The 124453-nt window shown below is 38.9% G+C and overlaps 5 protein-coding genes across 10 annotated transcripts; 2 read left to right on the top strand and 3 right to left on the bottom strand.

The window, feature by feature from the left end:
• The first annotated feature begins 18873 nt into the window (after positions 1–18873).
• prag1 (PEAK1 related, kinase-activating pseudokinase 1) lies at positions 18874–38870 on the top strand. Its single transcript, XM_028463376.1, has 6 exons — positions 18874–19115; positions 23850–24189; positions 24276–25903; positions 32432–32568; positions 35261–36027; positions 37132–38870. Exons 2-6 carry the CDS (start codon positions 23926–23928, stop codon positions 38248–38250), a joined length of 3915 nt encoding a protein of 1304 aa, XP_028319177.1. The 5' UTR covers positions 18874–19115; positions 23850–23925; the 3' UTR covers positions 38251–38870.
• Positions 38871–46402: 7532 nt separating this feature from the next.
• On the bottom strand, positions 46403–51941 carry edf1 (endothelial differentiation-related factor 1). The gene is made up of 5 exons (XM_028462634.1): positions 51684–51941; positions 49013–49064; positions 48729–48889; positions 46733–46826; positions 46403–46656 (listed from the first exon to the last, which is right to left on the bottom strand). Exons 1-5 carry the CDS (start codon positions 51759–51761, stop codon positions 46595–46597), a joined length of 447 nt encoding a protein of 148 aa, XP_028318435.1. The 5' UTR covers positions 51762–51941; the 3' UTR covers positions 46403–46594.
• A 1919-nt stretch (positions 51942–53860) lies between these two features.
• On the bottom strand, positions 53861–79289 carry prrc2b (proline-rich coiled-coil 2B). Of its 5 annotated transcripts, none has more exons than XM_028462252.1 (31): positions 79122–79289; positions 72660–72837; positions 72393–72570; positions 72068–72170; positions 71883–71943; positions 70569–70712; positions 70033–70346; positions 69825–69949; positions 69589–69752; positions 68838–68922; positions 68577–68745; positions 67214–67544; positions 66934–67124; positions 66141–66333; positions 65821–66025; positions 62667–64703; positions 62277–62443; positions 61958–62064; positions 61737–61878; positions 61171–61247; positions 60807–61094; positions 60616–60717; positions 59931–60120; positions 59765–59862; positions 59107–59234; positions 58747–58987; positions 57760–57927; positions 57593–57669; positions 57438–57510; positions 57073–57282; positions 53861–55485 (listed from the first exon to the last, which is right to left on the bottom strand). In XM_028462252.1, exons 2-31 carry the CDS (start codon positions 72772–72774, stop codon positions 55318–55320), a joined length of 6651 nt encoding a protein of 2216 aa, XP_028318053.1. In that variant the 5' UTR covers positions 72775–72837; positions 79122–79289; the 3' UTR covers positions 53861–55317. The 5 variants fall into 5 exon arrangements, with proteins under 5 accessions (XP_028318053.1, XP_028318054.1, XP_028318056.1 ...); XM_028462253.1 differs by having other exon boundaries at positions 62277–62440; positions 67214–67547; XM_028462255.1 differs by having other exon boundaries at positions 57593–57660; positions 67214–67547.
• A 5035-nt stretch (positions 79290–84324) lies between these two features.
• Positions 84325–95779, bottom strand: LOC114472977 (inactive phospholipid phosphatase 7). Its single transcript, XM_028462311.1, has 2 exons — positions 94795–95779; positions 84325–85721 (listed from the first exon to the last, which is right to left on the bottom strand). The coding sequence occupies exons 1-2, from the start codon at positions 95279–95281 to the stop codon at positions 85333–85335; spliced, it is 876 nt and encodes a 291-aa protein (XP_028318112.1). The 5' UTR covers positions 95282–95779; the 3' UTR covers positions 84325–85332.
• A 1772-nt stretch (positions 95780–97551) lies between these two features.
• Positions 97552–107693, top strand: fam78ab (family with sequence similarity 78 member Ab). Of its 2 annotated transcripts, XM_028462313.1 has the most exons (3): positions 97552–97863; positions 98705–99011; positions 106722–107693. In XM_028462313.1, exons 2-3 carry the CDS (start codon positions 98749–98751, stop codon positions 107245–107247), a joined length of 789 nt encoding a protein of 262 aa, XP_028318114.1. In that variant the 5' UTR covers positions 97552–97863; positions 98705–98748; the 3' UTR covers positions 107248–107693. The 2 variants fall into 2 exon arrangements, with proteins under 2 accessions (XP_028318114.1, XP_028318113.1); XM_028462312.1 differs by lacking the exon at positions 97552–97863 and having other exon boundaries at positions 98362–99011.
• Positions 107694–124453: the final 16760 nt, after the last annotated feature.

Genomic DNA, 124453 nt, shown 5'->3' on the forward strand with positions numbered 1-124453 from the left:
CAATCCTTCCTATTCATGTAATGTAAACCCTTTCCTCCAACCTAATGTCCTCTTAACTGCTCTTTAATTGAGTTCAATCAAAACTGTAGAAAAAAATAGCTTGAGAAAAAAAGTCTTGTGGCACTGTAATAAATCTGCATGTTTTCAGGAATTTGAGTAAAAACAGGAGAACACACAGTAAACCTGGACACACTCAGGGAGAACATGCTCATCTCTGCACAAAGGGCCCTGGCAGCACCATGGCATGACCCTGCTATTCAATATTTTATATATATATAAATTAAAAAAAAACTCTTCCTCACCCACCGCGGGCGGTCTCTTTTTTCCTCCAAGCTCGGGTCCTCTACCAGAGGCCTGGGAGCTTGAGGGTTCAGCGCAATATCTTTGCTGTTCCTAGAACTGCACTTTTCTGGACCGAGATGTCTGATGTATTTCCTGGGATCTGCTGGAGCCACTCCTCCAGTTTGGGGGTCACTGCCCCGAGTACCCCAATGACCACGGGCACCACTGATGCCTTCACCCTCCAGGTTTTCTCCAACTCTTCTCTGAGCCCCTGGTATTTCTCTAGTTTCTCGTGTTCCTTTTTCCTGATGTTGAAGTCACTTGATATAGATATAGATATATATATATATATATATATAGACTCCATTTGGAGTTGCATGGAATTTAAAAAGGGTCCCTTGAAATGTCTAATGAATTATATTTTCTTTAAATTACTGATTAAAAATGTAATTACATTTTTATATCATTACTAGGGCCTGAGAACCTAAAAAGTATTTAATCTCCTCATTGGTTAATTAAATTGATATAAAGTACTAATGGTGGTATTTAGCGTAATGCGTTACCATGGCGCACCCAATGTGCTTATATATACTCAATGTGCCGCTGGATCCTTTGATATGTCACCAGCTAGAGACACATTAAAGTGTAATAACGATAAAAATCCAGCCACTCTGTATTTGTAACAGTATAACAAATGTGATCAAACACTATTTCTCGAAGAAAAAAAGGCTTTTTTGATATCAAAATAGTGTCACGATCCAAAAAAAGTTTGGGAACCACTATTGAAAACCCTAAACAGAAATACACAGCCATCAGAAAGTTTGCTGCATGTTCCAGACCTGAGACCTGTATCACTTTACAAATGATTGCGTTGTCCACTGTGTTTGACATAGTACAAAGAGGTGATCAGTGAGTGGAGCAGGGTGGGTGGGGGGAGGATGGGGGGTGAAGTCTGGAGCAAACGTGCGTCTGGGAACCAAGTGTGATTCACACGCTGCTCATCTCCAAACAGCCTGTGTTCCACACAGAGCCTCAGGCTCTTCACTCAGAGGAGGCTTTGTTTGGGGTCCTCAGAGTGTTTGTGAGTGAGAGTTAAAACCAACTCCTGTGAAACACACAGACTTCTCTTTTTTTAAAGGTTCACCCTTCATTTATTTACACTAAAAACAGCCTCTGGTCAAAAAAAGGAACAGGTTGGGCCCTAAAAATGCAGAGAATACACAAAACAAAGCTCCATGATTAAGGTTTGCCTTTTGTTTACTATGTTTTCATCAACTGCACAGTTAGAAAGTGGGAAGCGTTGGGTGTTCCAGTGCACGTGGCACATGGAGGAGTTGAAAAGGGTTGTTATTACCTGGTAGAGAGCTAATTAAAGGAGCAGCACACATTTATGAGCACCTGAAAGTGATCCTAAAGAGCTGATGCCCCTCCTTACAATTCCCTAACAACCTACTGTATTTACTGTAAAGCTGTTTTAGTTGTATAAATCTAATTATAGCACATAGAATATGTTTACAGTCTTTTTCTACATAAGACACCAGACGTTTCACCGTAATACACCAGGAGTTCCCCGTTGTGACGCAGTATTATAAAGTGCTATCTCAAAAACATCCAAAATTCCTCCTGATGAAAGGGTACAAACCCCTCAGGTGTTTCCATCACCAGTTTTTATTTTCTATTTAGATTTTGTGCATTTTCAAGGGTAATGGAAACAGCTAATGTCGATAAACAGAGTGTTGACAGTGTTGATAAAACATACTTCTAAGTTCAACCTTTCTTTTTTCGAGCAATTGATCTTTGATTTATGATGTTTGATCTATGAGACCTATACACTGTGGGGCAAATTCACTAAAGGTTCAGGGGTATTAAAACGTGTGCAAACGTCACTCCACATGCTAATAAAGATACGAACCCCAGGGAATCACGTCAAAATGCACCTTTAATCCATTGAGCATGTTTCCCCTCTCATGAATATGTAAAGTAGGCGGTTCTCATAAGGGGAGCAAAAAACTGGGAGGAGGAAATGCAAATAAATAAATGTAGTGGGCGCAATGCATATCATCAAATCTGGAACGGTTTGCAGTGATTGTTTTAGTCGTCTAAACTCTTTCCTATGTCTCGTCTAACATTAACCTGAATATAGGTATTTTTATTCATTTAATTCTGATATTTTGGAAATTGATCTTCCCCGTTTGGTGTATTTTAAAGAGTTTTGCCAAAAATTATTCTTGATGGATGAGAAAAAAGTCTGTGTGCATGTAAACAAAAATAAATAAATATATACATACATATATATATACATATACATATATATAATGTTAAAAAAAACTGACATGTTTCTGCGTAATGGCACCCGGTCCAGGTTGTTCCCCCACCTTGCGCCCAGTGTGAGCCAGAAATAGGCTCCGTCAGACCTCCGCAACCCTGAAAAACAGGAAAAAGCGGGTCTGAAAATGGATGGATGAATGGATGGATGTTTTTGTGTACCCCCTGAGAGCTGTTCAAGTACCCCAGTTTGGGAGCCACTGCTCTAGTAAATACATTATGGTTGAATAGACTTTAAATATTTATGTATATATTCAAAAACTATACATTATGTACAACTTGTCTCATTTTAATCTGTCAGTAATCAATAGGTCATATTGTGACAGGTAAAAACTTGTGAAACTCTCAGCACCTCAATGACCAAATGACCCTTTGCAACAGGTTTTTCACTCTCACAATTCTAAAGTAACCAAAGCTCCGTGTCCTCACAGAGAGTATCACGGTTCTCCAGCTGCTGATGTTTTTACTGCTAATCGAGGGATTCGATGACTCGCCTTTTTACCCAGAGAGATGAAACGCGTTCTGAACGTGATCTGTGACTCAGTTTGTGAAGCAGGTGTTTCGGGCTTGACATGAAAAACAGATGCAGTCAGCTGCGGATCACGGCCAAAAACCCGTCAAAGGATTTTATCGCTGATTCAGCATCAGGAACAGCATGATCAGCTTTCTTTATCTTTGTCATCAACCGCAACAAAGACTGTAGCAATTCGATACCACGTTGATTGATTGACGCAACTGATGAGTCTTAGTATTTTAGGAAGTTTGACTCATTTTTCATAATAGCACCAAGGTAAACAAAAGTATAGGAGCTGTTTTAAAAAATAAAATAAAAACTATATCATTATTACATATCAGGGTTGGGGTCAATTATAATTGTAATTGGTAATTAATTACAATTATGACATAATTCTAATTATAATTGGACAAATCTGTTTCTGTAGTAACCGTAAATGACTTTAATTAAACACAAACCTGTGGAACCACATTACAGTTACGCATACGTAGTTATTAATAATTATTAGAATATGTTTCATATCCAGTTTTCCCACTACCTGTCAGTTCTCCTGACGATTATTTTACCATTTCAAAAAAATTGAAATTGAGGGGTATACAGACAGAACAAAGTCACAGACGCCCACACCAAAAATATTAAAAGCTGTATTTTTATTGATTAGGAAGCTTAACAAGGAAACCAATAGATGAGAAAAAAATTAGATGATAGATAATACTTTTTGGTGTGTTTTACAGTTGACTCAAGACAAGAGGAAGTTTTATGGTCAGTAATTGGGGAAAATTATTATTGTAATTTTAATTTCAATTGTAATTGGAAAAAAATGCTAGTCACTGCAATCATAATTGAGTTGTAATTGAAGACATAATTATAATAGAAAAATGTAATTGACTCCAACCCTGGTTTATAGCCTCAGTCTAACATTTTGGAAGCAATGAGGAAGTTGTGATTCTGCAGAAAATAATGAGAGTAAATTGGACGTCCAGATAAGATGATTGTGTTTTAATGCGTGTTATGTAAATAAGTGGAAATGAATGAAATTGACAAAGAGAGAAAAGCACTACTGTGGGATTTTTGGTTTGTCTTGATAAACCTGTCTGAGCTGCCAATGAACCCATGAACTCATGTTCTGCTTTGGTATTTGACCCGAGATTCTGCAGACAGCTAATGCATCTGGCAGATGGCTGTGCGTGTGCGCATGAGTGTGTGTTTGCAAGTTTTATCTTGTTTCTAATATAACATTAATCAGAAATACAGTTTGTACGTTAATCAGATTTTTCCTGTTTTCCTACATTACAGGTGTCAAACTCTTTTTAGTTCAGGGGCCAAAAAAGGAGCAGTTTCATTATTCATTATTTGGCCCTAGTTTGCACTTCTAAGTATACATAAAATACAAAATCTGGAAGAAACTGACCATATCCAAGCAGTAAATGTTAGATATCAGTCCCAACAGGATGTTCACTTTAAATTTCCTAGATTTTGTGACAATTTCTATTTAATTAAGGGAAATATTGTGTAATAATTTGAGTTTTTTTCAACTGTTTAACATTAAAAAATGACAGCAATCATGCGATATAAGCACTGGGAAAACTGTGAATCCCCTGCAAATATCGTTGAGTTTCATTTATACAATAATTCATGTTTTCTCTTTCATTTTTACTTTCTCCTGAGGGCCAAATTGAGGCCATGAGTTTAACATTTGTGTCCTACATAAATACTTTAAATGACATTAAATGATTTACTATTTATTTCACTTTTTAAGTATTAACCGTAAAATCAATTTTAAGTCTTAATAGTAACCTCAAAATTTTCATCTTGATTTTTAAAATCATCCTCTGCTAAAACACTCTTTGAATTGTTACAAATGTCATTTTTTTATGTAACTGAAGATGAAATTAGATCTGGCTGTTACATATTAAAGTCCATGAATATTTAATGCTCCTTCTATAAATAGATTTGTTCTTGAAAATGTAATCTATATTTCATGCCGGTTGCTATTGATGAGTGTCAGTGCTTTTAAGAGGAGAATAAAGGCAGGGTGAATACTGACCTACTGATCTTAGGGTCAGTAGGCGTGATTCTCTAAGATGCAGCTTCAGAAACAGTAAAGACAGATGTAAACATCTGCTGACGCCCACAAACCAATGACATGTTCCATGTAGTGGCGGGACTTGATTAAAAAGAGACTTTGTAATTAATTAATCTTGTTTAATTTTAATTTTTCACCTACAAAATTTGACACGAGACGCAAAGTTTTTCAAATTTAAATGGATTTTGGTTTATGACTGAATCAATGAACACAATAAATGGGCTTAAACAACAAAATTGTGTTCATCATTTTCATCACTGAATGCTAACATAATGTGCAATATGAATAAAGGATATTATGATTGCATTGCTCACAAAGCACAGACAAATTAAAGTAAGCTAATGCTGTTTTGTATTTTTTCTAAAACAAATGTGTTTTTGTGTCTTCAAATTGGACAATTTGCACACAACTGGGTTTTTGTTTTCCATCCGGTGTTATTATAAACTGAATTTAACGCCCACGAAGCACAGCAATGACTTCTCTGGGTCTCCTGTTTCTTGTATTGTTGTATTGTATTGTGCATCAGTATTATGGGTATACCGGGAACTCATGAAATTAGAAAGGTTCCCCACTGTTTGAAGTGCAAAAAAAATGATTTTCAGTGTTATTTTTCTGTAATTAATTAATTATTTAAGTCCCAATGTTTAAAATGTGCAACCTGTCATGTGGAGTTGCTCAGGGTTCTGTTCTGGGTCCTTTTTTGTTTTTGTTGGACCTGATGCCTCTCGGTCGGTTGATCCGTGGTTTTGGAAATGTGTCTTATCATTTCTATGCAGATGATATTCAGTTGTACAGCTCCTTCAGTGACTCAGAGTTTCACTTTTTATCTGAGTTCTTGGAATGTGTATTCTGCATCAAAAACTGGTTGTCATCGAAATACCTTCAGATGAAAACTGAAACTCTGATGACTGCTCCTCATAAAAAGATCCCCCTGATTAAAAACTCCCTTGGTGCTCTGGGCTCGTCTGTGAAAAACAGCCTCAGAAACCGCGGGGTTGTGTTTGATCAGTCACTGTTTTTATCACCTGAGAAATATCTCTAAAGTGAGGAATTTGTGGTCAAAATCGGATCTTGAAATGATCATCCACGCGTTCATATCGTCTCACATTGATTATTGTAATTCTGTTTTCACGTGTTTCAACAAGTCCACTCTAAAAAATACATCAGATTGTACAAAATGCTGCTGCCAGACTTTTGACCGGTGCACCCAGAACAGCCCACATTAAATCAAGTCTTCATTGGCTTCCAGTCAAATTTCCCATTGAGTTTAGAATTTTAGTCTTGTGCCCTTACACTTCAGGGCGCAGCATTCGATCTTCAGGTCAGGGTCTCCTAAAGATCCCTAAAACTCATTTTAAAACCCGGGGAGACCTGGTGTTGCAGGCTGCAGCCCCCAGACTCTGGAATGACTTGCACCAGTCCCTCCGTGAGCTTGACTGTGTGGACTCTTTTGAAAAGCATTTGAAGACTTTGCTTTCCAGAAAAGCTTTTGGTTAATGGATTTTTAACTTTTTTTGCGCAGCACTTTGTGATTTTTATCTGTGAAAAGCACTTTATAAATAAAAATGTACCTACCTTTTGCGTCATACCTAATCATATATGTATTCAGAAAAAAAAAGTGGTTTTAGGATCTACTTACACTTTAATGGTTTTATGATTTTAAGTTTTTTTTATACATTTTCATAAATTAATTTGCTTTGTGTTCCCAATTATTCTGTTTGAGTAGCTGACAGATGGTGCAAGGCGTGGGCACTCCCTAGACAAAATTCTTTCTCAAGGATGTAAAGAAACAAGAATAGTATTATATTCTGTGAGTGATCACTTGTGTAGCAGTTTGTTCTGTGTTAAGAAAGCCATTTCCTTTCCAAGGACTTCAAGTGTGTTTATTGTTGTCCTTCTCGAAACCGCTCATGAAACTAACAAAAGATCTGTTCAGACTACATATACCATGACTAACGTTTTCATGAGTAATCCGTGCGAATTAAACAGGTGATTACGTAAGCGATTCCCTCCGGCTTTCCAAACAAATGATGTTGGGTATTGATGAAACGGCTCGATGTTTAGGGAGCCTTTCACAACGTGAGGGTAAACCTGCAGAGGCAGGTAGAAGAATGCAGCTGAGAGGAGACCGTCGTCATCCGACACTGTGGAGGTCTGTCTCATCACAAATTTACACAGTGGATTTTGTTTTGCTTTGTGTGCACGAGTGCAAGAGAGGGAGGGTGTGTGCACGTTATCGTTGCATTCCTAAGTACACTGACTCCTTAACGCTGCAGCCATGGCAACCAACAGGAATCACACACTTTGAAAGGCCTGAGCGTGGCTCACAGCAACATACAGTATAAGAGTACTGATATATCCTACTCAGGAAGAAGTACTGTTGCTTGACTGAAATTATACTGAAGTACGTCATACATAGAATTTATTTTTCTTGGTAGTAAATCTTGCCACGGTTCCCTTGCATACAGTAAACATCACATGTATAAACTTAAAAGGGAAGAGACAAAATCTTTATTTATTTTCCACAAAGGCATCTGTTTAAAATAAAAGGTTTGTCAAAATGTACAATTCTTTTTTAAACGAAATAACACCAACATATTCAATGAAGTATAGCTACATTTATGAACTCTAAAACAGAGAAAATACCTGAAATTCAATGCTGTTTTGACACCGTGCATTACATCAGATTGATCGGCTATGTTGTGATGCATTTGATTGTTGTCTGGTTATTTTTTTTTTTTTGTAGTTTCACAATGTCTGTTGATCATTTTAAAAAAAAAAAAAATAATTTACTCAGTAACGGTTTTAGTAAGTTTTTCTTTCATGTTTAATCTTTTTATTTGTAATATTTCTCGAGCCTCTGTAACACAGGTAATTTCCTTCTGGGATAAACAAAGTATTTCTGATTTTAATTAAGTGTGGAAATGTAATGAATTACTGTACTTCTTTAAAAACGAACTTAAGTACAAGTAAAATGACTGATTTAGAAATCCACACAATAAAGTACAAGTACCCGTAAAAGAAACTCATTTACAGTATGGTGAGTGATCCGTTGCTTTGGCCTCTGGCACTAACATATGGTTACCGTTGAGTCTTCAGGGTTTCAGAGACGACCCGCAGAGAAGAAAGTGAGTCCTGGGGGAAGTTTGTTGCACATTTCCCCCCTCACACACATACAATAAACACAATGAGTGCAAACAGAAGTCGGATCCAGTCTTTCATCTTTTATTTAAAGCTTCCCTTTAACATTTCACTTGAACTTCTGTTTGTCTACAGGAGAGCAGAAGCAGAAAGTCGCGTTGAATTTCGAATAAAATGACATCTCCGGTGACAGAGGAGTATTTGTTCACATGCAGGCCAAACGAAAACAAAGACCTTTTGGTGTGGTGATAGGAGATCTTTAATGGAGCCTCCTGTGGTTTTTGGGAAGCGACGCTCAGGAAAAAAAACGGTAACCTGAGCAGCACGACTCCTGCTTTATCAATTAGACCAAACAAGCTGAACCTCTCCATTTGGAAGAGGGTCACATAGTAGGAGGAGGTTTAATAACACGAGTCTAAATTCAACACTGGCATTTACTACTTAAGAAGAATCCATCCATCCATCCTTTTTCAGACCTTCTTGTTCCTGTTTTTCAGGGGTAACTTAACTTAAGTATGCCTACTTAAACTAAGTTGCCCCTTTAGTACTTTAAAATTTCAGGATGAAACAAAAGTTGAAAAATCATGCACAGTTTTGTTATTGTTCTGTAAGAAAGATAAACAGCTATAAACACTTATTAAAACAACACATCTATGCTCACCTCTACTTTGTATTAAATCCCACTTATCTCCTTTCCTTTGTAAATTTAACTTAAAATTTTTTATTATTTTTTTCCATGATTTTCATTTTCATTTCATGCATTTGTTTCGAGCAGGGGCAAGAAGAAAAGACAAAAAGGAACCAAAAAAGCCCAACAGAGAAAACAATCAGATGTTCAAACCATCCATGTGTGCTTATAATTAATATGTTTGCTCAAAAGGGTGTATGAGGGAGAAAGACTTATTGAATCCCACCCCCAATTCGTAATTATAAAATTTTATCATATTGCTTCCTGGTCTGTTTGTACTTCTAGAAATATACAAATGCTAAAGAGAATATGAAAAACTGACTAATAATCAGTAAAATATACAAGAATAAAATACAAAACACAAACACTGGTAATAAATTCCCAGATAAAGACAAGAGTAGCCATAAATGTAATAGGCTTATTATTACATTTAATAATGTAATAGACCAGACTTTTGTGAAATGACTTAAAACTCTGAATACTTTGACATGATTTTTGCAAAAAAAATTATGACAGGATATTAATAATGGAATATTCAGTGTTCTTTGATTGTTGTTAGAGGTTTTAATATATGTACTTTGACACGAAAGACAAAGCCATCATAGATCACATTGAAAAGCAAATATTTTATAACCTGGTGGATTTCTGCACGCCTTTCTAGTCACAAGGCATATTGCCAGTAAACTGCTAATTCATCAGTGTACACAAAGTGGCACAGCCTCTTCTTGCCAGCTTGATGAACAATAACTGGCGTTTCATTCCCTTCATAATTTATGTGGTCGTTATGAGGGATGAGCAGCTCAGCACAGCCTGACAGGAACCGTTTCATATACCCGTGCACACCACACGTGCTGAGACCATGCAGAATGTTGGCAAAGTTATGACAGCCCTGTGATGCATGAGTGGTACAAACGCTTCCTTTGTGAGAAACGGGACCCTTTCTTTGAGACAGAGTTTAGGTAGATGTCTTTAAATACTAAGATCTGAAATAAAGGGTGGTAAACCAGGTGCTTCCCTAAATCCTTTGGTGACTCAGTTTCCTCATCTGCTGCGAGGAACTCACTAAGATTGCAGCAATGATTAGCGCACGTGCAGAAGTGGTGGTGAAATTAACATTTTGCTCGTTCATTGTGGACAAACACATGAAAAAATGTTTTTTTTTTTTAAACAACTTTATAACCTAATTATATTTCCCCCCCCCCTAATTTAATGTGAGTGCTCCGTCAGGTCCTATAACTTTGCTCTGATTAGTCAATGATAAAAAAGGCAGATTTGGACAGAAACCGTCCTATTGCTCTGCCATCCGTTAATGCAGCAACACAGTGTCAGTCTGCACCATTTGAAGATGGTCTACTGACCATCATCCAGCAGGTCTGAGCAGCGCTGTGTGATGCACACACTCAATTGAACATAACGCCATCATTGCATAAATTACGCATCTGATCAGCTGATTCTGGCGTGACATTAATACCCTAAAACCTTTAGTGAATCGGCCCCTCTGTGTTTGTGTGTTTCCGTTGCATCTTCTAGTGACCCAAATTTATATTTTTTAAAACTATTATAAAGAAAAAAAAATAATTAAATGAAGAAATAGTCATTTAAGTACTACATTTTTTATTGCATTACATTATGCTATGTAGGCTAAAATATACTATTTCTATTTTATAATTTCATTTTGCATTAAATATTAATGTAATATGGCAGAAATAGAGAAGCTTTTTTAATCAAAGATTGTGATGCTGTGATTAGCATGAGCCTCATTTTGCTTCATCAATAATGCATGCACGCAGCACTAAAAAAAAAACAAAAAAATTAAAATAAGAATGTACAACATATTCAAATGTTTTTTTTCTCTCTTAAATAAAGAGTTATGGCATAAATACGTCATCAAACATTATTGGCAAGTAAAATCATCACACTATTGATAGGTATAGATTTTTGACAAATGTTGCAAATTTTGATTTTAAACAAAGACTGCTCATTCTGTTATTAAACAGTATCACATTTTTGAATTGTCCTCATTTCGGATCTATTAAAAATATGTTGGTCATGGGTGTAGCTGACAAAACTGCTCACCAAACAAAAAAATGGGCCTCTGCTCCCTTAAAGGTGCAGGGGGGAATTGCTCTCCACTATCAACCACTAAAATTAGGACCCAAATTATATTTAGGTGGGAGTTACAATATTATAAAAGAGGCATTCTCCATCACAAACAATCAAATAAGTACTTGGCTCAACCATTCACATACGTACAGTAAACCTCAAGCTTTAAATAAGGCCGGCATATGGAGCAGAACCACAACAACTGAACTGAGAGTGAAACCCCTCCTTATATAAACTCCAGTTCAGCTGATTGCCAACGACTCACAGCCGTGCTCAACTCTACAGGTGCAGCAGATCTCACTGATTGGCATGATGAGCTGCGACCTGTCAGTGCACTTTGACCCAACGGTCCCAACCTGTAACACTCTGCCTTTGCTTGGTAACTTAGTTTTCACCATTAAGTTCCTTTATGAAGCATGCAGATCCTAAGACTAAGGGGTGAAAAGTACATTGCATGGGCGACATGGAAGCGGCTAGAATTTTTTGTTTTATATGTATTTCATTATAGATAGAGAATATAACTAGTGATTACACATTACTACATGAACATACATTTAATGAGGCTGCCTGCAACCCTCAGCTGACAATATACAGTGATATAACCTGGGTTTCCATTACCCTTGGAAATGTGCAATAAAAACTGCTAATGGAAACACCTGAATTTTGAACAAAAAACTCTCAAATCTCTGAAATGTGTCGCAAAAGCGCTATGGGAAAACCTTTTCCGCAAATACACGTCACGTCACAGAACGTGACGTACATGGTCACATGACCACTTCTCTCCAAGAAAACATGGTACGGTACGTGTAGACAGTGACATTTCTTAGTATTATACTTCAAATTATTACTGCCTCATTAGATGTGAAACTATGGAGCCCTGAACATGACATGGATGAGATAAATAAAAAGGGGGGTAATTACGTTGGGATCTCGACTTACTAAATTGGGGGACTAAGATATTAACTTGGGGCCCGAGTTAATAAGTCGGAGCTCAAGACAGTTAAGTCAGGGGGTGCACGAGATAGTAACTCACAACCCGTGATAGACTGCGCTAACGCCATCAGCGGTTTAGAGCCTTCAACCTTCAATGGAAACACGTTTAAATGGCATGTATACTTTGTCAAACCTCCGCCTCGTGCAAAATATCCTCTCATGTCAAATACTGGCAGTTATCTGGATCAGGGATCTTGATCATTCACACTTTAAAGGCTTGGACGAAATGTAAATCCCCAATAATAACATTAAAGTAGAACCAAATGTATGGGAGCCTCCATCTTATCAGAAAAATCGTGATGAAATGCGCAATCCAGATTTAATCCGGATGAAACTCGGTGAGGAAATGTAGAGACCAACCTACAAATTTCATATATATTAGTCAAAATACGAACCGTGATTGAGGTTGCTTTCGGCCGCCTGGTGGGTATGTCCTGCCATCTGCGGACTGGTGGGTGGGTCCGGGGCATCTTTGGCTGGGGGCTGCTGTCCCGCGCTGGATGTGTGCCGTTGGGGTGCCTCCGTCCCCGCGGTGGGGGTCGCCGGTTGCTCGCGGGCCGGCGGGGGGCGCTGCCCTGTGGCTTGCGCTGTCCGGGGGGCGGCGGGCCCTGGGCTGCTGGCCTTGTGCCGTCTGGGGCTGTGCGGTCCTGCTGGGCTGTGGCCGGGACCTGGGCTGGGGTGGGGGGCGCGTCCCGGGGGGCTTGGCCCGGGGGCTTGCCCTTGGGGGGTCCTGGTCCCTGGGGGTGCTCCTGGGGCCCGGGGTGCTTGGCCGGCTGGCCGGGCCGGTCCTGGCGGGGGTCTTCTGGGGCGGGTGGCGCGTGCCGCGCCCTTGCATACCTTCTGGTGCGGCCCCTGCTTGGGCAGTCCCCCGTGAGGCAGAGTGTCGGGGTTAAATTAGGGGGCCACATCCCGGCGGGGCGGTCTGGCTTGGCCTCTGGAGGGGGCCCTGGCTTTAAAGATCTGAAGCTCGTGGCGCGGGCGGCATCAGCATCTGGGGCGCCCGGGGGGGCTAGGTTGGGGTGCCTGGGGACCGGCGGGGGGACTCCCAGCGGCCCCCTGGTGCCGTATGCGGCTTGGGGTGTGGTCGTTCGCCCTGGGCGGGCTGCTCCTGGTGCTGCATCCATTCCGGGTCCTCCTGGCCTGGGGTCGGGTCCTTGCTGGCTCTGGGCTCACCGGCGGGGGCCCGCCGGCTGCCCGTTCGGCGTGGCTCTGGTCGTCTGCTGGGCGTGGGCTTTGGCTCCTCCGCTGGGGTCTCGGGCGGGGGGCTCTCTGGGCCCTCCCCTCGGGGGGCTGGGCGCGGGGGAGTGGGTGGTGGTGGGGGGGTGGGGGGCTGGGGGGCCTGGGGGTTGGGGGTTGGAGTCGGTGGTGTGGTGCGCTGGGTCCTTGGCTCCTTGGGGGCTTTTCGGGTGTGTATGGGGGGGGCAATGGCAGCCTCTCGGCTTGGGACCTTGGGGGCGTTCGGGGGGCTGCTTGGCCGTGGGGTGGTCGCCGGGGGCCCCTAGATCTCTCGCTCTTTCTGCTGGCCCGACTGCTTCTTCGGGCCCGGGGGCGGCTTATGGGTTTTGCAGTAGCGGCTCTTGGAATCACATTTGTCATGGACGCACTGGCCTCGGGCTGTGGGATAACACTCATACTGGGCTCAACCATAGACACGTTGTTCCCAAATACCTGTTTTATGTAACTTCCACTCACTTCCTCCTCTGCTCACAGCCACCATCATTATTCCTAAGCCGCACACTGGTCACCAGACTGGCTTGATAACACAACAATAAGCACAATATACACAACCACAATTTCACATCACATCACTTGAAACTTATTGATTATTCCCCACCCATTCGTTTTCCTATCTTGTATCCCTCCTCCCTGTTAACTCCCCCCCCCACCCCCCTCACCCTGGTGTAACACTGCCCTCTCTTTTTTACATCCTCCCTTTAATAAAGTATTTACCCTTCCCTAGGGAGGGCTGGTGATGGTCACAATTATGCAATGAAATAAATTCATTTATTTAATTGCAATAATAAAATATGCATTGCTGTTAAAAGATTGCACTTCTTGTAGTGTTAACCTTCAACAGCATGTGCAAACAAGGAAAAAAAAAAAAAAAAAAAAAAAAAAAAAAAAAAAAATACGAACCGTGATATTAATTTCTGAAATGTCACCTATGATGAGAGGTATGGATTTTTGGATTTTTGAAACTGATCCAGAATCAGTATATTGATCCAAATCCCCTCCAATACCTAAAGGCCCCATGTTAACCTAAATCAACTTTTCTGTGCTTTAAACATCATAAAGTGCTATTAGGGCTTCATACACATGACCAAAGTGTTTTTTTCATTGATTCCCTCAATCATTAGTTAGAGGGTGATTTGCTCCTTTCTTACTGCAGGGTGAGCTCAAACACCTCACTCCAATTTGATGACGCGTTCCCACTTTGATGACGAATTTGACGCGGCACTGAGCTGTAGAAGCCGCGCCTCCAGGAAGCTCTCTGACGTGATTGACATGTAAACAGACACGCCCATGAAGGTTAACATTTCAGCGTCCTTCGCACAGTGCTATGTATGTATTTTCTGCAGTCTATGTGTATAGCGGTGAACGCCCCGCCCCCACGCTCTGTCTCGTGTTTATAAAGCAGCATGAGCTCAGCTACGGAGTGGGTGGAAGGAGGGCGGGCCGTCCTCTGGCCCTACGTCAACGAGCGGGGAGGAGGAAGTCATTGTCCCGTCTATAGACACACCCACTTATGAATATGCATAAGTAGACCGCAAATCAGCCTGTTTGTGTAGAGTTGCTCAGAAAGTGACTTTTCAGAGGCTAAAACTCTGGAAAACCGGCAAGTTTGGGAAAATAAACCTCAAATACTATGTTTTGGGGTTCTTAGAACAAATGGAGATGGGTGAAAAATAGCACGACATGGGACCTTTAATGGAATTGTTTGATGTAATCCTTCTAACTGAGAAACAAACAAAAAATAAATAAACCTTCTTGGTAGAGGTAATAAAAAGTTACAGAGGCACAAAAAGTTAATAAGAAAGTATGAGTAGAAAATTCGTTTTGTTTTAGGGAATGACATTTTACATTTAATTTTAACCACATCTCAGGTCTTATTTCTGCTGTAAAAGACATGGGTGACAGTTGTTTGGTTTCACTTGTCACATTTTGATGTCCCTTTACTGTTTCAGCTTCAGGCTTGTTAACCACATGAAGGATTACCAAATCTTTCTCAGCACAGAAACTGCACACAGGATGAACCACTTCCTGCATTAAGTCAACTCTAAATTACTGTCAGCTATATGCACATTTCACATTTGTATTCAACACCCAAAGTGTTTGGATACACCTATTACTGGAACTATTAAGACTGTTGTGCTGCCAAAAATCGATGAAAAGCAGCGAGTGTAATCCTCCTGAGAGGTCTGCGCCTCTTTTCAAAGCCCAACAGGTGGTCTTGTAAAACCTGTCCCGTATGATTTCTCGGGTCTCGGTGGTGCCACTTATGCTGATTGTCTCCGTTCTGCTGTAAATCCCTCACATGAGTCTGTGAAGGTTCTGAGTCCTTCAAGTCATGATCATAATGGTAAAATGGTTATTTTTAACTTGGTTACATGAGAAGTGAAATGTCGTCAAGATCATTTCAAGCAAGTCACACAAAGCTAGCAGTTTTTTTTTTTTTTTGTTTTTTACAAAAACTGAACATAACAGAAAAAAAACTTTCACAGAGAAGCAAAAGTTGAAGGTTTTCTAAGTTATTGTCATGAAACAAGTCAAAAATCCTACATGAAAATTGCTTGTTATTTTTTGAACCTATCAACTACCTTATCCTTACACCTGTTTTGCAAACTTGGCATACTTAACATTTATCAAATCAACAAACTTCAAATAATAAAACACTTCCACCATTTATTTTTTTTTACAATTATTTTACAGCCAATAGTCAATACCCTATATGGAATTCACTTCCTCCTCCTCTGAACAAACTTTTTGTTCTGTTTTTTTAATGTTTTTTTTTTTTTTTGGTTGGCTATTGATGTTAATGGTTGTTTTTTTTCCTGTTTTGTGCACGGTTTCAAAATTTTTCTCTCTTGACGTTATATTATTTTGTCTTGATTTTATTAGGGCCCTAGCACCAAATGTGGTGCAGAGGCCCCTATTATTATTATTTTCCTTCTTTTGACATTGTACTTGGATTTTTGAGGCCCTTCCCAAGTGCAATGTCATGAAATTTGGCAGGACGGTATAGTTTGGTGAAAAATTTTATCTGTAGTTTGTTGATGCAATTTTGGGATTTGTTAGCGCCACCTAGAGTTTGAGACTTTCCACTGGTTTGAACGAGCTGGATGGCATTCAGTAGGTATATGCAGTGGACCGTGACCAGCAAAAATGTAATTTAGGCCTCTAATCTAAATTCAACAGGAAGGTTAGGGTTGCCAAATTTGGCACTTTTTCTCAAGTTTTGGCCAAACCACTGTCTTTAAAAGCAAACTCCTCCTAGAGTGTTCATAAATGTATTGTCATTTATTTCATTTTTTTTCTCTTTAGTTAAAGTTTAAAAGTTATTTTGGGAGCCCTCTTTTTCGAGCAACTTGAGGGTTTTGTTGGGTTTTCCCTGGAATGCCTCTAAAGTGTATGAATTTCTGTTCATGTCTGCCCACTGTTGATATTATTATGTGTCGTGTTTTAAACTGTGCTATAAAAACATTAAAAAATTTAAAAAAATGTAATGAAATGAAAGAGTGGTGGATGTGTTTAGTTAAATGTCTGACGCCTCCAGCAGTGTGTCTATGCCTGCCTCTCCCTGTGCTCTGCCTCTTTATTCTGTCAGTTAATGGAAACCCAGCGGGGGTCCGGCCCGACTCGGTGGCTGTGGTGGTGTTTTTCTATCATCCTGTCAGCCGAGCTGTGATGAACAGAAGCAGAAGAGTGAAAGAAGTGTGTACGCATCCGTTCTGTGCACTTCAAAGGGCCTCTGATTGTGATAGATCGCTTCCAAAAATGCAGTAGGTGGTTTAAAGCGGGGTGTGTTTGCTTTCCACAGAAGTTTACAGCTAATCGTTCAACATTTGGAAATGCTTCATGTGTTTAAAGTCAACACTGTATTTATGTATTTATATGTATTTATGCTTTTGAAGGAATTTTCACTGAAGAGGAATTGTAGAACTGTCCTGTTAGCTTTTGCGCTGTTAAGTCTACTTATCTTTATTTTCTTGTATCGTCATGTACGTCCAATAAACTTGCATATTCAGGGTGTAAGAAAAAATCGATTCGGCAATAAATTATGATATTTAAACGCACAATTATCGTATCGACCCAAAAAATTTAAAAATCAATTTTTTAAATTATGTTTCTTAGCGAAAAAAAAAAAAAAAAAAACATTTAATTGCGCTTGTTTTTGTCTATAAGAAAGGAATCATGTGGTGACTTTAAAGGGATTCTCCACAGTTTTTACAAGTTTGGCTTAAAACCTTTGAAATGTACTTATTAGAAGATCTGTGCCTAACAAAATGCATCGTCATGCACCATATTCATTTTATTGCCTTTTAAAAATGGGAATACTTTATAGTTTTAGAGCCTGTGTTCCACCATCTTGAAATCATGTAGTCGATGATGTCACAAGGGGCGACAGTTCCTTTAGTAGTAGACAATGAAGCAGAGAGTAAGAGCTCTCCTAAGGGACATTTAATCTTTCCTAAAAATTCTTGCTAAAGATGTGTGTCAGAGGTGTCAAACTCATTTTAGTTTAGGGGCCAATTACAGACCAGCTTGAGGCCAAGTGGGCCACAGATTTTAGGTGGTAAAAAGAGCAAATTCAACATTAATGTGCCCTGGTTTGCACTTCTACGCATAAATGATGTATAAATGATTAAGTATGTGAGTATATCCATCTATGCAAGATCTTCACTTAAGTTTCCCTGATTCTCTGGAATCATTTGAGGAAAATCTACCACATTTTGGAAAACTTTAGAGTTTTTTCAACTAGTCAAGTTTAAAAATGACTGCCGTCGGGATATTAGAACTGGAAAGCTGAGCCCTGCAAATATTGTGGGTTGTGAGTGAATGTTTATATTTGGAGGGGCTGATATTGCTACAAGTGAATTTGTTGGTAATTTACAAAATGTTTCATGTTTTTTCATCATTTTTTTCTACTTTCTTGAGCGGCCCGAATTTGATGCTCTGAAGGGCCAGATTTGGCCCCTGGGCCTTGAGTTTGACTTTTACCATACCTTATGTTGTTTTTCACGAGGATTGTGTCTGTTTGGCTTGAATCTTTGAAGTTGAAGGTTGGGAGGGGCATGTGCAATTTCGCTGTACTTGTGGAATAACAATAAGATGATTCTATTCTATTCTATTCTATTCTATTAAACAAGTTAATTCACTCTTTACAACTATATCTACCTTCTATCAGAGAAACAATGTTCTCAATAATACATTTATGACAGGTAGCAGTAATAACCCAGTGGGTGGGGGCTGTAGCTACCAGGCAGCAGCATGGCTGGCTGCTGGGGAGCTCCACCCACTGTGTGTGTGTGTGTGTGTGTGTGTGTGTGTGTGTGTGTGTGTGTGTGTGTGTGTGTGTGTGTGTGTGTGCGTGCGTGCGTGTGCGTGTGCGTGTGCGTGTGCGTGTGTGTGTGTGCGTGTGTGTGTGTGTGTGTGTGTGTGTGTGTGTGCGTGTGTGTGTGTGCTGCTGCAGAGGACGTGTGCTCTGCTCCAGCTCTCCACCTCTGCACAGTGCAGCAGCAGCAGCAGGAGGAGGGGACACACACACACACACACACACACACACAAACACACACACAGTAGCATGTGTGACTGGAGCCCAAAGCACCACCACTGAGGCTTTGCTGTGTAACCTGTCGTTTGGATTACCTTCATACACACGGATTTCATCTGTTACTCACTCATTATTCTGTATTTTTATTTTTTTTATTTTCATTTTTTTTATTGGACCTCTGTTGTTGTCATTGAGAAGAAAGTCCGAGCAGGTAAGCAGCCAATCAGCAGGCTCTATCTCCTACTGCATGGTTACACATTAATGTACATTATGTATACACCTGCTTTACGGGTGATCAGTGCGTGTTAATATATGGATTGGCTATAATAATACAGTATGTACAGATAGGCTATAATAATACAGTATGTACATTCCCCGTGTGCGCGCGTTAGAAATCAATCCTTCCATATTAGGATCTTACAAAATGAAATATAATCATGTTAACGGGGATCACATGGTTTCTAGTCTACGTCATGCTGTCTATGTAGAAACATGGTCTAGCTGTGAGTTTATGAGTGAAGTTCAAACATCAGGATGTGAATGAATGAATGAATGAATGAATGAATGAATGAATGAATGATATGTGCGGAAACATATGCTACTCGCAAAGAGAACGGAATGTGTTCACCTTGGCAATTACACACGCGCACGCACACACACGCAGATCTGCATATCACAATGACCAGAGGATGTCCATTTATTCTGCTCATTCTGTTCTTCTTTTGAGAATTCTATTTTATTGAACCATTATGTTTTTACTTGGATGTCTTTGTAAATCCAGGACTAAATAGACATAAGAATAAAAACCACCCAGGGACCTAAAATTGGAGTCCCCGTCGCGCTTTTACGCATGTGTCAGTGATCCACGTCCTCTGTGTTAGGATTGAACTCTCCCCGTTTAACCAGTTGCTGAGTGTTGTTTAGAGTGCTGGTATCTGTGGGCTATTTAAACTGCTGCCATTCAGTCTAATATTACATCCTTCATAAGCATTGCTGAATATTCCAACGCCTGTTTTGTTTTTTCAAGGGAATCAATTTTGGCTCCATGGTAACAGAATTAGAATAAAAAATAGTTTTATTGGCCAGGTGGAGTTTAAAACAATACAAGGAATGTGACTGGGTGGATGGTGCGAAAAAACAAAAACAAACCAGAAACATAATAATAATAATAATAATAATAATAATAATAATAATAATAATAATAATAATCTTTAACACAGGAAAGAACAAATAGTTTTTTATGGTAATTGTGTGTGTTTTTCTACCATTCTGTGTGTTTGTTTATGTCTTTTTTGTTGTGATAGTTTTTTACTCCTTTTGTGTATTTTTCCTGTAAAATGTCTGTTTTTTTAATCATATTATGTATTTATGTTGTCATTGTGCGTTGTTTTTGGAGTTATTTTTGTGTATTTCTGTTGTCGTTTTGCTTGTTTGTTAGTATTGTGGGTTTGTGGAGTCATTTTTTTGTGTTTTTCTTGTCTTTTTTCCTGCTTTTGTTGTCATTTTCTGTAATTTTGTATATTTTTGAGTCATTTTGCGTATTTTTGTTGTCGTTTTGTATTAGCTGGAGTAGTTTTGTATAAATGTTTACTTTCGCTGTATTTTTCTTTAATGTTGTAATTCTTTGTATTTTTTGTCATTTTGTACATTTACTTTGGGGGCTGCAAAAAATTAGACCGAGAGCCACATGTGGCCCCCAGGGCGCCAGTTCCTAAAACCTTGTAATTCAAGTTATTTCACCTTAAAATCTGGAATATTTGAGACCCCTAGTGGCTGTCAGTGATAATCTAATAATGTACAGAGGTCACAGGGACATGAGGGGTGAAGTACTGACTGTCAGTTCCACATCAGACCAACATCGAGATACAGCAAACGGCCGTTAAGACAGAGCAATAGAATGTAACAAAGGAATGTCTCGCCTCTCCTGTGAGTGTATCATCATGTGAAGCAATCATGATACAGGACAGTGACCCTCTCAACATCTGAACATCTAAACACACGATTGATTATAAGAAATAGCTCTCAGATGCACTTTAGTCTCACGCTCATCGTCCTTTCCCTTGTGAGACTCTTCAATGTTTTTTCACAGTCGCTTATGCATTCAAGACTCATGGTGAACTTGTGGGATTTTCGTGGGCGGGTTTTTTCTTTTTTTTTTGAAGTGAGAAATGTTGGACCTTGAGCTTGTGAAGGTGTGCGGAATGTAGACACAGGGGTCTATGTCTATTCAAACAAGCAGAGCTGAGCATGTCAACAGGAGATAGAGTATCCAACACCAACAAAAAAAAAAAAAAAAAAAAAACTCTGGGTCACTTCAGACAAACCTATCTGTTGCTGCTGATGATGGTTCCCAGCAGGGAATAGGGACCCCAATGACCCACACTGTCAGTATACTGTCACAGATCACACGTCCATTCACGTGACTCATGCACAACAGCATAAGATGTGAGGCAATAAGGCTCGGTTTCCTCTGTTGTGGCAGGAATGGTTGAACAAACATTAAGCTGGTGAGCGTCTTCCTGCTCTGACTCAGACGGGACAAAGTAAAATGTAAACAAGTATTATCCTCACTAACAGGAAAACCCCCTCATTCCTATAGGATTACCAACTCCCAGCTGTAACATTTACAAGGCAGTCCTTTATATAGCTATAGGTTGGAACTAGCTACCCACCTTCCTTCCTTCCTGTGCAACTTCCTGTGTGATAAATAGACACAAATGTTCAATACAAGTAAGATAATACAAATGGTTTAACTTTTTTTTTTTATTGCTGTAGTCAAACACTGAATGTATGCTTCTGCTATTAGTCTCAGAAACAAGCTAAAACACATGAATTAAACAGATAACTCCACCTGTCTCATGTTTAACGTCATAAAACAGCTTGAATTAAAAAAAACAAAACAAAAAAAACTAACTAGCATAATCAATAATTAAAGCTGCTGGACACAAACATTTTTTATCAGATAAATCAATAGCATAGACCTCATTAAGAACATTTGCTCAAAAAAAAATAAATAAAAAAAATGGATAAAGGTAAAAGGTTAAAATTGCCGCTTGAAAGTTTGTCTTCATCTCCACCGTAAACTAAGGGTGTAAGAAAAAAAATCAACCCAGCCAAGTATCGCGATATTCCACAGTGCGATTATTGAATCGATTCCAAGAAATGTCCAAATAATTTTTTTAATCATGTTTTTAACAAAAAAAAAACATTTAATTGCGCTAACATATGCATAGCACGTAAATGCCCGATCACTAGGTGTCAGTGAGCCACATCAAACCTTGTTAAACTATGTCACTCAATGCATTTTAGCTTGAAAGTTGATTGCACTTTATTTTCATAAAACCCACTGGACAATTTTTTTGAAGAATTTAAGAACTTAACATAATCAGAATCTGTTGTAGAAGAAAAAGTTAAACTTTAAAAAAAAATGTCATTTGACAGTTTGATGAACATACCACTTGTTTTTGATATTGGTATTTGAATTACAGTTAGTAAGAAATAAAATAAATTGTAATTCACACCATTTTGTACTTGTAAAAGTGAAATTTGTAATTATTCATATCGCAATGTATATCGTATTGTCTAGTATCAAGATACATCGTATCTTGACATGCAAATCGTGAATCCTACTGCATCGTCAGATTCATGGCAATGCGCACCCCTACCGTAAACACTCCAGTGTTGCATTGTGGGATGTAGAGTCATGGCGAAAGATGCACAGAAATTATTTTTACTTCATTCCAATTTCACGGACAATACCAGGAACAAACTTGAACAAAAATGGGGTCAAGTGAACCACTTTCGTCCACGTCTGACAGTCTAAGTTATTTAGAAAAAGCCACCATTATTATTATTTCTGAGCCACACACTAACTGCTGAGTACAGCCTCATTAGAGGTGAACAACATGTTTGCTAAATAGAATTGGTGTTGATGGACTCAGTGTCAGTCTGAACAGGAAGGCGGTGGACAGCTCAGTTTGTTTGTGTGAAGAGGAGGACACACACACATGTGGAGTGGGAGTTTTTGGTTGTGTTGGAGTGTACGGGGGAGGGGAGGGTGCAACAAGTGTGAGATTCACCCTGGTGAGACTTGCGCCTTTTAGACATTCCTGACATTCCGACCTCTGGGATGCTTGAGGCTCCTTCGTCTTCTTGTAGCATGTTGGGGGCTGGCTGAATACTCTGGGGGTCTTTTATGTTGGGTGGCTGACACCAACAGTCCCTTTGGTTGAACAGAAACCACATAGCCTCTAATTTCGGAGGGCATGGGAACATGTAGCGCAGCACACCACGGGTCTTCCTAAGTTACATCCCTGAATGACACTTAACCGTGGTCTTTAATGGACTTTGAAAACACTTGTCAGCTTGGATTAGCTCATCCTTTCTGCATTTCTCTTTTTTGTTGTTGATTTAGTTAATGAAATCTCAGGAATCGAAAGAAGAAACTTGGTTATAAAACAAAAGAAGTCCCTGTCCGCCGGTGTTTATTATTATTGACCAATCTTTATTAAATTTGACTCAGTTATGTTGGGTTGGTTCCTCACTTGCCCCACCAATTTTCATCCAGATCTGAATTGCACATTTCATCTCTATTTTTTTTTTTAATTGGGGTGCCCATACATATGGACCTACTGTATTGTAATTAATGGCGCTATAAATGTATTCCAAGCCTTTAAAGTGTGAATTATCATGGTACCATGATCAGGATCAGTGATCCAGATAACCGGTAAAGAGGAGATTTGGCGCTTGGTGGAGTGTTGCATTTTCTGTGGGCTCTGATTTTATAATGTTGTTGTCACATTGATGGAGCTCAAAAAAAGTTCAACTTTGAAGATGGAGGAAAGCTTATAATAATTGATAAACTTGATTCTTTTTTGTGTGCTTTAACAATGTACAATGCTTTCTTCTTCTTTTCCATAACACCTCATGATCAACAACTATCCAGCCATGGGATTTGATCTTGTACCCCCCAGCTCCTTTCACAACTCCTTCTGACCAAACTCGATTACACAAACTCAAAAATGTCAGCGTGCAGCGACTTTGCAGAACACGTGTGGAAACCAGGCTCCTGTAAGAACTGCTTCCACCCGCTCAGCGCGCACAAGACCGTTGGTGTTCTAAATGGCAGCGTGCCAGCTGCTTGTGTGAGGAGCAGTCTGGGTGATGATGAAGAAGCTGGAATAACAACTCCTTCACCTTACAATAAGCCAACCATTGCTGTCAAACCCACAATGATGAGCCTTGACACCAACGAACCAACTGATGTTAACAAGAACATAGAGCAGGTGGAGTTTTTCTATATTCACCAAGTTCTTTGTTTCTGTTTTGTTTGTGTCCGACAACTAACGTGTTGTTTTTTTGTTTATTGCAGGAGAATGCAAAGAGTCCAGTAGACAGGTTGGCACTGAAAAAGATCTTGGACCTTTCACCTCTTTACATTGATAATAGCTGTAACAAGAACCACCAAGATCTTGAGAGGTCTGATGCCAAGATTGACTTCAACCACTGCTTCTCTTTGGACAATGTGTCCCCCAGTATTCGTCCTACAGACTCCTTTATTATCAGTAATATCTTTGTCACCCAGGAGGAAGGCAGGGGGTGTCAGGGTTTGAAGAACAATGCCAATGAAGACTCTTCTAGGCAGCAAAACATTATGGCTGCAATGAAAACAAAGAGCACTTTAAATGGAAGTAGTGTGACCACTAGGGCAAGCTACCAGGAACCTGTGGAGATACCTTTGTCACCCTCCAAGCCTGCAACCATTCATAACAATAGTATAAGCAATGGGAACGCTGGTCATGCAAAGACAGATCTTAGTCCAACATCTCCACAGTCCGTTCCTTCCCTATCAAAGCAGAACAGCCTGTCAGATTCGTCTTCTTCATATCGCAGCAGTACAGATTCCCTTCATGTATTAGAAGGGTCAGGGGGAAAAGGAGATGGTTCAGGTTGTCCCCACAGCTCAAAGTCTGCTCCCAACTCTCCCATTGGACCCTCAAATTCAGAACCAATCTATGCAGAAAGCACCAAGAAAAAGCGAAAGCCATCAGGCAGTGGAGAGCAATCACCCTTCGATTCCCCTGTTAAAAGTGAGCTGTCTGAGTGCTCAGAGAATGAACTTTCAGGAGAGAGTCAACGAGCCACAATCACAGTGATGGCAGCTCGCACAGAGCAAAACAACAGGACTTTTTTCCTGAGCAGCCCAGACTCAGGCGTCAGCACCCAGTGTCGTTTTAGTCCCACAGCCCGTAAAGATCCCACTAGTCCTGCTTTCCGCTGGCCGAGCCCCAGTCCCAGTCCTCCATCTCTGGCCACAGAGGCCTCCCCTAACAAGGCACAGTCAAGCCCACCCATTCCCCCAAAAAGGAGCAGCCGCTCCCCCAAACTGGGAACCTCCAGCCTCTCTCAATCAATGTCATCACCAGGTCCACTTCCTGAGCTTCCCAGACTGGGTACCTCAAGCTTTTCCGCTTCCATCTCTTCACCAGGCTGTCTTCCAGAGCTTCCCATGCTTCTCCTTGTATCTCCTAGAGAGGGCCACTTCAAGGTTCCTACTGAGAACCAAAGCCCGACATCCGAGCGCTGGCACAAGCAGCTTCATCACAGCTCTAGCTGGAACTGTTGCATTGAAGAAGAGCAGGAGGAAGAGGAGGAAAAAGAACGCAAAGAGACAGAGAAAAAGAAGCTTGCCGCTAACTCGGGAACGACCTTTCCAGCGACAAGCCTGGTCAATGGTGCTGCTGACAGAAAAGAGGGCAAAGACTGCAGGGCCCACAGCAGTAACCCCCCTCCCACAGAGCCAGGCACTGCCTCTCTGGCTGCCCACAACAATGGTGCCTGTCAGGGGGAAACCAGCAGAGAACAGGAAGGCAAGCAGAACGGCAACATGCCCGCCAGGCAACCATTGCATGTTGGCTCATCGGAGCTGCTGGCAGCTGGAAAGGGGTCAACCATCAATGACACGAATCCACCGCCTCCCCCACCCAAGAAACTGCACAGGTAAGAACAACAAAGACACTTTTGCTTTCCATAAGGCATTATTCATATGCACATTTCAATTATTGATCATTTTACCTCAGATAACAGAGCAAAGACTTCACGTGTGGCTAAAACATAACATATCCTACAAGGAGGTGCTCAATCATCTTGATCAACTGCAGAAAGCAAACAAGCACAGGTTTTAATCTGTTAAAGTATTGCATATAGATAAAGAATAAAATGTCCTTCACGAGAAGGCAGCAGTGTTAAAGGAAGGATTTTTTCAGATGCTTATAAATGATGAAAATGCACAGTGAAAGGTATGCATTTATTAAACCTGTTCTGCCCACAGTGACACATATATATGTTCTTTTCCTTACTTCATACCTTTGATATGCATCAGCAGTAATGGTACTCTTATCAGTCTTGTCACTATGGCTTCAATATATTACTTTTAGCACGAACCTGATGCTCTTAGTTTAAATGCATTATTGTGTCTTCCTCTCACGATAGATGACATATAAAAATGCAAGTCTCGCTTCTGGTCCCTCGCCTCTGATGGAGTATATCTGTACCTTGCACTCACAGATGCATCTTACTCAAAATATATCTTTAGGAAACCAGTGGCACTCTCTCCTTTCATAGCATCATTATTCAACATTGAATCAGGCTCCATTCTCACGCCTTGTGATCGTTCAAACGGTTCTCATATATTCTTCAATGCACGCCTTGTTCCATTCATGCTGGCAGCGAGACATTTGCAGTTGTAATTAACACACAAAATGGGTCTGTTAAGCAGTGCACTGCTGTGTCTCAGTGTTAACTCCGTTTAGACTGCTGCACAATAACCATTATTGTAAAGGAAATAACTGTGATTTGTATCTATTTGTATTTGTTTTCACTTGTGTGGGTAGAATAATATTTTATGAATTGTTGTAAATGATTGTCAAGTCAGCATTTTATTGTTTTAAGATGTCTATGATGTCGTCCTTTTTTTTTGACAACACAATTTTTTAGTGGCAATAGGTTTCCAAAAGGAAATTATTTACCTTTGCGTCTTACTTTCACACAATAAAAATTCAGCTCAGAGAAAATACCAATTGAAAAAATCATTTATAAATCATCTATCATTTAATATGCTTGATGACCTTTCTATAAATACAAAAATCTTGTAAATTATCCCATTAAAAATTCAGCTTTTTACATTTATAAAAAATATATAAAACATTGTGTTTATTGCTGCATCTGAATTATTTCATGGTCACTAAACAATTCAAAGTCCATTATTGGTTTATCTTAGCGTTGATCATCTAAATATTTCTTGAAAGGACCAATGAATTTGTTAGGTGTCCACGCGGTGCCTGATCATAAAGAAACCTTTGGGATTGATAGATGTAGTTTTTAAACTTGTATTGTTTTTGTAAAATAACATTTCAACTTTCAAGGCTTGCCACAAGTTGTGAACAGTCATAGTGTTACTAGGTTTTAATTAGTTTATAAGACATTACCATGTGCCATATTATTATTTAACTAATAAAGGCCAACTGCTTAGCCTTAAAAAAAAACTATCATCCAGCTTCTGTCCTTTTCTTGTGTTCGAATAATCTTATTATTGTATTGAAATTGACTAAAATATTTAATGTTACATTTAGTTTTAGCAACAACATACCAGCGCTACACCAAGAGACTGGTTTATTTGGTATTACCGCCAAAGATTTCCCTGAAATTGGAATCTGCAACACAGATTTCCTCCACTGTAAATTCATTTAATACCATTCTGCCCTCTTTACTTTGACATTCTGCTGTCAAAACACAGCTCCGAAACAGCATCTACTTCAATAACTTTATCTTGTTTGACTTTTGCATCTCATCCTGGTTGCCATTTGTGGTTAGGCAGCTATATTTCTTATATAACTTGCAGGACATGAGCAGTGACTTTTTCTTTTCCCTCGGGGCGTTCAGCAATTACAGCCTTTTAACACTAGCAACACGACGACTCAGTTTTCATCAGCCTATGAATACATTGTCAGGCTTCCTAAAGTAGAGAAAGACAGGAGCTCTGCTGCAGTTATTAAAAACTCAAATGATCCTTGAAATAATCTTTCGCTTTCTCTCAAGCGACACATTAAGCTGCAAACAAATTGTCTCTGAAACTCAAGTCAGCAAACTAAACTATTCTATTGTCCAAACCACAGTATGAAGCCTATTGATGTCTGTGGTAATTGATACGAGGAACTGTTTCTCCTGTTTTGACACAGCAGACATTCTGCACTGATAAAAATACTTTGTTGAGACACACGTGGGAACTAGCCATGACAGTTCTGGCTTTCTTAACGTTCCAGATTTATCACCTGGTTTAGTTTGTTTCAACAACAAGTGTCTCAGGTCACCGGGCATGCATTGGGATACAGGTTAAGTGGGGTCTAATGTTTTTGTTAAATTAAAATAAAGTCCTACTTTTTCAGTGAACAAGCAACTATCATGAATAAACAAAAGCAGATTGCTGAACTGAATCATTTAAAAGCCACAGATGGTTTGGAAAAAGTTGACCTTAAGAAAATGCCAGACTTGTTCTCTTCTTTTCTTGCATGAATTCAACAACCCCTCCTTTAGCTACAAAGGTGTGTGATCGTGCATGGGACGGTGTCTTGCAACAGTGTGCGTTCCCAAGTCGTATTTAACAAGGAAGGCGTGTCAGCTGGTCAGTGAAGGTTGCAAAGAGGCGGGGCCAAAGTGAACAGATTGTTGCCCCTGGCAGCTCCAAAAGCCCTGCAATCAGCTGCCATCAATAGAAGTAGAATTTATAGAGCAGCCCTCACGTCCACAGAGCTCAACTTGGCTTTGAATTGCCTTTTGCTCTATGAATGACTGTTCCTTAATACCCACCCCCCTCCCTGCATGGAGCTGCGCTGTTCTGTCCTGCAGTCCATCAGATAACATACTGTTGCTATATGACAGTCTTGAAGCAGCTCTGATGTATAGCGGAATGCTAAATTTGAGATATGGGTGCATTAAGTTCATGGATCTTAATGGGAGCTCTTGCTTTTCATGCTGAGACACTTTAAATACACGTATGACTAAGGTGTTGTGTTACTGCACATGGCAAGGCTTTGGAGTTTTACCAACGAAGTCAACAAGGACCTTTGCTCCTCCAGCATGAGGTAGGAAGGACATTCGTTTCTGAGATCTAATAACGATGAAAAGTCTCACGAGGGGAACTAGACCTGTAGATCTGCAAATAGAGAAGACTTTGGAGAAACCATTCTGGCTGCTTCTTTAATTACACCTCTATAATGAGCTGGGACAGCTAAGATGCAGTGGTAGGTTGTAACTTCATCAGGACACATTTGAGCATTACAAGGCCCTGCATGGTGGAGTCTTCCCGACAAAGGTCTGACGTTTTTGCATATTGCTTAAATGATTTATTATTTGATCAATTATTTAATCAGAAAGTTTTAATAGGACATGCATGACAAGTAAAACCAATGTTTGACTATTTGCTTATTGAAAGCTGAAGAGAATGGGCAAGGCTCGGGCCGTATCAAATGATAACAGCACTATGTGTCAAACATCAATGAGTCTTTGGTTTATATGGCTGTCGAACCATGGTTTACCATCGTACAGTCATTAAACTGAACAATGGGTGTTTGTATTCTGTGCAATATTATGCAAAATGAGGAAATTGCAGACCGATGTGGCTCAAACCCATAGAAGCACATTAACTTGTTGCTTTGTGGGATTTTATATGAAAAGACTACACATGAATATGCCTGATTTTCAAAACCACCATTGCTAATTATGGTCCTCTATGGCACAATCTCAAATAAAACATTATATTGCGTTCAGCAAAAAGGGCTGTTTGACAATGAGGGGAATCAATGGATTTTGTGTCCATTTGACATTCAGCAAAATAATCTTTTTCTGACAAATTCTCTATTTTCCCCTAATAAATTCTCAAATTTCTGTATGAGCTTAAACCGACTTCTTGTCCAGGGTTTGAAAATAAATGACATGTTTAGTTGCCTTTGTGTATCAGGTGTAAAATCAAGCTAAAATAATTAAATTATTTACTTTTGGAGATCAAAAAAGACATTTTTCAAAATGAAAAAATATATGATATAATATTACATATAATTGGACATTTATCTTAAATGTTTGCCTTGTAATGTTTTTGTTACATATTTTGTAACAATATTTTGTAAGTACTTAACTCAATAAAGCACCAATGGCCACGTTTACATGGGAGCTTTAATTCATCTTTAAAGCGGAAGAAAAGTTCCTCTTTATACTGACCATGTAAACACTGAATTTGAAATAAATCTGAATTAAGAGGCTGGTTTGTTCCAATTTTTAATCAGAATTAAATAATTCCTCTTTCTTGTAAACACTTAACTTGCTTGATTAACTTGCTTTAAGTTAATTCGGGTCATTTGTGTGTTTGTCCATTGTGCATACTGTATGTGAGCTCTTGCATAAAAAAAATAAATAAAAAAAAGCATATGTTCCTCAAATGTCACATGTGGTTAAAGGTCATAAATTACAAGTAAAGAAAAATGAGGAAGTGAAACATGTGATGTGTGAATCTAATCCTCAACAGCAACAAAACTTTGTTCATTTCTTCACCGCAGCCTGCAGCTCAACACTCACCCTCGTCTGACCTCATTTAACACTTCCTCTGCAAACACTGTATTCTTAGTGTTTCTATTCTAAATGTCAGTTGCTGTTGTTGCCAGGTTGGTTTGAGTTTCTAAAGGTTTTATTTGGGTTCAGTGCGTCATTAATTTTTCTCAGAGGGTATTTAATTATGGATATTATGTTTTGTCATTGAAAGGACACGAATCACATGAATCATTGTGCTTAAATACTGCATGAGGTGGACCAACAGTATGGATTGTTATATCCTCTTTGTTTCTGCATGCCTGTGCTAAGATAAGCCAACCGTCCATGCACATCCTTGCTCCCTGCTCCGTAACGCTGACATTTGTCGGCCAAAGTAAATCTATCCGGTTTTCACTCACTTCTTCGAGCCATTAGTGTCTGTAATGAGATGTAAAAAGGCTGGTACTGAGCTTTATCAGTCACGTTGATTAGAAAGTCCGCTCACGCACAGTTTTCACTGACATTTCAGGAGGTCACGAAGGCGGTGAAGCACATCCCAACTGAGCTTCGCTCTGATTATTTTTACCTCTTTACGTGATTTACTACATGTTTGTAGCTGATAATAAGAGGGTGTAAATGTGAAAACAAAGAAGTGCAGCTTGAGTCATGAGTCATTTAATTTATTCATGTTCAACTGATGAGAGTTGGTCAGTAGCCTCCAGGAGATGTCGCCTTCAGGGTCGATTTTGGACTTTTTATATGTCAATGTCATTTATCTGAGCATGAAGTTATTTACAAGTAAAGAAACAAACTAACACAAACTGTCCTTATTCTTAGTCAACCACTTCCTGATTGTGGGGCAACTTCCTGTGTGGAAAACAAATTCATATATTTTGGCACCTGCAATCAAATTTAACTTTTATTTCCTGATTTAAAAAAATAAATAAATCATGATTTAAATGACTTAATTAATAAACTGTCCATCAGGGATAAGGTGGATAGGCTTTCTAACAAATCCAGTTCATGGTGGCAGCAATAAACCATGTGCAGATTTAACATTAGTCAAAACTGGAGGTTTTGAGCATGTTTTTTTTTTTTTTTTTTTTTTTTTTAGTCCAACTGGTTTAACTTTGGTCGTAAAACATTACTGGTGAAAAGCTGTTTGAAATTCAATGGTGAAACGCTGCCCCTTGTGGCTTGATTAAAACGCGAACCGTCTAGAAATGTGAATTTCTTGTGTAATTTAATTTTGGATGAGGACGCTTTAAAGCACACGTGTCAAACCCAAGGCCTGGGGGCCAAATACGGCCATAGAGCATCCAATATGGCCCGTAGGAGAAAGTAAGGACGACTAAGGAAACAAAAATCATTGTGTGAATTACAATATAATTCAGTTGTAGATATGTCAGCCTCTGCAAAATCACACATTTAATGAAACCCCATCATATTTGTAGGGCTCACAGTTTTCCCACGCTTATATCACACGATGGCAGAACATTTTTAATCACAGTCAATGTGAAGTTCCTGTATTGATACATGTCACTTCATTCTTAGATATTGTTGTCGCTTTACGTATTTGACACATGATTGATATGCAGAAGTGGAAACGAGGGCACATTCATTTAGAAAAATACTTGAGCTAAAACTGGTCGTTTTTTTTGGCCCCTGCACTAAACTGAGTTTGACACCTCTGCTTTAAAGGAAGCTGTGTTTGTTAACACTGGAGGACAAATAAGGAAATAAAACAACTTTTGACTGCAATTTTGTGTCATGTACTGGTATTGTGCTTTAATCACCATGGGGAAGTGAAGGAGTTCCCTACACACACACACACACACACACACACACACACACAGTCTGGACAATCTCAGAAGCAAACACAATTGACAAAAACACAAATATCACCAGACTGCGATGCGTTAATGCAGATTGGTTTGTGTTTAAATTCAGGGTGAGCAGTAAGATGAGCGGGAGCAACATGGAGCTGGACCGCTGCAGCCAATCAGCAGAAGGCGCGTCTTCGTTACGAGGATTAAGCTGTGCTAGTCTACCGACCGCTTCCACTGACGACTTGAATACTGACACCGGTGAGTACGCCTTTAAGTTTCATGCTTAAAGAAAATCTTATCAAAGGGATGTGGACAGTCTACATTTTAGGACAGAGGTCACCAACCTGAAACTGTGAGCTACGTCATAGATAGTCTGAAGGGCTACCAGTGAGAAAAGCACTTCCTACATACTACAGTTTCACAGTTTCACTTTAATTAGAGGGAAGGCTAGCAGTAACTTAAAAAGATTGGAAATGTTGAGGTTTCAACATGAAACACTTTATTTTTTCTAATTTATGCAAATGTTTCATAAAATGTTATAGAAAATCAGCCTTGTGTTTTTAATAATATATCTTATATATATATATATATATATATCATATCATATATAACAAACCACTGACCATACACCATATTTGCAACACTTATAAACAGTGAAAATTACAATTTTAAGATGGTTATTTAATGCTAAAAGCAGTGTTTAACTTTACTAATTCGTTCATATGTATTTATCTTTGTGAGTTTGAATCCTGGAAAGTAAATCAGATTTTAGATGGAGCTCATTGGTGAGTAGAGCTCATGTGGGCCCCTCACATGATCCATGTGGGCTACCTGGTGCCCACGGGCACCGTGTTGGTGACCCCTGTTTTAGGACCTCCTCAGGTCTCAAAGTGAGGTATCAGGTATCAGGAAACCTGTCATTTATCAGACCAAACAGATTCTTGTCTCCAAACCAAACTCCATCAAGTGACACTGCCTCCGGCTTCAAAATAAAAGACTTCAGACTCAACGGCCTCATGCCGTAAAACAATGGTTCCCAATGTTTTTTATCCCGTGTACCCCTCTGCATTTTTGTCAAATCATGTGTACCCCCTCTTCATATCATATGTACCCTCTTTGTGGAACAGCGGGCTCTCCTAAACCCCTAAATGTGTCTCAAAACATTGGAATCCTTAATCTACAAATAAAAGCAATGAGTGGAATTTAGTTACACTACAACTTTTGTGAAATAACTTTAATAGTTAGTAAATACAGTTTCCTTTGTTGTATTTGTTGTATGTTACTCATTATTGTCTCATATTTGTCAGAAATGTGATGAAATGGCCTCTACAGCATAAAATAATCCTGTTTCAATTAAAATATACAAGAAAATATTGTTTTATTGAGCAATTTTACTATAACAATAATAACAATAATAATAACGGCTTGGATTTATATAGCACTTTTTTCGAGGAGACTCAAAAACAAAAACCATTATTCATTCACACCAGTCATACCGGCGGTGGTAAGCTACACTATAGCCACAGCTGCCCTGGGGCAGACTGACAGAAGCGTGGCTGCCATTTCATGCCTATACGGTCCCTCTGACCACCACCAACATTCATTCACAGTTCATACCCATTCATACTAGCCAAAGTGGGTAAAGTGCCTTGCCCAAGGACACAACGACAATGACTGATAGAGCGGGTTACTGGACAACCCACTCTACCACTGAGCCACGGTCGCCCCAAGTCACCCCAATTTTACTCTGAGCTTGTGGTGAATTTGTCCAAATAATTGCCTAAAAAGGAACCTGGAACATTACCCAGTTATTTTCAAATTAATTGTTAAATCTTTCCGAGTACCCCCTGCAATGGGATACACGTACCCCGGTTTGGGAACCACGGCCGTAAAACATAACACAGCATTTTACTTTGAAGGAACCAGAAATATACGTGATGAAGTAAGTTGAAAAGCCGTTCTTTCCTTTTATCTTTTAAAAAAGACAAGATATATCAACACATTGTTTGTTTGATTATTAAATACATAGTTAAATGAAAAGTTTACATCTTAACCTTTAAATAAATTCAACTTACTCTCGCATCAGAAGCTGTACATATTGATAACGTCATGTGTATGTCCGGTTTCTTCAAAATACAACAGCTTTTCCTGATACTTCACTCTGAGACCTGAGGATGTCCTAAAATGTGCACCGTAGATGTGAGGTTTGTGCGTAGATGTTGAATGGTGGCCTCACTATTTCTGCAACTTGAAGGCTTGTTTTGCTGTTTTATTGTGAAGGTGCTGATTAAGAGAAACAGACACATGTGTTTATCTTGAAATGTCACCTTTCAGACATCTTTACATTTTCTTCAAACATGAGACATATAGCTTAAAACTATTGGCATCAGCCCTTTGCTTTAAGAATCCGTGGCGCTCAGACACTCGTAATTGCTGCGGCTTCCTGGGCGATGCTGTTTGAAGAGATAATTATGGACCCAGATAACGAGGGGGAAAGAGGGTTGGCGACATCTAACTGAAAACATTACTACTTTACAGTCTTCCTCTGTCTCTGAAAGCAGACAGTGCCACACATTTATCTCAGTATCGGGGTCGTTCAGTGTAATGTGAAGTTCTGCCGTCAAGTCTCTCTCTTTGACCAATGGAGAAGAGTTGGATGGAAGATGGGTTGAGTGTCACCTTGAAGTCAGGATTTTGGAAGTCGGTTGTTTTGAGAAAAGGAGGTACCGGTATGTATTTGTGTTGCTGTGTTTGTAGAATAGGCATGAACAGACAGAAGGGAGTTGTAAATAAATCAGACCCACAGCTTTTAGAGAAGTCTCTTTGTTCCATTTGGTTCTTGGAAATCACGTTTCTTGAGTTGTATTTTGAAATGTACAGGTCGGAATCTTTGTTTACAGTGAGTAATTGACTTGTTTAATCTATAATCTCATCTTTTCGTCCCTCCTAGGTTTTCGGGAGGCCAAACGTTTGTCTTGTTCTTCACCCTTTTCCAGAAGTCCGGCAGCTTCAGCTCCCGGTTCTCCACACCCGCCCTCCTTCAGTAGCACAAGCCTCCAACCACCTCCACTTCCAGAGAAAAAAATGGTCAACCGCACCGTTTCTGCTCCTGACAGCGCGAATGGAAAACCCTTTACCCGCGCTTACCCACGCCTCCCCTTCACAGGGTCAGAGAGCAACGTGTGTCGATCTACTGAAGTCAGCTCACGCTCCAGTTTACCGCCCAGTCCCTTGGACCCACGGCCCATATTCTCCTCTAACGAGTCTCTGGAGCACTGTCATGCCCCGTTAGCTCGTTCTTCAAGGTCCCGGACTCTGGATGAGCCTCAGAAGACTCACGGGCGCCTCGGCGTACACTGTCGTAGCAGCATCACCTGTTCCTCTTCTCCGCAGCTCAGTGCTCCTTTTTCAACCTTAGAACCCGGTTCAGCACCAAACCTGGGCTCCAGCCTCCAGCTCCAAACGCTCCTGAGTAACATAGACAGTCGAGAGGGAGTGTACTCCAAACTGGGCGGCCTCTACGCTGAGTCCCTGAGGCGATTGGCTCTGAAATGTGAGGACCACTTTACCCGGTCTCAGAAGAATCCACTCAGGTTTGATGAGAGCAACTGGTCTCTATTCCGGCTCACCTCCAACAAGCCCAGCTGCAGCGCAGGAGACGCCGTGTATTACTCTGCTGCCTGCGCCTCAGACCCCAGCAACTCATACGCTGTCAAGGTGATTTATAAATACTAACGCTAGCTTTCAAGGGCAAAAAATGCACAGTTATTAAAATTGTATTGATCTATGAGGTCTATACAATGGTTTTTTTATCTCCAGCAGTTTAAATTAGGAGGTAATATCCTACAGTTTCAGTCACTACTACAGAGTACGTGCTTCAGCAGCTCACAACACCCCCTAGTGGCACAAAGTGGTATTTCTGGACAAGTTAGAGCGAGGTCGTTGTTGAACAGCTATCACTGCATTATGGTTGAACTACTAACGCTACTGTATATCCCCAAACACTCTGACCATCTAATGCATAGATTTATTCATTTACTCACAGAACTGAACGTTTATGATCTTCTTTTTCCTTTGGGCTACTGATATTGTAGCTACACATATTTAATACTTTAACAAGGTAGAAAAAAGGAAAATCTCACAGATTTTTGTCACCAATGTCATCAGGCTTCACAGCAGCGTTGGGTGTGACTTCACTCCCTGGGTGACGACCCTGCTCAGTATCACCTGACCAATATAATCCTCACATTCCAGACAGGCTTTGTTGTCTCGTGAACCTCTCTTATTGTCCTAAAAAATCACATCCAAGAGAACAACACTATAGTTCTATGGGTTACACATATGTAGTTAAATATTATTAGCATAGGTTTCACATCAGGTTTACCTGTCGGTTCTCTTACGGAGCAATATAGCATTTAAAAGAAAATCAATCTAAGGGTATAATGACATAAAAAGACTCAAACACCCAAAACAAAAACATTAAAACCAATATTTTCATGAATAAGAAAGCCTAATAAGGTAACCAAAAAACTAATTAGATAATAGATAATATTTTAGTGTATTTTACAGCTGATTGAAGACATGTGTCAAACTGACCTGTTATCATAAGAGATGCTAACAGAAAGCTAACACAAGAAGAAGGATAGGTTTTATGGGCGTATTTGTTAAAGGCTCAGTAATTGGGATTAAAATGTAGTAAATGAGAAAGTAATTGTAATTTTAAAATGTAATTGACTCCAATTCTGGCTTTGATGTGATCTGCCTCAACCTCTATTTTTCTACTTCTTCACATTTTTCTTTCCATTGTGTGTTCTGCTCCAGATCTGTAAAAGTCCATCCATGGAGGCCAAACAGGGCCACCTGTACGGGTTGTCGGTTCAACAGAGCATCCTGACTCACTTCAACCTCCAGCAGGACTGTGGTCACTTCCTAGCCTGCGTCCCCCAAAGCATGCTGCCTACTGATGAAGTCCTTCAGCCCAAAACCGCTGCATCATCCCAGCGGTCGGCGCCGTCCGACCGGGAGCGAGTGGTGGTGATAACCCCAGAGATCCCTCAGCAGACGGCTGCTGACTTTGTTCGGGAGTGGGAGTTGTTTCATAAAACTCATCCGGAGGTCTACGAGCGACGTGTTTGCTTCCTGCTGCTGCAGCTCTGCAACGGCCTGGAGCACCTGAAGGAGCACGGAGTCACACATCGAGACCTCTGCCTTGAAAACCTGCTGTTGGTTCCACACCAGCGCAGGAACTCCCAGTTCATCCAGCACACCACCACTGACAAAAGCACCAGTGACGGTTCTGACAAACAGCGGCACCTTCCTCGTCTCCTCATCAGTAATTTTGCCAAAGCCAAGCGTCGCTGCTCTGAAGACGCTGCCTCCACCAGCGTAGACCCTCGCATCAAACGAGACCACGCTAGATTAGCACCTGAAATCCTCTCTGCGGCACAGTATCGCAAGTTTGACGAGTTCCAAACAGGAATCCTGATTTATGAGCTCCTTCACCAGCCCAACCCATTTGAAGTGAGTCCAGCGTTAAAGGAGCAGGACTACCGCTGTGAGGACTTGCCTCCCGTCCCGTCTGCTTCTCTGTATTCTGCTGGTCTCCAAAGACTGGCCCAGCTCCTTCTCCAACCCGACCCCATCAAACGCATCCACATCCAGGAGGCCAAGCGGATGCTGCAGAGCCTCCTCTGGGGCCCCAGGAAAGACTTGATGGAGCAGCACGGACAGAGCAGAGGCTTCGGGGATGGGTCTAGACACGAGGGCCTCCTCAACTGGCTGGATGTGAAGAGAGCTCTGCTGATGATGAAGTTCGCCGAGCGTTCACTAGAACCAGAGAGGAACGCAGAGCTAGAGGACTGGTTGTGCTGTCAGTATTTCTCCTCAGCTCACCCGCTCTCACTCTGCCACACCGCTGAACTGCTCTACTCCATAAAGTGACTTGAGGTCCAACGTATGAACAAATGTGTGAATGAGAAGAACCAATAGTATCTCAGTGTGTATGTTGAACATCTGGAGGAACTGTGAACTCGGCACTATTTCCTCATGCATGAAAACCAGTGTTTTGGCGCAGCCGTCCATGCCTATCAACGCATTACAACAGTGGTTCCCAACCTTTTTCGGGTCGTGACCCTATTTTGATATCATAAATTTCTATTGACCCCAAGGACATTTTTTTTCTTCTAGAATTAGTTTTTGATCATGTTTATAGAGCATGCACAAAGTGACGAGATATATTTATTTTGCTTTTTTTTTTTATAATTATTGTGTGATGTTTTAATTTGAAAAACAATAATTTAAAAAAAATTTAAATATAATTTCAAACAGTAAATGTTTTTGGTTGTTGTTGTTTTTTTCAGACGACCCCATCTTAATTCCAAACGACTCCACATGGGGTCATGACCCCAAGGTTGAAAAACACTGCATTACAAGATCTCTGTGAAAACATTAATATTAATAGAAAACAGTAACAAAATGGCACAAAGTTCCTCTCGGAACAAGTCTTTACAGTGATGTGTGAAATCGATCGCAATTAATGGAGGATCATAAACAACAATCCTGAAATAGTATTTAATCTACCTTATTCCTGGAGGTGCTACTGTAGACTTAACTATGGTCACAAGTTCCTCTGCGATGAAATGAATGCAGATTAACAAAAACTATGGTTCTTAGAAAATTACAAAACAAAAAAAAAAAAAACATTCGTTGATGGGGTTACATTAACCAACTCATATCCTGAGCTTTTATTGTGAAAGGTAAAAAAGCAAGAAAGCCTCTCTCTTGTTTGTGTATTTTATTTATTCATACGTATTTGTACCCATAATCAGGAAGTAGCGACCCCAGGAATAAGGTGGATAATATACTGACTGGTTTAACTTTATTACAAGTATTTATTAATATATACGGTTACATTTGACGGCTAATCGTCCATATTGCTGTGTTTGTGGCTAACTTTACGTATTTCTTACCCTAAAAATGAAAAAAAAAAAAGCTTTGATCATGTTTTAATTAAGTCAGAGGCACATACTGCGTTACTATAGACTGAAAACGTCAAACATGTTTTCCTATGTGGACTAAAAGGAATATTTAAGGCAGACTCTAATTAAGTATGTAGCTAAAAAACTTGACTGATTGGTTCATGCTCATTAATCATTTTTGCTTTCTCCCTGCGTTTTAATTATCTGACTTTTGTCGCAGGGCCTGCTGTTTTGCTTTGTTTTGTTTTTTTATATATAGATATATTTGTTACATTGACTGAAGCCAAATGTAAATATGACTGATCATCTGTCCTTTGTGAAACTGGCTTTTCACAGAGAAACAAACATGTACAGGAATTTGTAGATGATATTAGAGAAAATGTGCCCAAGCAGGTCTTAAAAAAAGCCATGAATATGAGCAGCAGTCATAATATTTATGATTTGATGGGATTACTTATGCCATACTAGTCACTGGAACTTTGATGTTTGTATTTTATCAAGTTTTTTTTTTTTGTTTTATTTGGGTGTGATTTTTTTTTTAATCTTTATTTTATTTTTGGCCACAATAATGCTTTAAGTTATACATTTTTAAAATCCATCATTTCTTAGTCAACAACCTTTATTTATACAGGTTTTTCACTGTCTGAACTCACAACGCTTTTTATAAAAATTCAAAAATAAAAACATGTGTGTGCCTCAGATATTTGCATCCATCAATAAACTCTGCAGATATTTTATCTCAGCTGTTTGTGGTGATTTGAACTCTTTCCTAATGTCCAACCATTGAATTTGTATTCAAAGATTGTCATGTGTATAATGACTTGCTTTATTTTGGAATAAGATTACAAACGTTTACATCAGTGGTTCCCAACCTTTTTTGGGTGGTGACGCCATTTTGATATCACAAATTTCTGTCGACCTCAGAGACGTTTTTTTTTTATTATTATCTTTTGATCGTGTTTGTGTTGATGTAAGCTTCACAACAAGTTGCACCAGCTCAGATATTTTTATACTGTATTTTTTAAACTAGATTTATATTTGAGGAAGTGAAAGTATAGAATACAGTTGTTTGAGATTGTATGTGATGTTTTAACTTGAAAAAATATAATAATTTAATATATATAATATATTATATATATATTTATTTTTATTAACTATTTACATTTTCTACTGTATTTTAGAACTAGATTAATACTTAAGGGAGTGAAAGTATATAATACAGTTGTTTGAGATTGTAAGTGGTATTTTATCTTGAAAAAGAATAATAATTTAAATATATATATATATATAATTGAATGTATTTTTACTATCATTTAATTATTTAATTAACTATTTTAAATTTCTACTGTATTTTTTTAAACTAGATTCATATTTGAGGAAGTGAAAATATAGAATACAGTTGTTTGAGATTGTATGTGGTGTTTTAATATATATATATATATAATTATTTAATTAACTATTTACATTTTCTACTGTATTTTTAACTAGATTAATATTTTAAAGAAAGTGAAAGTATTTAATACAGTTGTTTGAGATTGTAAATGGTGTTTTAAGTTGAAAAATAATATTAATTTAAATATATATAATTTATTTGTACTATCATTTAATTATTTAATTAACTATTCAAAATGTCTACTGTATTTCTTTAACTAGATTTATATTTGAGGAAGTGAAACTATAGAATACAGTTGTTTGAGATTGTAAATGGTGTTTTAAGTTGGAAAATAATATTAATTTAAATATATATAATTTATTTGTACTATCATTTAATTATTTAATTAACTATTCAAAATGTCTACTGTATTTCTTTAACTAGATTTATATTTGAGGAAGTGAAACTATAGAATACAGTTGTTTGAGATTGTATGTGATGTTTTAACTTCTTTGAAAAAGAATAATCTTATATATACCATTTATTTTTTTATCATTATTTAATTAACAATTTACATTTTCTACCATATTTTTTAAACTAGATTTATATTTGAGGAAGTGAAAGTACAGAATACAGTTGTGTGATGCCGTTTTAATTTGAAAAATTATAATAATCTAAAAAAATACAAAATTTAATTTTCTTTTTTTTTTTTTTTAATCAATTACTCGACATTTCAGGCGATCTTATTTGAATTCCGGGCGACCCCACATGCGGTCACGACCCCAAGGTTGAAAAACAGAGGTTTACATGTTATGCCATTCTTTCAAAGTAAGAGTGGACTTTATGGATTTACCCTTGATTGGACATCCTGTACTTTTTTATGAGTCTTGGTCTTTGTCGTTGTGTAGAGATACTTTTGCTCTGAAGTCAGTTTTGCAAAGTGTAGAGTTTATTAAATGCTGTTTAGATCAGTCACTAAACAGAAAAAACACAAAACAAATCTACAGTCAACACAACAGGTCGGACATGTAGAGTAGTTTTAAAATGAGTTTAAAGCCTCAGGCCAAAACAGACCACAGACTTGAACCCCCAACCCCTCCCCTGGCAGCTTTCTGCTTCACATCACTTCTTCCAAACCACCAACTGCTCCCCTGCCATAGGTGGAACTATGTTGCTATGGAGTTTTGGCCAATGAAATGGCATTTGCAGTCTGAGTCTTCCTCTCTTTCACACCCATAGACACACGCTCACACACACAGAGCAAAGAAGTTGCCTGTTGAGCAAGAATTCAAATAACCCCCAGTAACAACAGGCAGGCAGGAATCCTCTTTGTTTATCTAGTGAACGTCAAACAGAAGGTGACATTCCTAAAAACACCCACGTCCTGCAAATAGGAGGGAAGTGGGTCAAACACCTTACAATGACCTGCACTAAATATTGCTTTAGTAAGTCAGTTATTCAAAGTTTTTTTTGGTTTTGAAATATTCAACCTTTATCGATAAATATGTGTTCTCAACCAAAAGATAAACACCGGACAGCAACGTCTTAGGAAAGATGTTGAATAGTGGCTGGAATCTATCATTTCCACAACCCAAATATTGTTCAACTATACAAAGATAAAAAGTGAAGGCACTTGTGCAAGTTATGTATGTAATGTAGCTACATACCCCTATATATAAAGTCCACCTCCTCTGGCTTACATAAAAACAACACTGTGAGGCAGTGTCTAAACTCTTTACAAATGTCTACACAAAAGAGAGTTTGTTTCTTTTTTACCAGTTGTAAACTATGTCTACTTCACAAGCCAGTTGAGTCTTATTTACGCATTCAAAACCTTAACGTAGAGTATTTTTTCTTCCAACTGGAAAACGTGGGTTTCAAGTTGGAAAAAAAAAAAAAACAGTTCTAAAGCCATCCCTCCACAATCACAAAAACAAAGTTTGCACACCTGAAATACAGCGAGAACCTGAATTACATGTAATAATTATAATACATCAATTTTACGTAGCGCTTTTTTGGACACGCAAAGTCGCTTTACAGAAATACGGGAATATTCTTTCACTCCACACTTAGTGGTGGTAAGCTACTATTGTAGCCACAGCTGCCCTGGGGCAGACTGACAGAAGCGAGGCTGCCATAGTGCGCTATCGGCCCCGCCGACCACCACCAACACTCACTCACACACTACATTCATACTAGGCAATGTAGGTAAAGGCTGGGATACACTGTGCGATTTTTTCAATTGTTGCACTCAGCTGCAGTTTAGAAGAAAAACCCGGAAGTGGAGAGACGCTCGCAAATCTCAGCAAAAAGAGCTTTAAAAAAGAAAAGACGGCGATGTGATGGACCAGAAGCTGGCTAGACAGACGTGGGCAGTACAGTCCGTCAATTTTACAGCAGTCCTACGGTGTTCGCGTACGCGCAGTGTTGTGAGCGTTTACGGTAAGCCGGTCCGCGGCACTGCTTCAACTGTGAGATACCCTCACGAGGAGCTCACGAAAAGCGACTGGATTTTAAACATGTCTGAAATCCTTACGATCATACGATTGCTGATCAGGAGCTGGTCGTGAGGTGTTAATCGCTTCTCGCGACCCCATGTATACTAAACGACGCACGACACACGATCTCGCAGAGACTCGATTGTATAGTGAAAAATGTGATAATGTAGAGGAACCACATTATGCTTAGGTTTAGTTTGGGTCTTATATCTGTTCTTCAAACTAACTTTGTGAATTGTGAACAAAAATAATCTGACCGACACTTACAGTATCTCACAAGATAGCTCCGCCTCCACCACAAAAGACGAATCAAAAAATGAAAACGACAGGACATCTTCATTCTGGTCACAATTTTAAACTTTCCTAGTCACTGGCCCAGTCTTAATTAACTAGCCAAACAAACAAATGGGGAGTGGTGGCCTTTGGGGAGTGGTGGCCTAGTGGTTAAGGACGCTGGGCTTGTAATCGGAGGGTTGCCGGTTCAAGCCTCACCGGGGCCGTCACTGTGGGATGTTGAGCAAGTCCCTTAACCCCGAACTGCTCCCCAGGCGCCGCAAAATGGCTGCCGACTGCTCCTCAGGGATGGGTTAAGTGCAGAAGACAAATTCCAATAATGTACTAACATTACATGGCCAATTAAAGGCGAAAGCCCGATTTAATCTTAATCTTTAATCTTTAAACAAAAACTTTCCACATTCACACATTTCCAGTAAAGGCAGCAGCTAATCCAGATTAGCCTAGTGGATAAACGGCTAGCATTTCTCCATTTTATCCCAATACAAGATATTTTGAGTAGAGAGTAAATGTAATTGTTGTTCAAACTCACAGAAGCTCAGTTAAACCTGGCTGATTTTAAGCTATAGGATAAGTCAACTGTTCCACTCATAGCTATGAACAAATTAGCTTGGGCTAATGCTAATGCTATTATGGTAGTCATCCACTGATGTGGCACAACTACGGTACTCTTCAAATGAAGAAACCCAACAAAATCTAGGATCTTCTTGAATCATGTACTCTAAAAAGGAGCTGGGCTGGAAGATAAAGTCAATAAACCAGCTCTCTTCAAGGCTTGTAGCCTCTGAGACATTCTCCACAAGCTCTTTGCTGTTGTTTGTCACCTCTCAATAGCACAACAGTCTCCATAAAGCTTTGGATAACCAAAAACAGCCCTACCATCACACATACAGGTCATAATCTGGATCAATGTGAGTGGCAACAAACATTTTCAGAGAATCTAAAAGTAGAAAAAGTGTCCGTCAACTATTTCCCCTCTAGATCTCCGAGGATGATACAACTTCATGGTTTAAGAGCCTAAAAATATAACTCAAATGTGTTGATTATTTGGAGTGAGTAGAAACAGGAAGTCACGTTTAAAAGTGCAACTGATAGCACCTCTCTGTGGGACTTCCTTCCAAAACTACGTCCAGTTTGTTCACAAGCACAGACCAACAAGCAGATTCAATCAGTCATTGGTACAATGCAAGAATCAAATGATTTCAAGAGACACTCCACAGTTTTTACAAGTTTGGCACTAAATATTACAATTGTTCCTATTAGAAGATCTGTGTTGGAAAAAAAAAAAGTCTTACAAGATCAAGTAATCCTGTAATGCCTTATTTACAGTTTAAGAGCCAGGGGGCTGACATCTTCGATGGCCCATAAACCATTGTGGGTTGATGACATCATGCCTCTACGAAGTTCATTCTTTGCTGTTCAAGCAGTTTTTTTTTTTTTTTTTGTGGAACATTTCATCAGCTTTTTGAGTCAAAATACCATCTTGTTTAGTTCTTTTGTTTCCTGAAAAACAGTGAAACATGAATTTATGTTGTTGTTATGCCAAATTATATCTGTTTGGTCAATTTTGATTTTTTTGTTTCGAAGGCACCATGAGGTTTCAAACTGAGCTGCCGAGATCACACAAGGTGAAGCAAATAGTTAAACCACATGCTTTTCAGAAAATCTTTGCTCGAGAACACCTGGACCAGTTCGTCTTCTGGTTCTTTATCTGTAAATTAGAGTTATTGGTCCATGTAAGAGATTTATTTTCAACACAGATCTTGTAATAAGAACAATTTAAACATGTGGGGCTACATCAGTAAAACATTGAAGGGTCCCTTTAATGGAACCAATACAAGAATTTTATTCAGTATTTCTTATTATAGACAGCTAAAGAAATGATACAGCTCAAATATAAACAACTCTTTGTAACAAAAAAAGTTTATGATAAAAACGCACGACTTAAGTTGATACACAAGTATCCTGAGGGTTAACTAAGATGTTAACTGACATCTAACATTACTCCAGTTTTAAAGTCTTTACACTGGCTCCCAGTCAGCCTCAGAATAGACTTTAAAGTTCTGCTGCTGGTGTATAAATCTGTGAATGGGTTTGGTCCAGAATACATCAGTGACATGTTGGTCAGGTATGAACCCAGCAGGTCTCTCAGATCTATGGACACAGGTCAGATAGTGGAGCCCAGAGCTCACAGTAAACATGGTGATGCTGCTTTTAGTTGTTATGCTGCAAAGAAGTGGAACAAACTGCCAGCGGAGCTGAAGTCAGCATCCAATGTGAACATTTTTAAATCAAAGTTAAAGGCACTTTTTTTCTCTACTGCATATGATTGAGAGATTTTTTGTCATGTTGTTGATGTAATGATGATTTTACTGATGATTTTAATTGATTTTACTGATGATTTTAATTGTTCTTATTGATTTTAAACAATTGAATGTTTTATCATGTAAAGCACATTGAGTTGCCTTGAGTATGAAATGCGCTATATAAATAAATTTGCCTTGCCTTGCCTTGCCTTGCCTTGCCTAATGGTGAACTCTAACTACTACACCCATATGAAAACTTGATACTTGAAAATGTGATATAGCGTTTCTAATTTTCTCTAGAAGACAAAATAAGTGCGCTCTACAGCGGTTTGTGGATTTTTTTTTAAATCCATTAATTTGCTACTACAACAAAAAAAAAAAACTCAAGGAAACAAAAAATGCCACTGAGTGCCAAACTTTATTTCAAATGAAAACAAAGTACAGCAGAAAACAATGACATCCACGCACTGTCAGTAAAGTGTAAAAGAACCGAGGCAATCATGCTCAGAACTGAAGTTAATCAATCATTAAACTCTTTATGCCGACTCATCATCCAGCAGTACTGAACTACTACTACCACAGCAGGCAAACGGTGAAAGACATTTCACACAAGCTGTAGTTTGTGATGTTGCAAAAATGCATTTCATTATTTATTTCATTTTTCGTGAACAACAGAGCGTATCATGTGACTTGAGAGAATGCAGCTTTTAATACATTGGAGCACCAGGTCCTCAGGGAGGACGCAGGTGAGATCAGCCCGAGAAGAGGAAGGGAGGGGGGTGGGGTGGGTTCAGGTTACCGGTGGGTCAAGGGAGGGCCGATTTCGAGGCGTTGTGTTCATTTCTTTTTGGGTTTTGCCTCCAGGGGTTGGCCAATGTCTCTCCCACGCAGTTTCAGCCCTGTAGAGTAGATGATGTTTGTTTACCAACAACATGCCAATAATATGATTAAATATTGAAAGGAAATGGTTTTTACCAATGGCTCTTTCAATTTTTCCCATGACCTGATTGTTGGGAATGGCTTTGCCGCTCTCGTAGTCTGCGATGACTTGAGGTTTCTCATTAATTTTCTGTCAAAAGGTACGAGATGCATCATTTAAATGTTTCTAGAAACCACAAAAATCTAAAACCTTGGATACAGTAAAAGCAGAAAACTTCAGAGATGTTTAAAAATAAAACATACTGTATGCCCCATTAGAAATAACTTATTTCATGTATTTAATCACTGAACATTCTTTTATACCTTGTTTTTATTCTCATCATTAATATTAAAGTTAATTTCTTGAGAATTAGATCACACACTTTAAGCTCACACGTCATTTTTGTAAAAATTTGTTGGGAAAGAATATTAAAGAAGCATGGGGACTCCATAGTGACACGACGGCCATTAGTGTAACTGAGGTCATCAGCCAACCCAGGGCAGGAGCGCGCATCAACTCTTCACAGCAGAGCAGCTGATACTGTGACACGGGCTTCGTCCGAATAGTCCCTCCTATTTCCTTTCTTATCCACTTCTCCATAACCCTGTGGATGACGTCACAGGGTTATAGAAAGGTGTTAGGAGAGGAGTTAGGGAACGGCCATCACCTTTGTTTTGACAATCAAACGCACTTCAACTAGGTGACGTAATAATCTAACGGCCGCAAAGGTTAGTGACGTCTGTCTGCCAAAAATTGACTAAAAGCACATTTATAACACTTTCCCCTGATATACAGTAATCTCAAATCACACGGTTTGAATGTAAATCAAGGAAAAAAGAGGCTACGAGGAACAAAAGTGAAACTAAAAGAACGTCACATTGAGAATGTTTTCTCACACTCACCTTCCATTCACTAATATGAATTATGTTGAATAAAACATGATGTGGCTAAAAATGTCTCTGATCCATTTTTCTTGAACCACAGAGTGTCTGTTTTATGCCAGTTATAATATGCCTTACATATAATAAGATATGGGTTTTAGATTATTTAATGTATTTGTTGTTCAAGGCATATTATTGCATTGGTACGGTGATCGTGAGTTTCCGTCAGCGCTCGGGTCTGCGTTTCCCTTTAAATGTTGTCGTCGCAAGGAATTGTGGGTCAGCATTATCTTGTCTCTTTTGGTAAAGGATGCATAAGTGTTTCCTTGGCTAAATGAGGTAAAAAAGGAAGCATTGAGCCTCTTTTCCTGAGCTTAAAGAGAACTTGGACGCTCTTTATCATGACCACCACTTAAACACTTCCAGGGGTGAAGGAACAGTGGATAGTAAAAGAGATAGGAGGGACTATTCGGACGCAGCCAGGGTTGTTTATTCACGTGACCGTTTACTACAAGTGGAGAATGGACACCCTTGGTTACATAGTGTCCTTGTGCGCAGCGTTCTGTCCATTCCTGCAGCAGCAGCATTAGCATTGAGCGCAGCAGGTAGGAGCATGGAGCAGAGGAGGACAGCCTTAAAGCTGTCCACTGTTGATACAATCCTTTTTCTGCACAAGAACATGGATTATCATTAGTTTTCATATGAGGATCATGTAAATACATCCGCTGGGTTTGTGTTTGACATTTGCTTGTTACCCGTGCGCTAATCTGTGCTGCTGACACTAACAGTTGTTTGTTAATGAAAGATTGCTTACCACTAAAACAAATGTATGTATGTGTTTTCTATGTGGAAAAAACGAGGTTTTAACTGTTGGTTTCAGGTCGGGCTAGGGTATAAAAATCTGAATTCCACCGCACTCGTCTTCTTTCATTCGCCAAGCCGCCAAGAACGCGCAGCAGCGCCATTTGACGCCAAATCCTGCCCTAGGCTCTTTTAACATTTCTAATATCGACATTTTGCGAAAACGTGTGAGACAGAAATGTTGGTCTACATCGTACATCTCTAGTTGTAGATATAATGTCTAGTCTATCTTTAATCTCTATTTACTGTATTAATATATAATAATATATGTGTTACTAGTTGATAACACTAGTAACACCCATAAACTCACAGTAGCCAGGTCCTTCTGGGTCAGGTTTTTCTCCTGACGACCTTGCTGGATGACCTTGCCCACTTCAATAGGAACCCTTTCATGATGCAGCTCCTCTGTCTCCCGGTCCAGTTTGGCCGTGTTTTTTGTCACAAGATGCTGCTTGTTCTGTCCAGCAGACCCTGCACGGTGACATGTGGATCAATATGAGGGGAGGGAAAAATCTAGAAAGCTCAAACTCAAAGAGGATTAACAGAAGTATGGTTTAAATGGAAATGAAAACAAAAAACGTAGAGAAAATGTACATTTCTTGCTTGTCTCCAGTTCCTCTCCACGTCTCTGTGCAGCAGTGACAGCCTAGAAAAACACAAAAACAATAAGATATCTTACATTTCTGGCTTTAATTGTCAGTAGATGACTGCTTGATGAGAAGGGTCATATTACATCCTGTTCAGCTCGGATCTGTTTTTCTAAAGACTAAAGTTAATAAGTAACAAGCAGCTTATCACAAAGACATTGACATAGTTAAACTAAGGATCAGTAATCCAGCAATAGGGCAGCAACACTGCAGTTAAATGCTTTCAAAACAAGAAGACAGTCATCAACATCCCCCGCCAGTTTGGTTGTCATAACTCACAACCTTTTCCTAAAAGTCCTAAATCTAAGAACCTGTACTCTTATGTATACATAAAAAAAATATTATCACATTAGAATATAAAATTACTATCTTAAGCGGTTTCTGAGAAAAGCTGTCCCCTTTGAAGATACCTCAAACAAAGTAAAGAAATACAAAACAAGGGCAATAATTGCACACTTCTCATTTTCGAATTCAATCAAGGTATTGATACCCTGAAGCCACACATCGAATTTGGTTATTCTATTTTAAACAGTTTCGGAGAAAAAGCTGTCCCCTTTAACTCGGACAGACAGACGGAGCTCAAACCTATATCCCCCTTCCACACTTTGTGGGGGGGGGATAAGATAATGTCTATTTGAAAAATAAATGGGTTACAATTTGCAGACAAACTAACCAAAAATATGCTTTATTTTAAAATGACACCAACCCATCACATGAATGCACTTAAAATAATTGCTCAAAAGCTAAATAATAAAACATTGATACTAGTTATTTGAAGAAAATGTCTTTGAAATCAATTTTATGAAAATAAATAATATCCCTTTATGTGTGGGCATCGCCATTCAGTGATTGCTTATTTCATCTCGTCACATTATTATGTTTTTCCTACAAAAACAAGGATCTTTGCAGTGCACGGATTTGGACGTAGCACTTACCAGGAACATCATTTATAAAACATTGCATAAAATCAATAATTAAAATGTATGTGTGCTGAAAATCTGAAAATGTGCTGCACCAAAAAAAAAAGGGGTTGCACATGCAAATGAAGTCCAGGAAATGAGAAATTAGAAAAAGTCATTGGATGCCATTAAAAGCCATCTGACCACTGGTTGATGAACAAGAAGGACACATTAAACGGGTAAATCTACACTGACTAAAAAGTTGCCAAACTAGTTGAAGTTACTGTACATGATTGAAGCACTTCCTTCAAAGTCAAAGTTTTTATCTACGGTTCTTTAACAATAAAATTGCTGATCAAAACACAACTATAAATATTTTATGAGAAAAAAAGCATTATCAAAGTTAACTTGTCTATTGAAACAGTATTACAGTGAGAATCGTAGTGAGAAATTCAGCTACATCCATCAATGACATTGCGTTTCACATTTACAATATCTGATCTTCAGCTGACAATACTGGGCTTGAAAGTAGTTATTTAGAATTACAATCACCATTATTTCTTGAAATGTTACTGTAGTAAGCATGGGAGAGTAAAAAAACTTCAAGTCGTGAGAGCAAAAATATTTTCCTGGACCAGAGAAGCTAAAAAAAATTTTAAAAAAAAGAATTTTCAAGCCTCTGATAAGTTTGTTTTGCTTTACTCATATGATATATATATATATATATATATAGCAGATTGGGAGCTACACTTTAACTTTAATTATAATGTAACCTTAAAGTATCACAAGAGAGGTAGTGATGTTGCAGCACAGCATTCCCTCTCATGTGATATTGCTTTTATACAACAGTTCTACATACGCATTTTATTACTCAACAGTAATTAAGCAACATAAGATTATGATTTGTTTAATTAATAATTTCTTCAGCCCCGCCAAAACAAATAGGACCACAACTGGAAAGGAGGACAGGCTGTTGCCAAGCAACACACACTAAACCTTTCCTAACTAAAAGTTGACTCATGGAAATGTTTATGTGTTGCCTGACAACAGCCTCCTCTCCCTTACAGTTGTGAAACTATTTATTTTGGCTGAGCCCAAATAAAACAGTGTAAAAGATTGTTCTGCTGATATTTCAGCATTCGCTCTCATGTGATATTGCTTAAATAAATACCTGTCTTTCTAGTTTGCTGCTGACTAAACTAATACTTTGGTCAGACCGGAAGTTGTGCCCACAATCATTTCCTCTTGAGAATGTAATGGATAGATTTGGAATGTACCACTGAGTTTGTTCCCCTAACACTACTACAGACTTATTGTTTAGCCTGAGGAAATATTATTGGACTTATTACTTCCGGGTCTGGACGTCTTTTAAAAAATGATTTTTAAGCTATTGTATCATTTTAAAAATCCTCAACAAACGACACAGCCTTCACGTCGCTAACAATCCTACTGATGTATATACGTGTTTACAACGTGTAAAGTAAACAAGTAAAGCCTTAAAAAACATATATGGTTCAAATAGAAAGTATATGGTGAAGTCTGTCAGTGTTTGGTGAACGAAAACACACAGACTGTTATTAACCTGAGGCGCATGGACAACGTTAGCTAAACATAAATACCACAAATGTGACACTCTAATACATACTGACGTGTAAATATGTCTGTTGGCTGGTTATATGGTCGTAAAGCTTCATTAAATCTAAAAAAACACGGACTAACCTGCTTGGATTTGGCCTGGGCAGCAGTCGGCCCCTTCTTCCTCAGCACAGTCACGGTGTCCCAGTCGCTTTCTGCCATGATTCCAAAGCTTCACCCGTAAGAACTGACGTGTTTACACAAGAAATGTAGCTGCGTGGGTTTAAGGCAGTCGTTTAAGGGGTTACAGACACTTTAGTCACAGGCTTTTTCTAGAACTATTATCCACACGCTGGAATCAAAGCTTTATTTACAACAGCGTGGAAGACAGTGACGTCACTGAGATGACTCAGCAGCGACTCCTGTTGCCACAGCGCGGTACTGACCCGACAACTGCCTGATTATTATCATCACTACTGCACACAATTACGTCAAACATCAAACACAGTAAAAGTCAAAAATAATCATGTTAAAATCACACTTTTGTTCCCCAGACATATGGTGAAGAAGAAAAAGTAATTTGTAGCCAGGAGTTAGTATTTTGTGGCCAACTTTTTCTGGGTCGTGACCCCATTTTTATATCAGAAATTTCTGTCAAAGCAAAAGACATTTTTTCTCTATGAATAGTTTTTGATCATGTTTGTTATACTGAGTTACAAATGTGAAGGAAAAGAAGCCAGGATTAGTGCACAAAGTGACAAAATGTGCCATCTCAGATATTTTTATACTTTTCATTTATTTACTTACAGTTTATTTTAACTATATTTATATTTGGAAAAAGTATAGAATACAGTTGTTTGAGATTGTGTGTGGTGTAATTGAAATATTTAAAAAAATAAAATTGTAATCAGTATTAGTGTTATTTTTTTTTTTTTCTTCTATCAATTACTAGACATTTCAGGCGACCCCACATGGGTTCACAACCCAAAGGTTGAAAACCCCTGATTAAAATACAAGCTTGTGTTTTGTATCTTTTAAACCACCAGGGGGAGACAGACAGAATCCTTTTTTCAACTGGACTGTAGGAGGAAGAAAACATCCAACTTCTCGTCCCGATTAGATTTTATCGCGATACTTGGTCAATGATTCAATTTATATTACAGATTTTGTGATTCTATAATCATGATTAACGCGATTTTAATCACTTTGCTTTCTTATTTACAAGTTTAATAGCTCTCATGAACAACGTACATCTCAAGACAGTCATTCGAGTTTTTTTTTTTAACTGCACATGAACATGGTGTATATTAATACCAAGCTCATAACTTTCAATAACGATTACAATTTTAATTTTCTTATGCAAAAACAAAATCTGATTATTGGACTTCAACCATCCATAAAGTCAGCAAAATGATTATCCGTTGTTCTATGAATCTGTGATAACTACATTGATTTATCTTGGTAATATCCACCCTTATCCAAGAGGTTTATTATTTTAGCCATAGTATATACTATATAGTCAAATCCTTGTTCTAATCAGATATAAAATGGGTTAAACGTGAACAAAAATTGTGGAAAAGGTTGCAAAAAGGGATTTTAAAAACAACAGCAATTGGTTAAAAGTTGCACATAAGAGTGGCCAAAAACCAACAGAAAAAATGTTTTTTTTTTAAAAAAACAAAAAAAAAAAACAAAGAGTTCAAAGTCTCAATACTGGCTTAAAAGTGGCAGAAATGGGGGGAGGGGGATTGGCGTAATGTAAATTAAAAGTAGAATCAATTATATGAATTTGGCAAATAATGTGCCTGATGAATTGTGAATGTGGTGATATTGGTAAAAATAAGCATAAACAATAGTAAAAAAAAAAAAAAAAAAAGAGGTTAAAAGTGACAATAATGGGTCAACATATGCAACATTGGGAGGGAAAGTGATGGAAAGAATTTAGAAGTGGCAAAAATATTTAAAAAAATGAAAAAAAATGTGTAGAAAAGACATTGAAATTTGATGGAGAAGCATCAGAAATGGGAGTAATATAGAAAAAATGCATTAAAAGGAGCAAAAACATGCAAGAAAAAGTGATGAAAATAGGTTAAAATTCTGAAAGTTTGGTGTAGTTGCAGAAAAAGGGCAAAAATGGGATCAAATTGTTCAGAAAATATTCTTCCATTTCTTGAAGGCATCTGGGACCCCCTCCCAGTGTCTCACAACCCCAAACCAGTAAAGGTTGAGAACCCCAGCACTACAGTCACTCTATAAAATGGAGCTTTGACAAGAATATAATGGTGTGACTTAATTTGAAAGTGAGAATACAGACCCAACAGTACATTTAAGAAATCAAATCTGCTTTATTTCTTTTCTTTCAATAAGGGAGAATGTTGACCAACACCTGAATGGCTAAAGGTCTGGGAAGATAAATATAATGCTGGATCAGCTGTAAAAGCACTGGTCCTCTGCCAAAAAAGAAGAAGAAAAAGAAGAAGAAGAAGAGTTTTGCATTTCAAAAAGGTACAAAAAAAAAAAAAGAAAAAAAAAATAAATCCAGGCGTTAGTTTTAAACAGATACAATGAAATGCATCAAAGATCGTTTTGCAGGAAGGGATAAAGGGGCATAAACACTCCAAGCCTGACAGACCAATCAAATGAGAAAGCAGTCCATCCTGACCTCTTCAACATTAAATCCTTTTATAGTGCCACAATGTCTAAAATGAAATGTGGGTTCAGGTCTCCTTTCCCGACGATGAGGCTCGACTGTACAGTTACACACAGCAGTGAAGCACCGTATCAAGATGGACATTTTTGTAGGTCATGGAACGTTTTTTCCTTAAGCAGTAACATCATGTAACCAGTCATGACACTGTATTATTATGGCATTGTGAGTCGTGTCCATTACAAAACATTAACAGTTTCACATTTTCAAGCTAACGGCTTTAAAAGTCCTTGCCAGTCCACTGAACTCAACACCCAACAAACAGTGAGCAACTCAACATAAAAGCAAATAGAAAGATTTTTCCCACCAATCGGAATAGTTCATGAGTCCAATATCTTCAATGTTACCTTTCCAGAAGAATACACATTACCAACTTCACATGCAAGGATGTCCAAAAGATGATTTTTTTTTGTTTTGTTTTTTGAGGGGATGGGGGGGTTAAAAACAACTTATCAATAAAAGGCTGTCATGACTTAAACCTTTATTTAATGGCAATAGATGAAAGAAAAATGACAAAAATGTGCCACACTGCATTTTAGGTTTGTTATAAATGACAATTTTTTTGTTTTTTTTTTTTTTTTTTTTTTTAAATCAGCAGACATTGCTTTACATGACTCATCTGAAAGGTCTGCTTTCTGTAGAGGGCTACTACAGTTCATGAAGGAGTAAATACAGTTTGGCAAAATGTCATGATAAATGAGCCTTCTCCATTGGCCACTTTCTTCTTCTCCACTTCAGAAAAACACGCACAAAAAAGAAAAGAAAAAAAAAAACTCTCTTTTACCAATTTCCTCTTAAAAATGACTATTAATAAATTAAAGAGGACCTTGAAGAGATCTGCTTAAAAGACTGTTTTGTGTGTAAGCATATATTTATATATATTCATATACCTCTATATGTGGTTGTGACAGAAGTGTCCGGTTTGACAAGTTCAAGTGAGGCAGTCCTGTCTGTGTCTGTCTGTCTGTCTGCCTGCCTCCTTGCCATGGTGCTGTAGGATCTGATGGTTATCATCACAAGGCTTCAACAGGTAGAGGAGGAGCTTCTTTGTGTTTGATGCAGAAACCACTCTTAGGCCTTGCCTTCTTCCACTTTGATCACCTGGGGTTTAATAGCTCCAGTGCGCGCTGGCTTGGTTTGCGGTGCAGACTGAAGCGGCTCCTGGAGTTTGCTGGTTATTCCGCCTGGTGGTGTTTTACAGTCTCCCACTGCCTTTCGCACATCTCGCAATGTTTTATTCTGCAGCAAGAAAAAGACACTGTTATAAAACCCTCCAGCCTCACCTGTTTCATTGTCCATTCATAAGTTTGTATGCTGCGTTCGACAGCACTCGGGACAAGGATAAATCCAACAGAACGAATCGGGAAAGTGCAATAAAACGACTCTAGAGCTTGATCCAAGCAACCCGAGTCTATCAGAATGACGTCTTAGCAAAATGGCGGCACACACCGTGAAATGTAAACAGTCACTTTCTCCACAACTTGTACTTTTGTGTGTTGTCTAATTTGGCATTTTTGTTATTAAAAGTGTAGATTAACTCTGATGGGGCATTTCCATTCCCACTCTGTTTATTTGAATGTTACTCTGTCTAAGTAGTGATGCCTGTCTAGTTTAATGTATTGTTTCTACAGCTAAGGGTTCAATGACGCATGCAGGGTTCCCCCAGCTGGTGCGTTCCAAGTCATACCTACAGTATATGATGTTTCTCTCTTTCTTGCCCTAAAGTAGTTCATATATTTCCCCAGCAGGCATTTTTACACCTCAAAAAATATAAAAACAAACAACAGCTTCCTGTGGCCAGTCATGTTTTCCAAGCTTACTGAATGAAATGCATTTAACCCGGAAATCAATATCGATGATTCAGACTATTTAAGGTTCTGAGTGCAATCGAACGCAGCATTAAAGCTGCTGGACAAGATCTTTTTGTTTTTCCTAAATCCCATAAATCCATAGTCTAATTCTCATAAAGCAATAACTCGAAAATCATTTGCTCAAAGAAAAGATTGAAATTACCACCCGAAAGTGACCATTTGTTGACATCTTTGCGTATTGCATTGTGGGATGTGGAGTCCTGTAAACAGATACATAGAAGTGTTTTTCCTTCCTTCTAACCATGATTTCTTGTGTTTCTTCACCAGACAAAGTGGACAGCAATTTGCTTGACCCCATTTTTGTTCTAGTTTGTTAGGGCTATTCCCCGTGATATCAGAATGAAATAAAAACACTTCTACGCATCCATCTACGGGACTCCACATCCCACAATGCAAAGCACAAAAGTTTTTCAACAAGGTCAATAAACAGTGGAGGTCAAAACAAAAAAGAACCTTTGAACAGAAATTCCCACCTTTTACATCTTTTTTTGAGCAAATGATCTTTGATTGATTGATTTATGAGGCCTACACTATGGATTTATTTGATTACCACATTCTTTTCCAGCAGATTTAAATAGTTTAGGAATCTACATTATTGTATCTTCTGACAACAGTTCAAAATGTATCAGTGAATGTATTATCCTTTTACGTAAAGCACCACAGCATTAGTAAACCCAGTAATGAACAGATAACACATTGCAAAAACACACTTAACTAATTAACAATATATTAGTAATCAAATCTTTAAGATAAAAATATTACATTTGTTAAACAGACAACGAATATTAGCAATAATATGAACAATATGGCTACACAATCCTGAATAAAATCACTATTAAATGTATCTATAATCTTAAACTTGAATCTTTATTTGCACGAAACACAAAGCAGTCAAAGAAATAAAAAAGAAAATGGAGTAAAAATAAATTACCTATATTTACAGTGGGTGGCTCACCTTCATGCCATCCTCTGGCCCTTTGACGGAGGGCTCAGGGGCAGAGGGAGGGGGGTGGTTGGGAGGGTCACGGCTAGGGTTGGAGTAAGGGGGGGAACGAATGACGATGGGCTTGTTGACCTGCATAATAGGTCTCTGGATGGGGTTGGGGAAAGGGCCGGTGGTGGGGGGCCGCATGTGCATCACCATGCTACCCTGAGCAGGCTGGACCTGATGATGAGACAGCTTTATTAGGGAAAGCAAAGACTGAACTGCTTTTAATCACACATTTTGTCTAAGTTTAAAATTGTACAGTAAATCTAACTTTTAAAATGGTCTGAACAGAACAAATATTAGGTCAAGGTGCATCTATAACAAATACACACCTGCTGGGAGAAGTGTGAAGGTAGAGGGCCCACTGCTCCTGAGGGCTTCCCACTAGGGCTGGCAGACCCAGGCCTGAGGAAAAACAGAGTAAGTTTATTACAAATAATTTACCACAGATAATTTAACACTGTGAGCATTAATCTAAAGCTCCCACCTGTAAGATCCAGAGATGCCTGGTGAGTGACTGGGTTTTTCAGCAAACTGAAACCCTTTCATTTCCATCTGGGAACCCTCGAAACACAAACCATTAGTTTAGATAGTGAGACCTTTAAAAACAAGGTGGGATTGGCAGGTTAGTGGGGACTCATGGGGGAGTCTTACCTCTCTGCTGCCCGTCAGCAGTGCAGCCTGGGAGCCTGGTGGCAGCATTCTACGAGGAGTTCCAACAGACAGATTCTGTCCCTGCTGCAGCTGGATGGACTGGGGGAGGATGAGATGCTGCTGACCTGAACTATAGCGAAGCTGGGAACCAGGCAGAGGCATGGTCACCTGGAGACATTCAACATGATGTCATTATTATATTGTATTCTCAGCAAAAAACTATTTACATCGGATGGTCTGAAACATCATGAACTGCTTTATACGCACAGCTAAATTTACATCCCCAGGTCTGTCTAAAAGGAGATAAATGACAAATATAATAGAGGTATGGCGTTTTCACATTGTTGCTCGTTTGTTTTTAATAACTGCAAATGAAAGGGCTGACTGACTTTCAGCTGTATTTTGGAAACAGCCTTTTTGTTGTTTAATTTGCTTTATTTAAGTAAATAGAAGCAGGCTATTTTGTTTATTTTTTATTAACTTTCTGTAGTTTGGTGTGTTACACTTGTTTAGTTCCTGGTTTTATTTATTTATTTATTTTTATTTAAAGTAATTTGCTGAATGAGACACTTCTGTCTATCACCAAGCAAGTTTGTTAATGCACATCTGCTAATTAAAAACTATTGGCATTTGGTATACAATGTTTTCTAGAACAGTTCTCTTATTTCTGAATCCAAGTACCCCCTTTGTCTGACTACAACACTTTGCTCAGAATACTATGTAAAACAAATATAAAGCATCATGATGCAATAAGTGAATGATAACATACTTCAAAGAACCCAACTATGTAAATAAGTGGAATGAAACTGCATTTAGTTCCTCCTGAACAGATCTATTTCTACAGTAATTTCTATTCTATGATGTTTATCAGTAACAGTCCTGATCGGAGTACCTCGACAGAAAACAACAGATTCTATAAAAATCTTTCTCAAAATTCAAGACCTCTGACAAAAATGTACCTACAACATGAACAGTCTACAAACTAACCTGAATAAGAGGAGAGTCCATGAGCTGTGAGGAACCCATACCAGGGCCTTGATTCATTTGGCTGTCGTACACCAGCTGCTGACTGCCGTTCATTGGTTGGTAGTGTGAGCCGGACTGTGTCTTCACCATGTCTGAGGGCTGCATGCCGGGGAAAGGAGAGTACGGCCCCTTAAGTGGAGCTCCACCAGACAGCACCATGGGGCTGGGCTGGGACAGGTTGGGGTGCATATAAACCTGGGACCTGAATGCAACGACAAAGCAGGAGCGTAAGCAAAAATACATACGTACATTTATTTAACATTTTCATGCTGTGTGATATCTGTTAACAGAAAAAAATTGTTTTTCTTGGAAAACAAGTACCTGAAAGGAGGAATGGAGTTGAACATTTCCTGGGACTGGGACACAGGTAAACCACCTCGTAGCCCCAACTGAGCCTGAGCTTGAAGCGATGTGTGCAAAGAAATGGGAATCTGCTGGGCCGCAGCAGCCTGAAATGACACAACACAACATTAACATCTAGAACAGGAGTGTCAAACTCATTTTAGTTCTCTCAAGTGGGCTACAGATGTGCAGGAAAATGCATAGTTTCAACATGATTGTGCCCTAGTTTACACTTCTACATATACATAAAAACTAAATATGTAAGAAACTGACAATATCCAAGCAACAAGTGATAGATATCAGTTCCAACAGGATCCTCACTTTAAATTTAGATTTTGTGACAAATTTAAATTTACAGTAATTAAGGGAAATATTATGTAATAATTTAAAAGATTTTGTAAGAATTGTTCAACATTAAAAATGACTGCAATCATGCAATATAAGCCAGGAAAACTGTGAGCCCCTGCAAATATTGTTGAGTTTCTTTCACACAATGTTTCACATTTTCTCTTTTATTTACCTTACTCCTGCAGGCCCAATTGAACGATCTGAAGGGCTGGATTTGGCCCCGAGTTTGACACAAATGCAATCTAGACGTTTACATTCAAGAGTGTTTGTGCGTAAGTGACCCATATACCTGTGTGTACGTCTGCTGCTGGGTCATAGTGGGAGGCACGAGACGAGGCTGGCTTTGAAAGATGTGACCGTCCAGATACAATGGAGGAATGTGATTCCCTACACGAGAGACAGGATATTTCAGTTCAGCCTTGATCCATTGTTTATTCCACAAAAACTAAATTTACCTTGCATGGACATAGAAGGAGCCACTGAAGCCACAGGCATCGGAGGCATGGACACGCCTCCAAATGAGCTGTAACTGACACCAGTGGAAGAGCCGACACTGCAGGTAGGTTGAGCACCAGCGCCCCCTACAGGAGAACCCTGCTCTGGGAGAGACTGGGAGTTCTCCCAGGCTTTACGCGCTGACTCCATCTGCAGATACACAAAAGAACAGTTATCAGTGTCAACAGCTCACATCATTGCATCCTACTGTAAGGCAGTGGTTCTCAACTGGCCTGGCTTCGGGACCTACATCTCAAACTTATTCAATAAAAACAAGTTGCAGTTTGAACCTGACACATACTGCAAGATATCACAGTTTAACAATATGCAAAATTACAGTAACATTTTTAAAACTCAGTGCTTCAGCTATAGCCATTTTTATTAACAAACTCAAATTATATGAATCAAGGTGCAATCTAAAGTTATAAAATTACTTTTTTCATTTTAACTGCTAACTGCCTTATCAGTAGGTAAATACAGAAAAATATTTGAACCCAGACCTGAGTTTGGATATATTAATGGAACAACTGTGAATGTTTTTTGCTACTTATAAGAGTCTCAAAGTCTTGCGTAAGGGACAGCCTGATGGCTCCCACTTTAGTATTTCCAAATGATTTTGTGACAAATGAACGACTTTCTAAATACCTTGAGTGTGAGGTCAGCACTAGGGAAGGAGATGGGGTTGAGGTTGATGGCAGGCTGCAGGTGATTCGAGCGCAACATGGGGATACTCTGATTGAGAGTCGTCTGTGTGGAGCAAACACAAAACATTTTTAGATTCAAACAAGTCCTTTTAATTGACCAGATGTCACTACAATACAGCTGTGAGTGCTCACATTGGTGGAAAGTGCATCCTGAAGCTTGTTTACAGGGTTGGAGGTGGGCACCTGGGGGGAGCCTGGCGGTAGACTGAAATCAGAGTCTTTGGCACTGACTCCAAACTCAATGGGAGGCACAGGCAGAACAGTGTCAACGTGGAGATCCACGCCATTAACAGGTGTAATGTGGCCCCCCTCAAGCCTGTCAACACCTTCTGAGCCTTTCCTGTGCTTCAAGGAGCGTTCATTTCCGATGGGCCCTGGTTTGTGCTGTTCTTTAGTCTGTTCTGGGCCCGCGTCAGAGTCCTAGAAAAAAAGTGAAAAAATGTATATATTAAAAAAAAACACAAATAGACCTCTTGCTAATTAAAATAAAGTTTACCTCAGAGTTAGGCTCGCTCCCAGTATAAGACACCTGTTTATTCCATGAATCTCCACCAGATGATTGCACAGACAGAGCTTTGAGGGAGGAAATTAAAGTTAGTTTCGATCAGTTTTTCTTCACTGGGTCTGGATTTAGAATGCACCATTCGCCCATGACGGTATGCCATTACCCACATATAGCAAGACATTTTAAATTAAAGTTATAGAATGAAAAAGAAGAAAAATATACATGCCGGTAAAAGGGCAGGACAACAATACAAAGGATTATTATCCCATAGAGGGAGGGAGACAGCAGCTCACTGCATATGAAATCCCACTGAAAATTTAATCTTAAAACGTTTTAAGCATTTTTGGCCCAAACAAAAACACACCCTGTGAAAAATCATTGTTTTAATGAGCATAAACATTTTTTGACAACTGCATTTGTAAAACGTGACAGTGACTCACTAAGAAATGCTCCCTTGTATTTATTTTTTTTTATGAAGTGGAAGTTTGACTTCTTTCTGCTCTTTTATATTCATGCTTTTCTTTTTTCAATGTGGAGGAGAAAGAAATGATCAGTACCTGTACTGTTTGTCTCCCAGATTTCAGTCCCAAGATTATTTGGAGATATCACTTCCTCAGGTTGCTCAATGTTTATGCTTCCCTGCTTTTTGGCAAAGCGAGGCGGCATCTTGGAAGTGATTGCTCTGTTTTTCCCTGCAACCTGACAGACGAGGGGAAAACACATTTAAATGTTGATTTTAGTTATCACAAAACGAGCATTATCTCCACATTTTACTTACAGCAGGTCCCTGTTCCTTCCTCCTCCTCTCGTCCTCCTGTGGTCGTCTTTGCTTTTTTGACAAAGCGTCCTGATATGCATCTGCACTCGGACCCGTGTCTCCTTCAACTGCAAAATAATGACATCAAACCTCTAAATATTCATCTATGAACAAAGAACATGGGTGTAAAATGAAAAAAAAAAATATCAACAAGGAATACTAAAGTATGCAGTAAAAATAATAGATATTATTCAAAAACAAAAAAAAAGATTTTTAATGTATTCTTCACTGCAATTTTTCTAAGATAATTGTTCTTGTTTAATTTACATAGTTTACTTACTTGTGTAGCTGGCGAGCTCGTACTGGGACAAAGGTTCAGAAATGTCAGCCTTTATTTGTCCAGTCTTTAGTTCCTGGTCCAGTTTCTTCCCTGCAGGCTCAGTGGCCTCCCTCTCCTCTGCTGACTGTTCAATCCCATACACTGAGCCCAAATCATCTGGAGTCCTGCTAAACACAAGTAGTGAGAGGGCAATGATTTATTTTGGTCTTGAAAAAAGATGACGACAGTTTCGTCACTTTAGGTTTGAAAATCAAGCAAGAATATAATTATTGTGAAGGATTTTCAGCACAAGCCCAAACTCCAATTGAATCAAGCAACTAAAATGCTCAGTAAAAGTGAAACAAGTGAATTCCAACTGCAGCTGGTTGAACTATGAATCAGTGGCCTTACCTCTTACAAGAACTCCCTCCATTCTGCCAAGTGTCGCATCTGCTGGAGGAAGAAGTGATAGGATCCGACCCACGTACAATTTTGTTGGGCTCGAGTAGTGACGGTTCTCCTTTCCTGTTCTGCCGCTCCACCAGTGGTCTCTGACTGGAGAAACTTCTCTTGGATAGTTCTCTTTTCTCACTGGAGCCCGGTTCGCCAGGCCCTGAGTCTGAGGGAATTTCCACGTGTCCATGTGCAGATACGGTTCCTGCTTTTTTCTCTCTCCAGTCACCAAAGTCGCTGTTCTCCGAGCCCGTCTCCCACTCTTCAGTTTGATGATGCTGACTGGTGCGTCCTGGGTAGTGAGTGTTACTGGGCCAGTTGTCCTCCCCGCTGCTTTTGGGCCGTCCTGGCCAGGGAGTTGACAAGTCTCCGTTGATGTACTCGTCACTTGTCCACTGGTTTGATCCCGGTTCACGTTCTTGTTGTAGGCGACGAAACCTTGGGGGCTTGTCTTGGCGGGGAGGGCGTCGTCTCCTTAGCACCTGTCTGTCAGGGTTGTCATTGTCGAGGTAGAATTCCCCCTCGTGGTCCTCAGTGCCATTTTCCATGAAGGAGCCCGCAAATTTCGGAGTGTACTTAAAAGTATCGCGTTCAACTGGTGCTCTGCGAGAATACGTCGGATCAGCAATAGGATTGTAAGCATTTTCTTGCATGGAACCATTGCTGCTGCCATACTGTGGGCCACGACCACGCCATGTTGAAATGTCCCGGGATCCTCCAAAACTTTTGCTGTAGTTACCTGTGGTGTTCAGTCTCGGAGGAAGCACCCGACCCCCAAAGCCTCTGCTGGGTTTAGTCTTTTCTCTAGGATCTGCGGCTGGCTGATCTTCTGTGTACACTTTGTTTGATCGCCAAGAATCTCTATCAGCCCTACGAATTTCTCCTGCCTCTGCGTAACCTTCTCCGTTTTCAGATCCCTTTTGTCTGCGTCTTTTGGGAAGTTCCTCATACTCAGAGGCTTCACTCAAGGTTTCGCTAACGTTTCGTCTGCGAGGTTTGCCTCTCTGGAAGTCCTCAACCTTGATGATTTCCCTGGGAGGAACTCGACCTCTGCCTCCCCGCTGAGCATTACTACCACTGCAGTTGCTGTTGTTAAAAGCTCCTCTTAAATTATCGCCTCCTCGGCCACCGCGAGTTCCACCTCTAGCATTGAATTCTCTGAAGCCCCGACTGCGCCCTCTGCCAGTGCCCCTGAACGTGCCAAAGGCCTGCTCCTCATCTATGAAGATCCAGTTATTGCGGCGCGGTGTCTGGGATTCTCGGTTATCTTGACTTTCTCTAGAAGGCTGGCTCTTGCCGCCACCCCAAGCAATCTCTTTAACAGACTCGTCTCCGTGTGTGGTCAGAGGTCTTTCTGTTTTTATGGGAGCTTGTGTCTGATGTGGTCTCTCATCAGGCTGCTTTTCAACGACAGGCGAGGCTGGACGCCTGCTTGTGACGGGCTGGTTGTCTTTCTTCAGATCATAAACATTGGTGAGAACTTCTTTCTCCAGGCGGTATGGGACAGGCTTCTCCTCGGGCTCGGGTTTAGGCTTTTCAGTTTCCTTGTCTTCTACTTTGAGAGCTTTAAGAACCGGTTTTTTGATGGGCCCAGTTCTACGGGTCAAAGTGCGCCCACTGGTGTCAGACGGCTGGCTAACATTACTACTGGAACTGGAACTGACTTCAGACCACTGGCTTACATTCAAGACTCCATCTTGTTTCTGGCCTCCCTCCCTTTTCCAGGTGTCTTTGGAGGGAACAGAAGTTTCATCAGGGGATTCTGATCCTTCTTTTGAATGCTTGTCTCTTGAGTCCTGCTTTGAGTATTCACGATCTGAATGACCCTGTGAGAGGCTCTGAGCAGTGGTGAGCAAGCCTTGGTCCTGGTGTTGGTGGTCTCTGTCTGAGCATCGCCTCTGGTATGTATGATGAGGAAGATCATCTTGAGTGCGAGTCAGACACACACTGGATCTCTCTTCATAGGAGTCCTGTTGGGATGAGGCAGCCTCACGACTGTAGAAAAGAAAAATCAAACACGTAAGAAATATTGCTCGAGCCTACTTCGAGGTACTTCTTTATAGAGTTTAGATCGGGCACAAAAAATCCAGCCCGACCCGACCCCGCGGGCATAAAGCCCGACCCATTAACTTAAATTGTAGGCTCGAGCCTGAAGCAAACTCAATGTAACTTATTATTTTACTGAACGTATTGCAGCTGGTCGATTAGTAGCACGGTGACCCAGGCAGCGAGGTGGGACGCGCACACACTCACCGAAGCCCAAAAGGTATTGTAATGATGTGACTCGAGCCGTTATCACAGTTTTACAGGCTTTAATGGAGGTCGTAGTAACACGCCAAAAATAAACAAACACAAAAGGAACCGTCTTACGCTGTCATACACTCACACTACCGTGGGAAAAGAATTGTTCACTAGTCTTTTCCCCGCTTCCGCCTGCCCTTTCTCCAGCCTCCCAGCCAATCAACACTCAGAACACATGTAAACAAAGACACACATTGGCAGAGAAAGCTGCACAAAACCATGATGCTTTCTCGGCCATGGGAAATCTCAGCATCAGTTAACCACTGAATACACACAAGTGGAACATAACCAGAACATAGAACCCAGTCCGTCACAGTATGCAGACCAGACTGGGTGGCCCATACGTTGAGTGCAGACCTGACTGAAGCACGCAATCATATTTGTTCCCTGCGCTCATTCGCAAGTAAATGGTAACTAACTGTAATTCAAGTACCAATATGAAAAGCAAGTGGTATGTTTATCAAACTGTCAAATTACATTTTTCAAAAAAGTTTAGCTTTTGCATCTGCAACAGCTTCAGATTTTTTTTTTAAATTCTTAAATTCCTACAAAACCACATACATCTATAAAAATGTATGTTTTATGAAAATGAAGTGTAATTAACTTCCAAGCTATAATGCATTGAGGAATGAGGTAGTTTATCGAGGTCTGACGTGGTTCACCGATAACTACATGCTATGCATTAGTTAGTGCAATTAAATGTTTTGTTCGTCAAAAAACATGATTAAAAAAATGGATTTGAACATTTTTTAATTGATACAATAATCGCATGTTGATATATCGCTGAATCAATTTTTTCTTACACCCTTACCTGTCATCGGGCTGACCAGCATCAGAAATATCATGCTGCCTCTGGTAAGGCGGAGTAAAGCTGCGCAAAGGGTAGCCTTCTTGGTTCCACATGGGATAAGGATCAGATGATGGTGCCCGTCTCTCCTGTTGCAAATTGGGATGGCATCCATCATCAGATCCTGGGCTGTTCAGCTGGTCTTGATGCATAACAGGTTTTCCCATTCCTGCAATCGACATTGTATGGAACATTGCATGGGATTCAATGACATAAAAGGCAGTTTCTTAATTTGTGAAGATGTGATATGAAACCTTTATCTTTTACAATGCACGGGTATTTACCTGAGGCACCTGAGTAGTAGTCCACAGGAGAACGTCCTTGGGTCACACGAGGATCCATGAAAGGCGGCATCATCATCCAACGTGGATCAAATCCAAGGACGTGTGGTGGGTAGTAACCCCGCTGGGTGTGGCTCGAGCCCGATGGAGGAGTGTGACTGGACTGCTGCCAATGTGGCACTTTAAACATCTGCTCCTGTAGAAAGTGTGAATAATTTCAACCTTGTAAACCTTTTTGTTTTAAAGAAATGTTTCAAACAGTTCTGTCAAAAAGTAATTCAATTAGGGGTGTCAAACTCATTTTAGTTCAGGGGCCAAATACAGACTAGTTTGATCTTAAGTGAGCCACAGATTTTAGGTGAAAAAAAGAGGAAATTCAACAATCAAGTGCCCTTAATTGCACTTCCACGTATAAATGACATTTATGATATATCTTCAATACTTATATATAAGTACAGAAGTCCCTGCATGATCTTTACTTCAATTTCCCTGATTTTGGAAATTTTCAGTTAAAAAACGAGTGCCATCATGTGATAAGAACTGCAAAACTGAGCTCTGCAAACACTGTAGATTTTATTGAAATTTTTGGATTTGGACTGGCTGAGATATCTACAACTGAAATAATTGGTCATTTACAAAATGTTTCACGTTTTTTTTCTCTAGTGTTTATTACTTCTCGAGCAGGCCAAATTTGATGCTTTACAGGGCTGGATTTGGCCCCCGGGCCTTGAGTTTGACACGTGCCTTCCATGATTATGTGGCTAATACATCAATTATTATAAATATGGGTTTTCACCAGCTGCTGGGGGTGCTGTGGTTGCTTCTGAAATCGGGGAGGTATCGGTTTAGCGTAATGGAGTCCACCAAATTCTCCTGTGGGGGAGGAAGACTCTTGGCCATCATCCTCACTGCTTCGGTAGGTGGAAAATGCTGGTTCATCCCGAAAAGTATTTCCAGGGGAGTAATCAGCAGCGCACTCATTTCCATCTGTATATAGTTTTTTTTTCATATTATTTAGTTTCAAAAGTGCAAAAAAATTAGTTTGCAATCGATCTTACAGGATGTTTTTAAACTACCTTTTGTGCTGTAAGGCCAGATGTCCTGATGGCCTTTGCTCTGTTCCTTAGTTGGAGACAGCGGGATCTCTTTAGCATCCCCTTCTTTTAGGCCATCCTCCGTTCGCGATGACTGCCTCTCAATCTTCCCAAACTTCTCGTCAAGCTTTTTGAGTTTTTCTGCACATGCAGCAAGCCGTTCCTCTCTGGCACGCCGCTCTTCTTCCTCTCGCCGTCTGCGAGCTCTCTCAACTGCCTCGGACAGTTCAGGGGACACATATTTGGTCCTGGGTGGTGCCTGATTGTGAGGCTGGCGCTGGTGATCTTCCTGGTCGCTCAATGGGTCGCCTTTCTGCTGGACACAAGCAAAAAAAATGAGGCACCTTAAATCTCAAAAACATAAATTATTGGCTTGACCATTAAATCTCTACAGTGTTTATTTAAATATTTATGCCAGAACAGATTTGCTTTGTTTCATAATGCTTAGATAGCCTAAATACAATTACTTTTATGTAACACTTGCTCCAAGGACATTTTCTGTACTTTTATCTTACTCAAAAAGCTTGGCAAGTACAGTGGTCAGACATCGCTATGGTTACCACAAGGTTATCTTCTAATTTACTGCATGCTAGGTAAAGGCTCACTGCTGTGCATAACTAATAGTGTTATCTTGTTCACTGAAGTGACAGTGAGACTGACAAACATGTTTTTAAAGCAAAAAAAAAAAAGTTATATCAGCCGTTTATTAACTTCCTATAAGTTTTATTTACCAGGTTGTTCTCATTTATCACCAATACATTTATGAGAACCCACCAACTATCTCAAAGATGTCTTACTCCAAACACAAGTACTACTCACAAATAAATCTATGTCCGTATGCTCCTTATCTCTCATTCCATCTTTATTACGACATCTATTTCTTTCTACTTTTCTTTTTCAGCCAGTGTACCATTTAGAAGCATCTCTGAAGCACTGAAGATGTTTTAAATCTAACCTCAGACAAAGGCATTTTCTTAGAACCTTAAAAATTACATTAGACATTAAAATATTCCCACCAACTTTGCCAGCACCAATTGTCAAATGCCAATTTTAGTCAGTCAAATTATGTTCATATTTCAACCAATCATTCCAAAAAGTGGATTAATCATGTACTTTATTTTGGCACACTTATAAGAAAGTATTTAAACATTTAATGATCATCTATTGACCAGTCAAGCAGATTAAAGCTGCACATTAAACGCTAAATTAAAGATTGGTCAGCATTTGTTGCTACACTCATTTTATCACATGCCCAATAACCCTGCACCTTTTTATATCCAATGGCTGCTTTTTGAGTCAGTGTTTCATCCAGCTTCATTTTCTCCATCCCTCCGTGTCTTGTTACCTGGGTCTCTGTGGTGTGATATCTGTTGCTGGTCTTTCTGGAAGCTTCAGAATGGTGCTGTTGGTAGGAATATCCTTCGTCTAAACCCTCTAGAGGGTAGGATGGCTCCCCTGAACTCAGAGAGGACTGGCAGTCCCGCTGGTGGTCTCTCTCCCTCTCCCAATCCATCCTAAATTGCAACAATAAAATAGAAGACAGTCAAAGACAAAACTAAATTAAGGATCATCCAACCATGAGTGGAAGAGAAAATAACATCCTCACCATATCTTCTTATCACCAGGAGGACGATCTTCTTCATCGTCACTAAATTTTAACTTCTCGCTGTAATCCACTTCCTCATGAAGACCTGAAATATTTTCAAAATGAGCATTAGTCGTGATAAGGAGTGGAATTACAAACATTGGTTTTAAGCAACATTACATTTCAATGGAACAAGGTGAACATTTTGTGGCTGTGAATTCTCTGATAGTGTTTGTGCCATGTAAGGGAAAAATGTGAATATTTTAATAATGCAAAGCATCATACCAATCTTAAGGGTAAAATATACTCATTTGCATTACGGAAAATGAAGTGCAATGCACATTTGACTGTAAAGCAGGGGTGCCGGATCCAGTCCTCGAGGGCCAGATTCCTGAGACTTTTAGATGTCCCCCTGCTTCAACACACCTCATTGAAACCAACGTGTTGTCATCAAGCTCTGCAGAAGCATGATAACGAGCCATTCAGTTGATTCAGGTGTGTTGGAGCAGGGACACATCTAAAAGTCTTGAGGACTGAAGTCCGGCAAGTCTAAAGCAACGCACATGGAAAAAGCAATAGAGACTGAGGAGCTGCCTCATGTCCCAAAGGTCAATAATACCTTGGACTATGTAAATGCTTTTATGATCTTTTTTTTAATTTAGTAGGCTAATGATTAAGAAAAGTTATATGACAAAGGAATATTAGGGAAGCAGAACTACTGTAGGAAATTTGGAGAAAAAGCTACATAAAAAATGAGGGACATTAAACTGACCTGCCCATCCATCATCACATTCATTATCAAGCTCATCAAGATCCTTCAGATCATCTGGATTAATGATGGCTGGGCGAACGGGTCGTTCTCCAGGCCTGCGAATGGGCTGAGAGGAAAGTCGAGGCAAAGGACGAACAAAGCGGTTCTCCCTTCTCACATCGCCACTGCAACAAAGACGATATTTTAAAAACAGTGAGACATAACACACCTCCAACCCAAATGAAGTAACAGCTTACTTTACAAGTTCAGGTTTGGCATAGCTCTGCCTAAAAGAGGATTTGCTGTCCAATCGAGCTGCTGGTGCAACTGGGGTATGAACAGGCTCGGTGCCCGGTGCCTCTCGTGTCTCTTTAGAGCACATCTGGAAAAAATTTAAATAATTACAAATGCAACTTAAATAAATATTAAATATTTAAAACAATGAGAAGAAGCCCAATGACTTACAAATGCAGGCAACATGTCATGGTAGACAGCAGTTGAAGTGTGATGCAGCTGGTACTGCAGCGCAGTGGGGACGGTTGTTCTGCGAACAGGCTGAGCGGGTCGCAGGGAAGGCTCCTTGGGGTCAAGGCCTGGTGAATGAGCCGTCATCGCACTGGAAGAGGTCGTGCCGGTGGCGGAGGAGGGGTGAGATGTGGCTGGAGGGGTGCCAGTCTCGCCCAGGGCACTGAGTTTACCCTCAGACTCTGCTGGCAGGCTGAGGGTCAGGGATGAGGGTTGAAGGTTCCTGCCACCACCTTCCCTCCAGCTTGTCACATCTTCAAGAAACAAATGAAAGGTTGCAGGGAAAAGGGAACAGCAATTAAAACGAGCTAGTTTAGAAACTGTGAGAGATGTTATGTTTAATTCTATACTACAGTGCTTCCTAAAAGCCTTTTAGCTCTAACAACTCGCTACCTTATTATCAGTTTACATTCCAAGAAAACTCCTTCTGAGCCTGCAGCTACTTCTTCAACCTGAGAGGGAGGAAGTTAACTCACTCTGGGGGCGGAGGCTTGGTCCGGGCCCATACGACGGATCGAAGCCGTTTTTTTCCTTGCCAGCCTTGTCCTGTTCGCCAGCTGCCTTCAGCGTGGGAAATTCCTCGTGAGAGAAGGGCTGAAGTCGGTTTGAGGCCCTTAAACCTAATGTTGCCATTGAAAGATATGAGCAAAGATACAAATATTGGCTTCTCCAATGATAACACAAGTTTGAACATTTCAATCTTAAATGCTTCTCTTGACAGTGGTCTCCAACCACTGGGATGCAGACTGTACTGGTCCATGAACCATCTAGTGCCAAATTGCAAAGGGAAAAAAAATTTGTTTAAATAACATTATTTTTTATTAGTAGTACCCTATTGAAATGCACCTCATTTTTATTATTATTCTTACAAAAAAGTGATTGCATTTTTGAGGACCTAAACATGTTCAAAAACTCATGAAAATTTGAACATATATTAAGACTGGCCAAAAATGTTATATTGCACATGTGAATGGCAAAATGACTCAATGGGGGGGCTAATACAATTAGTTTCACGTACAGCTACGAAAATCTGTAGAATTCTGACCATTACTGTAGAGGTAGGACGGATGACATCACAGATTCCTTGCTTTTATAGAGAGATATACGTCTTGCATCCAACACTGCACTGTTAAAGTACTTTTAAACATACATGTTTATTTGGTTGTGTTATAAAACAATCTTCACAATAAAGTTGAATCTTTATAGATTGAAATATTCCTCTTAGCAGCCTGTTCACTAGGATGATGTGCTACGCTTATGGAAGTTATTAAGAATTTGTAGAGCTAAGTAGATGCTCATTAATTATAGCAGCTTTCATTTGTATGCCAAAAACATTAGTTATGGTTTAATCCAACTGTCATTCATAGTCAAAGAGCCACCTATCCATAAAAGGAAATAATCATAGGCATTGTATTTGCACAGAACACTGCAGAAAAATTTGTGATGTAATCCTTGAAAATGGTCAGCTACTGTTTGTCTCAACACTTTAAAATTTCTGCCACACACCGACATGTAACACACCTCAACGTGTGCCACCTTCCGACATGCATGTGGTTGCGAGGGCCCGTTCAACACTGCTTGCAGCTTTAATATTCATTTAAGTTTTGGTGATTTTATTTTGAAAAATTTGTCACTTCCAGTTCAGATTTCATAAGACTCTGTGCTGAATCAAGAGCGTGCAGACGTTGCCATGGAGCTCATGAACTCGTTTCACAGAAAGACGGGCAGGTAAGTAGATGGTCCGTGGTTGTGGATCAATGCTTTAACACATCACAAGTGGGATGACTCACCATCTGGCTCGACTGCCTTTCCGTTTAGCTGGGCCCATTGCTTTGGTCCAGTGTTTGTGTTCTAGGAAGATTATGAAAACCAAGGTGAAACACATAAAAATGAAGTTTTTTTTCTTAAAACATAAAATTTGCATTATTGTTACATAATCTAGAATGCCCAAGTTGAAAAACGTAAATAAATATACCTCCTGGCTGACTTTCGGTGAGGGCTTCTGAAGATTGGAGATAGATTTCTGTAAAGCCAGCTGTGGCGGCAACTCCTGCTGCTGTGGTGTTGATGCAATAGAACTACGTACACGAGAGAAAAGCACAAAAGTTACTGATGCTGTCATTGATTTAGGGCAAAACAAACATTCAGTCCCGTGCCATTCACAAAAGTTAAAGTACTGTACTTCACTAGTCAAAGGTTCTGCTTCCCAATGGAAGTCTAGGTACACAGTTATCTCTTAGTCAATCTTAAGATTACTGTAATGATATGGCAGGGCTGTTCATGTCTTTTTCTCAGTGTACCTCTTTTGATCGGGTTGTTCCTGCTTGTTTGCCCATCCTGTACCGTCTTTGGGCACTATAATCACGTTGGGATCGTTTCCTTTGTTTTCAGACTTCAAACTTGGAAGGTGAGCAGGTGGGGGCATGCGCCGGGCTGTGGCCACTTTTCCAAGACTCTGCAAGCCATGTCGGGGAACTACTAAAAGTAAAAAGAAGGGTGATTAAAATTGAAGCCTAAACAGAACTCTGACAGGAATAAGATGGTTAGAGGTGATCAGCTGTACATACCTGTGTTTTTTTGATTTTCTATTGATTTTCCCTTGTACTTGTCAAATAGGCTGAGTGAGGAGTACTTGCTTTTCCCATCCTTGGACTTGGTTATTTGCCCCAAACGATCGGACATTGCGATGTAATGTCATCGAGTATGGAAATTTTTCTTTGCGCCTCTTCCCAGTGCCTTCTTATTCTATGAGAAAAAGAACAATCTTTGTAAATAGATATCCTTCAAAAGGGCTTATCCTGTAACTGGCAATACTTATTTATGAAATTACATTATAATTAACTTAATCCTTTAGTGGTCGCATTTTTCTGTTAATCAATATGAAAACAACTCAAGAACTATACATCAATAATATTACAGGGTTCTCACCAGGAATTTTTCACATCATAGGGGGCGTGACGCACGAGCGGCCAAAATTAGTGAAGTAAAGCTAAAGTAGTTTTTTTAATCTTTGTTACTGCCTTACTTTTTGGGGGTGTGCCATCTAAGGGACCTCACAATTAGATTTTGATTCAGGGTGCTACGATTCGAATAATCAACGATAATTACGTTATTCACGATTATCACAATTTTCATGCATCTTTTTTTCTTTTCCGCACTTTGTGGCTATTTCATACTTTTAAAGATGTGTCGGTATCCATTGATTAAGTAACCAAACAAATGTATCACTATTAGGGATGTAACGATTCACTTAACTCCCGATACAATTCGATTCACATTACTGGGTTCACGATACAATTCTCTCACGATTTATTTTACAAAATGGGACTGTAGAAAAATGATGATTGAAAAATATTCCTTTATTTTTTGGGGGAAACTATGAAAAACTATACTGTATTCCTTTTGTTTTTCATTGTCAAAAGAATCCCTTGATGAACTATTCAAAACAATGCAATTTAACTAAAAATAAATCTTGAATGAAATAAATAAAGGAATAATACAAATGAAGAAGAAGCCTATTAATTTAAATTCTGGTTCTATAGTAAACAATGCAAAACTGCATAATAGTTCTTTTTAAAAGTGCAACTGAAAATGTATTTTGTGCCTTAACAATTAGACTTAAAAAAAAAAAAAAAACAGTCATTTCACTGTATTTGTTTGGACCAGCAGAGGGCGCTGGTAACCCAGTGGTTGGTTGGCATGCAGATATCTTGCAGTGAAGAAGAGATGCTATGCTAGCAGACAGAGCTAATAGAAAAACGTGACTTTTACAGATATTCATGCAATATTACAGATATTTTTGGTGCTAAAAAATAATAAAAAAGGAATCATTTATGAATATGTTTAAAAGTAGAAGGCGGCCAAAAAGAAAGTATTAGCAGACTCCGCCCGCCGCCAACACTTCTGGCCAGCCCTCTGCTGGTTAAAAAAAGTACTGCGATTCAATTTTCAGAGTATCGATGTGAATCGTGATACCTATGAATCAATTTTTAACTGCCTTATGATTAATCGTTACATCCCTAATTACTATTCTCTTTACTAATATCAAAATCACCAAATCCAAGATAAATCATATTACAAAAGAAATAAATATATATTAAAAAAAACTAAAATATTAGCTTGTTCAGCTTATTCAATCTGATCTAAGACAAACGTGTATCATCTAAAAATAAAGTCCCACAAGAAACTAAATATTTTCATGTGCATAATCAAATCAGCTTTAAAAACATAAAACCGACAATATCAGCTCTCATAACACTTTTGGAATTTGGGTTTTTAAATAAAAGGTGGATGGATAAAAGAACACAATGATTATTATTGCCAGGAACTGTAAGTGCTGAGACAAATGTGCAGCTACTCATCATCGTTGCGGTCTTCACTTTCAAATGATTGTGTAATAAAAGGAGCAGTTCAACAAGCTTCCAATCACTGCTCTCTGCTGTGCAGTTACACAGCGGTCTGTGTTTCTAGACGGGTCGGGTGGGTGGTTGACATCACCACCGACCCCTGGCGCCAACTGCCGTGATCCGGTCCCTGTATCAGGGAACTGAGGACAGTCCGTGAGGCAGGGGCTCTGTCCCGGCCGGAGAGCGCTCAGCGAGGAAACCATGTCCATGGCCCCGGTAAGCTGCGAGTTGGGCGCGGGGCTGTGCCTTCGCTGACGGGCCCTTCCAGGCCACGATATCTTTGAGCCTCCATGCACAGCGGAGTCCGGACTGTCCCCACTCCTCGGAGCTTAAATGCATGAACGGTTATTACGGTTAAGTAAGCAAAGGATTGCACACAGGCAGCATCAGGGGCAGCTAAAGGACTGCATGGGTCCTTAGGTAAAGACGGAAGCGTCCGAGCCAATCACCTGTAGTAAACAGACAGTGCGGCTGATGCATGTGTTTCTGAGTTATTCAGATTTTTAAAAAAGAGTTAAAACAACCTGTGCACACCTGGAAGTCCCTTTTGCGTCCATGTGTGCAACAATTAATACGACGGTACTGATTAAAAAAGGAAAAAACAGAAAATCGTTGCTGAAAACTGCTGAAAAATTGCTTCGTAGGGGAGCAAAATTACAACGTCGAGGGCCCCTACGCTCAACAGCACTGGCGAGAACCCTGTATTACACATAAATATTAAGCTTCCAACAGAGTGTGCAACTTTAAGCAACCTGGGGAGTTTGCTGTCTGCTACACTGTCCATATAAGGTTTGTAATGTTCAGGCTATACAATGCTTCTACTAACCTTAGCTAAGCAGCAAAAATCATCCAGTTCACTGCCCATTATACAACAATCAACAGTGACTAAAAATGAGACTGACCAGGAATCCAGCTTATGTTTCTGTATAATTCAGGTACCAAAATAAATTGTAGTTTACAACTGTGTATAGAAAGTACTTTACGAGTACAATTGCATTTGAAATCCCAGAATTCACTTCTTAAACCTGAAATGGCAATACTTTTTTCGATTCAGGGAACATGGAAATATGACAGAATACACGCACAAATGCATATTTGGGGAAAATATGTATTTACATTATATTTTTTCCAATAAATGTGTGGTTGAATGTGGAGCAAAAAAACTTGGAAAAGTTTAATCTCATGCTAAATCCTGCCTGAACTCTGAGACATATTTTGAGACAATATTACACAGGCATTACACAATATCTTAAATTATTATTAAAATGAATGGTGGAATGTCTTGCAAACAAGTGTAAAAATCAGAACGACGTGTTAAATCTCTTATATCCCAACTAACTATTGTAGCATTTTTTTGTGAGCCAATTGAAGGAGCCCATTTGCAGTTTATCAGCATTTCACATCAACATAAATATTATCATAATTATATGACTGCAACTATGAGGATAAAAGTGTTGAATAATTCAAGCCTTGTGACCTTAATTCTAGTTGGTTTGTCTCACAACCACATTTAACCTTATTGACATATTGGTTTCTTATAAACTAGGAGTGTGACGATACAGTATCTCGATGTGGCGATATATAGCAATATTTTTTCGTGCGATCGATTATTGATATGCTCGCGTTAAGTATCGATTTTTATTTCTATTTATTTTTCAAAACCTTTTTTGCTTTTTCACTAAAATGTGCAGGTAGGTCTTCACAGAAATTTTGTCACTGTTTGTTGAAGGAACCAATATATTGTTTACTGGAATATTGCACTATAATGGTGTGACTGGTAAGAAAGACCCTATTTATTTATTTTTTTACAGAAAGCAATATTGGAGATACTTATTCGTTTACATTGATATGTTGACAATATGTTGACCAATATATCGATAATCGAAGTATTGTCATATCGTGAGATAATCGTTATTGTGAGCTTTGCATCGCATACCGTGAGGTACCCAGAGGTTCCCACCACTATTATGAACAAGGTGTTTATGCCATGTTTCTAATCTAGAATCTAGTTTTTTAAATGTTTGACTTTTTCCATTGCTTGGATTCCAAATTCCCTTTACATTACTCTGTATAGTGAAATTTTAAAATACAAATAAGTTTATATTAAACTGTATCCTAAATCAGGTGTTTCGGTTGAACTCTAAAAACTGGCTACGTTTTCCAATGTACTGAAACACATGCATTTGTCTCAAACTAAATGATAATCACTTGGTACAACCTCAATCCATCTAGATGACTTTCTCTCTTAGGATGCAGCTCATCACCATAAATCATTTTCAAACATCAAGTACTTGTTTTTTGCACTGTGAGGAGATTCCTGCATTTCTCTGATGGCTCTGCAAACATTTACAGAGGTCCTGCTTCTTCTCATCTTTTGTCTGCTTTTATTGAGAAATTGTATTCGTTGTTAAAGTACTACACACTTTATTCATTTATCAAGTTGTTGAGATAAATGTCTTACTTTACACTACCGACCACGGAAAACATGCAATTCTGAAACGGAAAAAGTAATCTGAACCGGGGTCTTTTCTGGCCACAATAAGACATGGAAATACCTCCAGTGCATGTTTTTGAAAAATATGTCAAGCATTCACAAACTATTTTTCCCTGGAAAACTATGACTGAATGTCTGGCAATATCGAAATTGGTCATATACAAATATGTCCTATTTTGCTCATTATGGCTTTCAAAATCTCATGCAACATGTTACTGTTTGACTCGTCATGTTATCCTGATACTGAAAATGAATAATGCAGAGCTTTATATAAAGTACGTTTTTAATCTGTTGTGACTGTATTAAAACCTGAAAAGGCAATAATATAGGTTTAGCCGATGGTGATTTAGTTACACTGGTGACAAGTCATGACAGGAGAATTACAGCTCTAATCCGCCGGTTGATGGTAATTTAAGATTTCACAAATAACTTTATGGGACCATATCATGCATTTATGATATTACCCCCACAAACTGGGTGACAGAAAGGTCTTGCGGTCATTTAGCGTATCCCTACGAGATTCCTTAAGTCATCTAAGCATAAAAACATTAATTTATTAATAGTAGTTAACTATATCAAAAAAAAAAAAAACCCTGAGTGTTTGTTATCAAGCTTTTTTTTTTATTATTTTTTTTTTTTACAGTTTTTATTACCTAGTACCGGTAATTATGGTGGACCATTGATTTATAGTTCATGTGTCAATAAAGCTCAGATGAGTCACAATATTAGTAATTTATTTCTTCCAATCGCCCTATTTATCATTGAATAATAGCCAACTCTGGAATTTAGTACTTTATAGTAAAATGGGGAAGATTAAGATAGCATACTTTTCACAGTCCTCGCATTTACATCTCCTCTGCACTGTCAGAGTAAAATTGGAAACATAAATTGCACAGAATTATACACATACAGTAACATCCAATCTGACTTACTGTAAAGTGTAAATTTTAAATCAGTCAAACCTTACATTTTTTAAGAAATGTTTAATTTTTGTTATTAATCTATGTACGTTTAGATTCATCAATGTGACAAAAACACCAAGATGAATTGCTGGTATGTGCAATTGACTGTATGTGTAGTCTTTTCCCCCCCCCCCCTGATTCTGATTAATAAAGCAAATAAAACAAACTAGTAATGACACAACAATGCACAAGTTCAGAGTAAAAGTAAAACCAAATTACAAATGCATCTAAAATAATAGGAGCTGTTAATTTAAGAATTAAGTCTCAATTTAGTTACACAGATTAAAGCTCCACTCCAGTGGCATGATTACTATAATAAAATAACACGAAACATACATTTTCATACATAATTTTGATCACCACAAAGACCAATACATTTAAATTAAAAATTAAAAAAAAGAAGGCGAAAATGCTTAACAGAACGAATACAAAAGTGTTGGTTAAGTTGTAAACTAAACATATCACCTCTTGTTTGCTGTATATGCATTACTTTTTTAATGTTGGCTACGTTAGTGTTAGCAACCATACATCATAATCAGAACACAAATTGTATCTGCAAGAGAAGAAATAAACCTAAATCACGTTTGAAAATGTAGCATTTAAGTTCAAGAATTAGCCGTAGCTTGCTAGCAGTGACATATTAGCTGGTGGCTAAGCTACAGAGGCTATGTAAACATCGTATGACAGCTAAATGACTACTTGGGAGTTCTTGGCTTTGCGAGAGGTTTTAGTGCGCCTCGGAAAAACCAATAAAACAACAATTTGTTCGGTTTATGTTAATATGTGCTTTTACTAAGCATTAACTAACGAACTTCGGCATTAGTAGCTTGTTTGTCAACTAGCCAAACGGCGACACTTCTAGTGTAGTGTTACAAAAACAAGCCTGGCAGGCCGGGAGCTTTGCTGCACGTTTACATAGAACCAAAAAGGGAATAAATAAGCAGTCGTTTTGAGATTTGGTCAGTGAAACACCCAGACCAAGCATATCATTTTCTTCCTGGCAGGGCTTTTTTTTTTTTTTGGACACTTTGGAGGCGGAGGTGGCAATGTAGGACAAGGCGATTAAAAATGGCTGCTGCCCAGAACAAAGCAACAATAAAACTGGGCAGCGGAAAAAGAAGAGGAAAAGCGGCCGATTTCACACAGTCATCCACGTTCATTACTCACCAATTTAACAATTTGGAGTTCCTTTAATCCAATGGCAGGGATATATTTCCACTAGCGAGTGTCAACTCGACGGATGGATAGCGATGCTAGAGCCGAATGTTAACGGTTTGAGCCGATCGCGGTGTTGTTGCTGGGGTCGTACCCGGCCTGCGAATGAACGGGCCACAGTGGGCGGGGTCCGCACGGCATAACGTCATACGTCACACACGGGATTTTACAGCCACTGCCACCCTCTGGTTGGAAACTGTAACTACAGATGGAAAAACCTATTTTGGGATAATACCGAAGTGTTTTTATGCAAACGCCTCTAGGGGGCGCAGTGGTCAAGGCTCTATCTGCTATGAGACAGATTTCCTTTGTAGAAATCTTTCTAATTTCATGTTTCCTTCATGGTGACATGGGAAAATATTGAATTGTTATTTCTGACTGAGGGTATTAAAGATAAATGGCATTAACACCAAATAAAATCACAATGTAACAATTTGTCAACCTAAAATTAAATAGAATTGTGCAATAACTCTGTCACCTTCTTACTTCACCTCTTAAAACCTCTACAGACCATCAACTTTTGTTGCACCTGTGGTTTTTAATCCCTGATAAAATAACTAAACCAACAAAAAAAGACTCGTTTAGAAGAAAATAAAGATTTTATTTGTGTGGGGAAAGATTAAATTAACTGCCAATGTGATGGCTTAATTTGCATGCTTGATACGTTGCAAAAAATTAGCAATTAGTATTTGTTATCATATTCAAGTTAATTTTTGTAGCACTACAAATACATTAACTAAGAACTTTAATCCAGTGGTAGGGGAACAGTTTAACACTGACACACTTAGGACACCCCCCCTCATTTATATTTATATTTTGTTGTGACCCAAACCTGGCAAACTTAAAAAATAAATGAATTAAAGAACAAATAAAAAATAAAATAAAATATAGTCTATCTGTATAAAATACAGGATTTAATGAATAAAAGCAAAGAAAAAAAAAAGAATTCATTACCGTATATTTGTTTTTGTTTTTTTTTTATTTAACTTTTATTTATCAATCTATATCACATTTTTGGACAATATATATATATATATATATATATATATTAACTTTTGTATTTTTAAATCAATTATCAATTTTCCTTTTTGTTATTTTTCATGTTTATTTAGTTATTCACTTATAGACTCCTATTTTTCCTTCTTTTTTCCCCAAATGAAACTTTTCCAACTGTTTCCGGCTCACAGTTCTTCATGGAGGTAAACATGATCCAAAGAGCCTGTTTTCATTCAAACCTCTAATGACACACCTGGGAGGATTGTTACGTCTTATGGAACATTTATCTATTTAGTGTGAAACCCAAACTGGGAATGGAGACACAATAGTGGGGTGTGTGTGTGTGTGTGTGTGTGTGTGTGTGTGTGTGTCTGTGTGTGTGTGTGTGTGTGTGTGTGTGTGTGTGTGTGTGTGTGTGTGTGTGTGTGTGTGTGTGTGTGTGCGTGTGTGTGTGCGTGTGTGCGTGTGCGTGTGTGCGTGTGTGTGTGTGTGTGTGTGTGTGTGTGTGTGTGTGTGTTGTGGGATCTGGTGCATGCAATGGGCAGGAATCCATCAACAATCCATCAGATAGTTAGAAGTGTCTTATATATACATTAGATTAACCTTCTTCTAGACCCTTGGTTCCCAAAGTGGGGTACGGGTACTCCCAGGGGTACGCAGATTGTCATAAGGGGTACGTGAATGAAAATTAAAAACACCGTGACAACATTGTAAATTAGAATATAAATAGAGCAGCAAATGCTAATGCTAGGTTAATGCTAATGCTATTGCAAGGCTAATGCTAGATTAAAGCAAATGCTAAGTGAATGCCAATGTTATGCTAATGATATTGCTAGGGTAATGCTAGGTTAAAGCTAATGCTAAGTCAATGCTAATGCTAATGCTAGGTTATTACTATTCATAGGTTAATGCTATTACTAGGTTCATGGTAATGCTAGGTTGAAGGTAATGCTAGGTCAATGGAAATGCTAGGCTAATGCTAGGTTAAAGCTAATGCTAAGTTAATATTAATGCTAATGCTAGGTTATTGCTATTGCTAGGTTAATGGTAATGCTAGGTTGAAGGTAATGCTAGGCTAATGCTAATGCTAGGTTATTGCTATTGCTAGGTTAATGGTAATGCAAGGTTGAAGGTAATGCAAGGTTGAAGGTAATTCTAGGTCAATGGTAATGCTAGGCTAATGCTAATGCTAGGTTATTGCTATTGCTAGGTTAATGGCAATGCTAGGTTGAAGGTAATGCTAGGTCAATGGTAATGCTAGGCTAATGCTCATGCTAGGTTATTGCTATTGCTAGGTTAATGGCAATGCTAGGTTGAAGGTAATGCTAGGTCAATGGTAATGCTAGGCTAATGCTATTGCTAGGCTAATGTTAATGCTGGCTAATGCTAATCCTGGCTAATGCTAAGCTAAGACAGGATGACAAAAGCCAGCACCTGTATCCTCACTTGCATTTTCTTCAAATATTGTAGTTATTATCATTATTGTATTATTTTTCAACAGGAGGTAAAATCCAGGGATTAATTTCACTGTAGCTCTACATTGTGTATGACATTATGTTTATTAAGTGTACAGGAGTAGGGGACTGTGAAACATTTGGGAACCACTTTTCTAGACTAATGCTCTTTTGCATCTAATAGAAAAACAGCTATTTAGCAATTGAGCAAATCATCACAGATCACTTCTTGATGTCAATTTCTTAGCGTTATGTCCCAGTTTCCAAATTTAGTTTTGTTACATACATTTTCTGCTACTCTAAGAGAAATTGACTGACTGAACAGAACTAATAAATAAACACCATTTAATTAAACTGAGTCAGGGTTTTACAGCAGTAATGCAAAAACTAAAAATAATGTCCAGAAAACAAAAAAAGACAACAACACATAAATCATGATAATAACCTTAAAAAAAAAAAAAAAAAAAAAAGCTACAAGGATGTGTTTTTAATTCATTATCGCCACATCGTCACAGTGTAAATAGACTGTAATCATATGCATTAATGCAGTTGTTCTGTAATGTAATTTAAAAAGTAGGAACAATTAGTTTAAACTGGCAAATAATCAGAATGACAAATCGTGAATGTGGTTAAATTGGCAAAAAAATAAATGAAAAAAATAGGTGTGAAACATGGTGAAAAGAGGTTAAAAGTGACAATAATATGCACTGTATGCAACATTAGGTGGGAAAAGGGATGGAAAGCGTTTATAAATGCTGAAAATGTCTTGAAAGCAGAAAAAAAATGCAGCAAAGGAATTGAAATTTGATCCAGAAGTGGCAGATATGAGAATAGCGGAGCTAAAATGCATTAAAATGAACAGAAATATGGCAAGAAAAAGTGATGGAAATAGGTTAAAATATGGCAAGTTTGATGCAGTTGCAGAAAAAACTTGAAAATAACCAAAAATGGGCTCAAATTGTTCAGAAATTCTTAGTATTCTTAGTTTTTTGAAGGCATCTGGCGACTCCCTCCCAGTGTCTTGCAACCCCAAATGGGGTCCAGACCCCATGGTTGAGAACCCCTGCATTAATGGATCCTCTCAGAATTCTATGATAAAAATCAAATTTTTATTTTATTTTTTTACTTGGTAAATGACCCAAGGCAAACACTTCTGCGCCCCATTTTTAGGTCCCCACCCATGAGTCGACACCCCCAGATTCTGTCTTTGCTTTCAAAAAAAAAAAGAAAAAGTAAGACACATGTCAGAATTCTGGCTGTTTCTACATTAAGATTACTTCAGATTAATTCCAATTTTATTTCATTTCTAGCTGGAAAACTCTTAGTTTTCATTTTGTTTGTCATTAAATTCCCAAAAAAAATTCTTACAGCACTAAAAAGATGCAAATTCAAACATTCAAAGATCTAAACGTACAAAATTGTTAAAGGAATCTACAGCATGCACGTGTTCCATAACTTTTGTAAATTACTGATAAAAACACAAATCCTCTTCTCATCTGTTTTTATTCATGACGATGGAACAACTGAGTAAAAACAAATGTACAGAACAAATAAAGCAAACCTACACCTACACCGAGGCAGTGCGTCATCAGATTTTTGTCACATAAGGTAAGAAAAATGTGTATTTATTACCTAAACAATTCAATTCCACATCGTGTGTGAGTGTTTATAGGGACAGTAAACAGCATACAGTATTTGCCCTGAGCGCCCCGCCATGTTTCTTCTCACAACATGCATTTGCCACACATTCTCACACATACACACACGCGCAGACACATGCCTCAGTAGTTTATTGGGGCAGATAATCAGCATCACTAACAAAAACCTAAACGCAGCCAAGCTTACGTACATTAAAGCCCGGCTGTGCTTAGAATGAATATCTGCAGTTTTATTTCAAACAGATTCAAAGTCAGTAAATCACAAGTAGAGGAGTGACCGTCTGTTGTAGTTAAACTGGTGAAATAAACTGCTCAAAAAAAGGCCATCATCATACAATAAATAAAGAATACACATGCAATTCAGGAGCATTTTTGGATGTGGAACTGTGGGAAATATATATAGAAAGATGTTAAAAATAATGTTTTTTTTGTTTGTTTGTTTGTTTTAAACTATGTTGGTTTGTGTCTGTGTTACCCTGAGCACTTTCAAAATAAGCAATGTTTTAATACACTTTGCAAAATATATGTATTAAACGAATTTCTCAACACACCTCAGATTGAATGAAGCCCATAAATGACCTTCAATGATGTGAAAAATCAAATTTTTTTTACAATGTTACTTTCCTGACACAGCGTTTCTCATCACACTACTTCATTGAGCGCATATGCCTCGAGGCCTTCAGAATCAGGACAGTGCATCCTAATGTCAACTGCAAGCAAACAGTTGTATTTTTTGGACCTGGCCAGTAAGGGTGATACAGTATATCACAATATTTCACTGCGCGATTATCGTATCGAACCAAAAAATGAGCAAATCGATTTTTTTAGTCATGTTTTTTTTACAAAAACAAACATTACGTAAATGCCCGGTCACTAGATGTCAGTTTGGAAGTTGATTGCACTTTATTTTCATAAAACATACCGAGCACTTTTATAGATGTGTGTTTTTTTTATTTTTTTTATTTATGTATTTAATTTTTTTTAAAGATTTACGAGCTTATTAGAATCAGAATCTGTTGTAAAAGCAAAAGTTCAACTTTTTTGAAAAATGTAATTTGACAGTTTGATGAACATACCTCTTGTTTTTTATATTGGTACTTAAATTACAGTTAGTTACATTTTACTCGTTCTCGCAAGTTTCAAATAAAAGAAATGCATTGTATTTCATACCATTCTCTACTAGGGCTCTGGGCAACATATCGAGAGTCAAGATATATCGAGATTTCTGTTTTGGCGATATAGAAAATTACAATATTGCCTATAATGATATTTTTTTATTTTATAGCTTATTGTTCAATAAAAAAAACCCATATTAGGAGTGGCTGCTTTCGCTACATCTCAGAACGACATGAAAATCACAGTTAAATGGATTGTTGAGAACATTATAACCTTAGACAGAACTCACTCACACGTGCTGTCCCTTATAGGAGAAACAGCCATAAGAGGCACATATTTTGCAGCTCCTTGTTAATGAATGGACCAGTGTGGCATTTTGCGCAAATTGAACCCAGAATCGTCGTTCTGGTAAGACTTTGAGTTAAAAATATTGAGATTTTTATCGTATATATATCGCTATTTTGAGAAAAAATATCGAGATAATAATTTTTGTCAATATTTTGTATTTGTAGAGGCGAAACTTGTAATTATTGACATAGCGGTATATCGCGAAGCATATCATATTGTTTAGTATTGGGATATATCGGGATATATCGTGTCGTATCGTCATATTCATGGCAATGCACACCCCTACTGGCCAGTGTCCTCTAGGGCCTTTTAACAGTCGTACACAGAGGTTATGGTTTTCACGTCACTAAATGCCTTGTTTATCCAAAGTCACTGCGAGTTTCTCTTCATTTTGATTTCAGAAAAAGAAAAAGCTGTACATTTATGAATATTCTAGGGAAAGTTTGACAGACCATAGGACATGCCTGTAATAAGGGTGACCAATACTGATGCCTGTCTGTTTGCAGACAGCAATAAAAACCTCGCCAAAATAACCAAGACTAAGACAAAGTCTTTTGTTATTTCAAAGAAGTCGTTCTCACGTAAAAGAACTCAGAAAAGGGGGCTCCAGCTGAGCGTGCTGATGGAAATAAGAGTCTGACACGTATTGGACGAGAGCCACACCGTCTCCATTAGGCTGAAATGAAGCAAGCCCAGCGCGAAGCCGCACACCATATCTGTGAGGTGGTGTTTTCCCAGCAGCACCCGGGACAAGCCCACCAGGAAGGCCCAGAGCGTCAACAGGATGCGGAGCGGCACGGCCAGGACCAGGTGGGACAGCAGGAACTTGGAAACCATGGCAGCTCGGCTGGCGTGAGCAGCGGGGAAAGAGTACACATCCATGGCGATGTAGTCGAAGAAGCCCGGTGTCATTTCCCAGGGTCCTTTGCGCTTTATCAGTCTCTGAACCCCTGCCACGGTCATCACGTCCAGGATAAGGGCTGTCACAGAAACAAGGGAAAAACAAGGTGAGTATGATGTTAAGGTGTTGAAGAAGGAAATATTGTGTTTCACATGTTATTTTTGATTTAAGACTTTCGAGATAAAATTCAATTGCTCAATTGATTGTGGCTCTCTAACTGGCACACAATCCCCCTTTCTCTTACATTTAAATCTACGTACCCCCTTATGTCCGACTACAACATTTTGATCCATTTCTATCATTATTTTGTGTGTTTTTCTTTAATCATTTTGTGTATTTTGTTGTTGTTTGTCTGTTCTTTATTTTGTGTTTTTGTTGTTGTTTTGTGAGTTGCTGGAAATATTCAGTGCGATTATCAGTTTTAACTAAAAAATCATGATAAAACCCCATATTTTTAATGCTTTCATTTGTTGATTTCCCCGCTTTCTCTCTCAAGTGTCCCCTGTACTGCCTCCGAGTACCCCCATTTGAGAAACACTGTACTAAAGTATTCATCAAAAGTAAATAAAGTTCAAAAGAAAACAGAAAATGTCATGTTTTTTAAGTGTACATTCATACGTAGATCTTGATGAACAAAATGCAACTGTTCAGGTGAAAGTTAAAAACTTCTCTAAGGAGTTTGTTTTCTGTGCATGTGTTTTCTCTGGGTGCTTTAATCTATTAAATTAATGAATTAACTTTGATCGTTGGACCAGTTGTTCCCAAACAGGGGTATGTGTACTCAATAAAATACTACATTTCTTATGATGTAATAAAAATGGATTATTTAATGATGCAGAGGCCATTTTATCACACTTCTGACAATAGGAGACAATAATTAGCTACTGTATATATTACAAAGGAGACTGTATTTACTTATTATTGAAGTAATGACATAAAAGTAGCATTGTATTTTTAAAACAATAAATTCCGCTTTAAATCCAACTCATTGTTTTGAATTTGTAGATTAAGCCTTTGGGAACCAATGTCCGAGACGCAGTTAGAGGTTTAGGAGAAAAAAATGAAAAAGCTTATGAAATTATGGAGAGAGTACTAATGATATGAAGAGGTGGCATGATTTGACAAAAATGCAATGGGGGGACAAAAAAGACTGGGAACCACTGAGAAAGGTGCGTATTTTTTTTTTCTGTGTCAGCCTAATGATATCCATAGTGTACACTGCATTATACTGAGTCAGCTGGTAGAGACAGCTGGGCTGTGATATATTTGGGGGCTTGTCCGGGATCTGAACTAGGAACCTATGTGGCATACATACTGTACAATAAGTCAACTACATCGTTTTGGATGTTTGTTTATATAATGTTGGGTCTCATTATTATCGAAGGGTATTAACAGCATTTTTTTTGTCAGCGTCATTCGTAGCAATTATGTTAAAAACGACCAAAAAAATCCTTCATTAGTGGAGAAAGAAGGTTTTGATTGGGGGATATTATACCAACTTACCCATGATCTATACATTTTTACCTAACCATGTGTAATGGAAAAAGTACTGTATTTATTGTAACCAAAATAACTTTAAAAACACGACCCTATGCATGCAAACCAAATATCATACCTCAACATCACATGTTGTCTTGCTAACTGTTGGATGCCACATTGGTATAAATGTCTTGGAGGAGGATATATTGATGAAATCAGCTGATGGATCTATAATAAAAGTTTTTAGCAGGCGTATTGATATTTATATGCAGGAAAGTATCGACAAAATACTGTAAAAAAAAAAAAAAAAAAAGATGTTTGCACATATACCATATGATATACCCCCACCACCACTCTTTTTTTATTTGCAGGAGGAGGGTTGTGTGTGTGCCTTATAACAGTGTTAATACACACGTATCCTCACAATTACACAAACCAGTCATCACTTCTCATTTCCAAATTTAGCTCTGACTCCAACCCAATAAAAACCACAAAGTGAGAGCCAGTCAGAAGAACATGAGACACACACACACACACCGAGACTCGTTTACTCGAGGAACTTTCTACACGCTCTGAGAGCAAAGTCCCGCAACGGTGTGGTTCCATGTTTACCTGATGACGTAAGGAAGCCGTACCGAGGCTGCAGAGCCGGCGCTTTGCTTAAAGCTAAGCGGCTAGCAAAGAAGTGGAGATACAAGCCTCCGGTACCGTCGGTGATCATGGGAAACGTTAACTCACTACCGAATAAGATCGACGAACTGGCTGTGCTGACAAAGAATGTCAAGACCTACAGGGAGTGCAGTTTACTGTGCCTCACTGAAACGTGGCTAACAGCTAGCATCCCAGATGCTAACGTGGAGCTACCGGGCTTCAGCACAGTCAGAGCGGACAGAGACACTAGAGCCTGCGGGAAGCGCAAAGGAGGAGGACTCGCACTGTATGTAAACAAACGGTGGTGTAATCCTGGGCATGTGAGCGTTAAAATCTCCCACTGTTGCAGGGACATTGAACTTTTGGCTGTAAGTTTACGTCCCTACTACGTGCCGCGGGAGTTCAGCCACGCCATTGTTGTCACTGTTTACATTCCTCCGCGTGCCGACGCGGAGGCGGCGTGTGACGTCATCCATAGCGCTGTAGCTAAACTACAAACACAGCATCCTGAGGCTTTAATGCTTATCTCTGGGGACTTCAACCATGCTACACTGGACAAAACACTGACTGCTTTCCACCAGTATGTGGACTGTAACACCAGGGGAAATAGGACTCTAGATCTAATGTATGCAAACGTTAAGGATGCATACAGTGCCATCCCCCTGCCTGCACTGGGGAAAGCAGACCACAATCTCGTCCTGATCAAACCTCACTACACACCAAAAGTGAGGAGGTCACAAATAACCACACGCTCATTCAGGAAGTGGTCTCCTGAAGCTGAGCAGGCTCTGAAAGACTGCTTTGAGACCACTGACTGGGATGTATTGCAGGAGTCTCACAATGACAACATGGAGGAGATGGTTGACTGCACTACGGACTATATAAACTTCTGTATGGATGTTGTTGTTCCAGTAAGATCTGTGCGCTGCTTCGCTAACAACAAGCCCTGGATAACCAGTGACATCAAAGGCCTCCTGAACCAGAAGAAGGAGGCCTTCAGAGATGGTGACACACAGGAGCTCAAGCGGATACAGAAGGAACTAAGAGTCCAGCTCAGAGAGGGGAAGGAGCAATACAGAAGGAAAATAGAACAGAGGATGCAGAACAACAGCATGAGGGAGGTATGGGAGGGGATGAAGACCATCACTGGCTGCAGCTCAAAGAAAGGAGCCCCCATTGAGGCTGATGTGGAAAGGGCAAACCAGTTAAACCAGTTTTTTAATAGGTTTGATCTCCCTGCACCTACGAGCACAGCAACCCCCACCCACCTAACCCCACAAGCCATCTCCAGCACAGAAGAGGACACCTCCCCCCCCCCGCTCACATCACCCACCATCACAGCAGCTCAGGTATGTGGAGAGCTGAGGAGGCTACGCCCTGGCAAAGCTACAGGTCCAGATGGAGTCTCCCCCAGACTACTGAAGACCTGTGCGCAGGAACTGGGACACCCCCTGCAGCGTATCTTCAACCTGAGCCTGGGACAGGGGAGGGTGCCCCAGCTGTGGAAGACATCCTGCATCATTCCAGTCCCCAAGAAACCACATCCTGGGGAGCCGAACGACTTCAGGCCGGTCGCCCTGACGTCCCACGTGATGAAGACCATGGAACGGCTGCTGCTCCATCACCTGAGGCCACAGACCCACCACGCTCTCGACCCTCTGCAGTTTGCTTACAGGGAGAAGGTTGGAGTAGAGGATGCCATCATCTTCTTGCTTCACCGTTCTCTTTCTCACCTGGACAGAGGCAGTGGTGCTGTGAGGATTACATTTTTGGACTTCTCCAGCGCCTTTAACACCATCCAGCCTCTGCTCCTCAGGCACAAACTGTCAGAGATGGGAGTAGGATCAGACCTGGTGGCATGGATTACAGACTATCTGACTGGCAGACCTCAGTACGTCCGACTGGGGGACTGCAGGTCCGACACTGTTACCAGCAACACTGGAGCACCGCAGGGAACTGTGCTCTCTCCGGTCCTGTTCACCCTGTACACGTCCGACTTCCAGTACAACTCGGAGCTCTGCCACGTGCAGAAGTTCGCGGACGACACAGCCATCGTTGGCTGTATCAAGAGTGGACAGGAGGAGGAATACAGGGAACTGATCCAGGATTTCGTCACGTGGTGCGACTCTAACCACCTGCTCCTCAACGCCACCAAGACCAAGGAGATGGTGGTGGACTTTAGGAGAACCAGGCCGCACCTTGAGCCTGTCAACATCAAAGGCGACTGTGTGGAGGTGGTTCACACTTACAAATACCTGGGAGTGCAGCTGGATGACAAACTGGACTGGACTGCCAACACAGAGGCCCTGTGCAGGAAAGGACAGAGCCGTCTGTACTTCCTCAGAAGGCTGGCGTCCTTCAACATCTGCAAGAAGCTGCTACAGATCTTCTACCAGTCTGTAGTAGCGAGCGCCCTCATGTATGCAGTGGTGTGTTGGGGGGGCAGCCTCAAGAAGAAGGACGCTGGACGCCTGGACAAACTGGTGAGGAAGGCAAGTTCTGTTGTTGGCACAGAGCTGGACAGCCTTACATCTGTGGCAGAGAAACGGACTCTGAACAGGCTACTGTCCATCATAGACAATCCACACCATCCACTGCACAGCGCCATCTCCAGGCAGAGGAGCAGCTTCAGTGACAGACTGCTGTCATTGTCCTGCTCCACTGACAGACTGAGGAAATCGTTCCTCCCCCACGCCATGCGGCTCTTTAACAACTCTGGGGGGGGGCGATAAAATCAACCATAGAACACTGGACTTAATGCTAATCACACCATGCACACTCTGTCACACACGCACTTTATCACACACACACATCTACTGTATCTTGCACACTGTCATCTGCACAACTGCACTTCAACTGGACTGGCACACACTATACTGTATTTCGATATTATACCATTATATTTTACCTTAGTACTTTCTTTGCACTGTTTTAAATTTTTTTCTTAATTTTTAAATTTTTAAATTTCTACATTGTACTTTCCCTGCATGCCCCTGTGTTCCCATACCTGTAAGCTGCTGGAACTGTGAATTTCTCTTGGAGATGAATAAAGTATCTATCTATCTATCTATCATCTATCTATTAATAGACGCCTTTTTATAAAATCACAACCCTCCCAAAAAATGCCCCCACCATCTTTAACTACCGATTCTCTGCTCTTATTCAAAGAGAGGTTGGGTTGTGAGGTGAGCGAGGATGGTTGGGGGTTTTTTAGCTACTGGGCTTCATGACATGCCCACGTCACGTATGGACTGGTGTAGAAGGTGAGACCGCACATTTGTCTGTGAGCCAGTAGTGACTCAGTTTCTGATGGTTGGCAGGTCTGTGAGTACAGGCCAGAACCACAAAACATTTGGAACATTTGTAGAAATCTCCGCAATATTTTCAACTTCTTTTTGATACAAGAAAAGTTGTACTTGGATTATCATTTAGAAGCTGAATTTTATATTTACTTGGTTTGTCTTTGTAAGATATTACTAGGGGTGTCCCGAGCCGATATCGATATCGGATATCGGTCCGATATTAGCTTGAAAACAAATATCGGATTCAAAATCGGATTCGAATCGGATATCGGATTCAAATTTCTGGATTTTCCGATTTGTATTTTTTTAATTCTAGAATACTGTAGATATTAGGTTGACGGTTAAAAATGTATGTAACCAATTGGTTAATAATAAATGGGTCAGTTTTTCTCATACCTACTGTTGCTGACTATTGTTCTCTGTTTGAGAAACATCACTTGATCAAGCCTTTTCTAACATTCCACACGACAAAATAAATAATTATTATTTTTTATAAAGTATGTATGATTCATGCTGATATATCGGTATCAATATCGGTATCGGCAGATACGCAAGGCTGCAATATGGGTATCATATTGGAAATGAAAGAGTTGTATCGGGACATCCCTAGATATTACACAACATTTAAGTGTGATAAATGTGCAAAATAATCAGGAATAAGGAAGGGCGCAAATACTCTTTCACGACTCTGTAGTTACAGTATATACTGTACGAGCTGCAAACCTTCAAGAAAAACTACGGAAATGCATTTAGCAGTTATTTTAATTTGGTAAAAATAAATAAATAAAATAAACCAGATCATCTGATCAATAGGAAGCTGCTACATTGAAGACGAAACACCAATTTCTAAGAACAACAGGTGTTGGCCAGAGAAAACCCAAATGAGTATGGGGAGAACATGCAAACTCACACACAGACAGGACCCAAGTGTCCACTCTCTTAGATCCAAGGCAGATATGCTAACCACTACAGGCGCTGCCAATAATATGGGATTGTCTTTTGTTTTATTCGTGTCTCTTTCATTCCTGTCACTATGAATAAATGATGGCTTCTGCAACAGTGGAGCAACATGAGGGATCTGATCACATTCAGCCTAATGAAGATAGTAGATTAGTGGTGACAATATTTTACTGTTGTAAACTAACTATGAAACATTACAAGTAGAGGTCGACCGATATATGGACGTTCTTCAAGATAGGCCAAAAAAAAAAATATATACATATATATATATAAAAAAAAAACTCTTTCTCACCCTCCGCGGGCGGTCTCTTTTTTCCTCCAAGGGTTCTGCGCAGTATCTTTGCTGTTCCTAGAACTGCACTTTTCTGGACCGAGATGTCTGATGTATTTCCTGGGATCTGCTGGAGCCACTCCTCCAGTTTGGGGGTCACTGCCCCGAGTGCCCCAATGACCACGGGCACCACTGATGCCTTCACCCGCCAGGTTTTCTCCAACTCTTCTCTGAGCCCCTGGTATTTCTCTAGTTTCTCATGTTCCTTTTTCTCTAGTTTCTAGAGTGTATATATATATATATATATATATATATATATATATATATATATATACATATATATGGTGGGATGCGCTGGGTGCTCGGCTCCTTGGGCCTTTCTCCATTGTGCATGTGGGGGGCGGTGGCTGCTTCTCGGCCTGGGATCTCGAGGGCATCTGGGGGGCTGCTCGTCATGGGGGGATGGCTTGGTGCTCCTTGGCCCCCACTCTTTCTGCTGGCCTGGCTGCATCTGCAGGCCCAGGGCGGCGCCTGGGTTTGCAGTAGCGTTTTTTGCACATACACTGGTCTACAATGCACTGGCACGCCTTGGGATGTAGGATAAAACTCGTACTGGGCTTAACTTTAGACACGTTGATCCCAAATTCCTACTTTAGGTATTACCATTCACTACTTCCCTCTGTCCACAGCCACCACCATTATAGCTACACCTCACACTTGTCACCAGACTGGCTTGATTACACATCATAATAAGCACAATATGGTGAGTCTCTCCTCCCTGCTCCCTTACCCTCCCCCACCTCCCCCTCACCTAGGTATAACACTGCTCTCCCTTTTTATATCCTCCCTATAATAAAGTGTTTCTTACCCTTCCTTAGGGAGGGCTGGTGATGGTCACAATTAAGCAATAAAATAAATTAATTTATTTCATTGCGATAACAAAACATGCATTGCTGTCTCAAAATGATTACACTTCTTATAGTGTTGACCTTTGACAGCATGTGCAGACAAGTGAAAAAAATAAAATAAATAAAATCAAAAAATAAAGTGAGAGTGAGATGTGATTTTATAGTTGTGCATATGGTGACAAGTGTGAAGCGTGGGTATAATGGTGGTGGCTGTGAACAGAGGGAAGGAGTGAGTGATTCTACCTAAAACTAATATTTAGTTTAAACCGACATTGTATATTGTTGTTGTGCTTTACTGCTACTTACCCGTCCTGTACTTTTTGTTTTATTGGTGTATTTAATATATACATTTATATCATATGAGTGTTTCAATTTTCTTTCATAGTCAATGTGAATTTTTAAAAAAAAAAGTATATCGGCCTCAAATATCGGCTTTAGATATCGGCCATTGGCTGATTTTTTTTAAATCGATATCGGCATTGGCCTTTGAAAATCCCATATCGGTCGACCTCCAACCACAAGAGCAAATGGCACAATCAATAAATCAAAAATGTCTTCAAAAGTTGACTCTTTTATTGTTTTATCATGATTTTAATCTAATTAACTTGCAAACAATGGTCCATTGATTGAAAACTAAAAGCAACAGTAGCCATTTGTTAATGTATTCCTATGACATATTGGCCATTTTTAGCATTTTGTCTTTTAATACATCTATAGAGAGTTTGGTCAAAATAATTTACCTTGTAGAAAAACTGTCTCTTCCACACATACCTTGTTTGCAATTCTAAAAGATGGAACTATATGAAAAAAATTCTATTATCATGAAATTAATGAATTTCTGCATCCCCCTTCCCCTGTAATGTGCTTATATGTGTGGTATACCCGTACCCTGGATGGAAATCCCTGGTCAATCATTGTCTACTGAACTTTTTTGTAATGTTTTCCAGTCTTCACTGAACCTTTTCTTGTGTCTACCAACAGTAACTAAGTCATTACAACATGTTTTATAGATATTTAGCTTTACCATAGGGCTGGGCAATATGGACCAAAACTCATATCTCAATATTTTTTTCTCAAAATGGTGATACACGATATAAATCTTGATATTTTTAGCTCGTTGGCTAAATTATGACACCGTTGGAGCTATGTTGGCATTTTTTGGGTTAGGTGGAGGGATCTAGTGGGGTTAGGGGTTAGGGTAACAAAGATCCCTTAATGACAGCCTTCATGACACTTCATGTTAATGACAGATAATGACAGTGTAATGTCAGCCTTATGTATAAAACTTCAAGTAAAGTGTGCCCATTTATCTTTCATTTCATTTTTTTTAACTTGTATTTATTTAATCAGTTATTTCATATTTGCAGTTTTGTTTTGTTTTTATTTTTGCTCTTTTATTCAATTTATTTAATTATTTATTTTTGGCAGGTTTGGTCCTCCATATGTTGGAGCCATGAGCCTGTGTTTACAGTTCAGGATAAAGGTTCTTCTCAGGACTATATGGTGCATGTTGCCAGTCCCAGATAGAAATCCTGATCAGTGACGTGAGGATCTTTCATGTCAGAGTGGTGCGTTATTTACCCAGCAGCAGGTTGACCAGCACCTCCTGTCCAGCCAGGGTGTTGCTGCGTGTCAGACACACGATCGTGCCAATGATCCACGTGATCCCGTGCCCGGTCAGCGACAGCAAAGACACGATGGAGCGGCAGCCCCCCCACGGGGACCACGTGTACGCGCACACGCCCATGCGCTTGGAAAGGCAGATGTCAATGGCGAGGAGGGAGTTGATGGCGATCCCCTTGAAGGAAGGGTTGAGCTGCATGCAGTCCTCCTCGGGCATCCTGGTGGACTCCCTCCGGTCCTTGGTGCCGCCACTGTCCGCTGGCTCCTCGCTCTGCTGCGGGCTGCTCTGGTTCTTGGGTGGAACAAGTCGCCTGGAGCCTCCTCGGCTCTCAGCGTGGACCCCGGCCCGGGGGGGCTGCTGCTGGTTCAGAGACATGAACTCTGGTCTGCTCAGGACATTGTTCCTGTCCCGTGTCCTGGACCTGGCGTTGGAACCCGAGGGCATGTTTGAAATAAGGGCAAACTTCTCCTCCAGGAGACAATTCAAGTGGTGCTGGTTCACCAGTCCCAGGATAAACAGCCTGCACCAGTAGTCCTCCCCCCTCCAGTGGCCTTAATAGATATATTTAGACCCTCCGGAATGTGCGATGGCCATGCTGTTTATACCGTGCGGACAGAAAGAGTGGATTGGATGGCATTTGCTCATGGGCCCGAAACCCGATCTACAGCATGGAGACGAACTAGCCACACTTTACGCACCAAGATTGCGCATAGACGCAACAAACAGGTGCTCCAGTCCGTGCGAAAACAGGCTCAGATGGAGCATAACGCAGGTCATCTTACCGAGAGAAGAATAAAAACATCCCTCAGCCTCCAAAACACGTCAGATCACACACACACGCCCCAAGTTATCAGCGGTAAACAAAGGAAGAGCAGGAAGCACAACGCAGTTTTTGGTCCTTCCGCTTCACTTTCATACGGAGGTTACGCACAATTTTGTATTCAGAGTTCGAGTTGCGCTCTGCGTCGTGCGGAGTTCTCCATGGTGCTTAAACATGGTGGGCCAAGCCAAACTAACTGGGGATTTTCACAGTTAAAGGTACAGGCACACAGATCCCCGTCTGTTACAAAGTAAATACCAATTTAATAGAAAATGTTTGGTTGATCCTTAGGATTTAAACAACCAATTATGGGGGAAAAATGAATCCAAACTGAGAACATTCACTCATTTGGACAGGGTATATTTGCTACTTGTAGTGATTTCTTTACAGTGTATTTTCGTCGTCATTTTGTGTATTTTTTCTATTTAATTTTTGGTTGTATTTTCATTATCTTGTGTGGTTTTTTTTAGTAAATGTACAGTATGTATTCTTGTTGTCCTTTTGTGGAATTCTTTGTTATTTTGTATAGGTTTTTTCTTTTTTTTTTTTGGTAATTGTGTTTATTTTGTATGTTTTAAATTCATTTTTTGGTTGTATTTGTAGTCATCTTATGGGTTTTCAGAGTAAATGTATGTATTCTTGTCAGCCTTTTTGTATAATTGTTGGTAATGTTGTGCAATTTTGATGTAATTTGGGGTTTATGTGTCATTTTATGTGCTTATTTCAGGGGCAACACAAAAATAGACCCCCGAACCACTACTACCTGATTATGGGCTCAACTTCCCTGATGTGAGAATGAGGTCCACAATCAAACGCATGCACTTTTCTGCATGCCATATAGCACAAAGTCAGCAAAAATGATGGTCCATTGTTCTATAAATATGTGATAACCACATTTATTTATTTATCTGAATAATATCCACTGTTATCCAGGAAGCTTATTATTATTTGAGCCATGTAGTCATCTTAACAATGGAAATCCTTGTTTTATTTGGAAATAAAATGGGCTAAAAGTGACCAAAAATGGTTGAAAATTGGGTGAAATGTGCTACGAGAACTGAATTAGAAGTTATCGTGTGCGTAAATAAAGACACCACACGCACAAGAATACAAACAACCAGCCACAAACGCACGTGTGTGCTGCTTCAATGGAAAGTAAAGAAGACGTGAACAATCTGGAACCTCTCTCTGCCCTTTCCTACATCATACTCTTGAAACGTGGCCTTAAATGGTGTTCTGACCAACGCCAAACTAGCGCCCCGCCTGAGCTATTGTTGATGTCTCAACTACAATTAGTTCAAACTGGCAAATAATGGCCATGACAAATCGTGTGAATGTGATTAAATAGTCAAAAATAAGCATGAAATATTGTCAAAAGAGGTTAAAAGTGACAATAATGGGTTGACATATGTGACACCGGGAAGGAAAAGTGGTGGAAATGGTTTTGAAGTGCCGGAAATGTCTTGAAAGTGAAAAAATGTGCAGAAAAGGCTTTGAAATTTGATGGCGAAGTGGCAGAAATGGAAGTAATATAGCAACAAAAAAAAAAAAAAAAAAGAGCACACATATACTGTACTATAGTGATGAAAAATAGGTTACAATATGGCAAGTTAGGTGTAGTTCCAGAAAAAGGTTAAAAAAAAAAGAAAAATATGAAAAAATGGGCTCAATTTTTTTTCTTGAAGGCATCTGGTGACCCTCTCCCAGTGTCTCGCGACCCCAAATGGGGTCCTGACCCCATGGTAGAGAACCCCTGCCTTTGAGAAATATATATATACATATAAAAAAAATTGTACTACAATTCCCAACATGCTTGCAGCTGAAAGAGGAAGTGACGTCAGTGAGAGCTTTATAAAGCTGCTTGTCAGGCAGCTCGGATAGACCAGCGCATAGCGGGTGAACCTGCAGTGGCTGAGATGATCTCAGAAATAACGACAGGAATTCCATCTTCTCTGCAGCTGTTGGACAGACTCAACCATGTGACATCGTCCTTAACTTTAAGGCTTTTATTTTACATGTTGTCTCTGTTTTATGTTTAAAGTTCTGAGAATGGATATGAGGACGCAAAAGTTGACCCGGCGGTGTCCTCTGGATGATGTGTGTCAGCGCGCACGCAGGCGCCCCGGCTCTCACCGGGACGGTGAAATAATTCACCGAGAAACTAACGGAACGGAGTCAACGGAATGAACCCTGACCAGTGAACTGTGTGAGCCACCGTTTTTTTTCACTGTATCTCTCCTCTCCGGAGGTTCTAGCGGTACTTTTCCCCGTGTGCATGTCGGATTTTGACGCATGAAATTACAGCAATATTCATGCAAAAAGAAAAAAATTGCACTGCACGAGCCAATATATAGTCGTGCTTGTCACTCGCTCCTCAGATGATATTTGCATTTGTAAGGTGTTCATTTAAGGATATTAATGCTTACATGCCATCAGTTGCCTGCGTCCGCCTCGATTCTCCAAATCATCGAGATTTTTTTTTTTTTTTTTTTTTTTGTCACCACTGGATATAAAGCTTTATCCATGTTGAGAGATTATTATCCTCTGATGGCGTTGTAACCTATATATATACTGAATTATACACAAAGGAGACGCCAGCAGCTGCAAAATGAGTAGTTTTTTTTTTTTTTTTGGTTAATTATTTAGTCCATAATTAAACTCCAGCACTCCTCTTTAGTGGATTCGTGTTGCCAAAAGGTTTTTGTTTTGTTTTTGTGTTTTTTATTGGAGACTGTTCATACAAAAGGGAATGGCGTGTGGTTTGACAGCATGAAAAAAAACATCTGAGCACAAATAGAAGAGACGCTGTTGCACCTGAGCTGCTTTTTGGGGGCTTTTTACGCACAGGGAAGAAGAAGAAGAAGAAGAAGAAGCATGTGCACTCCAACATCTATTAAGAGCCGATTTTTTTTGCATGTTTTTCCATCAATCTGAGATGAACTGATTTGAATAAGATTAAGTGGAGTTTGGAGTTTTGAGATGTGGTGGATCATCACACTGTGGTGGTGACCGTCCCGCTGTGTCCATGCGTCTTTCCTCTCCTCCAGACCTCTGGACCTTCTTGTGGATTGTGTTGCTCTTTAATGATGCAATGGGCTGCATCCACAGTATCAGGTGTAAGCCCAAGAGTTTCCGAGAAAGTATCGTCGTCCTGGATCTGAACACCTCCATCGACCCAAACCCCACCAGCATCGATGAAGCGTCCGGTGTGGTCCTGCGCTACCGGACGCCGCACTTTAGAGCGACTGCGCGGGTGCTGGTGCCGCCGGTGGCCGCCAAGGAGACGTGGACCATCGGTTGGATACAGGCGTGTAACCACATGGAGTTCTTTAATACGTACGGAGATAAAGGGATGTAAGTATATAATCAGGTGCTTTGGTTCTCAATCTTGGGTTCGCAACCCCATTTGGGTTTCGTGAGACACTGGGAGGGGGTCACTAAGTGCCTTCAAGAAACTGATAGAATATTTTTTGAACAATTTGAGACCATTTTTGCTTTTTTTTTTTTTTTTTAAACCTTTTTTCTGCAACTACACCAAACTTGTCATATTTTTAACCTGTTTTCATCACTTTTTCTTGCCATATTTTTGCCCCTTTTTATGCATTTTTTCTACATTACTCTAATTCCTGTCATTTCTTCATCAAATTTCAAAGCCTTTCTGCACATTTTTTTTCCATTTCCAAGACAATTCTGGCACTTATAAAACCTTTCTACCACTTTTCCCGTATAATGTCACATATGTTGACCCATTATTGTCACTTTTAACCTCTTTTCGCCATATTTCATGTTTATTTTATTTATTTTTTCCAATTTTATTACATTCACGATTTGTCAATGCCCATTATTTGTCAGTTTAAACTAATTGTTTCTACTTTTAGGCCAATATTGACACTTTCAACCCTTTTGACCACTTTTTCTGTCTGTTCTTGGCCACGCTCATTTGCAAATTTTAACCAATTTCTGTAGTTTTTGAAAATAAATATTATTTCACCACTTTTTCCACCATTTTTGGTAACTTTTAAATCTATTTTTTTATTTCTGATTAAAACAAGGATTTACATTTTTAAGATATATATACTATATACTATGGTGCAAATAATAATAAACTTCCTGGATGACAGTGGATATTATTCAGATTAATAAATAAATGCGGTTATCACAGATTTATAGAACAATGGACCATCATTTCGCTGACTTTATGGATGGACCCCAAAAAACTCCCCTTTATTCCCCCTTATTGATGGCCCCGCCTCCACATACAGTGGGGGTCCCAGGTCTCTGACACCTTTATTGGGGGGGGGTTTCATGGGCTGAAAAGGTTGAGAACTACTGGTATAGACAAAAGAACCGATCGTTCTTTATAGCCTTAAAAGTTACTGGCCTTTATTGACATATATTGATATGTTCATCTTAATTGGATTTGTATGTTTTGGTTCATTTGGACATTATTGAAGGGGAAACTAAAATACTAAATAAAAAAAAAAAAAGACCCCAAGTAATTGCAGCAAACATGGGCATAAGGAAAGGTACGATGTCTACAGCCCGTCTCATGCCTGACAGTCACAGAATCTCAGATCAGGTTATTCGCTGATTAATCTCAAAAACATTGATTTTCATTGAATTTTTTCAGGAGAAAATCATAACCAACACAATCATGCAAACTCCTCACAAAAGACTTCCAGGTCCATTCCAGGCAGGCAGAGGTGTTTATCTACAGTATATACACCAGAATATAGTTTGTTATAAACATGCTGAACACTAAGACTCAACATTAATACATGTGTTTACTGCAGCTCATTTATGTTTAAGTTCTTAAAAACTCAATTATTCTTTGTAATCACAGCCACAGTTAAACTGCAGTTTTTTTTGTTTTGTTTTGGAGAAGTTAATTGAATTTTTAAACAAATATATTTGTTTAACATTTATTACTTATTGATGAAAAAGTCAAAGTTTAATTGCCGTGATCATTTCTGCATTTATTTCCTCCTGTCCATCACTTATTGCTTGTGTGACGCTTTGTAGATCAGAACATGGAAGGTCCCAGACGGTCCTGGGTTCAATAATTCAGGGCGTTTTTATGAATATTAGCGTGAATATGAGGTTATTAAATCCACCACAGCAATAAGCCTGCGATATGTTTCATGTTTGCTAGTCCTGCGATGGATTATAGTGACCTATTCAGAGCCTTGAAAGGGATAAATAGCGACACACAAAAAAAAGTGATTTCCTCAACAGTCTGGACATTTGCATGTAATGCTTATTTCTAATCAATAATGATTGTGGTTCTATTTAAACTAATTAAGTGAGCGATTTAGGGGTTTTTGTCAATCGGTTATTTCGATTTAGTCTATACATTTAATGTTTATTACTCAGGAGTTAACACCCATAAACAGGAAGTAGCGGCCCCATGATTAAGGTGGTTTTAAAACAATAAAAGCTATAAACATGCGAACAAAGATGGAAACAGAAATACAGATTTAAACTGAGGGTTAAGTTGTTCCTATTTTAATTTTATGAATTTTTATACCTTTAGAAAAGAGATCGCGCAGCAAAAAAATAAATAAAATAAAATATTGTGTCGTGTTGTTGGAGCACTTTAAAGTTCAAATAGTTTGAATCTGTTCTTTTCACTGGAAAGTGTCAGTGATGTTAAAGAAGGCACAGTGATGTAGGATTACATACATGTATTGACCTTTGGAATTGGCTCCATTCATCAATGCCGTTGTTCAAAAAGCACATAAACCCAGATCTGCTCTGACACATGAAACACAATGACACGAGGGTCTCCCTCACACAGTGTGAGGTCGAAGAGCTGCAGCATTTTTAAGTCTTATCGTGTCAGTGGAAAACATAAGCTGATCTGGAGGAGGTTTTTATCTGCAGACGTGCACCACAGCAGAGGATGTTTGAACGCTGCACGGCTAAGATTAGAGGCTTCGTCCCCCTCCCTGCCACCTCCGCCCCTGTGCAGGCCTACGCGTGTGTCACAATGACAGCGAGAAAGTGAAAGAACGCACTCGTGTAGTTATGGGTTTGTGTAAGATTCAAGATTCAGCCCTTTTTTATTAAGCAGAGCTCAGGTTATGTTAGGACACTAGGGAGTAAATATTTCTAAATGTTGCTCAGGAGTTCCAAAAACTTTATTTGATCAAGTTTTCTTCAAGCAAAAAAAAAAAAACCAAAAACAAACAACTATCAAGACCACAAAAGAAACACATATTTTAAAAATGTGTTTTAAAATTGGTCATTTTAACAGAGAAGCTCACTAATCATGGCTGGAGTGAAGCTAATATGAATGTAACTGATATATGTGTATTTATAGCTCTGCTCTGTATAGAGGGCTTTGGTATGCAGCCACTAGCTTAGCACCATGTTTACAAAGACCAGCATGAATCATGTTACATGTGATATTATATTGTTATTATACAATATTTGTGGCGTTAAAGAACACATTTTAATGCACCCAAAGGCAAAAAACACCAGATTACATATTTCTGGAGGTGAGTGGGCTCCCAGATGCTTCCATGGGATGTATTTGGACAGAACAGCTGAGGAAGATGATCCAAGATATCATGTTGGAAGAGCATGTGAGCTCTCTAAGGAAATCCATTATTTCCCAAGCACTTTTAAATGAATTTTTAGACTTTTTTAGTTGATCTTCAATTCCAAAGTTGGCGATCATATCAGGAGTAACTATGTTTTTAGTTATGTGTCATTTTTTCATGTATTCCATCCTGATGTATTTGGTTTATAGAGGTCTTGTAACAAAGGGGGTTCTCAACCTTGGGGTCGCCAGATGCCTTTAAGAAACTAAAAATATGTTTTTGAACAATTTGAGCCAATTTTTTCTGCCACATCATCAAGTTTCAATGCCTTTTCTGCATGTTTTTTTTTCCACTTTCAAGACATTTTCAGCATTTTTAAACCCTTTCCACCACTTTTCCACCTAATGACCCATTATTGTCACTTTTAACCTATTTTCACCATATGTCCTGCTTATTTCTGCCAATTTAACCACATTCACGATTTGTCATGCCCGTTATTTGCCAGTTAATACGAATTGTTCCTTCGAATTGTTTCAATTTTGACACTTTTAAGTAACCTTTTTTTACCCTTTTTCTGCAACTACACCAAACTTGCCATATTTTAGCGCATTTTCATCGCTTTTTGTTGCCGTATTTTTGCTCCATTTAATGCATTTTTGCTCCATTACTTCAATTTCTGTCACATCTCCATCGGATTTCAATGTCTTTTCTGCACATTTTTTCCACTTTCAAGACATTTTCAGCATTTTTAAACCCTTTCCACCACTTTTCCACCTAATGTCACATGTCTTGACCCATTATTATCACTTTTAACCTATTTTCAACATATGTCCTGCTTATTTTTGCCAATTTAACCACATTTACGATTTGTCATGCCCGTTATTTGCCAGTTAATACGAATTGTTCCTTCGAATTGTTTCAATTTTGACACTTTGAAGTAACCTTTTTACCCTTTTTCTGCAACTACACCAAACTTGCCATATTTTAAAGCATTTTCATCACTTTTTGTTGCCATATTTTTGCTCCTTTTAATGCATTTTTGCTACATTACTCCAATTTCTGTCACATCTCCATTGAATTTCCACATTTTTTCCACCACTTTTCCACCTAATGTCACATGTGTTGACCCATTATTGTCACTCTTAAACTTCCTGGATAACAGTGAATATTATTCAGATAAATAAATACATGTGGTTATCACATATTGATAAAACAATGGACCATCATTTTTGCTGACTTTATGGATGGGCCCCAAAAAGCTCTCCCCTTTATTCTCCCTTATAGATGGCCCCGCCTCCACATGACTGAAGGCTGAAAAGGTTGAGAACCACGAGTTTAGAAAAAGTGTGATATGACTTCTTTCAGCTTTGCGTCAATAATTGAAGCTTCCAGTTGCATTCTGGTAGAAATGGTGAATAAATAGCAATGAAATGAAATGGAGAGGAATTATTTGCACAGTTAGCCATGAGACTATAGGGTGTATCCGCTTCACACCTCCCTCACCACCTTAGATGGTGCATCTCACCTCCATCTAACCACAGGCTAGTAGTGGGGGGGTGGGGGGTGGGGGGGGGGGGGGGGGGGGAAATTGAGCACCTGTTACCATTCAACACACATGAATATAAATATAGTTGTGGTTTTTTCAGTCTCAGTGAGCACATCTTAAAATAATAAAATGTGATCCTATTGCATGGCAGTATAGACGAGTAGTGTTTACTTTTAAATGGTCCATCTTCAAGCTTTTCCTTTTCCACTTTTAACAAAAGGAGGCTTTTACACACAGACCCTAGGCGGTGGTGGGGGAAGATACAAAAAAGAAGGCTTGATTGCGCAAAAAAGAGTTGCTTCCTGCGTACTGCGTTTCGGAAAGAGGAAGAATAGCAACGTGACTGAAAATAACAGAAATAAGGAGTAGGTTGAAGGTTCAGAGCAGCTGCACATAGTTTATAGAGAGAAATGTGTCTTTTTTTTCTGCAAACAAACAAACAAAAAATGGATTTACAAAACAAAAATAATGGATTTGTAATTTCAAAAAAAAAAAAAAAAGATTTGCAAGCAAAACTAACGTTACTAATTAAAAAATAAAAATAACAATGCTGGTTATGTTTGCAAATATGCAAAAAATGTGTTCTCATGAAACTATACATTTTGAAGTTGAACTGCAATCAAAGCGCAAATATTTAAAATAAACATAAGCTAAATGTATAGTTTCATGAGAACATCACCAGCATTAAAAAAAAATAGTAATGTTAGTTTTGTTTGCAAATGTATTTATTTTTGTTTGCAAATCCATTTTTTGTTTGATTGCATTAAAAAAAGGCAACTTTTAAGTTGTATCTATAAAATATGTCTTACCACGTTTAGGAAGGTGTGGTCAAATTCAGGGATGATGAGAGAGAGAAACACTGCATTTGTACATGCTTATCATGTTACCTTGAACTTATAAATGCAGCTGATCTGGTACAACAGTGGTTCTCAACCTTTTAAGCCCGCGACCCCCAAAATAAAGGTGCCAGACACCAGACTGATCCTGAAAAATGTACTTTCATGCTAATTTTAAAAAATCCTGTTCCAAATTGTTTTTGGAGGAGTGTTATGTAATGCACACACACACAAAATGCATGCACGCCCAATCCTTGACGTGCACGAGCCATGTCTACCATGATAATCTTCCCTTCTGTGGGTGTGTGTGTTGGTGGTGGTGGTGGTGGGAAGGGGGGGGCTCGGTCAGACAGGCGAACACACTGTCCTCTTCTCAGTTCTGCTGATCCTCAGTTTCAGGAAGTGAAAGCTAATCGTTCTCCTGCTGAGGCGGAAAGTGGAGGGCTGGTCGGAGGAAAGAGAAGCAGCACTTTTTAGTCAACGAGTCACATGCTCAGGGTGTATCCAGCTTTGTATTTCAACCTCAAAGCACCCAGATTAAAATGATGACGCTTTCCGACACGCATCACTAATATATGCAGAAATATTTGACTGATGAATCTAAACGTTTGACTTTTATTACACGCGAGCACACAGTGATTATTTTTGAAGCTGTAGCTGTTATTTGAAAAGCTCTATTTAATACAATGAACAATGTATCGCTCTTTATTCCTCCTCACACAGTTATTACTTCATAGATCACTCTGACTGTGTTAAAGATGCATCAATCTGCAAATAGAGGTTTAATGAAAACTTAACATCTTTTTCTGTCTTAATATTTTAATTCCTAAAGACAAGTCGTGACCTAAATAAACTCAATAATTGAAATAATCGAATGAAACTGCTATCAGTATAAGATACTGCATAACTTTAGGTATCAAATTATTGCAATTACTTGTCACAAATAAGACTAACACATTGTAAAGCACTTCCTTTTGCATAAAAAATGCTTTATTAAGATATTGTCGGAGGTTTTTTCCCCTAAAAACATGTCCATGAACCCCTTTTGGGTCCTGAACCATGAGTTGAGAACCTGTGACTAAAGCAGTGGTTCTCAAACTTTATTTGGTATTCCCCACTTTGAACGAAGGTAAACTTTCAACCCTTACGTGCACCCATTGCCCCCCAAACAATCCTGACAAACAACACATTTTTAAAGTTATTGAAATAACCGGGAACAAGTAACAACCTATTTCATGATAAATCAAAGACTAAACTAAACTTATTGCCTGTGTAAAATAGTTTTTTTAAAGTGCAGTCGTCGAAAATACAGGAAATAACGAAACGTTATTGGCAATCTGCACCAAAAAGCTGCAGAAAACAAAAAAGGAAATACTGTGCACATATCAAATTAACTAACAAGGAACAAGTAACATGTTTCGGAATGCAAAAAACATATTTCATTAACAAATGAAAACTCAATTAAACTACTCGCCTGCATAAAAACAAAGGTAAAAGTTCAGTAGTCGGAAATAAAGGAAATAACGAAACATTGTTTGCAATCTGCACCAAAAAGCTGCAGAAAACAAAAAAGGAAATACTGTGCACATATCAAATTAACTAACAAGGAACAAGTAACATGTTTCGGAATGCAAAAAACATATTTCATTAATAAATGAAAACTCAATTAAACTACTCGCCTGCATAAAAACAAAGGTAAAAGTTCAGTAGTCGGAAATAAAGGAAATAACGAAACATTGTTTGCAATCTGTGCCAAAAAGCTTCAGAAAACAAAAAAGGAAATACATTTTTTAAGTCATCTATTGTTCCGACATAAATAGTTATTTTTGCACTTCAGTTCTGCGTTACATTTTGTTCCCAGTCGCATATCTAATCACGCTAATAATTTAATGCTATTTTAATTTCTGCTACATTTTTAGGCTTCTCATTATTACTTTCTTTGTGTGTAGGTGTTTTGTTTAGTGTTAAAGATCTTTATTGTCAATGAAGAAAGGCATTTTAAGAAGATTGGCATCAAATTAAAAATGTCCTCCCGTTTGTCGCGCCCCACCTGTCATACCTCCATTTCCCACCAGGGCGCGCGCCACACACCTGATGATCATTTCAAGGTAAATCTTAATACGTGTTTCACCTTCAGGTCCAGTTGGGAGCTTCCCGACCTGCGTGACAGCAAAATCCAGGCAATCAGTGACTCGGACGGGGTCAACTACCCGTGGTACGGCAACACCACAGAGACCTGCACCGTGGTGGGCCCCACAAAGAAGGACAGCAAGTTCACCGTTGGTATGAACGACAACTTCTACCCCAGTGTGACCTGGGGGGTGCCGGTCAGTGACAGCAACGTGCCTCAGCTCACCAGCATCCGTCGGGACCAGAGTTTCACCACCTGGCTGGTGGCCATAAACCAGGCCACCTCAGAGACCCTGGTCCTGCAGACGATCCGCTGGAGGATGCGTCTTCATGTTCAAGTGGACCCCGAAAAGCCCCTGGGTCAAAGGGCCACGCTTAGAGAGCCCGTTGCTCAGGAGCCGCCACATATTCTGGGAAGGAACGAACCCATTCCCCCAAACGCTATGATCAAGCCCAACGCCAACGACGCCCAGGTGCTGATGTGGCGGCCAAAGAATGGTGACCCCATTGTAGTCATCCCGCCCAAATATTGAGCCAGACTGGCCTTGGATTCTCTTTTTGTATCATAGGGTTTTACCACCAGCTGCTTTGATCCTTTTTGATATTTATTTTACCAGATTTTGCCTCTTGTCTTCTTCTCCCCTGTTTGGAAAAAAACAACAGAAGAAGAAGAAGAAGAGAAAAACAAAAACCAGCTCCAAGGAGTTCAGAAACTGCAACCATTCTACCTTTAAACTGGGTCGGGTCTCACTGTGCTCAATCATAGAAGTGTTTTTGATTTTTCTTTTTTTGTACATCGTGGTTTTCCAGGCCAAGAGACGTAGGATTTGTGAGTGGATGATTCTAAGGACTTTTTTCGGTAACACTTTATTTGAAGTTTCATACACAAGGCTGACATTATCTGTCCTTAGCATGAATAAGGTGTGATGAAGGCAGTCATTAAGTGTTGTTCTCTAAATTATGACTTTTTTTGGGTTATGTGGAGGGATGTAGTGGGGTTAGGGGTTAGGATTATATATGGTTAGGGGTTAGGGTTATATATGGTTAGGGTTATATAGGGTTAGGGGTTAGGATTATGTAGGGTTATGGGTTATATAAGGTTAGGGGTTATATAAGGTTAGGGGTAAGGGTTATATAAGGTTAGGGGTTATATAGGGTTAGGGGTTAGGATTATATAGGGTTATATAGGGTTATGGGTTATATAAGGTTAGGGGTTATATAAGGTTAGGGGTTAGGGTTATATAAGGTTGGGGTTATATAGGGTTAGGGGTTAGGATTATATATGGTTATGGGTTATGGGTTATATAAGGTTAGGGGCTATATAGGGTTAGGGGTTAGGATTATATAGGGTTATGGGTTATATAAGGTTAGGGGTTATATAGGGTTAGGGGTTAGGATTATATAGGGTTATATAGGGTTATGGGTTATATAAGGTTAGGGGTTATATAAGGTTAGGGGTTAGGGTTATATAAGGTTGGGGTTATATAGGGTTAGGGGTTAGGATTATATGGTTATGGGTTATGGGTTATATAAGGTTAGGGTTATATAAGGTTGGGGTTAGAGTTAGACACTTAAAGACAGCCTTCATGACACCTTGTCATAATAATTACAGCGTAATGTCAGCCTTATGTATAAAATCTTAAATAAAGTGTTATCTTTTTTTTTACCTGGCCATGTACGCGCACATGCTACTAACATGGATATGCACAAACTGGGTGTTTTTAAGAATTTTTTGGGGCTTAGAAAAAAAGAGTGCATGTGTCTGTGTTTTTAATGTTGTTGCTGTGGTTTTCGGCCTGCACTATGAAGCTGGATACATATATCCGGGATGTTTCTCCATTAGTGGGCTTTACTTAACCAAACATTCAGTGTTACAGAGCAGCTGGTTATAAACATATTCACTTAACCCAGGGTTTTCCAACTTGGATCAGTGCGTGCTTACATAAAACGGGTGGAGATCGCAGCATCAGATCAATCTAAAACACGGAGAAACTTTGTAGAGCGACTTACGTCACAATTGAGGAATAATTCTTTAAAGAAATATGGAGAACTAAAATCTATAATTCAGACCAAAAAGTAATACAGGCAGACCATTTATGTTTGTTAATGTATACATTTGTGAGATTATAGAATATGAATTAATTGGAGAATAAACAGCTTCACTTTAGGCGTTTCTTTTCACGTATCCGCTTCATTTTGGGTGCAATCTATGTCTCTGATGCTGCGTTCATACAGCTCAGCCTACATCATGACATGGACAATATTTGTATTTTATACAGCCTGTAGTATCGTACAGGACTGAGGCTCTCTGCCCATTCTTGGGCATGTCATTTTCCAAAAGTACTGATTGGTCAGGAGGTTGTGCTTTTATACTCCGTCAGATCTAATCCCGGTCCCGACCGGGTAAGCCATTCAGCGTAAATTACCATGGGGATTTACTCTGATAAAAACTTAGTTAACTAGCGTCATAGCACAGCACACACGGAATAAATCCTGGAAGTTAGCGCGATAAGAGGAAATCCAACTTTGTAGTACAGGCCCATCATGTTTGTATTAGTTGACATTCTGGATGTTAGTTGTTGGTTTTTTTTTTTTTTTTTTTTTTTTTTACAAAGCAAAGAAAAACATGCAAAGCATTCAATCCATGTTGCCTTAAGTTTACATTGCTTCCCACTGCAAAAGCATTAGCCTTAAACAAAGTGCGATGCAGTCTTTGATCATTTGTTTTATTGGGATCCGGAAAGGAACGAAATAAGAAGAATCCAGCATTTAAATCCAGAACTTTAGTCATTATGACCCAGAGAAATGAGGACAGTGCAAGCGTGCACAACTATCAGTGAGCATGGATTTAGTTACACAGCCATGCAAGCTAGCTGGGTTGTGTTTCAAGTGCATTATGCAACAATAGATGGTTTGGTGCAGATGGGTGAACGGTGAAGCCAATCCTTATTGATAGCACAACAACAACAAAGCAGTCACAGCTTACCTCTTTTTCAATTTTCAAGTTTTTGTTTTGTTGTAGAATTTAGGGCTCCTTTTTCTCTAGTTTTTTAATATCCATCCTCTCACAGCTGTCTCTTTTCACCCTAACCAGCCTCAGTATTTTAAATGAAAAAAGACAAATCATCAACGGATGGTAAGATCTCATAAAAGCAGCTCTTTTTTTACTTCATTTATTCAAATTTCAGACACTTTCAGCCTCATCTGAGCAGCATTTCTTCTCCTCAAGTGTTCCTTTACTTCCTCTTTTTAATTCTTTCACTTTGTATCTCTTCGTGGCTTAAAAAGCTAAACAGAGCAGGAAGCCTCCGAGCTTGATGTCGACTGCTCAGTTGGCGTACAGTTGACCCACTTCTTCACTTTGCCAGTTGAATCTATCGTTGCTGATATAAACGGTGCTTTTGTGACTTCACTCATAATAATGCACATGAGGAAACAGGCAGCTCAGGTCAGGAAAATGTCAACTTTCATTGAGGCAAAATCCTCTCAAAATCCTTCACAGGGTCTGAAAAGTGAGATATTATGACGGAAATCAAACTTTGGACTTAAGTGCTTTAACCTTTTGTGTTTTTGAACTTGTGTATTTGATAAAGATCACTTGTTTGCTGCTGTTCTTTGGACTGTGTAGGTATTGTGTGTGTGTGTGTGTGTGTGTGTCATCACATTCTTGTTTTCTTACAAATAGACTTCCTCCAGTGTTACAATCATTTTCTGAGATGTTGGCTTATATCCAGGGGTGGACTGGGACGAAAATTCATCCCTGGCATTTTGTGTCTGGACCAGCCCACTACATTATCAGTGACACCATGTAGAAGCTGTTAATAAGTCAGTGATGCTCAACATGTGGCTTTTCATTTGAATTATTATTCCCCCAGAAAACCTTAAAAGGAGGAAACTGCTGAACTCCGTTTAACATTTTGTCTTTGGCTATTTTGCAACTTCCTTTGTCCCATTTTTGCCCCTTTTCAAAAAGTTCTGACAATATTTTCGAACTTTAGCTACCTTTTATTTGTTGTCCATTTTTGCAAGTTCTTTTTGATGCTTTAATCCAATTTTTGTCCTTTCTTTTTTTTTTTTTTTTTTGGCCTCTTTTCATCTTACTGGTCTGACTTTTTCCCAATAAATACCACATTTCCTATTTTCCTACATTTTTGCCTCTTTTTGTTCCACATTTTTTGCCCTTTTTCACTATTGTTTGACACATTCTGCCCATTTAGGCTACCCTTTGCCATTACATATTACCTAATTCCTCTTTATTTGCCCATTTTTTGGCCACTCTTGACTGCTTTTGGCCCATTTTAGTCACTTTACACTCTTTACTTGCCACATTTTTGGCCACCTGATACCATGTTTTTCTCCACTCGCTCGTAAAAAAACCCAAAAACAAACAAAACATAGCGGACCGACCCACTTTGGGTCAACAGCCCACACCAGGACGATGCCCGGTATGCCATATGGCCAGTCGGCCAGTCCACCCCTGCTTATATCTAATAACTGCTGCATCCAAATGTGCAATAGAACAAGATGACGGTTGTGCAGATTGTGGAACAAATTGAATCTTTCAGAACCAGAGAACAATGATTAAATGTGTTCAAAATGTTGAGGTGACACCTCAGACTCTATTAGCCTGTGCACAGTGCTCTCAGTCACAGGACACAGTGGGAAAAGCTGAAAGGCAGGAGACTATGACACACTTCGACACCCGAGATCAAACGTGTCAAACTCAAGGCCCGGGGGCCAAAACCGGCCCTTTGTGGCATCCAATTCGGCCCGGAAAAGACAGTAGAAACGAGAAAAGGAAATGAAATATTGTGTAAGTTACCAAATAATTCAGATGTGGATATCTAAGGTTCACAATTTTAGTGAAACTCCACAATATTTTGAGGGGCTGGCGGTTTTTCCAATGCTTATATTTATGGGGCGCCGATTGTAAAGTTGCGCACGTTAAAATAAACCCCAACTTTTCCCAATATTTAGCAACAGACAAACAACATTTTGACCAGATTTACAGCAATATTTGTAAAATTTGTGATATTTTTTTTCTCATATAATCTAATGTCAAAGTTGAATGTAAATGTTAAATCCAAATGTCACGAGTGAAACTAAATATTGAGCTAATATGCAAATTCACCTGAAGTACCAAAATAAAAGCTCATTTAAATTTAACATTTAGTTTAGGCTTAATGAAAATTAAATGTAACGTTTAAATTTAACATTTAGATTTAATATTTAACGTTTAGATTTTGATTTAATATTTAACGTTTAGATTTAACACCGACATATTTTTACGAGAAACGCAAATATCACAAATTTCACAAATATTGCTGTAAATCTGGTCAAGAGTAACAAAGTATTCAAATACGTTTTTTTAAACACGGTTAGTTGCTAAATGCTGCCGTTATTTTAGCATGCGCAACTTTACAATTGGCGCCCCACATATATCACTAACATGACAGTCATTTTTAATTGCAAACTGTGGAAGGAACTCTAACTTTTTCCATAAATTCTGAAATTTATCACAAACAACTCAACAAAATTCCTCTAAATAGCACAAAAATCGGTTACAAAATCACGAAGTTTTGAAGTGAAGTTCCTACAGGGACTGATATTGAAAACTAGGGCAAAAGATGTTAAAATTACTCGTTCTCCAACATGAAATATGTGGCCCACTTGGGATCAAACTGGTCCATATTTGGCCCCGGATCCAACATGAGTTTGACACCCCTGCCCAAGATGGACTGAACTGAGCGTGCAGTGCTATGCGTTAGCTTGGCTAGCTTTCAGGTTTAAGCTAGCGAGCTCGAACAGATGAGGCCACTGAAATAAGTGTTAGTTTGACTCTTGCTGTGAAGGGAATGAACCCACAGGTGACAAATAATTGAATCCCTTTAAAATAATAATCCCATCTTAAAATAAGGCCAACATTTTTCCTGGAACAACTTGGATGGCAGCCATGGCTAATTTTCCACACAGCAGGTTAGATGCTAATGCTGCTTTTTGTAGCTCTAGTGGCTATGTTTATTAGCCTGAAACCGTATGTAGTAAATATACAGTGTGAACCTTGCTTTAACTCAACAAAATATATTGTATGTTTAACTCACGTGTCAAACTCAAGGCGCGGGGACCAAATCCGGCCCTTTGGAGCATCCGATTTTGCCCTCAGGAGAAAGTAAAAATCACAGAGAAAACATGAATCATTGTGTAAATGAAACTCAACAATATTTGCAGGTGCTCACTGTTTTCTTAAGATTTCTATCACATAATTGCAGTCATTTTTAACGTTAAACAGTTGGAAAAAACTCAAAATTCTTACAAAATCCTTCAATTTTCTTCAAATTGTGACACAATATTTACCTTTATTAAATAGAAAATGGTCACAAAATCTAGGAAATTTGGTATGGTCGATTTCTTACATATTTTGTAATTTATGTATATGTAGAAGTGCAAACTATAGGGCACAATAATGTAGAAATTACTCATTTTCCCGCATAAAATCTGTGGCCCTCTTAAGATCAAAGTGCTCCGTATTTGGCCCTTGAAATGAAATTATTTTGACACTTACAAGAAAAATACATGTAAGACTTCCATTACCAGAATTACAGAATCCTGTGCTTTTATTTTGAAAGGCATTATTTACACAGACGAATGACAGTAGGTGCTGATAAATTGATAATTATTTTAATTCAAAGCCCAATTCATTATTCCATTTGTCAGTCATTTGCACTTTAAATAAGTTATTTTCAATTTTGTGAGAAAATTAAAAATACTGTGACATATATTTATAACGTTCTAACGAGTCCATAGTTACTTTTTCAATGAAAAACTTTGATATGACACAAATGGCTTCTTTTTGGAACCAAATCAGTTGTAATATATGTGGTAAAGACATAGAGACACTGTAAATTGTGCCCAGCCTGGACTTGGTGTAATGTAATGTAATTAAACAGTGACACACGCAGAGTGACTCGTACTCTCAACTGGTGTGTGCGTGCGTGCGTTAATTCCTGCTGAATGGATTAAGGTCAGATTAGGAGTTGTGCTGTGATGCTGCTGTTGAGTCATGATTCCTTTCCTCTGTGTGTCAGAGTTCAGCAGAGGTCGAGTCCTTGTCAGCAAATGAAGCAAAACCTAGCCGTGGTTTCAACGTTTACAGTACGTGTCAAACTCATGGTACGGGGGCCAAGTCCGGCCCTTTGGAAGATCCAAAAGTAAATGAAACTCAACAATCCTGGTGCCTATGTCACATGATTGCAGTTAACTTTAGTGTTAAACTGTTGTAAAAACTCAAAATTCTTACAATATCTTTCATTTTTTTTTCTGAAATTATTACATATTTCCCTTAATTAAATAAAAATTGGTCACAAAATCTTGGAATTTGAAAGTGACGAACCTGTTAGGACTGATATCTATCACTTATTGCTTGAATATTGTTGGTTTCTTATATATTTAGTATTTTATGTATACGTAGAAGTGCAAACTAGGGCACAATAATGTTGAAATGATTCGTTTTCTTGCATAAAACCTGTGGCTGACTTGAGATCAAACAGCTCCATATTTGGCCCCTGAACTAAACATAGTTTGACACCCCTGGTTTACAGGGACGCACAAAAGTCAAAGTCCTTTTGGTTTTTAAATATTTACCTAAAAAGTTTATGCACTGGCTTAAATACAATCCTTATTTACGCATTTATCAAAATCAAGCAACAATTTCCAAATTTTTTAAGAGCCGAAGCAAATTAGGGCCACTTTTAATGTAAATTTTGATTAAATATATTTTGGCAAATCAAGAATAAAGTTGAACTGTCGAGAATAAAGTCAAAACATTGAGATTAAAGTTAAAGTGTCAAGGCTAAAGTTGAAATTTTGAGATCAAAGACAACATTTTAAGATTAAAGTTTACATTTTGAGATCAAAGACAACATTTTGAGATTAAAGTTTACATTTTGAGATTAAAGTTTAAATATAATGTTGAGATTAAAGTAGAAAAGACAAAATTAAAGTCGAAATTTCAAAAATGAACTCAAAATACAATATTGTGATAAAAGTCGAAGGTTTGCTATTAAAGTCAAAACTATGGAAACTGACGAGGGCCAATTCAAAACTGTCCCTAATCCACTTCCGCATTTAAGTTAATTTACCGATGTGTTGTTTCAACCTAACTTTAACAGAATATCACTGTCGCGCTTTATTTTGCAGACGAATTATTGCCACCTACTGTCACAAGTGTAAATTCAAGGCACTTCCTTTCAAAATAAAAGCATAAGCCATGTTTTTTTTCTTTTTCTGCAGTGACAAATGTCTCTGGCTCTCTGCTTTAATCTGTTGTGTTGATATTTACAAAGTGTATTTCATGTTCTAACCATATTATTAATGTGCTTTCTAGTCCGAGCCACAGAAGAACAAACCCACATTGTGTTTCTGTTTGCTGTGATTTTCTGCTGTGTTGACGGCAAAAGGTGCCAAATGTAGAAAAGCGCCAAAAACTATGCAGTAGGACTAGGAACTGACATCTGGGTGTTTATGAGAAGCATCTCAAAGGCATAATGAAGCCACGCTGGTTGGCCTGTGCCAAGAGAAAAACTCGTGTTACCTTTGATTGACATCTTTAGTAAGTCCTCAGACATCAGTTTAACCTCCTCCTTTGTCACATGATCATGATGTTTTTGGTTTGTTTTGTTTTGGTTGCGTGAACAAACAGTGTTAATATTTCATCAGTGAATTCCTCTAACTAGGATTTAAACTAAAGTGTAGCCTAAAATACCATATGGGTGTAGCTGTGTGTGAATCAGTGTTTGTTTGTTTTTCACCCCCTTTTTGTTTTATTTTAATTCAGCTTTGATTATAACTTCAATACTTGAAAATGGGTCGGTTCTGGCAAATAGTACAACTGTGAAAATGCACAACATACACAGAGGGGGGGAAAAAAACATACAGTAATATACATAAATGATTTCATTAAGAAATAAAATATGAAAAATGATTTGTTGTATTCGCCTTTTTTTCTTAGCTTAGGGCAACAATGGTCTATTGCAGTGGTTCTCACGCTTTTTTGGCTCAAGTATTTTGACTTCATGTTCCAATCAAAACAATTTCTATCAGCATTTTGTGTATTTTATTGTTGCATATTCTTTTTATTCTTGTTTTTGTTGTCGTTTCTGTGCGTTGTTGGTGTTATTTAAATTATTCTCTCTCAGCGTGTGTGTTTTTTTGGTGTGGTTTTGTATGCGTTATCTGTTGTTTTTGTGTATGCTGTAGTGATCTTGTGTACATGTTTCTCTCATTTAGTGCGTCTTTGTTGTTGTTTTATGGATTTTTGTCGTTTGTCTCTTCTTTAATTATTCAGTGTATTTTTCCCTTATTTTGTGTGTTTTTGTTATCGCTTGTAATATTTATTATTATTAATTTTATTAATAATAATAATAATAATAATAATAATAATAATGCATTGGATTTATATAGTGCCTTATTTTGGTCACTCAAAGTGCTTTACATTGCATTATTCTTTCACTCTAAACTTAGTGGTGGTAAGCTACTATTATAGTCACAGCCACCCGGGAGGCAGACTGACGAGAATAATACAATTTAGTGTTATTATAATTAAAAAAATTTTTTTTTTAAAAAAAACTTTATATAAGCTTTTATTTGTTAATCCCCCCCTCCCTCTCAAAGTACTCCCATTGCGTACCCCCATTTGAGAAACACTGGTCTATTCTAGGAGCTGTAATGTATCTATACATTTAATAAGCTTATAGAACATACCGTTAACCACAGCCTGATGTTTTTAATTCATTTTTATCATTTCCAGATGTTTGCCTTCTATCATCATCTTTCTCTGCCTTTAAATCCACATTTATGCAACTCCAGGGCTTTTTATCCCACATTGAACATGTCACATATAAAAGGATCCAACTTCATCTGATCTGATGCAGAAAATCCAGTGTTAAGTGCAGAGCTGAAGGGCCTTGAAAGCTGTGCGTGCGTGTGTGTGTGTGTGTGTGTGTGTGTGTGTGTGTGTGTGTGTGTGTGTGTGTGTACCCTGGAGGCAAACACAACAGAGTGATGCTGCTTACGCCTCAGTAGCCTGCGTCTCATTACGGTTGTTAGCATTATTCTTTGTATGCGTGTCACACAGAGAAGAGAAGTTGGTAAAAGCATCAGAGAAATGATATAAAAGAAGGAACGAAAACCTCACGTTTGTTGTTACTTGTTAATCCAGGCTGCAGCCGATTTAGCCCAATCACAGCTAACTTATTCAGGCTAAACTAGGTACAGCTGTTTAATCAAGATCACCTTCACGGGTTTAAAAACAGCATCTGAATGGACACATTCCTAATTTGTTGCCATGACATACAAATTCATCTGCCGTTGCTACAGCAACAAGTCACGCTAACCACCAGGAACGACATTCATTTTATTAATTAGTATCAATACGTAGCGCCCCTGATTGGCCAATACTTTGCCATCAATATGTAGATTCCTAAAATACTTTACGAACCAACTAATCCTAACCCTAAACTATGTTACAGACTAACTAATCCTAACCCTAAACTATGTTACAGACTAACTAATCCTAACCCTAAACTATGTTACAGACTAACTAATCCTAACCCTAAACTATGTTACAGACTAACTAACCCTAACCCTAAACTATGTTACAGACTAACTAATCCTAACCCTAAACTATGTTACAGACTAACTAATCCTAACCCTAAACTATGTTACAGACTAACTAACCCTAACCCTAAACTATGTTACAGACTAACTAACCTTAACCCTAAACTATGTTACGGACTAACTAATCCAACCCTAAACTACGTTACGGACTAACTAACCCTAACCCTAAACTACGTTACGGACTAACTAACCCTAACCCTAAACTACGTTACGGACTAACTAACCCTTAACCTACGTTACGGACTAACTAACCCTTAACCTACGTTACGGACTAACTAACCCTAAACTACGTTAAGGACTAACTAACCCTAACCCTAAACTACGTTAAGGACTAACTAACCCTAACCCTAAACTACGTTAAGGACTAACTAACCCTAACCCTAAACTACGTTAAGGACTAACTAACCCTAACCCTAAACTACGTTAAGGACTTACTAACCCTAACCCACTTTACGGACTAACTAACCCAAACCTTCTGAAGTGGATTTGAAGTTCTTGCCACCGTGAATTCATACGTATATCGCTTGTTCAGCCATTTTATGTCAATACGGAAGGATCACAGAACTTCCGGTAACGTCATCGACCACGTGAAAATAGCACCGGGGATGTTCGTACGTCTACGTACGGCTAGCTACTTCGAATAACAAAAGAGGAATTAAATGAAATCACTTTATCTGGTATAGCTGGTACCATTTGCTTTCAAAGTTTTGACATTTTACATATATATAAATTATTATATATATATATATAATTATTTTTATTTTTTTTCAGTGCATTTGCTTAAATGCAGTAGAGCATTTGTTAGGGGCTGTTTTCAGCCACAGATTATATTATCTGTTTATTCTGAAGCAGCACCTTTATGGTACATTGGCAAAATATTAAGCAAATAAAATTCTAATAAAATAAAACACCAGTAAATATTGCTCCAACACAGTGGTTCCCAACCTTTTTCTTGTCGCGATCCCATTTTAATGTCACAAATTTTTCTCTAAAATTATTTTTTGGTCATGTTTGTTTTACTGTTACAAATATAGAGTAGCCAGTATTAGTGCACATCTCAGATATGTTTTACTGCATTTTATTTGAACTATATTTATATTTAAGAAAGTGAAAGTATAGAATACAGGAATTTAAGATTGTGTGTGGTGTTTTAATTAAAAAAAATTAAAAAATTTAAGCTCTGTGCCTCTTCTTGCACTGTATGTTTATTTCTGTGATATTACGTATTGGCTTTTTAATTGCGGAAAATAAATGAATTAAAAAAACATGAAAAACAATAATAAAAAAAGATTAAAAATAAATACAATTATCATTTTTAATAAATAAAAAATATATATAACTTTAATCCATTTTTTCTTATTTTATTTTATTATTAACAGACACTTCAGGTGACCCCAAGGTTGAAAAACTCTAATATAATCACTGCACTATCTTTAGAGGAATGCATTGCTGTAAATACATCCATGGTGACTGTATATTTGGTGTATTAGTCTCTAATCTATAGATCTATATACTACAAGTTACATTTATTGTGATTATACACATATATATTTTACAAATAAATGAATAAAATCTTAGTAGACTTTACTTCTGTTAGCTTATAAGTAAATATTAGTTTAACATTAATAATAATAACAAGAGGACAGTCATCAACATCCCCCACCAGATTGGTTGTCATTATAACTCACAACCTTTTCCTAAATGTCCTAAATCTAAGAACTTAGATGTATACATAATAAAATATTATCACATCAGAATATAAAGTTATTACTAACTATCTTAAAAGGTTTCTAAGAAAAGCTGTCCCCTTTGAAGATACCTCAAACAGAGTCCGAAAAAAGGAACTAGGGCAATAACTCTGGAAGAAACAATTGCGCACTTCTTTTTTTCGAACTCCATCAAGGTATCGATACCCTGAAGCCACACACCAAATTTGGTTATCTTATCTTAAACAGTTTCAGAGAAAAGCTGTCCCCTTTGAAGAAACCTCGACCAGAGTAAAGAAAAATGCAACAAGGGCAATAACTCCGGAAAAAATAATTGCGAGCTTCTCATTTTCGAATTTCATCATGGTATTGATACCCTGAAGCCACACACTAAATTAAACAATTTCTGAGAAAAACTGTCCCCTTAAATTCGGATGGACGGAGCTCAAACCTATATCCTCCTTCCACACTTTATTTAATAATACAAAAAGGGGGTTCAAAGGAAAACAAAATGACAGCAAAATTATAGATACTTTAGTTTAAAAATCTACAGGTTAACATGAAACTTTGGGACTTTTCCTAGTATTTTCTCTAGAGTAAAATCTGTAAATTTAAATGCTAGTTTTTCTTTATCCAACAACCCAATGTGCATCCAGTCAGTTTATAGGAGATGTATACTACACACAATATGTTACCTGTGAATTTAGCCTAAACTAGCCTAGCGCCCACATGAGTCAAGCTTTGTCTTTAAAACCAATCGTCATTTTTGAGAAGTAAAACTTTAAAGAATTACAGAGGTCTGCTGAGTTACATAAAAATATGATGTAAGATTCATTTAAATGAAGCTTCTACAGTTAAACCTAAGTCTGGTACTTTTGTTGCCATCTGTTTTGTTCTGTAAGAGACTGAAGCTTCACATCTGGAGCATCAGGCTGAGGCTTCAACATTTTTTTTTTTACAACATTGAACTTTTTTCTACTCAAATGAATGACAGTCAAAGTAAAGGGTTATATAGGGTTAAATCATCCCGTATCACAGCAAAGGAAGTGGTTACAGCAGAGACAAACCTAGACATCACAAGCAGCTCCTGAGGGAAAACATTCAGATTTTTCACACAGTTTTGAGCTCGACTGACTGAATGTTTGCTGAACTACCAATTGGAGAGTTCAAGATTTATCTTCTTAAACTATAAATATATTCAGAGGTTTGGATAAACAGCAACACTTTCTCCAAATGTGACTCGGAGCTTCAAACAAACAGTTCAATTCCTGGCTACACATTTCAATGCACTTCTTTGGGCGACCATGGCTCAGGTGGTAGTGGGTCGTCTTCTGATCGAGAGGTTGGGGGTTCGATCCCAGTATCTGACTATGTGTCGAAGTGTCCTTGGGCAAGACACTGAACCCTAAGTTGCTCCCATTGGTCGACTAGTGCCTTGCATGGCAGTCCTGTCCCACTGGTGTGTGAATGTGAGAGTGATTGGGTGAATGAGCTGATATGTAAAGCGCTTTGAGACTGCTTCAGTGTGGTGATAAAGCACTATATAAAATCAAGTCCATTTACCATTTACCATTCTTTCCCTGTGTGCAAGACAACTAAACGCTGAGCCTTAAATAGCAGTTAGATGAGTCACTGTCTTAGCTACAACTTAATCTAAATGTAATTAAAACTCAATAACACCATTTTTCGAAAAGAAGCCATTTTTGCCAAGAAAGTGTCTATTTGTACGGTTGCCGTATGGACGACCGCTGGTGCTATTGGTACGGTTACCGAAGTACAAGTACGTAGCGTCTTAAGGTTAGGTTATAACCCAATATCGCAACAATTTTTTGGGTAAGGTTTAGTCTTAGTCACGTGACCTAAACTGGCCAAATAGGGGCGCTGCGTACAGATAGAAGGTCGGTATATTGATATGGCAACCGTACGGACAGCCAGTGACTTTAGCCAATGCAACGCAAGTAACCCTAGATGGATCACATTCACCAGTCCACTAAAGGATGAAGACAGGAAAAAAAACCAGACCTGCACAAAAACCTAAAGTCAAACCGACATTTAAAGGAGCGTAGGGCAGGATTTGAGAAAAAATAAACATCAATTTTAAGTTTTTTTTTAACTGTAATGGGTGATGAAGCGCTCTAAACCAAAGAGAATGAGCCCACACGCATTTCCACCTATTGCCTTGAAAAGATTGTGTGATGCATTTTGTGCTGCGGTTCGGGGCGTGAATTTCCCGCACAGTTCTGCGGATGTGGCGTCAAATGACGCTGGTGCGCGTTCTCAGTGGCTTGAAGAGGCGGACCAATACCGGAAATAAAAAAAGAATGAAATGAAGACGACTTGGAGACTGAAAGAAGACAAACACAGTGGACTAAACTACTGTTTGGTTCCACAGATGTACGGTACGCAGAGGCATGTGCACCGGTCTTCCAGTAAAGAGTCACATGAACGGCGAGTAAATAAATAGCCGTGTCACAGTTGGTGATGTAAATCTAAATGTTGAATCAAAATGCTAAATGTAACTGGTGAAACAAAATATTTGGCTAATATGCAAAATAGTACCAAAATAGTCTATTCAGACGGATTGGGCTCCACATTTAGTTTTAACATCTGATATTTAGATTTAACATTTTGATTTAGATTTTATATTTAACATTTTGATTTTGATTTTAGATTTAACAATATTATATTTTCACGAGAAAAGTAAAAATCACAAATTTCTCCAACATTGCTGTAAATATGGTCATAAATAACACACAAATATACTGTATATATAAATAAATTACATTTTTTAAAAGTGGTTTGTTGCTAAATGTATCAAAAAGTTGCCGTTTCTTTTAGGATGGGCAACTTTACAATCGGTGCCCCATAGAAGACAAGCAAACATTTTGGGAATAAAAGGCACCTCCATTCAGGGAGAACATGCAAACTAAGTTTAAAAACCTTTCCAAAGGAGAATGAGGAAGATGCAAAACAACGTTTACAGGCATCTCTTCTGTTTCTGTTGGAGATTTAGCTCAAGATTTGGCACCAGTCTGTTAAGAAGCTGCTGAGAATTTTCACAGCAGGAGCGAGAACTTAACCCGTGGCTGGTGTTGACAAATCTGCAACATTAGGTTTAGAATGTCAGAGTTTGTTGATGACGACCCGGTGACACAAACAGGAGGCAGGAAGTGGGAACGAGTTTCCAAAATAAAGTCGATAAAAACTCAAACTGACAATGACCAACAAAGGTGCCAAATAAACCAAAACTGACTAACTGGAAAGAAACACTTAATGCAGCATTTTTCAACCTTGGGGTCGTAACCCCATGTGGGGTCACCTGTAATTTAAATGGGGTCGCCTTAAATGTCTAGTAATTGATTAAAAAAAAATTAAATTGTTAAATTTAAATTAAATAATTAAAAAAAATTAAAACACACCATCTGAAAAAAACTATATACTTTCACTTCCTCAAACATGAATCTAGCTAAAAAAAAAAAAAAAAAGGTCACTAATTCTGTATTTGTAACACTGTAACAAACGTGATTAAAAACTAATTCTAGTTTTTAAAGAAAATGTGTTTGGGGTCATTAGAAAATTGTGATGTTGAAATGGGGTCACGATCCAAAACAAGTTGGCAACCACTGACTTCATATAATAGGGATTCATGCTTCTGAAATGAGACCCAACCACTACACTACACAATGCATTGCAGAATCACAATATGGATATCTGCAATGTGTAAAAAAAAACACACTAAAATAATGAGATTTAAAACATAATCTCCTTCAGTTTTAGGAAATGGGCATCATCACAGTTAACATGTTGCTTGTATAATATCATTCAGATGATGCACACATACAGTAGCTGGTGTTACCAAACTATGTCGGATCACTGGTCACTGGTTATCAGGGGAGGGGCTGGGTGCATGTTAGGCTATTTTTATCAGGAATCCATGAAAACAGCTGCCGTCCTCCAAAGAGTCTGAGAATTCCCTTTACGTTTTATCACTTGGAACAAAGAGAAACAATAAAATTAATCACTTTTACCTTCCAATTTTAAAAGGAAAAAGTAAAACAGCAATGATGCTCTCACTGGGGAAGTTGTGGAGCAGGTGCAGATAATCTCATTTAATTGTCTGCAATCCACCACTGTGAGTTTAGCTTTCATTTTTAATTTGAGGATTAATGCTGATCATACTATTGTCACCATGCATGATCCATTTGGAAAACTAATATTTAAATTGGTCCTGTTTTTATCCAGCTAGAGTGTGTTTTTCCATCGGTAAGATTTTAGGACACTGTTTTGGAATGTGGAGTTCACTATTTTAGCAGGTGCCTTTCACAGGTCACAGCGATGGCCCCACATTCCAACACTTCAGAGTGAGTGGAACCTCTTAAAAGTCCTAAAGCCCAGAGATAAGTGGACAGAGTGACAGTGATACGCACTATACAAGCATCAGCTGACAATGTAATTCAGCTGTAGAGGGAACATGCCATCAGCATTCTGCCTTAGCTCTGTGTGAGTGAGTGTGTGTGGATAGATTCTTGACCAGGAAGGAAGGAAGGAATGAGCTGCATATTAAACAGGACTTAGCAATAGTTACTTAGGCTGCAATAACAAATCGATAAAATAAATCAAAATCGACTATCAAAAGCGTTTGCAGCAAATTGAATTACCGATTCGTTGCATAGTGTGATTTATGTCACTGACTGTGACGCAGAGCCGTTTGATTCACCTGCAGAGCTTTGTTTACACACACACACACACGAGTGTTTATGCACGCAGTGTTTGTGTGCACACGGAGTGTTTGTGCGTGCACACAAGTGTTTGTGCGTGTGCAGTGTTTGTGCGTGTGCTCCAGGTCAGATATTTTTATAGTGTTATTCAAACTAGATTAATATTTAAGAAAGGGCAAGTATACAATACTTTTGTTTGAGATTGTATGTGGTAAATAATTTGTTAATATATATATAGTATAACTTTAATCAGTTTTTTTTTATTATCAATTACTAGACATTTCAGGCGACCCCATTTTAATTCCACGCGACGCCACATGGGGTCACACCCAAGGTTGAAAAAACTGAACTAAGTAATCATTTATTAGTGGAAAAGGTAACGCAAATGTTAAAAATTACTCGTTACATTTAATGGAGAATAAATATCAAATGTTTCTTTCTTCTAAGCAGCTTAACGGTGCCACTATCAGAGTAATTGTTAAGGGATCAAAATAAAATACTATTTTAAAAAATTTAATCGGGGCTTTTGCCTTTATTATGGTTTTTACATGTTTTTACACACATAAAATTTGTCGTCTGCATCCCAGCGTCCTTAACCACTAGGCCACCACTGCCTAAACTAGCTGCTAATTCAGCTTCTT

Source organism: Gouania willdenowi, chromosome 12 (genome assembly GCF_900634775.1).
Source record: "Gouania willdenowi chromosome 12, fGouWil2.1, whole genome shotgun sequence".
NCBI classification, from domain to species: Eukaryota; Metazoa; Chordata; class Actinopteri; order Blenniiformes; family Gobiesocidae; genus Gouania; species Gouania willdenowi.

Bases quoted from the DNA above. Each gene is read 5' to 3' on its own strand.
- LOC114472977 (XM_028462311.1), bottom strand. From the start codon at position 95,281: ATGCCCTCGGGTTCCAACGCCAGGTCCAGGACACGGGACAGGAACAAT. The intron at 85,722-94,794 runs GTAAATAACGCA...TTTCTGTGACAG, and splicing joins GCTGGTCAACCTGCTGCTGG to CCCTTATCCTGGACGTGATG.
- fam78ab (XM_028462312.1), top strand. From the start codon at position 98,683: ATGCGTCTTTCCTCTCCTCCAGACCTCTGGACCTTCTTGTGGATTGTG. The intron at 99,012-106,721 runs GTAAGTATATAA...TTTCACCTTCAG, and splicing joins ACGTACGGAGATAAAGGGAT to GTCCAGTTGGGAGCTTCCCG.
- prag1 (XM_028463376.1), top strand. From the start codon at position 23,926: ATGTCAGCGTGCAGCGACTTTGCAGAACACGTGTGGAAACCAGGCTCC. The intron at 24,190-24,275 runs GTGGAGTTTTTC...TGTTTATTGCAG, and splicing joins TTAACAAGAACATAGAGCAG to GAGAATGCAAAGAGTCCAGT. The intron at 32,569-35,260 runs GTGAGTACGCCT...CGTCCCTCCTAG, and splicing joins CGACTTGAATACTGACACCG to GTTTTCGGGAGGCCAAACGT.
- prrc2b (XM_028462251.1), bottom strand. From the start codon at position 72,774: ATGTCCGATCGTTTGGGGCAAATAACCAAGTCCAAGGATGGGAAAAGC. The intron at 68,923-69,588 runs GTCAGTTTAATG...AAAATATTTCAG, and splicing joins ATGTGATGATGGATGGGCAG to GTCTTCATGAGGAAGTGGAT. The intron at 59,863-59,930 runs GTAAATTTAGTT...TCTCTCGTGTAG, and splicing joins TCCTTCTATGTCCATGCAAG to GGAATCACATTCCTCCATTG.
- edf1 (XM_028462634.1), bottom strand. From the start codon at position 51,761: ATGGCAGAAAGCGACTGGGACACCGTGACTGTGCTGAGGAAGAAGGGG. The intron at 46,827-48,728 runs GTGAGTTTATGG...ACCTTTTGACAG, and splicing joins CCCAGAAGGACCTGGCTACT to AAAATTAATGAGAAACCTCA. The intron at 46,657-46,732 runs GTAAAAACCATT...TCTACTCTACAG, and splicing joins AAAAATTGAAAGAGCCATTG to GGCTGAAACTGCGTGGGAGA.